This window comes from Rhododendron vialii, chromosome 4a (assembly GCF_030253575.1).
Source record: "Rhododendron vialii isolate Sample 1 chromosome 4a, ASM3025357v1".
NCBI classification, from domain to species: domain Eukaryota; kingdom Viridiplantae; phylum Streptophyta; class Magnoliopsida; order Ericales; family Ericaceae; genus Rhododendron; species Rhododendron vialii.
The window spans coordinates 14,373,279-14,516,213 of NC_080560.1; the positions used below are offsets into that span (position 1 = coordinate 14,373,279).

General features: G+C 41.1%; 6 protein-coding genes, 1 long non-coding RNA gene and 1 pseudogene across 18 annotated transcripts; 6 read left to right on the plus strand and 2 right to left on the minus strand.

Annotated features, from left to right (window-relative positions):
* Positions 1 to 3,704: 3,704 nt before the first annotated feature.
* Positions 3,705 to 12,962, minus strand: LOC131322540 (uncharacterized). 5 transcript variants are annotated; one of them, XR_009198874.1, is made up of 15 exons: positions 12,798 to 12,954; positions 11,861 to 11,965; positions 11,610 to 11,753; positions 11,133 to 11,249; positions 10,630 to 10,740; positions 10,387 to 10,449; positions 10,176 to 10,302; positions 9,791 to 9,873; positions 9,279 to 9,495; positions 7,418 to 7,545; positions 5,663 to 5,731; positions 5,399 to 5,519; positions 4,796 to 4,941; positions 4,510 to 4,699; positions 3,705 to 4,050 (listed from the first exon to the last, which is right to left on the minus strand). XR_009198874.1 is itself a non-coding variant. In XM_058353898.1 (14 exons), exons 1-13 carry the CDS (start codon positions 12,930 to 12,932, stop codon positions 4,838 to 4,840), a joined length of 1,524 nt encoding a protein of 507 aa, XP_058209881.1. In that variant the 5' UTR covers positions 12,933 to 12,962; the 3' UTR covers positions 3,705 to 4,071; positions 4,796 to 4,837. The 5 variants fall into 5 exon arrangements, 3 of the variants coding, with proteins under 3 accessions (XP_058209881.1, XP_058209880.1, XP_058209882.1); XR_009198873.1 differs by having other exon boundaries at positions 3,705 to 4,071; XM_058353898.1 differs by lacking the exon at positions 4,510 to 4,699 and having other exon boundaries at positions 3,705 to 4,071; positions 12,798 to 12,962.
* Positions 12,963 to 14,818: 1,856 nt separating this feature from the next.
* LOC131322541 (signal recognition particle subunit SRP54 2-like) lies at positions 14,819 to 20,518 on the minus strand (annotated as a pseudogene).
* Positions 20,519 to 25,120: 4,602 nt separating this feature from the next.
* Positions 25,121 to 27,065, plus strand: LOC131323711 (protein FAR-RED IMPAIRED RESPONSE 1-like). The gene is made up of 3 exons (XM_058355557.1): positions 25,121 to 25,342; positions 25,434 to 26,617; positions 26,756 to 27,065. The coding sequence occupies exons 1-3, from the start codon at positions 25,121 to 25,123 to the stop codon at positions 27,063 to 27,065; spliced, it is 1,716 nt and encodes a 571-aa protein (XP_058211540.1).
* Positions 27,066 to 27,578: 513 nt separating this feature from the next.
* LOC131322542 (protein cornichon homolog 1) lies at positions 27,579 to 34,834 on the plus strand. Of its 3 annotated transcripts, none has more exons than XM_058353902.1 (4): positions 27,579 to 27,928; positions 28,052 to 28,233; positions 29,162 to 29,284; positions 34,457 to 34,834. In XM_058353902.1, the coding sequence occupies exons 1-4, from the start codon at positions 27,854 to 27,856 to the stop codon at positions 34,524 to 34,526; spliced, it is 450 nt and encodes a 149-aa protein (XP_058209885.1). In that variant the 5' UTR covers positions 27,579 to 27,853; the 3' UTR covers positions 34,527 to 34,834. The 3 variants fall into 3 exon arrangements, with proteins under 3 accessions (XP_058209885.1, XP_058209883.1, XP_058209884.1); XM_058353900.1 differs by lacking the exon at positions 34,457 to 34,834 and adding an exon at positions 33,557 to 34,095 and having other exon boundaries at positions 27,613 to 27,928; XM_058353901.1 differs by lacking the exon at positions 34,457 to 34,834 and adding an exon at positions 29,396 to 29,534 and having other exon boundaries at positions 27,613 to 27,928.
* Positions 34,835 to 37,336: 2,502 nt separating this feature from the next.
* LOC131322544 (U1 small nuclear ribonucleoprotein 70 kDa-like) lies at positions 37,337 to 54,151 on the plus strand. Its single transcript, XM_058353906.1, has 15 exons — positions 37,337 to 38,646; positions 39,739 to 39,823; positions 40,357 to 40,413; positions 41,170 to 41,509; positions 43,507 to 43,563; positions 44,229 to 44,383; positions 46,793 to 46,919; positions 47,341 to 47,379; positions 47,475 to 47,528; positions 49,304 to 49,377; positions 49,456 to 49,618; positions 50,434 to 50,537; positions 51,247 to 51,297; positions 53,428 to 53,532; positions 54,058 to 54,151. The coding sequence occupies exons 9-14, from the start codon at positions 47,497 to 47,499 to the stop codon at positions 53,448 to 53,450; spliced, it is 447 nt and encodes a 148-aa protein (XP_058209889.1). The 5' UTR covers positions 37,337 to 38,646; positions 39,739 to 39,823; positions 40,357 to 40,413; positions 41,170 to 41,509; positions 43,507 to 43,563; positions 44,229 to 44,383; positions 46,793 to 46,919; positions 47,341 to 47,379; positions 47,475 to 47,496; the 3' UTR covers positions 53,451 to 53,532; positions 54,058 to 54,151.
* Positions 53,550 to 62,201, plus strand: LOC131322543 (uncharacterized). 6 transcript variants are annotated; one of them, XR_009198878.1, is made up of 6 exons: positions 53,550 to 54,242; positions 54,385 to 54,497; positions 54,738 to 54,875; positions 55,063 to 55,185; positions 55,273 to 55,519; positions 58,719 to 58,857. XR_009198878.1 is itself a non-coding variant. In XM_058353904.1 (5 exons), exons 1-5 carry the CDS (start codon positions 58,517 to 58,519, stop codon positions 61,610 to 61,612), a joined length of 1,035 nt encoding a protein of 344 aa, XP_058209887.1. In that variant the 5' UTR covers positions 56,970 to 58,516; the 3' UTR covers positions 61,613 to 62,201. The 6 variants fall into 6 exon arrangements, 2 of the variants coding, with proteins under 2 accessions (XP_058209887.1, XP_058209888.1); XR_009198875.1 differs by having other exon boundaries at positions 53,553 to 54,242; positions 54,432 to 54,497; XR_009198876.1 differs by lacking the exon at positions 58,719 to 58,857 and adding an exon at positions 56,969 to 58,299 and having other exon boundaries at positions 53,553 to 54,242; positions 54,432 to 54,497.
* Positions 62,202 to 90,382: 28,181 nt separating this feature from the next.
* On the plus strand, positions 90,383 to 93,494 carry LOC131322545 (uncharacterized). Its single transcript, XR_009198879.1, has 3 exons — positions 90,383 to 90,952; positions 92,399 to 92,511; positions 92,700 to 93,494. It is a non-coding gene; the product is annotated as an uncharacterized LOC131322545 (long non-coding RNA).
* A 16,818-nt stretch (positions 93,495 to 110,312) lies between these two features.
* On the plus strand, positions 110,313 to 111,900 carry LOC131323712 (uncharacterized). Its single transcript, XM_058355559.1, has 2 exons — positions 110,313 to 110,508; positions 111,392 to 111,900. The coding sequence occupies exons 1-2, from the start codon at positions 110,313 to 110,315 to the stop codon at positions 111,898 to 111,900; spliced, it is 705 nt and encodes a 234-aa protein (XP_058211542.1).
* The last annotated feature ends 31,035 nt before the right edge of the window (positions 111,901 to 142,935 follow it).

Genomic DNA, 142,935 nt, shown 5'->3' on the forward strand with positions numbered 1-142,935 from the left:
CTCGGTTCCGCCGTTCCGGTCTCTCGAGTATCCTCACAATGGTTCCGCCGCACCGGGTTCCCATTGGCACACAAAATCTTGCATTGGCTTCTCTCCGCGGATAACCAAGCCCTACCTCACCATGGTTCCGCCTGTCCAGGTTCCCATGGGAATGCACACAACCTCACAATGGTTCCGCTATTCCGGATCTTCATTGGAACACACACAACCTCACAATGATTCCGCTTTTTCCGGATTCCCATTGGAACACACACACCCAACTCACATTATGCCACCAAAACCGGTCATAATGTAGTTTCAAAAATATTTCCTTCCTCGGAAAACATTTTCTTTCATTAATCACACCCTAGGTGCCATGTTTCTACTTTCTCGGTTCTCGTGTCTCGTGTCTCGTTTACATGCAAAGACTCCGCGGTAGGACAAAAGTAAGCATGAAACATTCTAACAAGATCATCCAATTCTATAATATACCACAAGTAACACATTCGATTTATGTATGCAAGCTCATACTCCTTGGAATATCAAAATACGAATACTTCGATTCACATGGTAATGTTTTAACTTTCGAAAACCGTTCTTTCTTAAAGATCAAACAACATACGTTTTACTTGGAATAAGTAAGTAAGTGAGTAAGAATAAACTTAGAGTTAGGGGTAAGAATAATCTACCTTGATCCGAAACTAGTCGGGACCGAATAAGCTAGTTGGAAGTTTTCTACGGGCGGTGAAACTCGCAAATCTGGACCAAACTTTGGATGGCAGTAACTCGGTCAATATTTGGCCGAATATGATCGTTCTTGGGTCGAAATCGAAGCTCTCGAAGTGCTCTACAACTTTCGTGAAGGAAGTTGATCCTAGAAACTACTTTAGGTAGGAGAAAAATGGTGATAAAGGAAGAGACAGTATGCTGTCTGGAAATGGAAATCCGAGATTTTTACTGAACTTCGGATGCCAATATCTTTGTCATTTCTTCACCGATTAGGGTGGTTCTTGGGTCTAACTTGAAGGTCTCGAAGTTCTCTACAACTTTCCCGAAGGAAGTTAGCTCTAAAAACTAACCTAAAAGGGAGAAAACTGAGGATTTTCAAAGGGCAGTAGGCTGCCTGGAAAAACAGAAATGGTTTCTAGAGAGAAGTGAGAGCAAGAAGTGAAGATGTGAGTTGAAACTTGAGGTGAGCTTGCTATTTATAGGCAAAAGTCTTGGCTCTCTCTCCCTCCATATGGCCGGCCATATCTCTCTCTCTCTCCCACATGGATTTGTTCCATTGAGTGGTCATTTCATGCCTTTCAGTCATGTCATGCCTTCCATGACTTGTCATTTCCAATTTAGGCCAAATCTTAGGCCATCATGAAGGGTTTTGGACTTGTCAAGTCTATGAGAAGGTTGCTTGTAAGAAAGAATAAAATCATTGGCTAACTTGTACTTTGAAAGACTAGAAATGGGTTGGCAAGTGATCAAAAATAGGCTTAAGGCTATAAATGTTGCTTGTGTAAGTAATCAAAACTCATGCACACACTCCACCCCACTCTCTCACTCTCGGCCTCTCTCTCCCTCCTAGGTACATATGTCTAGGAAAGTAAGTCTAGAATTATTAGGTTTAAGTCTAGAACATAGGTGTGCATGCATGGCAAAACTAGCCTTGCTTCCTTTGGAAGCAAAATGATGGGATTCTTTGTATGACTTGTCTTGTCATGCTTATTGGCAAGTCAAAGGTCTATTAACCAAGGGACAAAAATTTCCCTAACAATTATGGACCAAGGGGTAAAGGAATATTGGTCATAATTAGGGTTTGAAATGACTAAACATAGGAATAAAATGATTACTCCTATGGTCTAATGGTTCAATAGGGTTCGGAGGGTTTCATAAGGTTCAAAGACGGTCAAAAAAGTTCATCTAGGGTTAGAGAATTGTAACTAGGTGAATCGGTGATCCGGTTCCTCCAACTAATCGGTTGGGAGCTAACTCTAATTGCCACGTAGGACTCTTAGTCAAGAAGAATATTTTTAAGGACTTAAGTCTAATTATGACGGATTATAAAAATTAAAAAAGAAATTTTTTTGTAGCAAATTCAAGTAATTAAAATAAAATTTAAATATTTAACGAAATTTTTATTTACCAAAAATCAGGGTCGTTACAGGTAGTTTAGGTATTTAGTAAGTAAAAATATGATGACATCACTAATTTCTGTTAGGTTTCCAACGGAAAAATAACAGAAGGGTGTAGTCAAAGAATAGTTTCAAAAGCAAGGGAGTGCAGTGCAATTTCAGAAACCACAGGGGAGGTTCCTGCTTTTGTCAGAAACCTCAGGGGAGGTCAGTGAAATTTACCCTTGATTTAACGTTTTGTTGTTGTTGAGCTCGAGCCACAAACTAGGCTTAGTTTATTGAGTAGTGCTACATGTACCGACCTCCCCGGTACCGAAATCGTACCGCCGGCCGCCGGTGGGCCGTCTCCGGCCACCGGACGGCCGATCCGAGCCGTCCAAAAATTTAAAAAAAAAAAAAACGAGGGGGCCTACGCGGGAATCAACGGCATCCGAGGTGTGTAAGGTGCTTGATCCGAGCACCCTTTTTTCGTGTATATATGTATATTCCCGCGAATATACATATATACACGAAAAAAGGGTGCTCGGATCAAGCACCTTACACACCTCGGATGCCGTTGATTCTCGCGTAGGCCCCCTCGTTTTTGTTTTTTAAAATTTTTGGACGGCTCGGATCGGCCGTCCGGTGGCCGGCGACGGCCCACCGGCGGCCGGCGGTACGATTTCGGTACCGGGAGGTCGGTACCAATATCATTTCTGTAGTTTATTTAGGTCTCATTCGGAATTTCTACCAAATATGCACAGTTCTTTATGCATTAAAAAAAACAAAATTGATTGAAAAATCTAGTAGAAATTTGTTTAGAATGCAGTCACATAAACTATTGCCTTCAGTGGAAAAGCCATATTGGATTAGTAAGTCATAATTTGCATTTGTTTTATTTCCATTTCTACCCTCATGTTCAATGTTGTGGAACATGGTATAATACTTCTTGGTTTTATATGGTTCACATGTTCCATGCCAAAAGAGATACTCCCTCCGTCCATTTTTAAATATCCCGCTTCGTAACTCCAACTTATTAAGAAAATATCAATCATTACACATTTCACATTAACTTTTACCTCTATTTTCCCTATTTAACCTTTATGAAGACATCATTATTACACTTTTACTCACTAACTTTTCAAAATGAAATCTAATTTTAAGGGCAAAATGAAAAACGTACCAACTTTTACCCACTAATTTTACAAAATGGACACTTATTAATGGACAACTCAAAATAGAATACTGGACTTTAAAAAAAGGACGGAGGGAGTACAATATTAGGAAAGTGATTTTGGCACTCCACATTTAGCTATTAGCACTCCACTTTTTGTCTTTATCCCATCTTAAATTACCAAATTACCCCTTATTTTGTTACCGTCCATTCACTTTAAAGAGTATTGTTGTAATTTCAAATAGAAAAAAAAGAGACAAAATGAAATGCTAATGGCTAAAAGTAGAGTGCCAAAATCAATATCCTATTATTAATTGGCATTTCAAGAAATTAACTTCCAAAAAAATACAACTTGGTAATTTGGTCCCTATAATCTGTTTATTTTCTTGAGAAGTTGATGACTGTTTTACTTCAACAACAAAAATTACTCCAATCTAAAACACAAGTTTTATCTACATGGAGCATCATCTTCAATTTAAAAAGACCGCGTTTCTCTCAGGCGAAACCCTTCAAAAAGATTAAGGCAATACATTTCATCATGTTGTATGCAAGTTGAATATACTGGTTTTGTACAAAATACTACTTGTCACGACTGCTCCAATGACTCATGAAATTTACCTATACCGGGGTGAAAAATATCCCTGCGCTCTTGATTTAGCATCATACTTCCAGAACTGCAACTTGTCAAAATAATCAGTGGCTTGATAGGATTCACCTTGCCATTCTCTTTCCTTTTTCAGCAATATAGTTATCAAGCCATCAGAATTCATAATCTCGCACATAGTTCGCATCCTGCACTTGTGAGAGCAGTCGCTGTAATGTCATCAGTTTCTTTTTTCAAACATGAAGATGGAAGAAAGTTAATCGAAGGGATATCGTAACGCAGTAAGACTTTGTTAGGATCAAGTATTTGAGGACGGATTTATGAAGAGAGAAAAAAAAAGACAGGAAAAAAAGTGAAAACCTAAATTTCTTCTTTAGTTGCTCTATCATTTTTATTTTCCTCAATGAACACCTCAACAAATCTATGAGTCAAGTAAAGCCTAAATGTGCAACGCGGGAACATGGAAACAAGATGAGGGCACCACATTAATTTTTAGTACTTCCATTAGTGGCTTTATTTATTTATTTATTTATTTATAAATAAGTGCCATTAGTGGCTGTTGTCTAATTAGAACAAGATGAGTACTTCCTAATCTCACTTCAGTATTGGTCTTACTATTTCTCAGTGCACCTTACTATAGTACTCACTGTTGCAGCTGTTTTTCAAATTGGAGACATATGAGTGCCCCATTTGAGTTGACAGAAGGATTTGCATAGCTGAACTCAATGAAACGTGCTTCATATGAATTGGCACGGCTGAAGGACTCAAAAGACACCAAGTTCAACTGGGACGCTAGGCTTACTTAGGTTCAGTACGTTAATTTGCACTCTCAATTTGCTGTTCAAAATAAAATAAAATTTTGCACTCTCAATTATGTCTTCATTCCTATGGGTAACTTTTGGATTGTAGTACTGAATCTACTGATTCTATTACCTGCAATGAGAAGCAGCAGTGCCAGCAATTCGCCCCACACAATTATTCAGACAAACGGGCCAACTCCTGGAAAACCCTCCCCCTGTGCTCAAAACTTATGAACTCATCAAAACTCGCACAGCCAGGACTCAAAACAATCGCGTCCCCTACAGTCATCAACAAGTGGATTCTTATAATATTGAGTATTATAAGGCAGGAAGTTCGCTAAATCAGTAAGTCACCAGAAGTCTTTAGGCTCATAAGTCATCTATATAAAGAGTCAATATGATCAGGAAAGCTAGACTTTTTCAACACTATCCGTGTTTCAAAGCAATTGGTCTAAAATTGTGTCCTCATTTTTCCACATTTGTAGAGATTTTTTTTCCCTCTTAATTTGAAAATGAGAGCATTACTTATGCCAAGGTTACCTAATGCACAAAAGGACTCCAGCTTGTCCCCCTACAAGACTCCAACATTCCACACCTTTAATATACCAATTACATTAAGCGAGAAAATCCACTCTTAAATAATATAGAATTTTTTTTAGAAAAAACCTTTATTTGTTTATTTTTCACAGAAAGAACCTACGGTGGTATGTTCTTGCATTGGGAAAGAAATACAAACCATAGATTGTCATACGCCTTGCTTGTTTCACGGCATCGTCCAAATTGGTTGCTCTAACACAGGGAATACTCAGACCATTAGCAGACAATGTCTTCTGAATCATAATTCCTGAAGATCCAAACTTCATAGAATTGTGCAACCGTGTTAGTTCATAAATCGTACCCATACTCCCCAAAAAGGTTTACAGAAACAGAGGCAAAAGAAGCTAGACACTCCAATACAAACTGACTCAAATGAATTTGATGCATGGGTGACATCACATACAGTGACAACTCCTCTGTGGTATTTCAGCGGTTCCAACAGCCGCTCAAAACCACTAGACCCTTGCCGAATCTGCAAAATAAGGCAATATATCAGGGAACCAGCATGGTGTTTATATGTAAAAGGTCGAGTGTGAGATTTTTCTTGTTATGGGAGTAAAAATACCACACACAAAAAACTGCGAGATAATTTGTGTCATTCTACCTCTATTTGTTTTGGTTCTACAGAATACACAACAATGGGGCAGCGAGGCTCTCGCACCACCGGTACGGAACTGAGACGAGTCATATATCTTTTGTTCAACACAATAGTTTATGCCTTTATGGCAATTCATCTCAAATCGAAAGTGAAAAAACAACAAAAAAACAAGCCCATCTCAGTTTAGTAGTAGCCGTGACTTGCACATAGGGGTGCAAACGAGCTGGGCCGAGCCAAGCTTTGTAGTGTTCGGTGCTCGGCTCGTTTACTAAACTATCCCTACACTTGAGCTCGAGATTGGCTCGTTTCTCGTTTGTATGAGCCAAGCCCTGTTCATTTACTAAACGAGCCGAGCTTTAGAGTAGAGCTCGGCTTGTTTACTATATGAGCCTGAAACTCGAGCTCGAGATCGGCTCGATTATGAGCAGCTTGGTTCGTTTTCAGCCCTATGCACATGCACCTTTTGACACATGCCCAGCCACTTCTTCTGTAAGGAATACCAGTCAAAGGCTGAACAAAAATTCTTTCATACTCACAGATATACGACAGAAAAATAAAATCTCTCAGCCACAAACGACCGTGTAACTTTCAGAAGCTCATCTAAGTACTTTTTTTGTTCAAACAACACTTCCATAGGGTGCAGTCCATGAATCTTAGAAATGTTTTGCTCTTCAAGCAATTCATGTGATATAGGGTGCAGTCTTACTGGGCTTTTTAGATACTTAAACTTTAAGGAAAACCTCGTTTTGCATGCTACTGTCCTCGGCAACACAAGCTGTGGTTCTTCCATAAATCAAGGAGAATACAGTTCTAAATTTGGATAGACGATGTCTACGAAACTCCATTCAACGAATCTCTTTTATACTAAAAATAATCAAAATAAGTAGGTTAAATGTCAAATCGCCTGATCTGGAAGTGTTTTAACTCGAACTGTAGTAAAAAAGAATGAATTACGCTAAGGGAAATATAAACAACTAGCATACACATCAGTACAGAATAAGTATAAAAGCTTTAAGCAAATTGACGGAGTAGATCATGCAGTCTTGAGGACTCTTAACTGCGATCATATTTTTTTGATCGGCACTCTTAACTCTGCTACCATTGCGAAACCTCCAAAAATCATTATCCATTTCTAAGAATAAAAGATGACCATAAGTAGTTTCCATATGGCCAGAAATCTTCGGAGATCACATGTAAGAATTTGAACTCTAAACAAATATAACAGCTCAACCAGCGAAGCACTTGTTGTATGCAGATCTACTTCAAAGACCATCATTGGCCAAGTTAATTCAGAGTCATAGCAACCCAAACACAAGTTAAAAGAATGTTCTAAGGACCTTTTTTACAACACCTTATTCCATGCACATCAACATGCATAACATTATTGCTACCATAGATATGACACAATCACCTAGAAAAGTTCTTGAGAAGTCTTTTATGTTGTCCGCGACTCAAGTGGGTTAAATCATGATATGCCAGTGTTGCACTTATTACACAATTGTAGATCTCAACAAGCATGCGGAAGTCATTACAGAACTCAGGAGATAGAGACATTACAACCTTTGCAAGGCCACCAAGAAGAATGACTGATTTTTGTCCCTTTAAACCCACCAGTCCAGTGTATGATGCTTCGACATTCGTTGCCTTGCTGTCATCCACCCATATGACCCCACGATTATCTCTGTGTACTGCATTAATAGCAGGAAAATTTTCAGCGATCAGTACTACATATTCACAAGCTAAGTAGCACGGATACAGACACAAACACAGATATGGACACGGGAGACGGTATTTCCTAAAAAATGGGGACACAGACACAACAAAAATAAATAAATAATATTAATTTTATACCAGTAAAAATATAGTTAGATGTATGAGAATGAAGCTTCAATATATATAAGCATCATATATATGTCATATTACACTTTCAACCCAAAATATTTAAGTAGCACACATTTACCTCCCAAAATTTTTTAAAAATTGTATATTTAACCCTTGTGTCCCTGCCGTGAACCTCACATGTCCATCCCGTGTCTCTGCCGTGCCCCCCTAAAATATTAATTAAAATTTATTGGACATGCCACATGTTGTGTCCCATACATATTTTGCCTTGTCCCCCACATGTTTGCGTGTCCCCGTGTTGCAAGTTGTGGCCTCTCGAAAGACAAGGACTATTGCTATTCCTGCTCAGTCATCCAAATGGCATAAGATACATTTTTCAACTATGTTATAATGTGCAGTCTTTCATTTCATAAGTTGCTCCCACAGCCACATCTCTTCTACCCTTATTCTTATCCGCCTAGAATAGCATTTCATAAAAATACAAATCAAACAAAGATAATCCATTTTTCTATTTCAGACAGAAACAACTTCCAATCCCCTTCAATCAGATCTATAAACAACCAAATTCAATTAAATTTATGAGAAGAAAAGTAACTTCAGAACTTCAAGTCCAAGAACATCTCTATCTTGCAACCTCGCGAATTTTATGGATCCTCCATTTTTAAGTAAATTACAGTAATGCATTTGATTGCCATCAATTAAAAATGAAAAGGAGAATAAAAATAAAGTTTGAATGCTGTACTAGGGTGCTGAATTATTTGTTAAACCACCTTTACATTTAGCAGATTGTTTGTAGTAGCTCGGAACTTAATTTTTTTAATCAGGACAGCATGACACTTTCTTTCTTGTAAAGGATAAGAATATTGCTTGCCCAATATTTATTTTAGCAAGATAAGTTGTGAAACACTCCTGTCGATACACTGAGCCATTGTGAATTTTCTCAAGTCTCAAATGTCACTGATGAGCCCTGCCAAATTGGCAAAATTTCCTATGAAATACTCAAAAACATAAACTGAAAGGATCCATAATTATTTACAAAATCCAGTCAAAATCGATGTGGTTCAGTGCCTTATAGTGATGTCAAGGTGATGAATTCTCAATGAGTAAATATATTCCCTTTAAACGAAATAAGGGATAACCCTGCAGAACCATGAGAAATCATAGACCCAGCATAGGGGGAGAAAAAGTAAAAGTTTTGAAGATTTAATGTCCACTGGCCACTAGCCAGTATTAGCAATGGCCATGTAAATATCAAGCCTAACAAATGGCCCATCAAACGAGCTTGGAAGTGGAACAGTAAAAAAGCTATTGACAAGTTAAACGGATTGTAAAACTCTAGGTCAAAGTTGATTGAAACAATATCTTATCTGAAGCATAAAACTGTAAGTATATGGTGTGCCATTCAAGTGCTTCACTTGATGAGTCCTTTGGTTTGTGACATACAGAAACGGGGCCAATAGAGATATAGAATCAATTCTGGGGAAACAGACAAAAAATTATTTTCCAAAAGTGCATGTCATTAATGTAAATTCAATGGCATGACCAAGATGGCGTCTGTCTATGTCAGGTTTTGACTCACCAATTTGCATCCGATGAGGTGGAACCTCCAATTTCCCAATTGTTGAACTAATGGCTTCAACATCAATAGCAATATCAAGTCCAATAACTGATAATGCAGCCACTGCAGCATTATGATAGTTGTGCATTCCAATTGTCTTCATTGCACCCAATTGTAGTTCTGAAACCTTTTCAACACCAGGTATTCTGAAGCTGGCAACCTTTGCATCCAAATTGATCTTTGCAACATAACTAAGCAATGTTAAAATTGTAAACTTAGATTCAAACAAATAAGTAAGCAATTTTCATGAAAGATTCTGAGCATCAAATCAGGGCACAGGTTCTTCAGCACTTTCTTTATACTTCTCTACTGTAATAATAATACATTACGTATCTAGAGATTTTCAACACATATAGCTGGTGTTCATGTGTGTAGCCAATCCAAAACTTCATGCACGAGAAATGCGCTTCAAGAGATATAACAACCCAGATCTCCGAACTCGCACAAAATGCTAAGAGATTTATTGTTCTTACTCTTACACCTGGAAAGGCTCCTACCCAAGCAAGATTAAGATCATTAGCAAAACTTCTCATAGCATCATTCAAATGCTGGTTTCCTGCACAAAAACAAACAATAAGATTTAAAAAATGCACTACAAAAGGCAGATCAACTTACTAAGAAAAATGCCAAAAGGAACTTCATGGGTAAGATAAACAAATGCCAAGAGGAACTTCATGGGTGAGATAAACAATTGAGCCAAAGGAAGGGTACTTAATCATCACCAAAAAACACTCAGAATCCTTTAAGATTCACCTGAGCTTCCCCCCCATCTCCAATGAGTCACAAAGAAAACAAGGTCCTCGTCCCATCGTAGAAATTACCAGCTAGAGACACCGCACGAAACAAAGTAATGCTTACCAAGGGGGAGAACACCCATCTTCCTGCCACTCATGTGAGAAAGAATGCGACATTTAGTCAGTGCATAGTTATCCATTGTCTTGTGTCGTTCTAGATGATCAGGAGTGAGATTTAAGATCACTGCAACCTAGAAATTTTCGGCATACATCAGAAAGAACTAGCAGAAAAGAAACTTGGATGGGAATAAACCAGAGTCCAACTGTCTACTTACTGAGGGGGAGAAGTGTTTAGGAGGAACCTCCAACTGGTAACTGCTGACTTCCACTACGGCAACCTGAAATTAAGTTTCTCATGAGCTCGGAAATAGTACTCTCGAATCCTGACCTTGTGAAGTAAACTATGCCAATAACATTAAGAAGCATGAAGTTCAACGAATAAGCAATAAACTACCTAAGTGTTTAACTTTTTATCCAACATCAAAAGGAAAACAAAATCTAACAAGAACCGTACTTGCCTTAAACATGGGGCTTTGGGGAGTCAATGTTAAGCACTGTAAAGCTGCTTCTGAAAGTGGAACACCCAGGTTTCCCCCAACAAAGGTCTTAAAGTCCAAATGATTAAGCATCTGCCCAGAGTTCAAGATAATTAGTGTCCCTACAGAAAATATTATTGATCCTTATTTCCTGTAGTAGACTTGCTGAGCAACTTTTTATAGAAAAGATTAGTTATAACTTATGCTGGAATTTAGCACCAGAATCAATAATCTGTCTATGTATCTTGCCTCCATAACTCACTCACTCACTCATATTTTACTCAACAATGTAGCTGAGTAGAAGGAATGGTCGCCACTCTAATTCTAGGAGTAAGCGAGGAACAAAGCAACCAACAAAGCCATTAGCCATTTTTATGGTTCCAATTTTTCAAATAACAAAATGTTATCCCTTGTAAACAAATTAGCAAATGGTTTTAGTTCAGTCACATCAGTACATATAACAACGGACAAATTACAGAGTTAACCTGTCCAGCAAAGGTGGCAACAGTAGATTTCCCATTGGTTCCTGTCACTGCTAAAATCTTGGTGCAGCTTGGAAGAACCTCAGCTGCAAAATCCAACTCAGACATCACTCGTTTTCCCTGCAGGTTATAAAGATGAAATGTTACCTACCAACAAGGTCAGTTTAGCGAAACATTCCTGATAGTAAGCATATATAACCACAGAGCTATTTGCTCACAGTTGCACATGCTAGCGGACTATTTATGCCTATGAGTCTGTAGTTAGTGATGGATAGACACAGATGCTTGGCCCTGGTATGCTAAAATTATCGTGTCTTATTATCTTTAATAAAAATATAAATTAGGGCATGATTTATCCAACTAGAAGACATACACAGCCACACCCAGATAAATGACTGAGTCAAATCACGGTAAAGACGATGTGATTAACTTAATTAGTCATTTCAGGTAGACAGTAGACCAACATGCAGCCATGCTTACCGAGTGCAACAGCGATGAAAGACCATTAGTTTCAAGAGGAACTCCAGGTGAAACAACTACTCTATCGGCATCTCTGAACAGGCGTTCATCAAAGTGACCAAGAATTGTCTTCACGTTGTTATGTTTCGAAAATAGAGGATCTTTCTGCAACAATGGAGAATTTACAACTTTGTCAATGTCTCAACGCAGGAAAGAGGCAGATGTGCTCTAAACGCAATGAAACCACTAAGTAGCAATGTCATACGATGTACCTCTAGTGGATCCAAATTCTCATTTTGATCAACCGCTACAACTGAAGCACCTCTTGCAAGAGCAAGTTTCACTGCTGCTACTCCAGATTTTCCTAGACCTATAACCTACATTAACAATGTAATCTTGGTAATTCCCAATATCCGTTTTAAATCTACCCAATAGCAACAGAATTATGGTAACCACCATTTAAATGACAATAACTGGAATAGAGAAAATGATACAAAACATTGCAAAGTTGTCAGTTTTAAACTGTAATCCCGCCGTAAACTATATAATTTATGGGTCAGGTCTATTTGCAGAAACCCATAGGTGCATGCATTTATACATATGCACCTTTGAATGCCCGTGCAAGACAGAGGCAGACGATGTGTTTTATTTACAGATAATTAACTAGGGTTCAGTTTTGATTAAGGATTTATTAACGGGCAACTTAGTTTCTGTGTGGTTGTAACAAAGATTTTGCCCCTTCCATTTTGGGGATTCGTTCTTTTTTTGTTGTTGTCAATATTGTATACCAGTAGGGGTTAGATCAGTAGGGGTTAGATCAGTAGGGGTTAGAGAAGCATTAGTGGATTAACAACCAAAGGGGTTTGACTCTCCATAGACTCGAACCCAGACCTCTTCCGAAAGTCAAGGGTACAACCAGATGGCTAAGAACCACATCAATTTTCTGGGATTAGTTGAGATGCGTGTAAGTTGATCCGTAAACCTGACTGTCGAAACAGGAAAAAAAAGATTCTGCCCCACTGGACAAAAATCCTTGGATTCACCCACGTGTGCAGCTGAAGTTTGTACTCATCCATGCAACTCGTCCTCATAACTGGAGCTCCAAAGAAACTAGCAATGCTCAATAATCAACTACCCATTTAGGCATTTCACTTATACAAAGCTCTGCAATAATATGGGAAGAAAGGTGAAGCGTGGAGAGTGACTTACAGCGACGGATTGGCCCTTTAGATCTTGTTTGGGAAGGCAAGCTTGAATCTTGGGGGGTACGGTATTTTTGGCTGAGTGATGGGATTTGAAAAGTATAGTCCGTTGCCCGTGGTTGTGGACAGGTTGCAGCTTCATGGTTGGAGAGAGAGATAGAGACACAGAGAGGAAAAGGGTACCGAAAAGATGGTTGGAGAGGCTTGTAGCCTGTAGGGATCGCAATTACTCCGCCCCGACCCGATTGGATCGGGTTTCCGTAAAAAAAAATGTACGGGCCGGATTTGGAGAATTTGTTTTTTTTTTTTCTTTAAATCAGAATCGGATAGGGTTGGGCCTGATGTTCATCTCACCCTATTGCCCACCACGAGTTTATTTTACAAATATTGTGGAGAAATGATTTTCACACTCTCATATTATTTATTGGCACTTTTGTTTTTTGTCTTTTCATTGAGGTGAAAATAACTAATTTTTCCTTACCTCTTGGGTCATTTTTTTCATATGAAGGACAATTTGATACTTTCACGTGAATAAAAACCATAAAAAGTGTCATTGAATAAAAATGGAGCGTTGAAATCATTTTCCCTACTATATTGTAGTTTAACCTAAATATTCTATCAGTATACTTTAAAAAATGGGTAAATTTCACTGACGACTCTTGATGTTTGCCTTAATAACAGATAACCTTCAAACGTATGATAAATTATTATAAACTCCATGTAGTTTCAATGTTTATTTCACAAACATCCAACCAACAACTCTTCCACCAAACACCTGATAGGTATTTCTGTTCAACCCAAAAAAAAAAAAAACACATGATAGATTAGCAAAAAGCATCATGACAAATTCACCATTTTTAATACTAATATTTACAAGTAATGTTCATATATTTTAATTAATAATAATTAATAATTAATGTCATATCTAAAAAGATAGAGACTTTTAAATAAGGAACACAAGTATTTGTGAAGATATTTTAACTAAAACTATTTAAAATTTCATGTCAAAAGGACAATACCTGAATACATAACTGTCAGCAACATAATTAAAAAACCAATTGATAATCTATTTGGAGGATTATCCTCTCAAACACTAATCTGTTGCAAGTTTTGTTCTACACGTATCGCTTAAACACCCTACATATTCATTATATATTTTGACCACTAGCCAATAATCTATAATTTACAATGCAAAATGCAAAATGCAAAAAAATAAATAAAAAATTAGACTCCTAAACGGGCCCTCTAAATGTTTGCATTTTGCATGTTTGGGAGATGATAGTAAAATGTATCCTGTCAAAATGTATTTTGAAAAATGAACAAAGGAATGCAGAATCCAAAAATCACCCGCGGAGAAGCTTTTTGGATTGTGGTTATACCTTCCCTAAAAAACCCATCTGCATAATCTATTATACAGATACCAATACCATCGGAACACGTTAACAAAACTCTTACTTCTATTATCTCGAATACACAATTCAGAATCTTAAAAAGCAATAATATCCCACAACCCCTTTGTTTTGTCCTTTTTCTTATGTATAATAATAATAATAATAATAATAATAACAGATTAGGATATGAAAATTCGGTAAGAGTTGTTGCATTATCTTTTCAAGGCCCCAGGAAAAGATCAGCTAGTACGGATATCGGCAAAAGCTTAATCAATCTATTCAGTTTTTGTCCCAACAACTTCAGGAACGAAAATCAATCAAATTTTTACTAATGTCCAAATAAAGCCAATTCCGATCACAAGTGTGGATTTCCGGAATAGGTCCCACGCAATGTGGTGTACACTACTGACTGCCCATAGGTTTTTTGGAACTTTAGCAAAATGATCGACCCCGAATCTCCCCTCATTTTTTTTATACAAAAATGTTATCCATACAACAATTCAAACAAAATCTCTCATATACATGTGAGCTCCACACACACTATTATGTTTAGACCCCACATGTACGTGAGAGATTGTGTTTAGATTGTTGTGTATGTAGCATTGTTGTTTTTTTATAACCGTTGGCTAACAAACTCCACCAAAAAAACCAATCAAACAAATTGAACAAAATCTTACACTGAAGTCCCCCTAATTACAGCTAATGACCCATAGACCCCGGAGTACAAACTAGAAAATCACTCGAGCCCCTAAATGTATCAGCTTTCATTGTGCTAGTTTTTTCATACTACTTACCACCACCTCCAAACATCCCCATCATGGTTTACTGGAGCCGATTTGCTTCATCAAATTTTGTAACCCATACATGCCACCAATCTGCTTCATCATCTGTGGGGGAAGGACTTTGCTCATGTGTTGTGTATTCATGTAGCGGGACAAGGAACTCATTCCTCCTTTCTTCGGAATCTTGAGAAGTCCCTTCATCTTACTCCTCCAAAAATTGGCCCATCGCTTGTACTCGTCCAGCATTTCAATCACTTCTGCAACCTGTCGACCTGATCCCCTTGCTATCCGCATAGTCCTTGAGCCCATGAGCTTTGGGTCGATATCATCCAATTCTGCATTTTATTTAAATTACAGAAAAATTCAGACTGATTTGTACTATCCCGCAAGGTTGGTAGTTGCTACTATCCAAGACAGCAACGTATTAGCATTCAATATTTCCACAGTTAGATGGAGTATTGAACTTTGTTGAGTATCATTAGTTTTACAACCAAAAGAACAATAGGTACTCCACCTTAATTGCCAAACGTCACTTGCCTTTGTTAGTCATTGAATCCATCATAACCATGCAACATTTCATCTTTGCTTGGATTTCCTTTTCCTGGCCTTTTGGCATCAACTCTGCATTTGCTTGGCTTTCCTTTTCCTGGCCTTTTGGCATCAACTCTGCACTAAATCTGGGAAACATTGACAAGACCTACGCAGAACATTAAAATTATAATGCAGTATCTATCATCTACAACACACAGAGAGAGAGAGAGAGAGAGAGAGAGAGAGAGAGATCCAAATACCCACCGTACCAGGATTCAATTAGCAAAAGAGAATATAAAAGGCAGAGATACTGTAGCTTGTGCACTTAAGCGAGGCAAAAAGAAGCTCTTGCTCACACTAAAAATTCACATAAAGTTCACCAGTAATTTGCGACATCACAAATTGCCAATCTAGCAATGCTTATGCAATCTTATGTGAAAGACAGCAAAATAGTTCACAAATAACAAGGAACATGTGATGTTTTGTCAAGCTATTAGGAGATGATTAGGAAACAGTTTGTCACTTTGAGCATGATTATCGATTCTATATTTGATCAAGCTTCAATGAAACTAAGAATGAACCAAATAATTGAAACACACCTGTCCCATAGGACCCATTTCCAGTATGCTTTGATAACGCTCATACATAATCCGCAAGGTAAAGTTTCCTTCTAAAAGTTTCTGCGTATGCTCGGGTTGTTGATCCGTTGGTACAACATCTTGAATTCTATCAATGAAACTAGACAAGTCACCCATGCCTAATTGAAATAAAAGTGAAACAGAACAAAAAGAATCAGCATATTTATATTGAGAGTCATGAATTTGAACTAAAAAAAAAACTTAATTCCTCAAACCACAAAGCATTATGATGGAAAGGGAGAGGCGCTTACCCAGAAGCCGTTTGACAAATGGTTTAACATTGAAAACTTCAAACTCATGCATATGCTCTCCCGTCCCAATGAATATTAGAGGACTCTTTGTTGCAGCCACTCTGCATGTAGAAAGGAAAAAATATGAAAGGTCTGCCTAAAAACATGATTTATGATTGCCTCATATTCTTTCATAGAATAACTTTACGCACTGTTCACTGAAGTAACTAATTGAATACAAAGGGGAATAGGGGCCATAGACAAGACGGACATGCCGGTGTATGGTTTCAAAGAAACTAGGTACAGTTAGCTGGCAGAATCATTTTCTCCACAAATGGTTGGAGGGCCAATTTCGCCTCATTTGTCTGACCTAATCAAAAAATTGGTTGCAGTTAAAATACCCCGAAGTTAGAAAATCTCTGACTGCAAGGACAAATTTTCCAGTCTTGTTGTGATTCATTCTCAGCCAAACACCAAACTAGGCCTCGCCTAATTGTGGTAAACACTAAACACGGGTAAAGTCTACTGATTGCACAAGGACTTCCATCCCTCAACTTAGATAAAAGAAGAGAGGAGCTAATTATTTCTACCGAGTTCTCCAATGCCTACTTGTGTCAGGGTGGGTAATAACTCCCTAGGAGAACATGCACTCAGAGTAGAGGAAAAATCGTCAAGAGAAAAAAAGGTGCAGCCTGTGGGATCAGAGCCGGTGCCTCACATGCTTGGGCCTAAACTCATCGTTGCCCAATTAAAAAAAGAACAAAAAGATGATGACATGGAAGAAAGTTGTCGAAAGCATAGTCTATGACACTTACGCACTCAATGCACCGCCACCTTTTGCATGACCATCCATCTTAGTTACAATCAAAGCTCCAACAGCGACACTTTGATTGAAAGCTTGAGCTTGATCATATGCTGCTTGACCAATACTGCCATCCATAACAAATATAGCCAGATCTGGGTTCTGGAAGATTCAAGAAAAGAAATTAGCAATCCTAATAAACAATGCCATGAGACTGCAGCAATATGAACACAATACCATTGCTTCAGAAACTTGACGCATTTCTTCGAAGAGAGCGGCTTCTTGTTTGTGACGTCCACTGGTATCAACAATTATGAGATCGCAGTTCTCCTCCTTGAATCTAGCTACTCCTTCGATTGCAATCTGAACAGGATCTGACTCCACATAGCTGAAACAAAACCACATAACTTTAATGAATGGTGCAATAAAAATTGAAATCTAAATCACTGAGTTGCATAAGCTATACTGCTATACATACAACAACAATGACAGGTTCACATATCCAAAGAGGGAAATCCATGAAACGAACAATAACTATGGGTTCTGCCAAAAAATATAAGGGGGTTTTGTAAAAAAATGAAAACCAAACAATAAAACTTTTGTGCCAGTGAACAATTTCAAAGATTAGCAGGCACTGTTATGTATTTGTTGACCAATAAAACTATATTTCCTTCCACTCCTAGACTCATGACCTAGCTATATTTTTTGTTCTCTAAACTAGAAATGGATGGGCCATGGGGTTATCCATAACTAGATACATAAATACATAGAGTATTGAAGAATAAACCCAATGTTGAAAAAACAGACAAGTTGACGGCACTTGAAAGTTTGAAACCTAAGTGCGACACATTATCCGTCACATTTTTCATTGCGCTTTTACATTTCAACTGAACCATTTAAAAACACATTGTAAGACATTACAACTTGTACAAGTTGAAGTGAGGTGAGGCGTAGTGATAGGTGAGGTACTACCGTTTATGCATGATGCTCCCTGGTGTGCCACTACACAAGATTTCTATTTTGTATCATTTTTATTAATGATACGGAAACCTTTCTTTGCTGATAAAAAAAAAAATTGTACAAGTTGAAAGACAAAAGAGATATATTTACCTTCCATAAAAAGGAATCTTAGCTTTAGTGGCATTCTGTTTCAATTGATCAAAAGCACCAGCTCTAAAAGTATCTGCGCACACCAGAGCTGGTTTCCACCCCTTCTTTTGGTAGTAATGTGCATACTTTGTACACGTTGTGGTTTTACCAGATCCTGAAAGTACACACAAACAAATAAATCATGCGTTGAATCCGTGAATTCAGAAAAAGACAAAGCCCGTCAATAGATTAACCAACATGCATACTCATTGTAGAGTATATAGCTGATGATATGCAAAGCCTTCCAAATTAATGCAAGTACATACTGTACATGAAACCTCTCATAGGAGGTAAAGATGATCGGAATCAATCAAAGCAAGCATCATCTGAGAGAGAAAATATACCTTGCAGACCAACAAACATCACTACACTTGTTTTCCCTTTCTTTGGAGTGAAAGAAGGCTTCCCAGTATCCAACATTTTGCAAAGCTCGTTGAAAATTGCCTGAAAGAAAATTAACATACTTACAATAGTAGTACAAAAAAAACATTGCAATATAGAAAGAAGAATCAAGAATCTGATGGAACAGTGATCTCAAACCACAAAAAGAAAGTTTAAGTGAAAATCTTAGGTGAACTGCCCCAGAGGCTAGAACTGTGTTCGACACTTATTGTAGGTGTCCTAATTTGAAAATAAGTCCATAGTTTCAGCCTTTCAGGCAGCACTTCAATGTTTATTCGTAGACAAGTGCCATAAGACTTGGACTCTATGAGGGACATCTCTTACCAAGAGCAATTTTGAGAAGCATAAAGAGTGAAGATATATTTTGAGATTAGAAATAAAACATCTCGTTGATTTCTTTGCTGTCTTTATGAAAGAAATTTGTACAATGTGTACGCAAGAAACGACCTCGATTGGAAATATACAAAACATCAATGCTTATTTTCTTGATCCAAACATCAAACACTAACCAATTTGACTTGTCCAACATATCGGCAACAAGGAGAGTGACCATTACAAGTGTTAGACAGTTGCAAACCATATAAAGTCAATAAGATGAGAGGGGAAAAGTCAGCAATTTTTTTTTCTTCTTTTCTTCTCCCTCGAAAGAAATTTTATAGATATAGATTAATAGATATTACGTTGAAGTTAGTTACACTATCCCAGAAGGACATACGAAACTCGGCTGAGCAAGCCATCCCCCCGAAAGGCGACGCAACAAAGCCTAAGAAACTCTCGCAACATTGTTTGCATTCTTAGATTGCAGGAGAGATTGTTTATCAGATCAGGCATAAAACAGGCTGTCAAGCACAACTAAAACAAGCTAAGCAAAACAATAGAACCTCACTTATGCTGAATCAAAGATTCTAACTGAGATATTCCACTCAGAGGCGACGCCGGCATGTAAGGCATGGGTCAGGTGACCCCAAGAGAAAATCATGCACTGCTACTATGGTAACCCAAAAGGTCTCTTACTACTTGTTAACAGTTGTTGCACCCAATAATTATCCCTGCACAAGCTCTGTGCTTTCCTGTCCCTCCAGGCCCAACTCTCTTGAGGCTGCCAAAAGACAATTTCAACTTTTTGAAATTCTCTCTCATCATTTTTTTCTTTATTTGGTTATCTAGTCGGGACAAATGATTAATCCAAAAGGTTCAGCACAAAGTTGATATCAGATTCGGAGAAAACAACTAATTATCAAATTTAGAAAGAACAACCAAAAGACAGTAACAATAATACTCAAAAAGTTAGTCCAAACACACTTTCTTGGGGGGGGGGGGGTGACATTTGAAAAAACTTGAGGAAACCGCGCAATTTTGCATTCGAAAATCAACCGAATCATACTTAGGAAACAATACATGCCATGCCAGCGAGTGAAAACCTTAATAATAATTACCTGTTGAATGATGTTACGCTTGTTGAGGCCAGCGGCAAGGCGACCGAGGTTGACGACGTTTTTGATATTGGTCTGCATGTCGCGGACGAGTTCGAAGCGGACGTCGGCCTGAAGGAGAGCCCGAGTGATCTCTCTGAGGCATTCGTTGAGTACGTTCTCGTCGACGATCGTCGCGTCGCTCATCTGTTGAATAGCACGCGCGATTCTACCCCCTAACTCCCCCAACACCATTGTCGAAGCGGTACTGGTTCTGGTTGGCGACTACTTCAAGGGTTGATGATCGAGGACGGACGGGTGTCGATGGCTAGAAAGAAAGAACGGAGATTTTGCAGCGGCGAAACGATCGAAGAGGAGTATTAATATGTTGGTAGAGTGGTACTGCGTGACGTTTTTTTATAGTAACGTCGGCTATTTGTAGGAGTAATTATTGAATAGTCCGGTACTCCGAACCACTTTACAACCGCATGTTCCTAATTCAATTGGACTATCGTATAATTTCACTTTTGGTAGAGTTCTTTGGAGTAGAGTGACGACGCGGCAAGATAAAAGAACGACAAATTATGAGCCGTAAAGATACAACACATTAGATTAATTTATTCTCATCACATCTCTCCAAAGGAAATTAAAACTCTTTTTATTAATGCGTTCCACCAATTATAATAAATACTTATTTTTTAAAATAAGTATTTATTTTTAAAATTATAATTAATATATTATGAGAGAATCATCTGTCTCGTAAAATATAAAATAAATACTTAAAAAATAAAAACCTAAGCGAAATGGAGAGAGTTTTGAAATTTGCATTCTCTCTCTCCTTGTCTCACGTTCTTTCTCTCCCTCGCCAATGTTCCCCCTCTCTCGCACTCACCCAATTGATCATGAGATCAGTACTTTGAATCCTTAGCTTACTGAAATATACCAAATTGATTTTTCTAAAATGTTTGTGTCATGCATTATACTATTTCTTTTGATTTTTTTCGTTCAATCTCTCCTTTTTGCTTTGTGTTTTTTTAGTTAGAACAACCAAATCACCAACAAAATGATGTGACAACCAAAATTATCACTTCATCCACCGCCGTCCCAAAAAGGTGTGGGGTGGCCCAATCAAACTGAACTCAACCAATACAAAAATAGGATGGATTAGGATCAATTCGAACGAAGAGAGAATAAATGGAAATTTCGATACTTCCTAAATTAAAAAGAGTTCTAATTTGAAGAGATCTAAAAATTCATTTGAGAGTTGTAATCAATGTCTCCAACCTCATTGGGTCTAGCCCTAAGGATTAGGCTCCGTTCCACAACTCGATTTAAGTCCTTATTTTTTAAGAAGGTAATTTCAAGCTAAAAAATAATGTATTTACGCAAATAATTTTCCTACCAATATGGATCTTATTTGATAGATCTCATTAAGATCTTTTATACGGTGCAAAAAAAATTTAAAAATTAATTTTTATTTACATTTACATTATTTTTGAGTTTGAAAATGTTAAATAAACTGCTTATTTTTTAAGAAGGTTTCTGGAACGGGGCCTTAGTCCTGTCTGGTGGGTTTGCTGTCCATATAATTGACTAGAGTTCGATTCTTAAGATCAGATCTCAATAAAATAATTTTTTTTATGAATTTTCTAGTTCTAGAGTGAATGGTCTTGATCAAACTGAAGAAGGAAAGTCTAGGTGAGCATAAGCAGTTCCAAACACCCCTGATCGTTGAAAAAGGAAAAACTAAACTTGGAAAAACTAAACTTTATTGGGTCTAGATGAGCATAAGCAGTTCCAAACACCCTTGATCGTTGAAAAAGGAAAAACTAAACTTTATTGGGTCTCTCTATTATGTGTTATGGTATATTGTCGTAAGAGCATCCACAGTGGAATAAGCAAAATAAGAAATTATTAAAGTTAGCAATGTTGGATCAAAAAAGTGCTCACATTGAAATAACCAAACCTAGCAATCTCTTAACAATTCATCAAATTTTGGCTCTCCAAATTTTATTTCTCAATCAAGTACACCAACATTACACAAAAATAATATTCTCTCTCTCTCTCTCTCTCTCTCTCAACAATACTTTCAAAAAATAATTTTAGAAAATTGTAACTTTTAGATTTTTTTTTTCTATTTTTTTTCAGAAACTTTTTTTTTAACAAAAAATAATTATTTCAAAAATTTTAAAAACTGTAAGTAAATAAAGTGTGTTTTTCAAAAAACTGTTTTTGAAATTTCAAAACTCTTTTATGAAAAACTGTTTTTTACACAAAATCTGTTTTTAAAAAACTATATTTATAGTTTTTAAAATTTCAAAATTATTTGTGTAAATACAATTCTTTCAAATTTTCTCAAAATTGTATTTATAGTTTTTAAGTGAACAAAGTATGTGTTTTTTGTTTCGAAAAACTATTTTTTTTCAACTGTTTCTAACATAAACTGTTTTTTTCCTCCAAAAACCGTTTTTTCCAAAAATATGCGTGAAATGAAGGGAAAAAGTTTGAAGGGCCCATTGGTTTTGATTATGGGCAAAAAATAACCAATGTGGAATTTAATATTATTAACTTTAGTAACCTCTAAATGAATAATCAAAATCTGATGTATCACATGTTTGATTATTCATATTTGCTTATTCCACTGCTGATACTCTAAGTATCGTAAAAAATGTTGATATTGCAAGAAAAGTGTAAGACATGAAAAGTTAATACCGTACTTCCTCTATCCCAATCTGTTATTACTCCTTTCCTGGAAGTTGATATTATTTTTAATATATTATATAATGTAATTTATGTTATTTTATGTAATTCTCAAAATTTTATTTAATAGAACTAATTAAAATCTTTCAAACAATATTAATATTGCATATAAAGTTTTATCAATTAAAAAATATAGTCAATTTCTCATCTAGCTAGGAAAGAAGAATGGACAAATAAAGAGGAACAGAAAGGAATAATAGTATATTTGAGGGAGAAATTTTTCTTTTAACTTTATAGGAAATATCCATGATCTCAATTTTAAAAAAAAAGCACATGCTTTGTTTGGAACTTAACAAAAGTGAGGGAAAAGAAACAAAAGTTTAAAAAAATTATTTACCATTGTTTTTATGAAAAAAAGGGAAGAGAAAACAACAAATTTTAGAACTGGGAGGGGAATTTTCCTCCCATTTCTTTCTTATTTTCAAATCAATTTTCTTTTCCCACACTTTTCCTTCCAAAGAGAGCCAAAGAAAGAAAAAAGAAAACTAATTAAACAAACTGTGCTAGTTTAGGGGAAAATTGCTATTCCCCCCCACCCCCCCCCCCCCCCCCAAATTGACCTCCTTACCCCCAGCCTTCCCTTTTCCTTTTTGTTTTCTTTTTACCCGGCCCCCCTCCCTCCACAGCCTTCCATTTTTGTTTTCTTTTTCCCTTTTCCTTTTTGTTTTCTTTTACCTTTTTCCCTTTTCCTTTTTGTTTTCTTTTACCCCAGCCTTCCATTTTTGTTTTCTCTTTTTCTTATCCGGCCGTTTTCCTCTTTTTTTTACCCGCCCCCCCCCCCGCCCCCGAGCCTTCCCTTTTTGTTTCTTTTTGTTTTTACCCGGCACCCCAGCCTTCTCTTTTTGTTTTTTTTGTTTTTAATCAAACCCCAGCCTTTTCTTAAAACCCGGATTATCCCCCGGCCCCCCTCCCCTCTTAAAACACCTTCACCTTTGTTTTTATTTTTTTTAATCAAACCCCAGCCTTTCCTTAAAACCCGGATTATCCCCCGGCCCCCCACCCAAAAAACATCCGGCCCCCCCTCCCCTCTTAAAACACCTGCACCTTTGTTTTTGTTTTTTTTAATCAAACCCCAGCCTTTCCTTAAAACCCGGATTATCCCCCGGCCCCCTCACCCAAAAAACATCCGGCCCCCCCTCCCCTCTTAAAACACCTTCACCTTTTAAATTTTATTTTTATTTAATTAATTTTATCTTATTTATTTAATTTCTATAAATATACCGGGTCAAAAATCGTATTTTTTTGATCATTTTTTTTAAATGGTCATAATGAATTTTTTGCTCTAAAACTTTTCAACAAACACCCTAAAACTCATTATTTAGTTTCAAGACTCTTTTAGGGTGTTCATTGAAAGGCCTTGGAGGCAAAAATTTATTACGACCATTTAGGATGAAATGATCAGAAAAATAACATCTTTGCACCAGTTCAAACAGATTGAAAATTGAAAATTTTATTTTTGTAACTATATTTTTATTAGACTTGAACCTAGAATTAGACTTCAACCATAGAGCAAATATAGTGGGGGGGGGGGGGGGGGGGGGGGGGGGGGCGGCGCCATATGGGGTGAGGAGAGAGGTCCTCATTTTCCTATAAATAGAATCCTTTATGAAACCATTCAATTCACACCTTGAATCTTTCCAACTTTCCTCTCTAGAAACTTTGTGTTAGCTCTTTGTTCTTGGTATTATTGAGTTTCTTCTTGAATTCTTCAAGAAACTCAACCCAAGGCCGCCACCAAATCACCACCCGATCAGCCTCTCGATCCAAAAAATTTAGTAGTTTAGTCAATATTTATTTTCGAGAGAAAAAAAAAGTATTTTCTTTTCTCTTTCGAAGCTACCATAAGCTTACCGTAAGAAGTCACTTCGTTCGATAGCCACATTCATCTTCCGTAAGCTACCGTAACCTTTTGTTATATTTTATTTTTGTGTTTAAAAATGCATATTAAGTTAAAATACTAAAGATAGCTAGAAAACTTATTCTACTAAAATTACTGGTCTAAAGCATAAGTGGTTTCCACTCCAAAGGTGTCCGTCCATGTGACACTATGCTTTATGATTGTTTTTACAATTGTGGAGTAACCCGAGGCTAACACCCTCGAAAGTTTGTCAACAAGTCTGGCTTCGTACCGACTAAGGAAGGAATGGTGATTCTAATTGGACTCGTCCGACCATCCGACCTGGGACTTTCCTGGTTATTTCTATGTCAAACATAATCCACACAATTTAGAATAATGATTTTCGGTGAAAATTTAGCATGGTTACTTAGGTTTTCCTCACAGACTGTGTATCTGTCAAATTTTTTAGGAACGCCGCAGCGGAAAATTCGGGAAGGAGCAATGGATGACTACAACTTTTCAATTTCAGATAGTTGGTCATTTGAGAATGATGTTCGTAGTGAGGAGAGTGTCTCCCACAATAGTCGCGATTATACACTAGAATTTACCACCGACCAGGTTAGTTTTCACTGTTATTGTTTTGCATATTCGTTATTTATGTTAAGACTGGTTAATGTTGTATTTATACATATTCGTTTTTTTTATATAGATTTTTGAAAGTAGAGAAGATATGTTAGCTTGGGCGCGGAGCGTTAGTCTAAAATATGGTATTGTGGTGGTTATTTTAAATTCTACTAAGTTAAAAGGCGGCAAATTGCCGAAGTGCATTCTTGGTTGTGAAAGAGGAGGAAAGTACGAACCGCTACGGTATTTGGTTGAAGGGCAATCCTTGCAAAGAAACACTGGGACTAGAAAATGCGATTGCCCATTTCAACTGCGAGGTATACCACAACATCCATACGGTATCAGGTGGAGTTTAGAGGTTATTAGTGGTGTCCATAACCATGAAACAGCAAAACATATTGAGGGCCACGAGTACCCGTCAAGGCTAAAACCAGTAGAGAAACAATTTGTGGCCGACATGGCCAATAGCACTGCGCCTCGTGAGATTCTTAATATTTTGAAGCAAAAAGACCCGTCAAACACTACGGGAATCAAGAGCGTTTATAACGCTATTTTTACAAATAAAGCAGCCAAACTGGACGGTCTAACTCCTATTCAGTATGTCATACGTCAATTACTTAAGAAACATTACCTCCATCAATTTCTTACAAATCCGGATACTAACGAAATCACAGATATTATTTGGGTTCATCCTATGAGTCTAGAGCTATCTGTCAACTTTCCGTCTGTACTAATCATTGATGCCACGTACAAGACCAATGAGTATCGGAAACCACTATTGGAGGTTGTGGGTATCACATCCACATGGCGAACTTACTCGCTTATGTTCGGTTATCTTAGTAATGAGAAAGAAGAGACATTGACGTGGGCATTGAATAACTTAAAAAACTGGATGCTTCAAAAGGGGGCGTCGATGCCATTGGTGTTTGTTTCAGATCGGGATTTAGCGCTAATGAACGCCATTGAAGCATGTTTCCCTACAGCACGTCACATCTTGTGTATTTGGCACATAAATCAGTGCGTCATGAAGAACTGCAGCCGTGTGCTTGGTCCGGAATGGAAGCGCTTCATCAAGTCATGGCACTCGCTTATCAATTCATCTACACCTTCGTCTTTCGAACAGAAGTGGCAAGCCATGTGCAACGATTTTCGCCAGTTCCTGTATGTCATAACTTACCTGTGGCAAACATGGTTAAAGTCGTACAAAGAGCGGTTTGTTTCAGCATGGACAGATACATGCATGCACCTCGGAAGCAATTCAAGTCAAAGGTAAAATCACTTTTTGACTTTACTATTAAAATTTTGTGCATTTCTCTACTACACTAGGAAATATTTTTTGATACTTTCCTATTTAAACACAGTGCATTATTCTATTACAGGGCAGAGTCTGCACATGCGAGGCTAAAGGTACAACCTAGTACTGCATACATTTGATGAGGATGTTTACGATTGTTTTACTCATTTGCCATTGAGGTCCCCTCCAGTTCCAATCGAATACCGCCGGGAAATTGCTATTGCCCGTGTTAACAACAATCACTTCGTGCAAATTTTCTTAGAACCTCATTACCCTGTACTACCCATTCCAACATGGTGGGAGGAAAATTCATCGGATGAAGCTAAAGGATGGGCTGCCAGTTATGAAACACGTTTGCTATTGTGGTACGAAGTAATGGGTATAAGCACGCCGGGAGCAGCATTTGGAGGAGATAATGATTAAAATTTGTGTTTTTATGTATTTTCATGTTTTGACAATATGTACTCAATTATAATAAAATGAAATTTTATTTCAATTTATTGTTCATTACAAGTTATTTTTATTATTCATTGTTAAGACTAATTAACTAATTAAAATAATATAAATTTATTAAGTATAAAGTCAATTTTAATTGAAAATAGAATTTGAGTTAACCAAAAAAAAAATAAAGAAAGGAGGTAAATGGGAAAAGAAACAAATAAAGAAAATAGAAAAGATTATTAAATTAATAAAAAAAAGATTCAAAGTGGAAGGAATCAAAAGGAAATAAAAAGAAAAAAAACGAAAAAAAAATTCTAACAAAAAAAACAAAAGCAAATAAAGAAGAAAAAAAAAAAAAAAGAGGGAGGAGCGGGAGAAGGAGGGGAGGGGTAATATGGGAAATGGGGTGTGGGGCCGGCGGGGGGGGGGGGGGGGGGGGGGGGGTGTGGTCCGGGGTGGGGGGGGGGGGGGGGTGTGGTGGGAAAAGCAGCCCTCGTTTAGGGGGAAGAAGTGAAATCAGCCCAAAACCGAGGGTTCTTCTTTTCCATTGAAAAACCCGCAAAAAGGGTTCATACTACAAAAGAAAGCTCAACTTCATATCTCTATCTAAAAGAGAAGTACTGATCTTCAGCTCCTTCCAAGTTCCAACTTGGTTAATGCAAAAACCCTACAAAAGAAAGCACAAACACTTAAAGTTGGTAGATTGATCTCGAATTACTAGTGATAAAGACTGATCGTCAGCTTCTTCCAACTCGGTTAACGCTAAAACAATGGCGTGGGAAGCAATTCTATGGGCAATCTTCTTCCTCATGAACATTGGCCTAATAGCCTTCAATCTGTATCAGGTACTCTCTCTCTCAAACCCTCAAATAATTCCAATCTCTGGTTCACTTTCTTGAACAATGTTTATCGATGTTTGCACATTTATGAGAACCCTAAACCTTTACTTGGTTGGTTTTGAAATTCAGATCGTGTGCTTATCGGATTTGGAGGCAGACTATATGAACCCCTTTGAATCGTCGTCTCGGATTAATGCTGTGGTCGTTCCTGAATTTATATTGCACGGGGTGTTATGCGTTCTGTCCCTTTTGACGGGGCATTGGATCATGTTCCTCTTTACGCTTCCCATTACTTGCTATAATGGCTCCTTGTGAGTTTCTTCTCTCCCAATATGTTAGTTTTGAACTTAAGAAGGATAAATTACGAACTCAAATTTTAGACAATTCCTTTTAGTTATTTTATTGGGTTCTTTTGCAAGAAATTTAAGTCCAGTTTACGTTTAAAATATTTGTCCAAGAAAGTTTATTACCTCCTCCATCCCAAAATGGTTTCTGGTCGGCAAAATGAAAACTTAAAAATAATGCAACATTTTCAAGAAAATTTAATTCTCTTTCGACAATTTACTTGATTGTTCTTTTAATCTATGACATGAGTTTGAATTTTTCTTGGAAAGAGTGTAATGTTTTTTAGTTCTCGTTTTGCGGACCGGACAAATATTTTGGGACGGAGGGAGTGTATTGTATTTCCAACCTCTCTTGCTATACAAACATGTGAAATATTTAGGTTTTTTCCCTTCTTTTCATCACTAACTATCATTCTTCTGCTTATCAAATGAAGCCTTACGGTTTGCATTTGTGTAGTTGTTTTGGTGTTGCTCTTGCTTGTTTCAACGGCAATGGTCTACAGAGCTTGTGATGGGTTTTTTTTTTTTTTTTGGTGGTAAATGCAAGTTTGGTGAGATTCATTCAATTAGAATTAGGCCTTCAACATTTAAGCTTGTGGGTTTCGTCTTTCCCAATATCTTATGATTGAATAGTAATAAAAAGGATAAAATTAGAACTCAAATTTTAGACAATCCAAATATACTCTAGAAAGAGAAGGTGTTTGTTGAATTTACACTCTCCTGGGCATATGTTGTGATAAATATCTTTTAACTTGGCCTTCTTTTTTTGTCTTGTCTTGTCTTGTCTTGTCTTGTCTTGTCTCTGTGTGTGTGTGTAGGCGACGGGGCGTAAATTATTGAGTTTGAAGCATTACCTTTTGTCTAGTTTTAAGTGATTATAATTTCTCCGTTTCAGGTTTTTGAAGCGACAGCATCTTATTGACGTCACTGAGGTCTTTAGGTTTCTCAGTGCCGAGAAAAAGTACCGAATTATCAAGCTTGGATTCTACTTAGTTCTCTTTGTTTTAGTCATTATCAGGTTTTCTTCGATTCTCTATTGTAGGACTTTCCTTTCTTAGATATTGGAGTATATGCAGTGCTTATTTTCCATTTTTGCTAATAGAAAGATTTACTTGCTGCTCGGGCATAGAGTCCTTTCTGCAGGGACATTTTCTGCAATCTTGTCCGTCTTCCATTTCAACAATGAAGAATTAGATGTTCGCTCATCCTTTCTTGAGTTTTAGAGACTTACTTCATAGCTTGTTTTGTCGTCCCAGTTCCGAAACATGGTACACTCCCATTCGTGTTTATTTCCTTAAACCTTTCTGTAGGAGGAAAAGTCCAAATAGAAGAGACTATAATCTATGGATAGTGTTACTCTGGGCAGACAAAATGTGTAAATACTGGCATCAAAATTTTACTCAAAATTGCTTTTGCGTGGTTATTAGTTATTCTCAAAAAGGACCATATTTTGTTGGCAAAAGGAAATTGCTGCAGAAGTATCTTAAATACTAGTTGGGTTGTAAGTACTTATCATTTCCTAGCGTACCTCACATAGCACCGTGTTCTCATTCATGTTCTACATAGAGGCATGATTTTTGTTCTAGATAAAGCTCAGCATTAGTTTATAATGAAACAGATAGGCCCAACTCTGAAGTCAAGGCTATCAAGTAACACCTTGAGCTCATTGAGTATTTTGTTGCTCATCGTCAATTGATAATTACCTAGTTTCAACTGAATATTGAGCTTAGCACCTTCAGTTGAGCTCTACTAAGCTGATCCCATCAATTGCATCTTTTGTATAGCCATAGGATTGGTGTGCACATTGGATTAGTGAGGTATCTTCAGGCAGAGCTCTATAATTAGAAGTTTCTGGAAATATGGCCAAGTTTGTTTATTTTGTAAATCAACATAAGTGAGCATTTAATTAAGGGAAAATGACAGCCAAGGACGTGTTTAGATAATTAATACCCACCAAGGACAAGCTAAGAACATTTGTTAATGCTGAAAATGTCCTTGGCGGGTATTAATTATCCAAACACGTCTTGGGCTGTCATTTTCCCTTTAATTAAGCCAATTTAGAGTAGCGTCCTTACTGCCTAAAATTGTAGACTTCATTGGACTAAGGATGGAGGTAAACTGGAAAGAAACTGATCTTTATGCAATTTATGCAAACAATCAATCGGTCTCTAAATGATTTTAACATTGGCAGATGTGGACGGTTTAAGATAGAACTCCTAAGAATACCTTTGAACTTGACATAGTACAAAAACTCCTCCAAAGCAATGGAGAGACAATGCTGATTCACATTATAAACTCCTGTAAGGTTATTGTTACCACAGTACCATTCTTGAACGTGTATCTGATAAGTTTGATAATGGGTAAGAACACCAAATCACAAGTGTTGTAGGTCTCGGTACTATTCCACAAACAACGTTGAATCTCGGCATCCTCATCTCCAATAATGTATGCGTAGAGTTCCTTTTCTTTTTCTTTTTCTTTTTTTTTTCTTTTTTTTTTTTGGGGGGGGGGGGGGGGGGGGGGGGGGGTTGGGGACCATGAGTCAGGTAATGAAATTTTCCCACTGTCCATACTTTCTCTCTATTAAATGGAAGTAATAGTCAGCCTACCGGGTAACAAAAAAAATGGGTTGAATGTTATCTTGGACCCCATAGCACTTGATTAGAAACAATGAGGTTGGGGGAAGGTACCAGATTAACCTAGAAAGGAAGGTGGAGCAAATCTGTTAAGCTTATAAAATGCTGAAAATCTAAAGTTTATAGCCTTGGCCATCAAATAGGATGGCAAGTATGGCAACCATTTTGTAATTTGTATTCCTAGTGGGCTTTGGTTAAGGATCTGTTAGCTTGCAATTCTTAGTCCGGATTAGCTAGATCCCACCCACAACGGAAGCGTAACAATAAAAATAATCACTCACAATATTTACGTGGTTAGGCCTCAATGCCTACGCCAATATTCCACTATATGAAAAATACGAGATTACAGGGTGAGATGAAAAACAACCCTTGACCTCCTAACACCATGGCTCCGCACAATGTTTTTCACTCACCCCCACATCTCCATTTTTCCTCAGTATTCTCCTCTCACCTCATGACCGGGGTACCCGGCAACTCCCGAAGGGGCTGCCCTCTCACCACCCTATGCTCTCCCCACAAACCCCATATATATCTAGGCATGTCATAGTAGCACTCCACAAGCACAAGAAACCTCTTGAATTGGCAAGATCCATCTAGAGCCCAAGCACCACAATTGCTCATTGGAACTTGCAGACTCTTTGGCCCCCTCTAGAGAATTCCCTTGAGGTCATTTAATGATCTCAGCCAACACCCAACAAACCATCACTTTTTCCTTTTTTCCAATAGCATTTAACGTGGGGAAAACCCCAACAAACACCCCCTTTTCCCACGTGAAATGCTTTCCCCTTCCTCAAGAGCCCCATACCCCCTCGCTCGGATGCCTGCACCCACTTGCTCCTTGCTCGGGTGCCTGATAAAGAATATTAGAGACCAACACCAATTTGATGCCGGAGTTTACTGCATCCACACCATCGATCGATTGCCTTTATCGAGGGCCACCGATTTGATGCCAGAGTTTACTGCACCCACTCCATTGATTGAGAGCCACCCCCCTTACTTTATTGAGAGCCTCCCTGCAGCGACCTTTTCGCATCCGCCTGCTTCCGTGCTTCTCCTAGAGTCACCTTGGATTTTTCTGCACCATCGAGAGTCTCCGTGCAAGCCCAATAATTGGTTTGATCCAGCCCAAAGATCGTCCACCTTCCTAAGCTTGGCACACTAAATCACAACCTATAAATAAGCCCAGTAGCCTTGCACCATATCCTTAGCCTCAGGACACGCAAAAGAAAACCTCTGTCGGAGCTTCTGAGCTTCAAAGCTCAAGATTATGCCTCAACTGCATTTTTGTGATCCATATTTTATTTTTGGTGTATGTCAATCCCGTGCTTTCACTATGCCTACGCCAACCCCAAACTTGCTCGGCAACTGTCAACTTTCCGAAGGATAGCTAACCATTGGCTTTGATACCACTTGTTGGGATTAGCTCGATCCCACCCGCAATGAAAACGTAACCATAAAAATAATTGTGCACAAAAAACATAATATTTACGTGGTTCTGCCTCAATGCCTATTCCACGGGATAGGGACGGAGTATTTCAGTATATGAAAAATATGATATTACAATGTAGATGAAAAACCACCCTTGAGCTCCTAACACCATGGCTCTACACAATGTTTTTCACTCACCCCCACATCTCTATTTTTCACTCACATCTATTCTTCTCTATCACCTCACGATCGGGGTATCCGGAAACTCCCAAAGAGGCTGTCCTCTCACCACCCTATGCTCTCCACACAAACCCCATATGTATAGCCGTGTCATTGCAGCACCCTACAAGCATGAGAAACCTCTTGAATTGTCAAGATCCATCTGGAGCCCAAGCACCACAATTGTTCATTGGAACATGCACTCTCTTTGACCCACTCTAGAGAATCCCCTTGAGATCATTTAATGATCTCAGCCAACACCCAACGAACCATTACTTTTTTCGTTTTTCCAATAGCATTTAATGGGGAAAACCCCAACAGAGGTTGATTGGACAAGAGGTAGAGGAGATTTGCAAGAGAAGTGGAATCGTGAGGGAACGTAAGACGTGGCATGGTGAAAAGACGGAGGCTAGGTGCCAAACCAGATCAAGCTTTCTAAGCTACGGTTGATCTTCAACAATAATAAAAAAAACTACAGTTGATTGCCTTAGGATAGAGTTCAAAACTAGGAGGCGATAATGATGCTTGATGCGGCTTGAAAGGACTGATGGGGTTTAAGTTGCAATACGATGTATTTTTGAAGATGAAGATCGAGATTTGCTGGGGACTGATAAGTAGAATTTAAATTGAAAGTGGGAGCGGGAGCGGGACCGAGTGTCGAGTAGCGAGGGAGATAGAATTGTATAATGTTGGGTGAGAGTATATGTGGGGTAAAATATGTGTAACATTATAACCTGTGAAAATATGGAATAATTGTTTTCTCTGCAAAGCTATAGGGACAAATTAGATATAGAAGATCAGTACCGATTGCTATCTTTCTTCTGTTTATCTGCAAATTTAAATGTAAGCAAGAAGTACGACTACATTGAATTCTTTTGAAGTTGATGTTACATATCTTCTCTCCTTGAGTTTGTAAGTGTCAATAATTTAATTGCTGCTATGAGATTTTCTTTTATATTCACAGCTTCTATTTTGTTTCCGTGTATGTCTGAGGACTTCCATCTCAGTTGGGACAGTGAATCTATCTCAATGGGAATGTTGTTTCACTGCAATTGTTGCTCAAAACCGTATGATGGTAGTTCCGAAGGAATTGTCACAGCTATACTGCTAGTAGGCTGTAGGTGATTCCTGGGCAGCAGCCTTACCCTGTCTCCTTGTGCGCTAATGCATATGCCTTGAACATGTGCCACAGTACTGGGGGATGAGCACTGCCAGTGTGCCTAGTCAGGATCTCTTGTTCCGTTAATAAACTAAGTTGAGCTTCTTTTTTATAAACAAGTAATGAAGTTCAAACCTTCAAAAGTAGTACCAGAATTAGAACTACTCCGGCTTGTGGCTTCTCTTCCTTCTGAATATGATAAACACTTTATTATATTATGCTGTACTGTTATTATGACTATTTCAATAGTCGTGTAGATTAACTGGAGTAGTAATATATTATTGAGTTTCTAGAACCTATAAGTATTAAGCCTTGACAATTAGGACACACTAAGTGTTTTCATCTCTTCTATACTTGCACAACTTTTTACGAAAAGTATGTTGCAGTGCATGATTTATTTTGTAACAGTGTTGAATTTCAGACAATGCAGGGACAAGGTCATAATAAGAACAACTCGTTTTACTTATTAAGAAAAAGCAAATAGATAACCAATATTGTTAGAACAGAGTAGAGGAGTTCTAAAATCAGCATATTTTAAGTACCAGAGAGTTAGAGCCTGACAATTAGGACGCATATGAGATTTATTTGTGTCTTCTATGCAAATTTTCCCGTTAAATCTTCTTATTGAGCTACTTTTATTAGCTTTTATTTGGGAGTATGGGTCATACGTTCATGATGATTTTATGATTGATTTATCCGTAACAATGTCTGGTATCCATCTCTCTTTCTCTCTGGCAATACATTGCAGGCTTGTTATATCAGTTATCAACTCCATAGTTGATGAAGATGAGCTTTTCCATGGATCTTGGTGGTTCTGATTTTCCCGACTTCAATGCTGTAGGATTTCCGCTCTTCGTTAGTTTCTAGTGGCCCGTGTATAACTGTACAAAAGGAAAGGCAAAGCCCTATTTAATGATTTGGCAAGCCTCCCAAGCAAAGGAATCTAGTTAGCAATGTGCTTGCTTGCTCTTACTATTTCCTCTTGGGAGTGTTCTATTCTTTGAAGAATTGACATTGATTTGTAGATCATGAATAGTTTTCATCCTTGATTTTAGTGAGGTTGATTCAAGATATTTTGCCATTTGACAGAACGATTGAAATTGGATGTTTCTGTGTTCATGCATCATCTCTAGATCTACTCCCTTCATGTTTCACTTGCAGATTATTATGTCTGTTGAAATGCGTGATAGGTTTCTTTCCCTTACCCGTTCACTAGAATAAACGGTTGGGGTAATTTTCTATGAGCACCGGTACGGACACAGATGTATGGACAGAGCCGCTTTTTTGATGCACTTGGGTTTCCCTCACACAAAAAATTACACAATTTTTTTTGGCTCTTTAATAAGTTGGAATATACGAAGCTGGACTTTTAAAAATGGATGAAGGGAGTACTAATCAAAACAACTAGATGAATAAACTAAATCAGAAATAAAGAACGAAGTGGCCATTCCGCCGAAGCTTGTTTCCTCTAAGCTTCCTCTTCAAGTCTTGGATCAAATTCAATCAATCGGGAGAAACATTATTAACTTGGAGAAAATTATTTGGAATACACAATGTTTTAGTCTTAAATTGCCAAAAGAATGGCAATACTACTCCATCGGTGCACAATCAATATAGCTGAATTACTAATTTTTATTGACAAATCATAATATTATGGGAATCCAAAATAATTGGGACCTCAAACATGACAAATTTGTCAAACACAATTTCATGTCAAATTTATTTTTCGACAAATCAAATTTCACGTCAATTTTGGCAAGAAATGACTTCGACTAATTCTGGCAAGAGCTCTACTTAATTTTGGTGACCGCCCATTTCACCTCGTTGATGGTTGCATTACTCACTGCCATGTTTGCTGTGATTATGAACATTATTGGTAGCAGTTTGGCGTTGCCTTGTGCGGAGGAGGGGTGCTTAGCGCCTAGGCTAGCTAATTGAAGAATAAAGATTAGTCGGTTTTTCCATTTTCTTTACAAAAAAACTTAGTTGAATTTATGATTTTTGTAGGCCCCATCTTAAGTCTTGTGATTCGAACCACTCATTTGTTTGTAAAATCTATGACATCACGGTAATAGAAAAAAGTAGTAATGGAAAAAAGTAGTAACTATTTAGGAATATAATTGTTGGTAGTTGGGTGAGTGCGACTTATTAGGGCGAGGTTATTTTTTTCTTGAGACGGTCAGGGATGTATAGGCCATGTTACGCATACTTTAACTAATTTCCTATCCCATCCGATCAAAGTCACATCTATGCTGTGACTAGAAAATTCATAGAAAATTATTTTCGTATGTCCTAACCCCAAGAATGAATCAACCCCTGATCAATTGTGTAGCTTGTAGGGAACAAACCCACCAATTAGTTGGACTAACCTTGTGGTTTAGGGGGCGAGGTTTATAGAGCTCTCTCACATGCTCCAACTTTGGCTGGCCCCTTTCAAACCTCCACCACTCTCATATGGCAAAGCACATATTCACCATCGGTCCGTCCTTAGAAACACATATATAGACAAGAGTATCATTAATTGTTATGCGATATAATTTAATTTATCTAAGTTATGAAAATGATCTCTAGCAATTCAATCATTCTATTGAAAGAACACAGCCTAATGCTGATAAAAAAAAAAATAATGCACAACCTAGCTTCAAACGGTGTTATATTTAATTGGCCTCTCAATTTTTCCATACCAAGCTCGCGGTGCATGCTTGATCAAGTCAAAAAGTTTTCTTCAACACTTAAACTTACATAATCTTGAAATTTGGATATTTGGAATCCAGAAGGTTGGTCTATATAAATCTCCTAATCAATTTATCAGAAAAAAAATGCATTCTTGACATCAAGTTGCCAGTTTCGTTAGATGATGGCGGTCACTCACTAAAATATTTCTTCCTTGTGGAAGAACTAAAATAATATTTCTTCTATTATGAAAAACTAACTATTCTCTATTAATGCATTAGGTCTGAGTTTTATTTCTTTTTCTTCTCTTTCAATTTATTTTCTTTTTAGAAGAAAATAAATTAATGCTGTGATAAAGAAATAAATAAGAAAAAAAATAAAAAAATCTGTTTATTGAATGTCATCAATACAAGGATTAGTACTAAGGCCCAGTTCTTACTATTTTTTTTTTAAATTTTTATTAGGTTCATGGTAAACTTTTTATAATTGGTCATTCGTCTCACGGAGGGGAGTTTAAAATTAAAAAAAATATGACCTAAGGAAAAAAAGGGGTTTCACTAAAGACAAAAAAATTTTCAACACAAATGTCTTTTTTTAATGTCATCCGATATGATTTTTTTTCAATTCCGGTCTACGTTTTTATTCTTATTTGATTCCTCTTGTCAAGAAGAATAATCAATTCCAAAAATTGCGACAATAAATTAATACAAATTTATTAAAACAAAAGAATACGCAAAATACACTAAAGCGAAATATTAGGAAGAAATCTGTTTTTGCTGCGGTTTAAAAATTTATCAAAAACTCATCTAAACACCGCATTAGCTATGAGCTTGAACTTGAATTATGCCCTATGCGATCCAGTTGTCAATTGTGTTAGATACCCCATATCGGAGCCCTAAACGGCTCTTAAATATCAGCCGTTGGATGTCAAGCAGTTTAGACTTCAATCAAATCAATTATAAGCGGGATCAATTAGCGTGTCATCGAAGAAAGCACAGGAGCGTCCTCTCTCTCTCTCTCTCTCTCTCTCTCTCTCTCTCTCTCTGTTTACAGAGAAAATAGGTAGTTTCCGGTTCAAATTCCTGGCATTCCTGTCACAGTATGAAAAGATGGGAACTCTTTCCCTCCTTTCGTTTTGTACCCAGATTCTTCCCCCCGTAATAGCACCGTCTTCAGTAGCAGTTGATTCAAGGGAAGCTCTTTCTAGAGCAGTAAGGGAAAGGTTTCTGTGGAATGGAGAGGTTTTGGTGGAGTTCCCTGTTTGAATCGAAATTTGGGGTGAAATTAGGGTTTTAAGTGTTTCAGTTCAGTCGATGAAATTAGGGTTTTGATGGTTGGTTTCCGTAGGCAACTGCGGCCTCGTGGGTTCTTGTCAGTTGTCATGACCGAGTGTCGTATTTCTACGGTGAAGTCCTGTTGACAAACCCATCTCTCTCTCTGTTTTTTTTTTGAAAGCAAAGGAGGGTTCGGCTCTTCTCTCTCTTATTGTTTACAGAGCATAGGTAGTTTTCGGTTCAAATTAGGGAAAGGTTTCTACGGAATTGAGAGGTTTGGTGGAGTCTTTGTTTGAATCGAAATTTGGGGGTGAAATTAGGGTTTTATGCATTTCGGTTCAGTCTAAGAAATTAGGGTTTTGATGGTTGGTTTCCGTCAATGATTAAATTATATACTCGGAGGCTGAAATTCGGAATGCCAAACGTTTAGCGGCACAACAAGGCAGCGGAGAAGGGTATTGATTACTCAGAAGATGAGGGAGAGGAATGATGGCGTAGGCAACTGCGGCCTTGTAGGTTCTTGTTACGCCGGAGTGTCGTATTTCGACGGTGAAGCTGGAAAGTCGAGTTTTTGGCCGAAATGGCCATAATTTGTAATCAAATTGGAGGAATACCCATCTAATGAAATGTTTTGTAAAAATAGGCCATCGCGCCTTTTCAAAACGCTTTATAGCGGTTAGGCCAACTCCTACGTGGCGAAGGAGTCCTAGTCAGATTGTTATAGCGCTTTTTAGGAAGCGTTATAGGCAGATTATTATAGCGCCTTTTTACAAAGGCGTTATAGGCAGCTTATAACTCCTTCCCAAAAGGAGCTATAGGTTTAAAATCCAGGTAAAATCCACACTTGAACATAAATCAAACCCTCTCCTTCTCCTCCTATCTGCTCGCCCTTCTCTCTCCACGTCGATCGCGACCTCTGAACCTGCGCGATCTCCTCCAGCCACGTTCCTCGTCTCCGTCGTCCTGCTCTCCACCCTCCGTTTCACTCACAGTAAGTCTCTCCCTTTCCATCTTCCTTGTCTCATGTATATGTGTATGTATATATATTTATATATATGTATGTATGTGTATATATATACTAGGGTTTTGGGTCGAATATCGGCATTTAAGAAAAAAAAATCATGGCTCGAAACACATTTTTTAAAGACACGATCGAATATATCAAGAGTATTGAGATGGTACATAACGCATTTTCGAGATTGGGTTATCAGGGTCAGAATTATAGCTCCTTTTGAAAAGGAGCTATTAGGGTTAAAATATAACAGATTGTGTGATTAGGGTCAGAATTATAGCTCCTTTTCAAAAGGAGCTATTAGGGTTAAAATATGTAAAAGACCCTATTAGGGATTAGGGTTTAGAAATATAGCTCCTTTTGAAAATGCGCTATTTGGGTTAGAACTATCACTCCTTTTCAAAAGGCGCTATTATGGCAAAAGGCGTGATTCCTACGTGGCAACCAAACCATGGCCACATGGCACCTAACCGCTATAACGCGTTTTGAAAAGGCGCGATGGCCTATTTTTACAAAACGTTTCAAAAGATGGGTATTTCTCCAATTTGATTACAAATTATGGCCATTTTGGCCAAAAACTCCAGGAAAGTCCTGTTGACAAACCCATCTCTCTCTCTCTCTCTCTCTCTCTCTCTCTCTATATATATATATATATATATATATATATATATATATATATATTGGTTGAGTTAATGGATTTGATTTCTAGGACTTTTTAGATTTGATAGTGTTGGTGTTAGTGTTAGTTACAACGTATATTGTATTGTATATACGGAAGTGTGTTTGATTGAGTGTTTTGTAGGCTAGCAGAATTCTTAATCCAGTTTCCTACTTTAGACATCATTATTTGAATAAAATTTAACAGCAAGACCCGCATTTAATCATTGTAAAAGATAGAAATTTCTATTTCTTTTGGAATAGAATCATCAATGATTTAAAGCGGATAGATAAAAATAAAATAAAAATTTCTTTTTTTCTTATGAGATGGATAAAAAAGACTGATCTAAGGGAAGATTTAAGTCCTTATTATTCTCTTCCAATTCTGATTTTTATAAATTCGATGAAAAATAGGATGTGGACAGTGATGGTGGACTTGTTAGCTACGGTGGAAGCTTATCCAAATTCAGATGTCAAGATCAGAAGCACTAGCTTGAAGGTAATTAAACTCTTTACGCCTTGAAACTTAACAAGAAAAATGGGTTCTTTACTTAATTGTGTATGGTCTGTTGCTCTGTTGCTCCTCAATTTAACATGATGAAGATTGTTGTCTTTGAATCTTTGTATTGAATATCATTTCTTGAATCTTACTTCACTACCCAAAATGCCCAAGAACTGAATTCCCTTGAATTGGAATTGAATTCTTTTTCCAATCAATTGGACCAAGCTATTCGTGGGCAAAAGGCTTGCTTCTATAATGGTTTGTGGCGTAAACTTGCAGGTTACAAAAGGCTTGCTTGTATAATGGTTTGTGCCTTTGTGGCTGTGGGAGCTTTGCATATGAATTGATAAATGGCTATTTGTGGTTTGAGATAGGCTACAATTCTCTACATTTTTTGTGCTTGATGTTTGTAATCGGACAGTTGTTATTGGCTATAGTATTGAACCCCTTCTTGTGACATTACAATTCTCTACATTTTTTTGTTTTAGTTGTTCTGTTTACTAGGCTCTTATTGAAATATGGTGTTGCAGGTAGCTCAAAAGATAGAATCCGAGGCAGAGTTTCAGAATGACTTTCTCAACCATCTGGTATACCTTTTTGACAGCCTTTGCATGAGTTTTGTATCTGTTTCTAGCTACATGTTATGGGTAGAATACCTAGATCAATGGCTTGGACAAGAGTAGACAATTATCACCTTTTGTCTGTCAATGACCTATTGTCACTACTAGATTGAGTCAATATAGACCTGTGAAGTGGGAAGTGGAAAACATTAGGGAAAGAAAAAGAAGGAAGAGTGATACCACTTGTAACTTGGTAATTGGCATTTAAATGTTATATAGTTCATGCTCTGGATCTTGTGATTCAGTTTCCATCTACAAATTGTAGAAGGAGGGCGATGAAGTTTTCACGCAGTTTACGTAATTCCTGTTAGCAGTTTAACATGCGTATACATTTCTCAAAGGTTGAGTATACAAAATCTGGAGGAGTTGTTTTGATTTATTTGCTTTGGTTTATCCTTTGCAACTTTGCTTGAAAATAGTTCCTAATTTCGTATCTTTGTTATTGCTAGGACAACGTAAGATTAGGGAGGAAGGTCCTTACCACATGATTTGTGATTTAAACGTGATACATTAGATAAGTTTATCTGTATGTACTTGAAGTGACTCAGTGGGTTTTTGTCGTTGTCAATTTGAGTGGAGGCAATCAACTACTCTATGTAATCCAATTTTTGCCTTTTCTTTTCTCAAATTCATTGGTAGTAATTTTAGTTTGTCGACATCTGCATTCGTGAATTCTTAGCTGCATAACATGTTAGCATATGTTGATTGTATGTTAATTTATAGGGAGGGAACAAACGATGACCTCGAGAACAACAAATAAAAGACACGCCAATTGATAGTGAAGAACATTTGCCTGGAAAATTGATCAAATCTGCAAGCAATCAAGAGACAGAGTTCTTTGTTTGATTTGGTTGGATTTGAGCTATTGTCACTCATTTTCTTACAGCCTATTGCTATTTTATCTTCTACTTTAGGTATGTAAAGTTGGAGACTTTTTTAGCCTTCCATATCAAGTTTTGGGTGTTCGATGTACTTGACATTTTTGGGTTTGAAGCTTGATGACATTCAATGGTGTTGGAACCACTTGCCTCCATCCTCTCCGCCTCTCATTTACCAATCCCAGGTACTAAATACGAAACACCATTTTCTAGCAAAATAGCTTGTGGCTTACTTCAGTTTGTTTTTTTTTTAATTGATATCAGAGCTTAAGTTTTAGTTGTGGTATTTCTCTTGGAGGTATTGTCTCCAATCTGGAATCAATATTGCTATTCTGTACCAAAGAACATACTATTGACATGTTTAAGCATCATACTAATTTACGACTAATAGTTACAGGGCCATGCATCACAAGGATAAAAGGATGCATCCTTGTTCTGATGCAAAAGTTGAGTATAACTAGGGACAACGTGGCCTAACAAAGTAGGCTACTTATTCCAGTGTCGGTGCCTTTGTTTTGAACAAGGACAATCACAATTAAGAGGCAGAAAGCAGTAGCTAGATGGATGACATATTTATAATTGCCCATATTAGGTTGTCAATGTACTGTTTGATATATTGTTTGTGTGGCAAGCTGGAGTTGCATTCCGAATTCTTTGGATTTCTTTTTTGGGTTATTATTTTTAGGATATCTGATTGATCTGTGATGAAATAATAAATTTAGTAGTGGTTTATATTTCACGGGAAAAATACATTTGGATCTCATGGGACAAAAATTGTTTTTTAATGGCCATGATTTGGAGCTTCTTTAATGCATTGTGGATGATAGTGAGTATTGGGATCGTCTATATCTAATAGTTGCTTCTGTGATTTAGTTTACAAAATCCCTTTGTTTTTGGCTATGCCTCACTGATACCTATAAAATCTCTATGATAAGGAAGCTCAAGGATTTTGAAAATATATATATCCCCTACATTTTTCAGCCATTCGATCTGTTTTGCTCCATGAGACACCGTTGGATCTAGAGCTTCATCCAAGGAAGCTCTGACTCTCTCTCCTTTATCTCTTTCTCAACGGTGGGATTGCCCGTAAACAACCCACCCACTTTAATCCTACGGTTAACCAATCTGACGGGTCTCTCTCTCTCTCTCAAAATTCGAACGCCCCTCTCTCTCTTTCTCTCAATTGCAGAAAACCCCTTTTAGTTTGGTCCCCCGCAACCTTTTGGTGAGCTGATTCATCATCTCACATATAAGTTTTTGATTTTATTGCCCCTTTTTTTTTTGTTTTGTGCAGCTTATTACACAACGATTGAAATTGTTTAATTTTCAGATCTGTTTTGGACTCATTTACAGTCATGGACAGCAGCGAGCACGCATTCCAACTATTTTCTATGAGGTTCTGATATTTAATTGAATACTGAGCAAAAAGAACTGATTTTGTTGTTGATTTTTAATGACTTGCTAGGATTGTGTGTTTAATGATTCAGTTTTAGGGCTTTTCAAATCTGAATATTACTTTTGAGTTTTGGTGCCGAGTTTCTCTGAATTTGAAGCATTTTGTTTCTCTGAATTTGAAGCATTTTGTAATGTAGAGTTTTTTGTGCCATGACCGTGAATGTAGGCCACTTCAAGAAAATTCATTAAGCTTGACAAATGAGATAGAGTAAAGTTTCCTCATAAAGTAGAAACAAAATCAATCGCTGCCTTCGCCGCCTTCTTCATCATCTTCTTCCATCCTTCAGGGATGTTCGGTAGGTGTCCGGGCCTCCTAAAAAATCCTTCCGACAACAATGCTGCTTGAACATTGTAAGACATGGAACCGTCTCGGTCTTGTGAACACTGATCATAAGGGGCAAAAACCGCCGGGATCCTCATTTTTTGTCCATAAGCTCTCTAATATTCTACTTATCTTTTGAAAGGAAGAAGAAATTTTAAATACCACTAATTAGTAAAACATTCTTAAGCTTTCAAAATGTGTCAATTTTTTTTGGTTCTATTATTTGTAAAGGTTGGACGACTACATTTCATTTGTTATTCATTTTATGTTTTTACCAAATCTTTTAGACCATTCGTTGATGGAGCAAAATTTGTTGCTCAATCTCTATTGTTGCTTCAAATATATCACTATGACATCGTGGTTTCAGTTTCAGTTTCAACGACAGTTTGACATTTTATTTTGCAGTTACCTGCGCTTTTGAAGACCGAAAAGCTTTGACAAAGGCACAAAGCTGTCATTATTGTAAGTGTTACATCTCTATGTAGTCTTCAAGGATTTGGAGGGTCTGATTGGGGTCCCTTGGCATATTTAGAATGCCTTTATTTTGGTTTGGTATTGCAATAATTGAACTTAATAAGCTACAATTTTGTTAAAATGGGAATATGGTGATTTTGAATAATGTAACTTTTGCTTTGATGTTGAAAATAGTGGCCTTCCTGGTACCCAAGATTCTTCATTGCATCAATACAATCTTTTCTTTAGCCCTTATAGGCTGCTCTGGACCTCTACAGACAAGGCTCATATAACTCTCTACTTAGCTCTGGATAACAGTCTCCCCATATATGTTTTTTGTTTTTTACTGCAATGGTATACAATTTGACCTCTTCATGAATACTACCATTGGGATTTTTGCATTTCTTTGTTCTTCCTTTTCTCCATGTATTTGTTACGGACTCTAGCTCACTACATGTTCGATGGAATGCCCCACTATATGTAGATGTCATTTTTACATATTGGTTGTTGCTTACAAAAAAAAATGTTTACAATGTTGGTCAAATTGATTGGTTGAACTAGAGTTGGGTAACTGATACTTTTTTCATTCTTTTCAATATGCTTCCTTAATATAGTTTCGTGCAAATTGCCTACTTTAGGATAAGCATTCCATTTATGGCTTTCATACCTTGCAGGTACATTGGTGATTGTATGGGTTAGGGTCAGGATTATAATCACCCCTCTAATGCTGAAACATAGATAGATGAGTTGAAATTCACCGTGCAATTGTTCTTGATGAGTGGATTATAATCACTCCTCTTCTGTCTTCTTCTTCGGTGAGAGCTGCCAGGTAACTACTCTCTCTCTCTCTCTCTCTTTTTGTGGGGTGCCTATTCACTAGAGTCCTTTCGGTTTATACTTCCTTTGTTTTTGTGCACTCCAACTGTTGGATGAAAGTTTTCCTAAGTGAAAGTTTTCCTCAGTAAGTTTTACTACAGTTATGTTTCCGTTCGCTTCAACATGAAACAAGAAAGTATGATTTTAGCTCACAAAAAGACATCTAGAACTTATAAACTTAAAGAGTGAGACTTTCAAGCAGAAGGGTCAAAACCAATAGGCATGTACCAGACACCTTATTGAAGTACACATGCTTTAGATTTGATTTTTAGCTACATAAGCTGCAACCAAAATGCTTTAGCTTTTCCTCTTTTCTGCGTTTCTAAAGAATTGAATCTCACACCCTCACTTCTTCCCTCTCGAGCAATCCCTCTCTAGAAATCAGGTAGACTAAGTTGGTTTTTTCTTGGTGCAAGGTAGCTTAAGGGGAAGAGGCATTTTGTGTGTGGACATGTATGTTCAACTTCTTATATTCTCATTGCTAACGGTAGCTCATTAGGTTGAATTCTATTTACGACAAGCCGCGAGCAATTTCTAAGGCTTAATGGCTTCATTAGAGATGCTGCGTAGATCTATGTTATGTATTTCTCATTCTTGGTATAACACGCCAAAGTAGTTTGAACGTGTTCAATTTATGTAGCAAATTAGTGGTGTTATATTGGTGTTTGATTTTGAGCTACTGTTTGGATTTGTGTCGAAGCTTAACATGATATAGTTACTGGGAATAGGGCTTTCAAGTGTTGGAATACTTGGAAATCATGTTTTAGTTGTCCCAAAGGCTAATACTAACTTTCAGACCTGCTTGAGCTGGCTGAAATTTCCAGCGGTGGTGCTAAGTTTTCCTTTCACTGTGACCTTTTTATTTAGTGGTTCAGTTAGAAGATCCTACGAACACAGAGGACAAGAAGGTTGATGTTTCTTCTGGGGTAGCCAAGCATAAGCAAGCTTCAAAATCTGAAGAAAAAGGTATTGAACTGTGATGTTGGGGCTAGGGCTGCAATCGAGCCGAGCCGAGCCGAGCCGAGCTTCATGGTGTTCAGGCTTGGCTCGTTAGAAATAAGGTCAGCTCGAGCTCGTTACGAGCTACACAATCTTGGCTCGAGCTTGACTCGAGAAGTAATTGAGTAGCTCGAGCTTGGCTCGCTCTAACTTGGTAGCAAAATCACGGGCAAGTGGCGTGTGAAGTTGTAGAGGATTTGGCTCTTGTTTTAAATGAAATCTGCTTTGTCATGTGGGAAAACCAAGCGATGTGGGACTAAAGAAACATGCCTTTGGCTCGTATTCCATTTGTTCGAATCCCACGTCGGAAGTTCAAGAACTCAGAAGGCATCTACCAGGTTTATAAAACCACCTTTGCACTCTTTGAAACCTTAGCCAGCCAACTTACTTAAGTGGTTAAATAAAATAAATTGGTTAATATATTATTACAAATTACAAATATAATATATACATATTTATATTGGCTCGCGAGCTGACTAGTGCTGAGCTTATCCTAGTTCGAGCTCGTTTATAAAACGAGCTGAAAAAATCAGCTCGAGCTCGTTCGTTTAACTCTTGAGTCGAGCTTGAACGAGCCATTAACGAGCTGAGCCGCGAGCGGCTCTGTTCGTTTGCAGCCCTAGTTGGGGCTAATATGTCCATATTTTTTGGGTATCATTCACTATTAAACAGTTGCGTTGTTTGTAAATGTAGTTGAATAATTGATGCCTTGTTCTCTTCACAATTCAAAAAGAATTTTTCAAAAAATTCCCCCTCCCTACTTCAAACATTTCTCCCTCTATCTCTCTCCACTTATTACCCCTACTATTTTTCAAAAAAAATTTCAAACTCCAATCCAGGCAAAGCATGAATTTGCAGAACGTAGGAAAGCCACAACAGCTTTAAGTGATACAGCTAATGGAGGAAGAGGTTCAGATAAGCAGAGATACCTAACTGTTCTGCTTTATGTTTCACGTAGGTAAGGTCAAAGATCTTGGAGTAGGGGAGGAAACATATTGATATAGTCATTTTTAATCTCTTTCTCTGTTTTAGCTTTAGGTTTAGTGATTTACTCTTTTATGATGCTCTTGGTTCTTAGAGTTGTCATTAACATGAATGTAGAATGAGTTGTTCATTTTAACAGTTTAAATGGATTTGGTTGCAAAATTGCAATCGAAGTTGATTGCTAGCTTATTGCTGAACGATTCTATGACACGTTTATCTTACTGTGGCATTATTAGTAGTTTTGTGAATCTCATATGATTTGTTTGGCCAATTTGGATGATTTTTTTGCCCCTTGATTGTTGGGGCGTTGTTCTTCCTTGATTGTCCAAAATTGTCATTTACCTATTGTTCATAGTGGGCTATGTGGCGGAAATATCAGGCCAGGTCTCCTTTCCTTTTCTTCCTTTGGTTAGAGGAAAACAAACACAGAGACAGACTCCTCTGATTTGGGCGTTTTGCTGAGCAGTGGGGCTGGAAACGGAACCCAGCAATCAAGAGGGAAATAGGTATATACACGAATCTATCCACAAATCTCGAATGGATTGGCATTTGGGTTTTTGCTTAGGTTTGGGTTCTTCAGGCTCCCTTACTTTTTAATTCGGTTTCGACACTGACCATCGCATGTTTTTCAATTTGGATTCGGTTTTGGGGTTCTTATTCAAACCGCTTTGTTGCTATGTGCGATCTGTGTGTGTTGGCTCATTTAGGGATAGTATTTTGAGTTTTTGCATGTTCGGTTTTGTGGCATTTTCATGGCTTCCTCCATCAGGCCTTCAAAGCTATTGATTTTATTTTATTTTTAGAGATTTTTAAGACTGATCTGGCCATGGGGCCTGATCAGAAACAATATTACTTTCCTTTTATTTGATTTTTAGAGATTTTTAATTATGTTTCTGTTGTATTTGGCTTTTGATTTTCTTCTGATAGGTTTTTTGGCTTTCGATTTTCTGGTTCCATTTTGTGAAGGTAAGGACCTCTTCGTTTTCCTTGTGATCTCTCCTTCTATTTGTGTGTGGCTTTTCTTAGAGAAAACTGATTATTGTACACATGTTTTTTTGTAGCCCTTATCTGCTGCTGTTGTTTATGATGGACGAATGCAACTCTGGGTGCTTCAGGTAATTGTAGTTTTCTATTTAGGTAGAGAAGTTTTTTCATAACCTATTGTTGTTTGCTCTCTTCTTTCTTTCCACATGCGGTTGGCAAAGGATCCACATTCCTCATGGGTTTGCACTGTGCATGCTTTGGTAGAAAAATACCACTTGATCTCTGTTATCTAAGATGTTGAGTTTTCTCTTTTGTCTTCTTTTGAGTTCCTGAAAATGATTCGGAAGTAATGTCCTTTTTTTGTCTTTTTTTGGGTGCTTCATCCTGCACGGCCAAGCTGAACATTTTAAGTTGAGAAGAGCAGTGATGCATTGTGCCTTTTGGCTTTATTTTGGAGCAACAAAAGGAGACTGACAACTTTGTCTTGCATTGGGTAAATCACATAGGGAGTATTAGCATCTCTTCTCTTTACTCAGGTTTTACATGCATTTCCTTCCTGCTACTAAAAGTTTACTTTGGCTTTAAAGGCTTTCAAAAATGTATCAGTGGTTGAGGAGATGTTCTGGTATTTTGTGTTTATTTTAGAGTCTTTCCCTTGAACTATATTATGATATAGAATCCCTAGTAAGGGAGTTTAGTATGTTCACCAACCGATAAATCGGCCACATACATCAGTTTTTTCTGCAACTCTGGCACTGGTGGTGATGCATCTTGCCTGCGGGAGGTGTATAATTTAAGGTGAGCATGGCTTATGGGGCATTGTGCCTGCGGGAGTTGTATAATTTAAGGTGTACATCAGTTGTGAGGAAAAATGACTATGAACAATACATTTTTTCACTTTTACCTACCCGTATTTTCCTCTCATACTACATAAGCCTCTCTACTTTACCTACCCATACTCATCAGATACCCCATCCCTCTCTCTCTCTCTCTCTCTCTCTCTCTCTCTCTCTCTCTCTCACAACGGCCGCCACCACCACCTCAATCCTCAATTCCCCACCACCATCAATGGTAGACCTAGAGTTTTACTTTGATATAACAGAATAACCCAATCTAATAAAACCCAATCTTTGTACAGAGACATTTATTTTGTTGATCTACTAAAATCACAACCCACAAATCTAATATAACCCAATCTAAAACCAACTGTGGTTTGTGGGTCTGATTTGATACTGTCGCAGAACGACAGGAATGATATTACTGCGGTTTCGTTTCATCGATCTGGTTCGACAACCGTGGTTTCATCGATCTTTCTCCGTCGTTCAACCAAAACAAAGATCACCGTTGGGCAGATCTTGTCCGCCGGTGGCTATGGCAGCAACTGCTGCTTCCCGTGGATCTGCCCCATCGCATCCCATCGAGAGGAGCCGTCGCTTGGAGATGATGCCGGCGAACGGTAGCCCGCCACACTTATGGGCGACGTGGAGGCGCTGAAGAAGTGGGGTGAGACCCAAGTCGGATACAGTGCCGTCATGGTCCTGGCGGAGGAGGAAGTTGGAGTTTTACTAGTCATAGGGAGAGAGAGAGGAGGAGAGAGAAACAATAGTATTTTAGTTAATGGCTATGAACAGTAGCTCGGTAAAGATGCCAAGAAAAAATACCAAAGCTATTTTACCTAGCTCTTTACCTATTCTGCTGTACCATGGATTTCTCACTTTGCATAGGTAAAGTAGCTAAGATTGGGTGTTTAGCTAATCTGATGTACATGCTCTTAGGATTCTATTATTGCTTGCCTTGTTTGAAGGAAATGTCTCTCAGCAAGTAAAAGAGCATCTCAATCTGATACTTGCTGGAAATTTAATATATCTCTTTGGTTGTGACTCCTATCTTATCTGTCGAGTAACAGGTTCCACTGGTTACAGATAAAGAGACAAATAAACCTAGAGGTTATGCATTCATTTAATACAAGGGTTATGAAAGGTTTATGGTGGTTTGTTCATCTTTAGATACTGTCGTTATTGTGTTGTGTTTGATTGATTGTTCATGTATGTCATTCAGCTGCATATAAACAAGCTGATGGGAAGAAGCTTTATAACCGAAGAGTGCTTGTTGATGTTGAACGTGGTAGAACTGTTCCAAACTGGTGGCCTCGTAGACTTGGCAGTGGACTTGGGACAACTAGGATTGGAGGGAAAGACCTCAATCAAAAGCATTCTTGGAGGTAATTTGCTGGGTTTCTTTACCTTCTTATTTGCATTGCAGTGTCGTTTGGGGAATTATTTGTAGGTATAGGCTTGTAGCTGGTTGGCTGTGTAGCTTCATAGATTAGTTTCTTTACATCTATTTTAATGTGGTTGCGTTGGATGTCATAAATAGAAGCATATCTAACCATCAGATAACATATGACTGGTTTTACTTCCTTAATAAATTTCGTGCATTGGTCATCATTCAGTTTTGTGAAACCTCCTTTTGAGTATAGTGCATTGGATGTTAACATGGTAACCTGCGTTATTTTAATTTGTTTCTAGTTTTTTTCCCCGTTTTCCCAATAATAGCTCTGTCATCTGTGACTTTTGTCTGATACGTTAATAGATATTGTTTCTGTTTCCAATCATTTAATGTTCAGAGAGATGAAACAATCTGGAGGACCATCACGGTCAGAGGAGCCGAGGTTATGAGATGAGCGGCAGGGATGCTGGTCTGTTGATACTTCTGTGCTTACATATTCTTGTTTGAGTGGTTTAGACTTTATTCGGGAGAGAAATGGTAATTCTACAAGATTGAGCCATGCAAAGATTGGGTCCTTTAATTTTTGGAAAACTTGGGTAGTGTACTGTCCACTATAGAACATCATATTAAAATGCATGATGGTAATAATAGTTTAATGGGAGATGGTTAACATATTGGAACAGTTCATATCCATGCTTCAAATCAATGTGTCTTGGAAGGATAAGGATTTCCAACAAAAATCTTCTTGCTACCTTGGATCTGCATATTAGTATTTGAGATGATTACTGATGAATAAAACTCTTACAGGGAGAGGGAAAGTTCTCATGAAAGGGGAAGAGAGCGAGAGTGGGAGAAATCTTGTGAGCGTTCTCATGACAGACCAAGGGATCGTGATCAGGTGCAAGAAAAAGGTAATTTACCAGAATGCTTTTGTCCAGTTTGACATACTTAATTATATATAGATGATATACTCAACTCAATCAATTTTGTTGTTTCAGCTTGGTGCTAATGCTATATTTGGCAGTGTCTCTATATCCATTTTACTTGTTTGATTTGCAACTTTCTTTTTTCTTTTTTTCTTTTGGTTGATTTTGTATACTGCTTTGATTGTGCATATTTTTGGGTGGTTTGTTTCTAACATTTGGAAGAAAAATGAGTTTGTGGTTGTATGCATGTGAATTTTTCGTGCGATAGATTACCATTGTGACCATAACCTATATTATGATTTCAGAAATATTCAAAATCGTTCTCTTCAACGGGCATGACAGACATGCCTTGCACGTCGCAATTCACCTAGTGAATTAGTAAAGACACATATATGGTTGTTTAATGGGTTGAGTGGGCATTACTGATTGGTTGCTGTTGCAAGTTTTATTGTTCAAGAAAATGCTTGTGGTTACAGTAATTTGGAGTACCTGAATCTTGAGGTTTATTTTTTGATTCCAAAAAGGAGATGACTTTCTAAAATGGACTACGAATTTGGTCCAATGAAATGAGTATATGTTACTGCTGCGATGGATTTTGATTGAATTTGTGATTGGAATTGGAAGTTATAGATCAATTACGTTTGGTTTGATTGACGAAATATGGAATTGCGACACATCCCATTGAGACCTGCAGGAAACAAGCAAACAAACTGTACCAATAATGCAAACTTGATCTATGCAACAGGTACATGAAGGAACTTCTTTAACTTCATGTTGGTTTATTCTGCCAATCGTTTGTTGTGGTTCCAATTTCCCATTTAAAGAATGGAGTGTATCATTTCATGCTTTCCTTCTAGAGCATAAACTAAACAAACAGGCTCATAATTCATGCATGCGCGTAACCCCCCGAACTATGCTCTTGCGTTAAAAAATTCGAAATGTTAACATAATTTCTTTAGTTTGCGTGTATCCTCATCACTTGAAAACAACCAATGGGCACGACTTATTGTTCGGAGCACGTAGACAGGCCCCTAGTAGTGCATAATGGGTTTCAATTGGTTTAAATGCCTTCTGAATTCTTGATTTTAATTGATTTTAAAGTGGTTATTCTACCTTTCAAGTTGCATTGCTTTTTGTTGACATGTATGTTTATCGAGTCCTCTGGAAAATAGTTTTTTTGGGGGTAACCTAACCGCAAACAAACCAAAACTCTGGGCATAGCCCTACAAAACCAAAGCAACAAGAAGCAAAGAAGCATACAAGCATGCAGCTTTAGATAAACACCATGGGAACCAAGTCCTAGTACTTCGTCTCCACTTTATGGTACTTAATAGTTTTCCTTTTTGGTTTCCCTAGATGTTATGAATAAAAGAGGACCTGAGTTGTCTGGACAAATACCAGTTACCACAACCAAAATTTGTTCACGTCTTTTCGTTCATGTCTTTGATGCTTAATTTTGCAGGGTTAAAATCATGTTCTGCGAACTGACCCGTTTATTGGTGGTGCAACTCGTTGCAGCCATAACAGAGTCAAGGTCCTTGGCCTGATTCGTAGAGATTTCCGCCTCACCCCTGTATTTCATACACCCACATGCATATATGAATCCGCCTATCCGTTAACTTATGGATGTGTTATTTATTTATTTATTATTATTTTTTTGGAGTTTTAACGAATCCCTATACACATTTAGTCTCCTATGTTTTTGGGCTGTTTTTTTTTTTATTATGGTTTTGTTTGAATTTTTTTTTGGGCTCTGATTTTCTGTCTATTGGGATTTATTCCTCTGTCTTATATTGGATTTTTTTTGGCCTGTTTAGTACTTTTTTTTTAATTGGAGGCCTGTTTAGTATTGGGTCTCGCCTTGTGATACTGACATACTGTTGCGGTGACAGCTATATGATTCTTGATTATTTTCTGGTTTCTTACTTTGTTTTTGTGGGGCTGTTTTGTTGTGTTCGGTAGGTGGAGCTCTAGCTATAGGTAGGGCATTTTTAAGTCTCTGAGGGAAGGGAGTTCTTCTTTGTAATCATCACTTTCCCTATGGTTGTGCTCCAACAGGAATTTGAGTTTGTTTGCATCTTGGATCAGTTAGTGATTCTCAAATTTCATTTATAGCTGTACATTTGGATTCTTCACATTTGAGTGAGATAGATATGCTTGCAATCAGATTCATTTCACTTCCATTTTGGTTTCCATTGCATTGCTTAAAGTGATCCCACTCTACCATAATGGCAAGCCTAAAAATTTATTTCTCAAAGTATTCAATGACTTTGATGGTTAAGCTTGCGTTGGAATTTAGCATTTAAGTTAACCGTCAATTTGATGGCAGCCCTACCTGAAACTCTTGGTGCTGATTCCGATTCTCCAGACTATTCCCCCCGCCCCCCAGTTTGGGTCCTTGGGAAGATTACTTCAGATATCAAAATAATTTATGAGGTTTTTCAATTATCTTGAATGGTTGTATTCACATTTGATCTTGTGAAACTGTCCTCACTTGACTCTTTCGTTCTAACTTCTACCATTGGGGCTTTAACTCATTGCATTATGATGCTGATATGATAGGATGTCATTCCTTTGATGAATAATTGGAGTACTACAGAGATGTGCTCATAGGAAATTGTTAAGGTGATAAAGTTATTTCCACCAATCTAGGCCTTATGGTCTTTTAATTCTCATATGCACACTTGTTGGAAGCTGAATGAGTTTAAGTTGCAAGCAATGTATCTGGTTTCACTATTTTGTTATGTTGTGCTTCTTTCATTTGAATATCTTTGATCTAGGTATGGCTCAGTAAAAATATTTTTGAGGTACAATATTTTTTCCCCTGCGATCTGTATGTGCATGTAAATTCTTGATGTATCTATGCATGTGTTAGGTGCTCTACTGCAATTGATATGATTGATTTGGCTTGGGACTTGGGATTGCTTGAGGACCCATGTAGATGTGAGCCTCAACCTTTCTGTCATGCACTCACATGCACGTATGAATACCTTTAGCCTTTTATTTACAGATGTTTTGCTGTTTTATTTTATTTTATTTTTTATTGTTTTTAATGAACAAGTATATACATTTGTTGATACTCCTTTTTAGCGGTTGTTCGTTGATTTTTTTCTTTTTTTGGTTGGCTCTGATTTTCTATTGGGTTATATTGCTCCAATTTTGGCATGATTCTTTGTGAAGTTTACATATAAGATGGATTTTGGAGGTGTCCCTGGGTCACAAGGGTGGTCATAGGTAGGGCATTTGGTAACACAGTGACTAAGCGAAGTTTTCTTTAATTGAAGCAAATCAAAGATTGCTCAAAGCAAACCAGTGCTCTAAAACTCATGCTTTTAAAACTTGAGTCTTAACATTGGAACCATCACCTTTGATAGTGCTTATACTTTTTCTTTTTCTTTTGTAGAGTCTTTTCTTCTTCTTTTTTCCAATTTCTTGATTTTTAGCTCAATCTTTACTGCTTGGGGGATTCAAATTGACAAAAAATGACTTGTCCCATGAAATTCAGCTCTGGGATATGTAGTTTTGAGGTAGGAAAAAGGGTATTTGTCCTTGGTCATGTATTCTTTTGTAGGCTTTTCCTGGACAAGCAGCTCCTAGCACAACAGTTTCTGTGCCACATCATCTGACATCCGGCCATGGGTGCGAGCCCGACGTGGACAATCCACAGATCCTCACAGAATAGCCTAAAGGGTGAGTTGATTTGAGTTTTATACGAAAATTCTCAGAGAGAAATTTAATTAATGATACTTGTTGAATGATGAATGTGATGGTGGTCTATCTGACTGAAATCTGGCCTCTCTTGGTTTTTTCTCTGCATTATGCTGTTTCTCAGGGTAAACCTCACTACTTTGCATTTACAGCTTTGCTTCTCTTTTATAGTTGCGTAGAGAAAGAATAGCAGAAAGGATGAGGGCTATGCAAGAAGTTATTCCGAGCTGCAACAAGGTCTGCGTTACTCTCTAATTGTTGCTAAGCTTCTCAATTTTAAACATTTCATTTGATGTATGGCTATGTTCTGTGGTCATGCATTGCCTCAATCTGCTGAATTCTCTTAAAGATCAGAAATAGCCTTCGGCATCATATTTTCTTGTTTCTGGTTTCACATGGCTCTTCCATTTATAGTCTTGTATCTCCCATATAGCGGATTTAATGGACATACCTTTTTACTTCTCTTTTGTATTGCAGATACTCTTAAAAGTATTGGATATGGTGCCTTCATATTTTGGTATTCGGCTGGCTGCCCTTGGTTCACGAAAAGAACTTGTAAACCTAGTGAACTGGTTGAGCTCTAATTTGACTACTTACAAAGATGTTTTCTTTGAGGTAATGATAAAGATTCCACAACCTCCTCTTCTCACTTCCACCACAGCCCCACACTGGGAGTTATGAGCAGAGTGAACTCCAGCTTGTCGCACATTATGAGCCGTCATTCTTTATGACCTTTATTATGCTTCTTAAAATTTGAAGGGGAAATAGTAAAATTTGCTAATATCAATGCTTCTGCTACCAGGAGTGCCTCAAATTCTTGAAGGAGATTCAATTTGGCATATCTCAGGATGTTTCTGTTGACCATTTTAACCTTTCTGGTGGTCTTCCGAATGTTTATTTGGAGACGAGTCCTACATTCTTGAAGGTTTTGCCTTTACCAATTGGTTGTTTTCATTAGTCATGTAGTTTTATATCTTGATTCATGGAGACTTATGGTCTATATGTTTTGCAGGTTCTTCAAGCTCGTATGGGCTTGATTATCTCTAGCCAGCTTTCTGAAGAAGTGGGGAAGTTGACATTTATGAATGCTAATTCAAGAATGAAGAGTAGTGGGGCTACTGATTCATCACCTTCTGATGGATACACGACGACATTGAGGCAGAATCCAACTCTTATTTCCATCAAATGTTTTCTGCTCAGTTAACCGTTGACACGATGATTCAAATGCTTGCTCGGTTCAAGGAATCTCCTGAGAATAGGTGCCTTGTTTACTTCTCTCTAGGACCATCGCTTTTGCCATATTTTCGTGCGCATTAACATAGTAATTTTGCTAGTTTCTATCAAATATAACAGAACTATGGTTGTCACATTCTTTTGTACTATAACATCCAAAGCATATAGAATTAGAGTTTTGTATTAGTTGGATGTTTTTTTGAATCCATCTAAGCAATTCCTCAAGCCTACTTTTTTATGGCACTGTTGTACTTTCGAACACGTAGAGCATGTCTTAGTTCTCAAATGGTCTTGGTGGCATTGCATCTCATTTATCAACCATCTTATTTGGAAATCAACCTTTTCAATATTATTATCAAAAGTTTTTGTAAAGCTAGGACTGATCACAAATGAAGAAAAATGCTGAGGTAACCTTTTTTATTGCTGCATTTTAGGTAATACTGATTAACTTTTAAAAGCTTAGAGGTTGTATGGGACATTTATTTCCGCTGTTCAAAAAAAACAAATGGGACATTTATTTCCAAGGGGAGAATTAAAGCACTGATACTGTATGATACTTAATTCTCGTTTTTGCTGCTATGAGGAATTATGGGCATCTTTTGGTGAGGATTTCCAAACTCCAAAGCACCCTTACTAATCTATACTTGATGTGACTTTGGTGAAGTTTTGAAAACTTGGTTAGATTAATTTATCTTCTTGGTCATCCGATTTTACGGTAATAGTTTTGATGAGAGGAAAAATGGCTTGGGACATTCATTTCTAAGGGAAGGATCAAAGCATCGATGTGATATGATAGTTAATCCTTTTCGCTGCTAAATTCAAGGAATAACGTAGATCTCCTATTTTCTTGTTGAAGTATACATATTTACTTTGGAAAGAATACCAACACAGATCTTTAGAGAAACAGACAGCCTGCACAGATGGAATTTGGACCCGTTTTGGTTCCCCACAAAGATGATCGGAGCCGCTCATTTTGTTCAAAACATCTTGTTTGGGGTCCTCATAAAAGATCAGCTCATTTGGATATCGATAAGGGGGTTTACAAAACAATCAACTTTGCTTCAAAAAACAGGCTATTTTCTGAAGCAAAGTTGGGTGTTTCGTAAACCCCCTTACCGATGTTTAAATGAGCTGATTTTTACAAAACAATCAACTTTGCTTCAAAAAACAGGCTATTTTCTGAAGCAAAGTTGGGTGTTTCGTAAACCCCCTTACCGATGTTTAAATGAGCTGATTTTTCACGAGCACCTTAAACAAGATGTTTAGAACAAAATGAGCGGCTGGGATCCAAAACGGGTTCAAATTCCATATGTGCGGGCTGTCTGTTTCTAAAAATCTGTGCGTATAGCAGCTCTCAGTTTACTTTGGGAGCCTTCTTGGTAAGTTATTGATGCCATGTAATCATTTTGATGCTTTATGTTCAGATTTTATTGAGAGGTTTTTTTTAGAGGTGTTGATTGTGTATGAATTGATAGGGAGCAATCAATCTTTGAATGCATGATTGAAGGATACAAATTAAAATTGCCGCAGTTCTCTTTGGTGAAGTTTCACGGTTAACAAACGTATTTTGCAGATTTTTTTTTTTTTTTTTTTGACTTTGTTAAATGTTAAGGGATTTGTTGCTATTGAATTCCCATATGTTTTAGCTTGATTTCTCTAATAATTTCCTTATCTTTGCTATTTTCTAATTCTTACTCCCTTTTAGTTTGGAATGCTCTAGTATAGATAAAGTAATTTCAGTATTGTTGTTTGGCCATCCTTGGTGGATCATTGCAGTATGATGTAGGCAACAATTCCAGGGGAAAGGGACCAGCCCCTAGTCATGAGGGTACCCCTAGAAGTTGTAGTTGCTGCTCATTATATTTGGCTTATTGTTCTTGACCACTTTCTGCTGGCATTTTCGGACATTTTTAATAGGCTCATTCTTTCCTTGGTCTCCAATCCTTTTTGGTTTTATTTGGAGGTTTGTGCATCTCCTTGTGATGCCGGACGCGCAGCGTGCTTAAACCCACAAGGGGAGACAAAATAAATGAAAACCCTAGTTCTTTATTCAATCTTTAATTGCAATATCAGAAGTACCTAATGAAGACAATAAGCCCAATATTTTTAGGCTAACACAATGTTTCCAAAATAGATATAAAAAAACAGATTACTGAATAACGTAATTTAAACAGAATAAATAGTCTTTTGCAACATTCGTCTTTTTTCTTGTAACGTATTCTTTGTCGTGTAATTTGGTTTCATTCGTTTATTGACCAAGTTAATCACTGTTGTAGCAGTAAACCCCAACTAGTACAACATCATCTTCGTATCATCTATTTGACAAGATTCTAGTTATTTTTACTTTTTACCTGTATGCACGCAAAAAATCAGTTTCTTGCTTATATATTGATTAAAGTTACTGTATGCCTCTTGGTTCTTCAGCCCTTGTAAAATTATTGGTTTACTGGACATATAGGGCCATAGGCTCTGTGATTTCTTTTCTTTGTCCCTTCTCTTAGCCCTTTCTTTTGCTGTCCAGAGAAATTATGTTGGCCTCCTTTCCGTTTCTCATTGTTGATCCCTCAAAATGTTACAGGCAAGTTTCATCCTCTTGGAAATTGAAAGTAAGGCCAGACAAAATTGTGAACCCTTTGGCTTAACGGTCCCAGTTCACAATGCATTGTCGGATGCGGATTTACTTTCAGCACCCACAAGAACTGCAAAGTTCTTAAGAGAATTATTTAAAGAGTAAAATGGTGAGGAATAATCGGAGATAGAAACCAAGGCGTTCACTTCTAGGTTTTAGGCATTCCCAGTAGAAAAATGTGATTTACCAGTGACATCTGCATTTGAGCTTCAAGTTGGAAATTTGTATTTTCATTAGCTGCCAACGTCCTGTGTTGCTTGGACAATGGTGACATTCGTATTTGTAATTTGCACCTGCACTTGTTAGCAACTAAATTCTTTTGATTGTCAATTTTACAGTCCCTTCTCTAAGTCCATCTAATTAGCTGTAACATGCTGTTTTTGATACATATGTTATGCTCATGGCATTGTATTGTCATATTTCTGGGTCTTTCATCAAGCATCAGCTTGTAACTTATCTCACACTTGGTATTGCCCTACGAGGTGTTTTGGGTACATTGCGTAAACCTCCAGATTCCAAAGTTTGTATTAGATTCTAATATTTTGTTCCACGATTTTGTTGTTATTTGATGTGTTGTATGGTCTCTCTGCAAACAGATGTTCGTTTTTGGGACAAAGGCTCTGGAACAGTTTGTGGACCGTTTGATTGAGTGGCCCTCGAACTACATTCACATCTTACAAATGTCTCATCTGCGTAGTTCTCATTCTGAGCTTGTTGCATTCATTGAGCGGGCACCTGAAAGGATTTCATCGGGCCATTCAGAATCAGATGGAGGACATAATGCTTCAATGGATCTGCAACATGGTTCTATCCAAGCTAATGCACCAAATATGGAGGTTTACAATTGTTTTTGGTTCTCGACTCCACTCTTGCATATAAAATCGCTGCCAAACATTTCGTTAATGAAAAGTTTCATGATATGGTGGCATAAAATCGCTGTATATTGTCTGATTTTTATGCCTAAAGCATTGTCTTTAGAAGTTCCTGCGTCTGATATTTCTGTCGAGGTCAAGCAATTGTTAGATTTGACATTTAAGGTTTTGCAGTTGTCAAACCGTGGAGACGTGATTGATAAAGTTATGAGTATGATTGTCTCAGCGGCATCTTCTTGTGCAACTCATAGCTGTTATTGTCCAGCTATCAGTCAGAAACAATCTTTGGTGGGGAAATCTAGAAATTATGGACAGTCGGATTTTTATTATACTGAGGCTAGAAATGAGCTTTTTGATATGTACAACAGCCTTCATCATGAATCAGGGAAACTTTCTCTGAATCTGTGGGAGACAGCATGCTTTTTGAATATGAGGCTGATAGGGCTTCTGGAATTTTTGGGCATCCTCAGCTTTCAAAGGTGGTTTTAATTCCCTATTCCTTTCTGTATTCTTTAGCAGATTTGGCACATGTTAAATAACTGGAAATGACATTCTCTCTTTCTCTCTCCCATTATGTATGTATTTAAAAAGTAGATACACACTTGAATTGGGTTATTACTGATTTTGTATCTTGCTTCTCAGAATAAGAGTGTCGTTCAGTGGTTGAGTGCTGCTCTTTTGTTGTGCTCTGGCAGCGAGAGCTGCTTCCACTTCGTTAATAGTAGGGGCATGGAGCAGCTTAGATATATTATTATCCATGATGTGCAGAATTCTCATGCCATTACGTTGATGGTACTTGGAGTTGTGGAGCAGGCTACTAGGCACTCAATTGGTTGTGAAGGATTCCTTGGGTGGTGGCCTCGTGAAGATGAAAGCATTCCTTCGGGGACCAGTGTAGATTATAATGAGTTGTTCAAGCTGCTATTGCAGAAACAGCCCCATGATGTTGCTTCTCTTGCAACTCATATACTTCATCGCTTGCGTTTTTTGGAGGTTGCTTCCAGATGTGAGGTACATGCTTGGCCTTGACAGTGCACTTTTTTTTTTTTTCTGGTCCTCCCCCTTGGGGGGGAGCGGGGACGGGCTATTAGGTGTATGAAATTTGCATCTCTTTACAGTGCCATAGTTGTCTTGTTTTGGCAGTCTTCACAGTATTATCTGCACTTGCAAGTCTTCCAACATCTGGAAGGGTTACTAATGCCACTGTAGACAAGCTTACCAGTGCTAGGTTCCAGCTCAAAACCCTCATGGATAGTTGAAACCCTTTTGTTCTGTCTTTTTTAATGCTTAAGGCAGCGTATAACTCTCTTGTGGATGTTATTGCAAATGATCATATCATTCTCCAATTGTTGTTTCTTAGTTGATTTTAGTCGAGAAGTATTGCTGCAGAAAATGATAATTTCACGTGCTCCACTTGAAGATCCTTCCCCACTAGCCTGCACTTGCAGATTGTTGCTTCTTGGTGAAACAGAAGGAGTGTTGTCATACAAATCAACTTGTAGCTTTATTACTTCATCAAATTGTTGGTTTTCTAATTGGAATATCGACTCACACTTGTTATTCCTTCTGAAGGTGTGTTTTTGCCTAGAAAGTTGCTATAGGAGTGGTATTAACTCGTATTGTACTTCTTTCTCAAGCAATAAAGTGTATTAGCTCATTTTCAATGCTGAAAGTGGTTACCATCTCTTTCTGTTGCGTCTAATGTTAGCTCATTTGCTATGCTGACAATCATAAATTCTTTTATTTCTTTCTTTCCTACTCCCTTTTCCTTTTGTATCTTAATTCTCTATTCTGTATATCTTTACTTTGTTCTGAATTGGTTTTTACAGCTTTGTTTTCTTGAGCTATTAAAAATTCTCTCAGAAATTTGCATAGAGTTGTTGCAAGGCACGTGTCCTAGGTGAGAAACTTGTTTGTCATATGAGATGATGATTGGCAATAGTTGTTAAATGCGTGCGCTTAGACCTGAGGCCAAATGAAGGCTAAAGTTGTGCACCTCACTTGAGCCTCATTTGACTAGATGCGCTTCTCTTAAGTAACGCCACCTCGCCTTGCGTTTAGTCCTCAACAGACCAGTAGCGCCTCGGTGCGCCTACCGTCTTTGATAACTATGGATTGGACATTGTCCTTGTTTAATATACCATTCAGGATAGATCTTTCGATATGAGAAAGTTGTGTATGAGAGAGAGATTTGTCAGGCTTCCAAAATTGTCTATCAATAAAGTCTCTGCTGAAGGGGTTTATTCTTCGTTGAAGGGTCCTTGTATGATATTTTTGTTTGTTTCCAGAGTTCAAACCATGTCATAGAGGGTCTGTGAGAAGGGTGGAGGGAGGTTGATACCCAAGGGGTCAACTGACCTCACTCAGTCGCTCACATTGAATGTTGCCTGATCGCTCACATGTGATTCCGATGGTTTTGGCTCAGACATTGATTGGTTTGGACAAGGAGCCTACCTGTAGGCTTCTCACTCAGCTTTCCTTTTTTGGGTTTTTCTCTCATTCTCATTTTACCTCAACACTCGGCTTGGCTTTTTATAGTTTTGTTATTATTTGTTTCCTCTCTTTTGTAGATTTGGCTTTGTGACAAGGTGAATGTGCTGACTGCACTAAGCAACTGAACATACGAGACTAGACTGTTATCCCGTTGATGCTTTGAGTTTGCGGACAGGCGCATCTCTGAATGGGTTAGTTTCTTCAAGCGTTTGAGGGCTGTGACCATTTCTTGGAGGTGCCCTTGGCTAGACCTTCCGCCGATGACGGTGCATTTCATGGGGCCTCAGTGGGTCGCTCTTGTTGGTTTGGAGGCCTTTTCCTTCTACATCCCTTACCTAATCCAACGCCAGCTCGGTTTGAGGCAAGAGGTGCCTGTGGAGGTTTTGGTGGATGTTGTCTGGCCTCTCTTTCACCCTTCTGCTCTTTACTACTACCAGGAGTTTGGGGGGACTCGCGAGGTCACTGACACAAGCCCCTATCCATCTGTGTTGGCACGTGGAAGCTACCTGAAGTGGCTTAGGACGGACATTGTTGCAAGGGCAAGGGCTTGAAGGAACTGACTCACCCCTGCTACTTTGATCATGGAATAAATTGTGGACTCGTTTTACTTTATTATGTTGCACTTTTATTTTCAAGAAGTATGCTCAGCCTTATGTAGTAGAAGTAGTAATTTATATAAAAGTGAGTTATGAAGGGTTTCTCCCTTCTTGATTCCATGCTTCGAGTTCTTGCAACTTTGGATTTTTGATGGAAAGTGATCGGGCCTCAAGGCAAGGCTGCCTACGTATCCTTCTTGCAAAAGAATCAGGTCATGACGTAGTTTAGGGTAGGGTTCGCTCTGGTTTTAATGCTCTTCTTTTGCGGTCTAAATTTTGTCTAGTACCGCCCTTTCGGATTTTCGGTCTAGCGAGCTCTTTTATTATACGCCTTAACTTTTACCTAGGCTGCCCTAGCGGGTTTTCAACCTAGTAGGCTTTTGCTCTAACTTTTACCGAGAAGTGCCCGCCCTTATGGTTTTTAGTCTAGCGAGCCTCTCTCAGGGGTAATAGCGCTTGAGTTGATCCATGTTGACCAGTGTTGAGAACTCATTTCCATCCAAATCAATAAGCTGTGAAGCTCTTCTGGATAGGATGGTTTTGAAAATGTAGGATGGTTTTGAAAATGTATGGTCCTAACCACTTTGGTCGAAAACTTTCCTCGCAGATCAAAGACTGGTGCTCGGATTTCCTTCAAAACCATGTCGCTTTTTGCCAAGTCCCTTGATTTTACATTCTTGTTGAATGCTCGTACAATCCTCTGTTGGTACCCTTGAATGTGGTAAATAGCTCTTAGCCTTCGTTCATCAAACATGAACTCCTCAAATCTATTGCTTAACCATTCTGCCTTTTGAACCTCACACTCAATCATGGTTCGAAGAGATGGGACCTCCAGCTCAATGGGGAGCACAACCTCTGTAGACACCTCCCAAGCGGGGCATCACCATACAAATTGATCATTGTTTGTTTGTTTGGTTGTTTGCTTCATAAACCAAGATCGTGGATATTCCTATGACTAGGAACATCACCACACGATAGCGGTTATTGTAGACACCCCATTCTGGACCATCCAGATAACGCTATTTTTCGGTCTCTTATTTTTCCAATGATGATTATGATCAAGAACAGTCTGAGGACGATGGTGTGTTTGAGCTTTGAGCTTTTCGAACCTCATTAACCTCATTCAAACCCATTTCAAACCAGAGCCAAACAGCTTTAGCAAAACCCAAACTAGCTTACGCCAGTACTATGCTGACGTATGCCAGTTAACTGCCACGTGTCGGTCATCGATCGTTGACTCAGTTGTCACTGGCGCACGCCAGTCAATACATGGCGCACGCCAGTCAAGCTCAGTCAAATCAACTTTATTCAGCCACATGGACGAGACTTTTGTGCCACCTTGACGTGGGCTACAGTCTCCCTAATGATTACACTCGGCAGGGACGTTTCCCCTCTCTCCTACACCTTCCATCAAGCCAAGTCCCATGCATTTAATGCATGGGAGGCTCCCTCTTTTAACCCAACCAGCCAAACCAGCCCTTAACCCAATTGATCTCAGTCTCTCTCTCCTCTATAAATACCTCCCTTGCATTCATTTGCATGGGGTTAACCACATAAAGAGCCAAAGCCTTGTCTTTCTCCCTTTTCTCTCTCTTCTCCTCCATTGAAAGAGGAAGGAAATGAGGCTTTTCAATCACACACTCCACTGGTACATCCCTCACATTATCATCATCCACTCTCTACCTCCCCAAACCAAAGCTCAAGTCATCCATTCATTCCAACCAAAGGCATACCACCTTTGTGGTTCTTTCTGTTTTCGACTCCTGAGGGGAACCAGTAAGGTCCAGGCTAGTAGTCAATACTAGTCCTGGCCTTAAACTGGTAAAATATAACAATCGTGCGAGATGATTAATGGCGCATGCCAGTAACAGTACGCCGTACGCCAGTCTTGGCAATACGTGCACTACTGGTGTGGGGATCATTGATCATCGCTTTTACTTGCTTACATTTCTGTCAACCACCTTGGCATGCTAATAACCAGTCTACTACTTTGTGTGTATTTAGAGCTGTTTAGCTGTAATAGTTAATGCTTACTCCTTATCTGTTTAGAAGGCCTCTGGGATCCTTCTGGTCATGTTCCAGAGCCCAGATGATGCAAAGCCAAGCACTGGGTAATAAAGCTAACTGGCGTACGGTCTCATAGGACTGGCGTACGACAGTTTTTCCCAAGATCCAGTGGGTGGCCCTTGCATCTTAGCTTAGCTTCGGCTTCCTTTTATGTCCCCACACTGTTTTTGGGGTATTCTGTTATCTTTCATGGCTTGAAGCCATTTTATCTGTCTGTAATTGTATGTATTCTGCTCTATGAACAACGTGGTTTGTCCTGGGTGTGAGCTGGTCCCTTTCCAGAGCCCAGAGGGTTGCAAACAAAGGCTGTGAGACCAAATAAGTGGAGTACACCAGTTTTGTTGTGGCGTGCACAGGTCGTATCAGCATGCAGTGGCTTGGCTAGTGCATGTTGGTGCGGGGCCTGCTCACATCCCTTCAGGGCAGCGTACTCCAACTTGTTCAGGCCGCTCTCAATGCTTGTTCTCAATCTATGTTCATCATTGAAAAGCAAGTCATCATCCATGAACATTTTATCACATAAACTGCAATTTGTTACGGTTTTAATCCTCATTAACTGTTCCCCCTCCCTAACTGGCTAAAAAAATGATTAATGAGAGAAAAATACAAACATTTTACAAAAATGCCCGAGTAGAGACTGATCTCCGGATTGGGCGAGAGGGGTGCCATAAAACCCTTCTCCTCTCGTAACCTGGCTCCCGAACCTCAGATATCGAAGGTGACGACGGACCGGTCTACGCCTTTTTCATAATCAAACAAACGTGGCAAACGTTTTCGAGTTCGGTTCCTTGGGTGCATACCGCTAAAACCCGAGTGGCGACTCTGAATCGAGGCGTTTCGCCGCGCTCTTTTTTCAAAAAGGGCGGCACCCGATTTTTGCATAATAAATAAAAATTTTCGGGGCGCGTGCCCACAGTGGCGACTCTGCTGGGGACTCATTGCGTTGATTGGTATTTGGCAATTAATATATAATTGAACAATTTTCAAAAGTCTGTCAAAATAGTACGCTTAGTGCTGCTGAAGAACGGAATGGTAACATAACAGGATCTCAGCATCCGACCAATCCGAACTGGGGCTTTTACTATTGTTCACTTGTGTAATTTTCTCCTAGTATTAATTAACAAAAGTGAGCCAAACTCCAAAAGGCATTTATTTCAAAAGCATTGCATTTCTCTCTCGTCGAATCATTCTTCGGCATTCTCCGTTTGCATCGATGGTTGGTCAGCCCCGTTAAGGTGTTTTAGGTAATCGGCACAATTTATTGGAGCCCGGGGTCCTCGAACGCCCAACAACCTTGGACGATGATGAGTCGTACTACCGTTCGACCATTGCTTTGCTCTACGTGTTGCAATGGGAGGTATATCGCGGCTCTAGTCAGAGGAACCCCTTAAGCCAAAACCGGCCTCTACACGCTTACAAAGCATTAGAACCTTTCAACCTAGGACAGGAACCCGCAGGGTAGGATTATTTGTAGCTAACTCCCATATTCTATCTACGTGTTACTGCTTTCCTTATCGCATGCCTGTACATACATTCATGACCGTTTTGCGTAGGAGCATGCTAGGGCGGCTTTTAGGTGTCTTTGGGTCGAGTCTGTCTTGCGCCCATTCGGCGTTGCCTTGGACCAATGACGAGTCGTGCATCTTGATGTTGCATGCTACCAAAAGCTTTCAAGTCTTTAATCAATGAGGCTTCGAGAAGACAATACTTTCTAAGTCTTTGTCCAACGCCCGATCGAAGTTTCAAATTGAAAAACTAGGAACAACGGAGAGAATGTCGTGATGCTTACACCACTCAGGTTAAAAGTACTAATCACTTACACCACTCAGGCTCCGGCACAGTGCTGCTTACACTACTTCGGTTACGGTATCATGCAATCCATGCCGAGTTGTTCTGAGATCAAACTTCGAGAAGGGAAAAAGTCAAAGGCTTAGGCTGTTTTGGCATCTCTTAGTGACAGTGGATTCAATCAAGGACACACTATCGAAAAGAAAATCCGAGGATTCTATGGCAATTGTCCGAGTGTCGTAAGGCGGGCTTTCTCTAGCTTTAGAGTCTAAGAGGACACCGACGACGTTCGCATGCTCATTTTCCATTCCTTTCAATTCTTTCAGATAAAATGATTGCAGGCTATCACTGAGTTCTTGTACTTTGCTGTCTAGTCATGCCGACATCAGAGCAGGGGTTCGAAATCGAGAGCCAAACCTACTTCGGATCGTCCGTCGGGTCCGTCTGAAGATTTGATTTGGGGTTTGTCTCTCAGTCGACCACAACGGAAGCTCTGGCCTACACTTTGTCGTGGTAGGATTCGCCACCGACTACTCCGCACGAGTCCCCTCTGTCTACTCTGTCTCCACCTGCATCGCCAAAACTTGTTAAGACAGAGGTGCTAGCCATGGCAGATGTCCCACCCCCGAATCTCGCTACTGTATTGGCGGATCTCCAGCACAACCTAGCCATCATGCAGCAAAGGGCCGATCAGGCTGACGCCTCTATGGCCAATCTCTGCACCTTAATTGAAGAACGACTTCCTCTTGTAGTAGGAGGGGAAGGCGGTGAAAGGCGAGAACGGGAAGTCGCGGTCGAAGAAGACCATCTGATCGAAAATCCTGTTCCAAGCCCAGAAATGGCAGATTTGATCGCCAAAATGGCAAAATTGGAAGAAGCAGTCGCTAAGTCCGAAAGGAAAGGGGCAGGAGTGCTAGACATGGATCGCCTTTGCCCATTCCCGAACGCCAGGTTGCCCGATCGGTTCAAAATGCCCAACTTCGCGAAATTCGACGGGACCGGAGATCCGAAAACTCACCTGTTGGCCTATCATGGTGCAATGAAGCTACATGGTGTCGGGGAAGACGCAATGGCTCAGCTGTTTCCACAAACCCTTGCTGGCCCCGCCTTCCAGTGGTTCTTGTCACTCGACATCTCCAAAAGACGGACATGGGAAGACATCGGCACTGCATTCAACGCTCAGTACAGCTACAACGCCCAGCTCAAGATGACCACCCGGGAGTTGGAATCAACTAAGATGAATGCAAAGGAGTCTTTCGTAGACTTTATCCAGAGGTGGAGGGCCAAGGCCACTCTCATGCCCGATCGCCCGAGCGAGAAGGACCAAATCCGCATCATTTCCCGCAATCTGCAGCCGGACTTTGCTAAAAACCTCGTGTTGGTTCAAGGAGCGAACTTCGAAACTTTCTATGACTCCGGGCTGGCCATCGAAGAAGCCCTCCAAACCGGTGTTCTACCCAGAAGTGACGTTTCCTCTTCTACTTCAGCTTCAAAGTCGAAACCCCGTGCGTACATTGGAAATAGCTCTGCTCTATTTTGTGGCAACAGCTATGCCAACACTACTTCTGCTAACAATGCCTCTGCCCAAAGCTCCAATCACATCGCCGATGTCAACCAAGTTCAAACCCCTCAGAGACCCCGAAACCGCAACCAACCCCGTAACTTTGCCAATTTCGAGGCACCACTTTCCTCGGTATTGGAGAAGTTAGTCAAAATCAGACACCTTAGGCCTCTAGCCCCAACTCCACTTCCTCAAAATCCACCCCCAGTCATAACCCCAATGCTTTTTGTGCATACCACCAGATGCCCGGCCATTACACTGACTCTTGTTATCGCCTTCGTCATGCGATACAAGATTTGGTGGACAATGGTACCCTTCCAACTCCACCTACTAAACCCAATGTCATTACCAATTCCTTGCATAAACACGACCTAACCCTTAAGTAAACCAGATAACTCCCAGCTCCACCATATTCAACCCCACCAACCATATTACCTCAGCCAACAACCCTAGACTAGTCACACCCTTTCCTTCTGAGCCAAACGTTAACATGATGGCAGCCGGATGGGCCATGGAAGACAAAGCCAAGGAATAGGAGGACCTTTGCACCGATTGGATCGAACAGTACAACATGGGGTTTCCCGCACACCCTCAAGTCAATCAGTTATGGCTAGACCAATGGGAAGGAGAATGGAATGCGGCACAGGCTGACCCTCTGGACGGTCTCTCTTTGTTCGCACTCTTCTACCAGCCTGAGCTAAACCAAGTCGAGGTAGAAGCTGAAGAATACGTATGGGATCCACAACCTGATGAATGGCAAATGGGTCAGGGTCTCAAGGCTGATTTGGACCAAAATGATATTAGTGAGGAATACTGGGATTACTATCAAGAAGGGGAGGTCGTGTCTGATGTCCGTCGCCCGCTCGGCGCCATGTTACCGTTGGTGAATTCGATTGCCGGCATGGTCGACCGCCGCATCCATGTTACCGTTGGTGGAACAGCCTCGCCCTATTGTTTCGGCTCCCGGAGATGACTGCTCGATCATGGTCCTGGATGCACCCCCTGTCGACCTTTGGGATGCGGAGGAAGCCATCAAAACTCCACCGCCTGTCGATATCTGGGATGTGGACAATATTGTCGATCTGAACATGGGAAACGAAGTGTGGACTGTCAACACTGCCCTTGTCGATGGGGGATTCTGGGACGTTTCGTTTGTCACCAACCCAGGGGCACCGTTTGAGGAAGATTATGCGCAGGATCCTACTTTCTAGGAAGGATTAGTGATGGAAGATTTGGAATGGGACTCAGCTCTGGGGCCAGACTCGATCGCAACAGTTGCATCAACAGACAAAGGAAAGTGCAAGTTGGAAGAGGTGCCAGCCGATCTGTGGGATTTTGTTGACTCGTCTTCGTGGTGGGATGTTGCCAACGTCACAAGGAGCGGCCGAGTATTCCAGCCATCTAATCTCCAGGCTGGAAGCTCGTCCAATCCGCTTGCTCAGAAAACCACCGCTCCCGCTACTCAGAGGAATGATCCGGTCTTTCCAAGTGGGGTTCCCGAAGAAGATGCTATTCTGAAACAGCTCGAATGAATCCCGGCCACCGTGTCTATCTGGGGTTTGATATCATCGTCAAAGGAGCATCGTGAAAAACTATCCTCCGCATTGGCCCGGCTCACGGTACCAATTGACATTACCCCCGAGGCCATGATTGCTCTTGTACTGCCGCTCTTCTCTAAGCATTCCGTCACGTTCACCGAGAGGGATCCGCCCGTCGAAGGAACCGCTCATAACCTCCCGCTGCATATCACTGTCAAGTGCCGGGGACATTGGGTGCCAACTGTGCTGATCGACAATGGTTTTTCCATCAATGTTTGCCCGATGAGAGTTGCCTACCGCTTGGGGCTCACAAAGAATGACTTAACACCCTCCAATCTGGCCGTCAAAGCGCATAACAGCACTCGCCGTGTGGTGGAAGGAACTCTGACTCTGAAACTCGATGCTGAGGGCTTTGAAATGGACGTAGAATTCCATGTTGTCGACGTCCCTGCCACCTTTAACCTGCTGCTGGGCAGGCCATGGCTTCATAGGGCCGACATCATGGCGGTGCCTTCAACTCTGCATCAGAAGGTCATGCTGGGGCTCCCTTCCGGGACTTTGACAATCTGTGGAGATTCTGGGATCCGCCCGCTCACGGAGGATGGAACGCCTGTCTTGGGAATTATGCATAGGGAGGAAGACTCATACTTTGGAGGATTCTCTTTTGACACGTCGGGCTCAGTCCTCGCCATCGCCATGGATGATGATTTTACCATAAGTTCAACTGTCCTCGAGATGATGAGGAAAATGTCATTCATGCCTGGCCTAGGACTCGCTTGGGGCTCACAAAGAATGACTTAACACCCTCCAATCTGGCCATCAAAGCGCATAACAGCACTCGCCGTGTGGTGGAAGGAACTTTGACTCTGAAACTCGATGCTGAGGGCTTTGAAATGGACGTAGAATTCCATGTTGCCGACGTCCCTGCCATCTTTAACCTGCTGCTGGGCAGGCCATGGCTTCATAGGGCCGACATCATGGCGGTGCCTTCAACTCTGCATTAGAAGGTCATACTGGGGCTCCCTTCCGGGACTTTGACAATCTGTGGAGATTCTGGGATCCGCCCGCTCATGGAGGATGGAACGCCTGTCTTGGAAATTATGCACGGGGAGGAAGACTCAGACTTTGGAGGATTCTCTTTTGACACGTCGGGCTCAGTCCTCGCCATCGCCATGGATGATGATTTTACCATAAGTTCAACTGTCCTCGAGATGATGAGGAAAATGTCGTTCATGCCTGGCCTAGGACTCGGGATCAACCAATAAGGGATCGTTGAGTTCCCTGTCTTTCCTTTCACCGAAGGCCGCTTTGGTCTAGGTTACACTCCGCCGGCCAAAGACGCCAAAAAGAGGAAAGACACGGAAAAATCTCGAACCCTTTTTGGTAACCCCGACAGCTATTTTGTTCGGGAAGGAGGAGGCTCTGTTTACTCGGGACAAATAGAGCCATTTTGGGATCCAGAGACTTGCACTTGGCTGCCAGGCTTCGAAATCTTTGCTGCAGACACCTGGTCCGATGGTGAAGAGGAGACAGCCGAAGAGGAGCTCGCTAAGGGGGAATTCGAGAAACAGCTGGGTCGGACCAAGGAGAAGTTTGACTGGCTGAAGGCTTTCGATCAAGGAAATCTGGAGATGCTGTTCTCCCAAGTAGGTTTGGTTGGCAAGGGTGAAGAAGCTGAGGTGCTGATGCTTGGGCCTGACTCATCAGATATTTTCGAGGATCCTACCTCTCTCATCGTGAAGGCAAAGGGAAGTATTAATAACTGCATTTTCACTCCACGTCTGACATGCATTGACGATGTATCTGAATCTGACACACAGTCTGTCGAGTCTAAGTCTAGCTCAGAGTCGGAGTTTGTGTCTCTCGGCCCTCCACGTCGTAGCTTTTACTTTGAGTTCGAGTCGTTTGTACTTGGCAACCCCGTTGGGCTTTATGAAATGCACGATCCTGCTTTTGACTACTTTGCTAGCTTCTATATAAACTGTGTTGACCCTGACGATGAAGGAACAAATTTTGACGGGAGCATCCCGGCTGAGTTGCGTTCCCTCATCGAAAAGGAAGACGAAAGGCGTGCTCAGCCTCTAAAAGAAGAAGTAATTTTTATAAATTTGAAAGACGAGGGTGACCCCCGCATGATGCAAATTGGTGCGAATCTGTCCCCGAAAAATCACGCTGGAACGATCGAGCTTTTCAAAGAGTTTTCTGAGGTTTTCGCATGGTCTCACAAGGATATGCCCGGCATCGATCCCGAAATAGTGCAGCATCGAATCTCGTTAGAGCCCGGGGTTATCCCTGTCAAACAGAAGCTCCGCAAGATGAGGCCGGATTGGGTTCAGAAAATCAAGGAGGAGGTTACTAAGCAGATTGACGCAGGGTTCATAAGGGTCGCGGAGTACCCCAAATGGGTTGCCAACATCGTGCCTGTCCCCAAGAAGGATGGGAGAATCTGAGTCTGCGTTGACTTCAGGGACTTAAACAAGGCAAGCCCCAAAGACAGTTTTCCCTTGCCACACATTGACGTGCTTGTGGACAACATGGCGGGGCATGCCTTGCTCTCTTTTGTCGACGGATTCTCAGGATACAACCAGATCTCTGTGGCGCCCGAAGACCAAGAGAAAATGACGTTTGTCACGGAGTGGGGCACTTATTGCTATGTGAAGATGCCATTTGGGCTGAAAAACTCCGGATGTACTTTCCAGAGGGCCCAAACGACCTTGTTTCATGATTTTATCAATAAGACCGTTGAGATCTACGTCGACGACATGATTGTAAAGGCAAAGGAGGAAAAGGACTATCTTCCTTCACTCAGGCAGTTTCTTGAAAGGCTTCGCAGGTACAACGTATGATTGAATCCACAAAAGTGCACATTTGGAGTCACAGCAGGCAAGATGTTAGGATTTCTGATCACCGCAAGGGGAATCGAAGTGGATCCTTCCAAAATCAAGGCGATTCTCGAAATGGAGCCGCCAAAATCTGAGAAAGGCGTGCGAAGCTTTTTAGGGAAAGTCCAGGTTATCAGTAGGTTCATCTCCAAGCTAACTCTAACCGTTATTCCGTTTGCTCAAAAAGGGGGTCCCGTTCGAATGGACAGAGAAATGCCAGGTCGCCTTCGAGTCTATTCAGAGGTATTTGCAAAGTCCGCCAGTACTAATGCCACCTGCGCTAGGCCGGCCATTGATTCTTTATCTATCCGTCTCTCCAACAGCCATGGGATGTCTACTAGCACAGGAAGGGAGCAATGGGGTAGAGAAAACTGTTTACTATCTGAGCAAGAAAACGGTGGCGTCTGAGGAGCGCTACACCCCTTTGGAGAAGACATGTTGGGCGCTGGTTTGGGCTACCAAAAAGCTTAGACACTACATGCTAGCCTATTCGGTGAGACTGATTTCTCGGATGGATCCTATCAAGTATTTGTTCGAGAAGCCTGCGCTCACCCATAAGCTAGCACGTTGGTTGCTTATGCTGGCTGAGTTCAAACTCCAACACGTCACGAGAAAGTCTGTAAAGGGGCGTGCCGTGGCCGAATTTTTGGCCGATCACCTGATCGACGGCCCAGAAGACGCGGATTTCACTTTCCCTGATGAAGAGGTGCTGACGGTGGTCGAGGAAGTATGGACGCTCTATTTTGATGGAGCTGCTAACCAAAAGGGGTTCGGAATCGGAGTGTTGCTGATCACGCCCGCCGGCGCTCACATTCCACTCGCTTTTAAGCTAAATTTCGATGTTACCAATAATTAAGCTGAGTACGAGACCTGTATTGTCGGAATGGAAGCTGCTATAGCTTTAGGGGTCGAGAAGCTCGAAGTAATTGGAGATTCAAACTTGGTGTGGTCTCCCAAGCCAATGGAGATTGGAAAGTTCGTGAGGAAAAGCTGAAGCCTTATCACCAAGATTTGGAAGAACTGATTCCTTGCTTCAATAAGGTGATTTTCACCCATGTCCCACGCTTGAAGAATCAGTTCGCCGATGCTTTGGCGACTTTGGCTTCAATGATCGAACTTTCAATAGGCGTTAAGTTGCGGCCTATTGTGATTGAGCATAGGGACTTGCCTGCTTATGAGTATGTCAACGCCATTGATGATGTCGATGATGGCCTACCCTGGTACCATGACATTTGGAACTTTGTGGAGCGCGGGGAATTCCCTGCCGAGGCCACGAAAAAGGATCGGATTGCTTTACAGAGATTAGCTTCTCAATACATCGTCTGTGGAGGGAAATTGTATCGAAGGTCTCACTGTGGGATGCACAAGCTCTGTGTCAACGGTGTCGAAGCAACAAGGATAATGGAAGAGGTTCACGAGGGAGTCTGCGGGCCTCATATGAGCGGCGTTATGCTCGCTAGGAAGATCCTCAGGCAGGGTTATTACTGGTCTACGATGGAATCGCAATGCATCGACTACGTACGGCGCTGTTACAAATGTCAAATCCACGCAAACCTATAACATGTCCCTCCGTCTAAATTGTATGGCATGACCTCACCATGGCCTTTCTCTGTTTGGGGCATCGATGTTATTGGGATGATCAGGCCGTCTGCTTCGAATGGCCATAAGTTCATACTGGTGGCAATAGACTACTTCACCAAATGGGTCGAGGCCGAGTCCTACAAGACGCTGACAACAGTTCAGGTTGCTCAATTCATTCAAAAGAACATCATCTATCGGTACGGAGTTCCTCAGGCATTTGTGTCGGATAACGGAAGTCATTTCAAAGGAAGGGTTCTGGAGCTCTTTGAGGAATTCGGTATCGAGATCCATCATTCGACGACCTATCGCCCACAAACAAATGGAACGGTTGAGGCTGTGAACAAGAATGTCGAGATGATCATCAAGAAAACTGCGAGTCTGCAAGAGATTGGCATGAGCAGTTGCCTCTCGCCCTTTGGGGGTATCGAACGTCTATTCGCACTTCAACTGGTGCGACTCTTTTCTTTTTGGTCTATGGGATGGAGGCAGTGCTTCCTATCGAGCTTGAGGTCCCGTCACTGAGGATCATGGTCGAAAGTGGTCTCGAGGAATCTGAATGGTTAAGCGGGAGGTTTGTTGAGTTGATGTTGTTTGATGAGAGAAGGCTCCGAGCCTTGTATCATGTTCAGGGGTATCAGCGTCGAATTGCTCGCGCGTTCAACAAAAAGGTGAAATCTAGGGGTTTAGTCGAAAGAGACATGGTCACAAAGGAAATTCGCGCCCCGGTGTTTGATCCCCGCGGGAAGTTCAGGCCGAAGCAATCCGGGCCTTACATCATCAAGACCATCCTATCCGGGGGTGCTGCTAAGCTCATCGATCTTGACGGTAACGAATTCAACACCCCGGTCAACCTGGATCAACTCAAGCGTTACTATCCCTGAGAGATGCTCGTTGGGTCGAAAACCACAAGGGTGGGAGATTCCAAGCAAAAGTTAGAGCAGCCTGCTAGACCGAAAACCTAAGGAGGCGGTTCTAGGCAAAAATAAATAGGCAAAAGTCAAAAGCTCGCTAGGCCGAAAACCTGAAAAGGCGGTACTAGGCAAAAGTTAGAGCGTAAAAGGAGAGGTAAAATACACGAGTGAACCTTTGCCTGAACTACGTTCTGACCTGATTCCTTGAAAAGGGATACGTAGGCAATCTCACCTTGAGATTCGATCATATTCCATCGAAGTTTTGATCCAAGGTTGATATTTTCGGGTCCACGTCGCAGTTTGAGAAGGTCGAGCGCAAATGGCAGCCACATTGAAGAGGATCAGAAAAGGGGAAACCCATTGTCTTTCGACTTTATTGCAAATTACTACTTTTGATACATAAGCTGAGCATAAAAGCCTTAAAACAGTTAAAGCATGAAAAACAGAACAAAATGCTTAAGAAGCCTAACGGCTCACAGTTTATTCTAAGCATAGCAAAGTGGCCTAGGGTCAGTTAACGTTTTCCCTTGCGTTTACATCCGCTCTCAACCACTGTTTGTAGCGATTCCTTAGCCTTGTGGCAAATTCTGGCATCTCAGCCTGAAGGGCTCTAAGGCCCCAGCGCCTCAGGTAACCGTTAAGTGTTTGGGCGTTGAAATTCGAGACACGGAAGTCCCCAATGCTGATGCGGTGATTCTCCTGAGAAGCGCCCAGTTGGCGAAGGATATGGCCGGGAATGTAGAAAGTAAAGCTCGACAGTGCTGCAATCACCATCCTATCGAATCCATCGGAGTGAATAGCCATATCCGGGATGTCCAACCAGGGGCACCTCCAGACGATCTCGTCAGGCTGCATTTGCTGCATTAACTCGTACCAGCCTTCTATATCCATGTCGGGGTACCGCATCTCCCTTTGATGAATCCTTTTCGGAAAAAGATTCCAACCCGCCACCGGTGGGTGCAGTAGATTCAGTTTGTCTGACAACCACAACTGCATGAGCGAAAAGACAAGTAAAAAGTCAGATAAAGCCTGAGCGAAGTGAAAAGACAAGTAAGAAGTCAAATAAAGCCTGAGCGAAAAGACAAGTAAGGAGCAAGGGAGCAGCCTAAGCTGAGCGTCGAGGTAAAACGAGAATGTGTGAAAAGCCAGAAAAAGGTGAGCTGAGTGAGGTTACCTAAAGTAAAAGCGGGCTCCCGCTGAAGACGGCCGACTGGCCCGTGTATACCAGATCCAAACCCAAGAGTGTCTCGGCCAGGACCAAAGGGATCACGTTCCTTCGTGCCCCCATCTGGGCAGCAACACTCATAAGCGAGGGGCTGACCTGCTCGTGGGCAGGAATGAGAAGGTAGGCGGCAAGCAGGCAGATTACTAAGGCAAAGCGACGGCACGCTTGAGCTTCGTCGCTATCCAAATCGCCGTCTGGACTGTACATCTCAATCAACCGCATGATGTTCATTTGGCCACCCTTAAGGATAATGTTCGCCAAACCCCGGGAGATGTTGAGCGAGCTGGCTAGCAGTTTGGGCATGCTCGCTTGATAACGTGGAACTACGAGTGTAGGGGACGAGTAGGTTCGGAGGTACGCCTGGAATTCCTCGACGGTCGAGCACATCTCGTCATCGCCAAAGCGAAAGACATGGACGTTAGGGTCCCAAAATCTTAGGGGAGCCTGTAGGAGCGCTGGGCGGAGTGGCACGTGTCGAAGAAAACAAAATGAAGCAAGGCCGTGATATTGGAAATTGAGCCAGTCTACGCTTAGAAATTGCGCCAACCAGGGCCTAAGTAAAGTTGGGAGGGGGTTGTCCATAGAAAATGCCAGAATATGCTGAAGAAAAGGGGAAAGCAATGGAGCTGTGAAGGCCACAATGCATATATCCCAGCTTTATAGACCTTGGCCATTCTTTCCATTGCCTATGATTCATTCAAACACCATGCTAACATCCAAACTACACCACAGCAAAGGACATTACCTTCTGGGAGCTCAGAAACCGTGTGCAAACCGTGTGAGGATAAAAACAAAGTGCCCCCTGAAAAGGACAGTTGGTTAGTCAAGTGGATCTGACTCTCAGGAACCTGGCGTACGCCAGTTTCTAACTAGCGTATGCGTGTCCCCCACTTACTGGCGTACGGGGCCAAATTTCTGGCGTACGCCAGTAAGGTTCACCTGAAACCAGTTTGCAGCAGCTACTGCCTCCGCATGGTCGTTTTCGATTTCGGGGCTGGCTTTGGCCGATTGTTGGTTCCTACAGGTCACAAATGTCATTTGGGACTATCGCAAGGCCTCGGATTCCAAAAGCCACGCCCGATGAAGATTTCGGACTCTCGGTGGCCCGTTTCAAGCTAAAATCAAGGATATGGGAGGTCAAATCTCGTTTCAAGGGCTTTCGCCAAGTGCTATCATACCGTACATGTTACATAGGACTTACATAACTATACGGGGGTGTCGGTTTCAGTCCGGGACCTTATTGAGTCATCTTTTGCGTCTTATGTCCATTTTTGTGGCATTTTTAGCTTTTCTTCGGTATTTTCTTCGTACCGGGGCAATTGTACCAGTTTTGGTAGTTCATACAAGTCGTTATGCACCTATGTTATCTTTTCAAAGGGTCAGTTTCCTTCGCTCGGGGGAATGTCGGGGTTTGGCCTACTAACGCCCAAATTTCCCGTATCCTCCGCGTGTCTGGGATATATGTCGTATCCTAGGACTTTTCTGTCCCCTTTTTCTTCGAGCTAAGTCAATTATGTACATATGCAAGTGTCTTTTGTCGATTCAGAACATTCATTAATGCATGCTAGATATTAGTGGATTGTTTGTTATTTTCCTGTACCAAATCTCATCAAAGCAAGGGAAATCGATAAACGGGAAATGCAGAAATTATATACTACCATGTCAAAAAGCAAAGGCAGAAATGTATCAAAGCGGCGCAATGGCCCGAGCAGAACTAAAAAGTACCAAGGCACACTCGCCCAAAAGTCAAAAGGCACGCAGGCCCTATCCCAAAAGTCAAGTATATGTCTCAAAAATGTCAAAGTAGCAGCAAAATGAACCGAGGCTCGGTGATAGCCCTCAGTCATCAAAAAGGTCCTCGACGTTGTCGTCCTCCTCGCTCCCCTCCATCTCTCGCGGGTCCATCCGGAACCTAGGGTCATCCGCAGAGTCAGAGCCGCTGCTGAGGGACGTTTGCTCCTCTTCTTCTTCTTCTTCTTCCTCCTCTCTCCTCCTCTTCTGTGAGGGTCCCTCGGCAGGCCTCTTCCTCAGTTCTCGGCGGAACTGGAGCTCCTCGCTAGCCGGAGTGATCTGCACTCCCCTCTGTACCCTTGCCGCTGGCCGAGAGGAGCTCGGTGCTATCTTCTTCGGTGGAGGAGGCCGCACGCTCTTCCTCCTAGGAGCCGCCCTAGCACGTCCCTGCATGTTCATTCAAATCATTTAGCATATATTGTGCATATTGTATATATTGAAATGCTAAGTGCAGGAAACTTGGAAAGCAATCCTATCTAAAAGCAGAATCGGAAATTATACCTGAGGCTGCACAGCAGGAGCTGGAACTGGCGGTGGGTAGTGTAATTGTAAAGAGGCACCGCCGGCTATCTTGTGAAACTCTTTCTCCATAGCCTTCATCAAGCGCGCCGCCTCTCGCACCCACTCCATCGGGGCCTGTGATACAATTTTGGGCAAAATCAGAATGCAAGCCAGATATACATGTCGAAAGTAAAGTAAGGAAACTACAAGGGATGAAGAGTATCGAACCGGTCCTGTGATCTCTGCTGGCTCTGTCCTGGCAGGCTCAAACCTAACTATGGCCTCCTCTCCTTGCGCGTCCCGCACTGCTAGGGTCTAAGAAAGCCGTGGCAGCCCGGTCGTTGTGGCGTAGTCACTCCTCTCTCTCGGCCGAGCTGCCCTGCTCTCCCAACTCCTCCTCTCCTCGCCAGCCTCTAGCGCCTCGCCCTGCACGGCGATATGCTCCAAAACCCCAAGTGGCCTCACCAAGCGTTGCCTCCGGTAGACAGCATAGTCACGCTCGGGCCTCAGGAAAGCAGCAAGGCCAGGCGGAACAGTGAAGCGCCGCAGCTCAGCCAGAGTGTACTTGTCTGTATGAGAGGCGTGAGGTGGAAGTGGCCCAGGAACCTGGTACTCAAGGAAGCCCAGTGACTGTCGTGTCACCCGGTCACCTAAGTACCCCCGCCACCCAAAGGCTGACTCCAACAGCACCCGACTCGCTGTCACCACCTTGCTCCGCGCTACGTACTCAGGCTCAGGCTCGGCATTACTCCAGGGGTCCCACTCTACCTGCAAGACAATTGTAAAGATTCAAAGCCATCAGCGACAGCATTAAAGCAATTCTAAGGGCAGAATAATCAATTTGATGCGTTACTTACCTGAGTACCTGACAGCTCGTCAAGGTATGACCTGAAGGCTAGGAGGCTCCCTCTCGATTTCTTCTTGCCGCTGTACATAGGCCCCCAGATCATAGCACGTGGGAGCATCCTCAAATTTGGGCACTTATTTTTTGGTGGGTACATCTTCAGCACTTCGTAGGCCCACAGCTGCAAATGTTTAGACGAATAAAGCATGAGAATACAGTTCATAGGCAAATTAATGACAAGAGCAGGAAAGGAAAATAGGAAATGAATTACAAGCTTTGTTTCTTACCTCCCACACTCTCCAGTAATCGGTCGTCACCTTCTTCCCCCGTGAGAACTCCCCCATAAAATCATAGCACGTTCCCAGAGCTGCTCCTCCCCAGTCAAACCGCGAAGCTGTGCGTAAGTCATGGAGGGCCGGCAAGTAAGACAAGTGTACTGTGGATCGCTTGTTCGGGTACAGCGTAGCCCCGAACAAGTACAACAAGTAGGCCCTCGCCATCTGCTCCGCCTCCAACTCTGAGTCTGGCGCCCTCCCCTGCAAATACCGCTTGAACTGGTCATAATGGATGGTCTCCGCCTCGCCCGCCGGTGCCTGCCCTAAGAACCACTCCAACGCCCCGGTATCTCTGTAAATCTCTGACTCAAACGGGATAGGCTCCCCTCCTACCCTCAAGCCAGTGAGAGCTGTAAAGTCGGACGGAGTCACCGTCATCTCCTCGATCAGAAAGTGGAAGGTGTTCAAGGAATCCCACCACCTCTCAGCCAGCGCAGTAAGCAGGGCATGGTCACTCTTCACTGCCGTCAACGTGAGGATGAACGGCCGGAACCCTGCAGCGTCTACCAAAGCCCTGACTCGCTCTGACAGCCCTCGGTACAACTCAAGCAAGCTCGCAGGACCACCGTGACCCCGAGTGCTGGCTGCTCCTCTCTGCATACAAAGACAGACAACAAAAAGGGGTTCATCAGCAATTGCAATTCAAACAGTCAGTCGAATTTAGAATTTCAAAAGTAACTCTACGGTCGAAACAAGCATCACAAGGGTCAAACAAAGCTACCGGGCACTTGTATTACTTTATCCAGTTCTGCTATCGGTCGAATCAACTCAAAGGCATTTCTCAGTCAAGTTTCGAGCCACAAGGCCTTATTTCTCCCGAGGTACACTTCTCAGTCGATTTCAAAAGTGTTCTGTTTGTCAAACTGGTCGATTTAAACTATTGGACACGCCATTCGGGCGTTCATCATGTCATGGCAATCTACCTAGTCGAATTCAAGTTCAAAGGACTACCTTATTAGTCGAGAGAGCTTGTGATTGGTCCAAGCTTGGCCCTAACAGTTTTTATCGAACTTATGGGTGCTCTGCAAGTCGATTCAGCTACGTCAAGTATTCTATCAATTAAGTTAAGCTTCAAAGTCGAGGCATACTATCCAAATTCTACTTTCTCAATCAAGCTATAGTTCAAGGTTTTGGCCTACGTGCGTTACAAGCTATGCTACGCCAGTTCAAGCTACGTACTATTACAATAACAACATCATGCATCTCATACATTCTTAAACAAAGATAACCTTATCTACATAAGCTTAATAATCAAAGTTACTTTCAAATGAACTTATTTTAGAGTTATGATACAAAACTACTTTATACTTAGGAATAGGGATAAGGAATTTCTAATTTATACTTGGGGTGGACGATAAGAATATTCTACCGGGATGGAAGATAAGGAAATCCTACCGTGCTTCTTGGCGGTAGTAGTCGGTTATGAAAATTCGGTCGTCGGTTTTTTTGGATTTCGGCGGCGTAACGGCGTCGGTTTGCTTCGAAAGGAAAAGAGTTGTACTTTCTTTTCCTAGAAACAACCTTCTAACTTAACTAAGCTACTTTAAAAGATCTAACGGTGGTTTTGGAAGGTGGTTTAGTGGTTTCTCTCAAGAACACTCAAGAACACAAGAAAACTAGAACTTTGAAAGCAAGAACTCTTAAAATTTCTAGAGAGAAGTTGGAGCAATGGTTTGAAGGTGTGAGTTTAAGCTTGGAATGAGCTTCTATTTATAGGCAAGGGCTTCCCTCTCTCTCTCTCTAGCCGAATTCCTCTCTCTCTCTTTCTCCTTCACCTTTCTTTCACATGTCAAGGTTTGATTGAAAGGTTGGAAGCTAATTTGGTAGGCTTGCATGGCTACTTTGGTCCTTGGATTTGATCTTTGGAAGATATGTTGGAAAGAAGGAGACATTGGTACAAGATTCATGGTTTAAACAATTGAAAGTGGTACAAATGAGGACAATGGTGGTAGATATGGAAGATATTCATCTTCCAAGTTTTGAAAAGATGAAGAATATCCAAGTACAAGTCACATCCTTCTTCTTCTTCCTTCTTCTTTCCCTCTCTCTCTCTCCCTCTCCCTCTTTCTCTCTCTCGGCCTCTCTCCTCTCTCTCCCTCATGGCTCTCTCTCTCTCTCTCTCTCTCTCTCTCTCACGTTCTAGCTATATATGTATATATATGTATGTATGTACTAACATGTAAGAATACAAATAAATAAAAGGGTACTTTGGTACTTTTAAATCTAAAAGGATTTAAGGTCAAGATTTCCCCTTTAAACTAATATAAAGGTACGAGTACTTAATTAATATAATAATGTACTTTTGTACTCCCGGAAATCTTAACAAAACATTAGTTTAATGGGTTAAGTACTTTGTTTGAAAGATGAGCCTATTACCCAATGGATAATAAAATCCCTAACGGTTATTATCCAAAGGATAATAAGGTACGGGTACTTTAAATACTAAACTAAGTTTTTGGAAAAGACTACATGTCCTTTTTGAAAATACTCATGTGATATATATATATATATATATATATATATATATATATATATATATATATATATATATATATATGTAGTTACCAAATAAAATAAAGAAAAGGCTTTTGTCCAATGGGTAAAGATTACCCTAACGGTTATTGTCCAATGGTCCATAGTTACTTGGGTACTTTTATTAGAAAAGATAATTAAAAGTACTTTTCAAAACAATAAAAAATGTCAATCATAGTACTTTGCTTAAATCTTTCAAAATCCTTTTAATATAAAGAAATGGGTTTCTTGTATCCAATGGATAATAGTTCTCCTAACATTTATCGTCCAAAGGATAAAGAATAAAGTTAAAACAATAAAAGAAAACAATTAAACCATTTCTAGTCTAGGGTTCAAAAGGTTCAAAAGGTTCAAGATCGGCAAAACGGTCCATCTACGGTTAGGGAAAAGTAACTAGGTGACTTCCTAGTTTGGTTACTCTATCGAGCCGGTTAGAAGCTAACTAGGCTTGCTAAGTAGGGCTTAAAGTTCAAGAAACGATCCTTGAGGGGCTAAAGTGCAATTAGGGTTTCTAGTCGAGGAATACGGTGATAAGGCGTTCGATTGCTTAAATACAAACCACAAGGAATCAAATAGAAAATCAACGAGCAATTAAGAGAAATTAAGAAATTTCAAATAACAACGAGATTTTTATTGAACGAAAAATCGGAGTTGTTACAGGCTCTGCTTCAATCCATTTCGTGAAATAATCAGTTGCTACTAGCAAAAATTTTCTGTTCCCAGTTGCTTTGTGGAGTGGACCCACAATGTCCATTCCCCATTGAGCAAACGGCCAAGGACTTGTTAATGGCACCAAATTTTCTACTGGTGTTCGAATCATTGGTGAGAATTTCTGACACGTACTTCTCGCAAATTTTCACATATACCTTTGCATCTTCTTGCATGTGTGGCCACCAATAACCTTGAGTGATTGCTCAGTGGGCGATGGATCTACCCCCAGCATGGCTTCTACAAGTCTCTTCATGAATTTCGTGTAGGAATTTTTGCACCATCTCAGGGTGCACACAAAGCAAATAAGGACTTGTGAAGGACTTCTTGCACAACTTCCCTTCCGGGGACAGCCAAAACCTAGCAGATTTGGTCTTTATTTTGTGAGCCTCCTTTTTGTTCGAAGGGAGTATTTCATCTCGTAAAAACTCCACAATTGAGTCCATCCAACTTGGTCCTTGGTTCATGTCCAAGACCAACTCCACACTCCTTCCAATGCTCGGCTCAGTCAAATACTCCACTGCTACCTTCCTTTTAAACTCAATTGGTACAGCTGCAGCCAACCAGGCTAGTGAATTTGCGTGAGCATTCTATCCAGAACTTATCTGCTCGACGTATACCCTTTCAAAGGTATTAAGCAGATCTTTGGCTGCCTGCACATATGCCGCCATCTCCTCACTTCGGGCTTCGTACTCCCTGGACAGCTGATTAACCACAAGTTGTGAATCATAATACACCCTAACTCGCTTTATTTTCAATGTTCTTGCACTCCTCAATCCAGCTAAAAGTGCCTCATACTCCACCACGTTATTTGATGCACTGAACCCTAGCCGAACAGATAGCTCGAACATTACCCCATCAGGGGGAAAAAGGACAACCCCGATCCCTGATCCTGTATTACATGCTGAACCATCAACAAACAACTTCCACTCGAGGGGATCCTTTCGGCTTGGGCTTTGACCTTCTTTGCTAGTGGCCTAGTCATCCGCTCCTCTCTCGTAGGCGGCAGGGGTGCCATTGCCGGGTGAGAACTTTGCCACAAAATCAGCCAACACTTGGCCTTTAATTGCCGTGCGCAGCTGATAGTCGATGTCGTATTGGCTTAATTCGATAGACCAAGTTGAGATTCTCCCCGAAAAATCTGCCTTCCGTAGCAGTGATTTTAATGGGAACTCAGTGTAAACCACAACCTTATGGCTCTGGAAATAATGTGGCAACTTTCTTATTGCTGTCCTTAATGCTAGGATCAACTTCTCAAGGGGCAGATATCTCGTTTCTGCATCTAGCAATGTTTTGCTTACATAATAGACAGGGATTTGGTCGAGTCCCATATCTCTTAATAGGACTGCACTTACAACATGTCTAGAAATAGCCAAATACAAAACTAAAGACTCACCTGGCTGTGGAGTTGACAAAAGTGGAGCCTCGACCAAATACTTCTTCAGATCCTGGAAGGCTTGCTCACACTCTACTCCCCATTCAAATCCTTCCCTCTTTTTTAATAACTGAAAAAAGGGTCTGCACTTATCACTTGACCTGCTGATAAATCTGTTGAGTGTTGCAGCCATTCCAGTCAACCTCTGGACTTCTTTTGTGGTTTTGGGACTTTGTAGCTTTTGCAAGGCTGTTATTTGATCAAGATTAGCTTCAATCCCTTTACAGTCACCAGGTGGCCTAGGAATTTCCTAGAACCTACTCCAAATGCACATTTCAAGACATTGAGCTTTAGTTTGTATTTCCTCAAGATTCCAAAAGCCTCTTGCAGATCCTCTATGTGCCCCTGTCTTGTTTTACTTTTCACCACCATATCGTCTATGTAAACTTCCATAGTTTTGCCAAGCAGCTTTTTGAACATGATGGTCTCTAATCTTTGATATGTTGCCCCTGCATTCCTTAGTCCAAAGGGCATGACACTATAACAATACAACCCTCGTGGTGTAATAAAAGAAGTCTTCTCCTGATCAGGCCCAAACCTAGCAATCTGATGATACCTTTGATATGCATCGAGGAAACTCATCCGTTCGTATACAGCAGTTGCGTCAACCAACTGGTCTATTCTTGGAAGAGGGAAGCTATCCTTTGGGCATGCCTTGTTTAAGTCCGTGAAGTCCACACAGACACGCCACTTTCCATTCTTCTTTTTTACAACCACAGTGTTGGACAACCATTCTGGGTAATAAACCTCCCGTATTGCCTTGGCCTTCAACAAACGATCTACCTCCTCGATAACAGCATCAACATGCTGCATAGCTGCCCTTCTTTTCTTCTGAATAACTGGCTTATGTTTTGGATCAACGTTCAAGTGGTGACAGATCACATCTGCATCTACTCCGGGCATTTCTTCTGGTACCCATGCAAACACATCAACGTGTTCTTTTAAGAAGCTTACCAACTCGGCTTCTTCATCTGCTGGCAATGTTTCCCCAATTAAAAAATACCCTTCAGGATCGTTGATCTGTATTTTCTTCAGGCCCTCAACCACTTTCTCTGCTGGGTTATTTCGGACGTCCTCGATAGTCGGTTGATCCGGTACTTCTCAAGTATGAACATGATGGGCCTTTGGGACTCTTTTTATGATGGAAATCAAACACTATTATGCCACTTTTTGATTACCTCTAATTTTTTCAACCCCATTTGATCCTGGGAACTTCACCATCTGGTGATAAGTAGAAGAGACAGCTCTCATTTTGTGCAGCCAAGTCCTTTCTATAATTGCGTTATAGGAAGAAGGAACATCTACAACCAGAAAGTCTGTCCTCAACACTATTGATCCAGCCCGAACAGGTAACGTTATTTTCCGAAGGGGCCAAACGGCACCTGCACCAAACCCAACCAAGGGTGTTATGGATTGTTCCAAGTCTCTCTGGGCCAAACCCAATTTCTTGAATGCTTCATAGTACAACACCTCTGTACAACTCCCTGAATCCACCAGGATTCTCTCAATATCATATTCCCTAATTCGTAGGGTTATGACCAAAGCATCATTGTGGGGCACTTGAACTTCTCCCAAGTCTTCGTCTGTAAAAACTATGCCTTCGTTGCATACGTCGTCTCCTCGCCCTCTTTTCTTTCCCATCCTCATAACGTGCTGGTCATGTTTAATCTACTGCTGGAGTAATCTCACCTCATTTCTCGTATAAGGCTCTGCTAATCCATGTATCATATGGATTATGCCCATTGGATTTTGTTCATAATCCAACTCCATTGCTTTCTCTTTATCCTTGGAATCTTCCTGGACAAATTCTTTAAGGTAACCATGAGAGACCAAATCATCAAGGTGCTTCTTATACATCTCACAGTCCTCAGTCATGTGGCCCCAATCCTTGTGGTAGCTGCAATGCTGATTTGTAGCCCGTTTCATGTTTTTGTCTCCTCCCAGGGTTGGGGGCCACTTGAAGTAAGGCTGATTCTTTATTCGATAAAGAATCCTATAGATGGGCTCCTTCCAAACTGTGGTAATGGAAAAAAAAAGACTTGGGATCAGGTGCTGGCTTGTTTTTATATGGCTCTTTCCTAGCCTGTCCGTAATCTTTCCTCTCTTGGTCGGTTTTGCGCTCGGGCTTATCTGCGTTCTTTGCAGGCCCCTTGACTTGCTCGGCAACCACCTTACCGTCTTCCCAGAGTATGTCATCCTCGTTTCTTGCGTGTTGCTCTATCCATTCTATTAACTTTGCCAGTGTTCGTACTGGTCTCATGTTTAGAGATTTACGCAGCTCCCTCCGAACATGCAACCCGGTCTTGAACGTTGCTATTGTGTACTCCTCACTGCAACCTTCAATCTCATTGAAAGTCTCCCAGTACTTCTTTGCATAGTTCCTGATCGGCTCATCCTCTCCTTGCTTCATAACCGAGAGGCTTTCAAAAGTCTTTGGGGCCCTTCTGCTTGGTAAGAACCGAGCAGTAAATTCTTCAACCAACTGTACCTATCCTCGGATGGTGCGCAGATCCAACTTATAAAACCAAGACAAAGCTACCTTCCCTAAACTTGATGGGAACATCTTGCACATAATTGCATTATCCCCTTCATGCATAAACATCGCATGTTGGTAGTGCTGAATGTGTGCTATTGGATCAGCATCTGTCTCGTAGAGGATGAAGGTCTTGTGCTTCACTCAGCTTAGTAACCTAGCTTGTTGTAGCTTCCTTGAAAAGGGGGAAGACGCAATATTACTGAGTGCCTTCCGTGCTGCCTCTCGTGCAGTCATGGTCTCATCTTCTAGTCTCTTTGTCCTGTTGGGTCTATTTTTTTTCCAATTGGAATCAGGTCTCTCGTACCTATCCCTATGGTGTTTCCTGGGACCTTCCTCAAACGAGGAGCTTCAGCTTCTTCCCTTTCGTGGGGAAGCCCTTCGCCTGTTAAGACTCCTAGTTGGACTTCTGCTCCTTTTTCGCGAAGAAGCTTTCTTCCGCCTTGGGGTAGGACTCCTACTCCGGCTCTTTCTTCCTCACGATGGAGTCTTTTTGTGTGTTACTAGAGCCAACCTGTCTTCTCTGGAATTTCTTCGTGAAAGTCTAGAGTCTTCGGGATGTTCTTGGATTCGTTCTAGCTCTCAAATCTCATGCTCTTTTTTTTTGATTAAATGAGCGTACTCCTCAATTTCATGTCTCTTTCTATCCAGAATATCCTCATTGTTATGCACGCTCCTCGAGTGCGCCACTGATTCTCTCTGAAATTTCTTCGTGAAAGTCCAGAGTCTTCTGGATGTTCTCGGATTCGTTCTAGCTCTCAAATCTCATACTCTTTTTTTTTTGATTAAATGAGCGTACTCCTCAATTTCCTGTCTCTTTCTATCCAGAATATCCTCATTGTTATGCACGCTCCTCGAGTGCGCCATTGATTCTCTTCCACGTTGGGACTTACTCCTTCTTGTGGACTCTGTGGCTGTCCTACCCTCCCTGTTCTTGGGGTTATTATGGACAGTGTAACGACCCTGATTTTTGGTAAATAAAAATTTTGTTAAATATTTAAATTTTATTTTTAATTACTTGGATTTCCTTTAAAATTCATTTTTAACTTTAATAATCCGTCATAACTAGATTTGAGACTTATAAAATTATATTTCTTTGCACCGGACAATGTAGTCATTTTCAAAAGACAAGTGTACTTGTAGAAACACTTGTATATTTTCCTAGTGTATAAAATAAAATCTTAAATTATATTTCTTGACTAAAAATCCTACGTGGTAAGTAGAACTAGTTTTCAACTGATTAGTTGGAAGAACCGAACTACCAATTCATCTAGTTATAATCTCTTAACCATAGATGAACCTTTACCCATTGGACAATAAAAGTTAGGAAAACTTTTATCCATTGGACAATAGGAAATCTAGATTTTCTATCAAAGGTATTTTGTGCTAGATTTGATAAAATACTCATATATAGTTGTATATAGACTTATATACACATGCCTAAAGGATATTTGGTTATTTTAAATATTTTTCAAATATATATTACCTTATTCCTTTTAACCATTGGTCAAAAAATGCAAGATAAAATATTATCCATTGGATAATAAGTTGGTCTTACAATCTAGTACTAGGATTTATTAAATAAATCACATCCTAGATTTTCCACGTGATTATATCTTAAAAGACATGTATATATGTACCTTATGATATATTACCCTAAGATATTCTAAGTACATAATCTAGTATTATAATGAAACATGTGCCTATTAGGTTATTTTAATAGAAAATTTTGATCTTATAATTTTTTATTGGATACTTGGAAGTCTTACTAGATTTCATAGTACTATTATATATATATATATATATATATATATATATATATATATATATATACTTGGACATGTGTGTGTGTGTGTGTATAAATAAGGACATGTGTTTAATAGATTTGTTTATTAGAAAAATCTTGGCCTAGGAAATCTTAAAAGATTATATTGTACCTTAAGTACATACCTATATATATATATATATATATATATATATATATATATATATATATTACTTGGATATGGAAGTACATATATATATGTGAGAGAGAGAGAGAGAGAGAGAGAGAGAGAGAGAGAGAGAGAGAGAGATTGAATTGTATCTTGATCCTCCATGATCTTCTTACATATCCTTTCAATCTATGGTTATATATTTCTCCAAGCAAAATCTATCTTCCAATGTCTTTTTATGTTCTTTTAATCACCAAATCTTGTACAACCCTTCCTTTCCTCCACCAATCTTTCCAAAATCAAATCCAAAGTACCAAATCTAGCCATGCAAGCCTAGAACTAGGTGGGAGATGTGCAAACAACTCTTGACCTAACCCATCAAGCTTTCAATCAAGCATGAAAGGTGAGAAAAAGATGAGATATATATATATATATATATATATAGAGATTCGGGTGGGAGAGGGAGAGAGGAGAGCCTTGGCCTATAAATAGCAAGCTCACCCAAGTCATTTCTCACACCTTCACTCATTGCTCCAACTTCTCTCTAGAAATTCTATGCTTTCTAAGTACCAAAGTTCAAATTTCTTAAGTTTCTTGAAGTTCTTGAGAGCTACCACCAAACCACCTCCAAAAACCACCCGTAGATCTTTTAAGTAGCCTAGTTTAGTTAGCAAAGTTGTTCCTAGGAAGAGAAAATCCATCTCTCTTCCTTTCGAAGCACTTCGGAGCCGTTACGCCGCCGATTCGCAAAACCGACGACCTATTCGCAAAACCGACCAACCGCCAATAAGTAAGGTAGAGTCCCTTGATCACTAACTCAACGTATAGCGTAGAACCGTATGTTGAAAAATAGGATGTCTTTACTCTTTAGTTCAAAGTATAACATGAAATATTTTTAAGTAGATAAGGTTATCTATCACTTATAATGTTTAGAATGCATGATGGTTAACAAACTCGTTTTGCTAATGGTGATAGGAACATGTTGAATAATGAACTTTTACTTCAATAAACATGTGTTGTTTTGAACTTCCCACAAAGGAAGAAAGAACGATTTTCAAAAGATAAGACTTTATCGTTTGATAGAAGTATTTGTATTTTGATCTTTAGATGGTTATGAGCATGTGTCATGAATTGCTTGCATTACTTGTCTTGTTGTAAAGCATAAGTGATTTTCACTCCAAAGGCGTCCGTACATGTGGCGTTATGCTTTAAATTGTGATATGAGCATGATAGAATAATATAGAGTTGGATGATCTTGCTAGTTTAGTTTCAAGATTACAATGAATGATTTATGTGAAAAGTCCTACCGCGGAGTCTATGGATGTGACGAGACACAAAAATCAAGGAAGATAGATACATGACACCTAGGGTGTGTTAATAAAAAGGTGTGTTTTGAAATCGCAATATGGCCGGACTTGCCCATTGTGGGGATGTGTGTATGTGTTCCAATGGAAATTCGGATTAGCGGAACCATTGTGAGGTTGTGTGCGTTCCCATGAGAACCCGGAGTGGCGGAACCATGGTGAGGAATGGCTTGGTTATCCGTGGAGAGGAGCCAATGCAAATTTTGTGTGCCAATGGGAACCCGGTGCGGTGGAACCATTGTGAGGATACTCGGGAGACCGAAACGGCAGAACCGAGGTTGGGTGTGTTAAAACGATTTTAGAAATGTTGATTTGATAAGTGATAAATGGAGACACGGTCCACGACAAGTCGCGTAGGAGAAACTTAGAAAATCATGGACACCAACGTTAGTTTGAATAGTGAATGCGGATATGTCATTGTTAATTGTTTTGTTAAATACGCATGTACTATGTGGATCTCACTGATTCTATGCCCTATTATGTGTAAGTTATGGGTTAGTGGGTATGGGTTATTCTATTGAGCTTTCGTAGCTCACGGTGTTACCTTTGGTGACCCTAACATATTATATTGGTGGCGACGCTGGTATAATGTGTCAGATCTTATAGATGAACAGGGTGAACTTTACACCTTGGAAGCTTTCGAAGCCGAGGAGCTAGCCAAGATCGAGGAACAAGCGGAGCAGTAGATAGGAACCCTTGTTTCCCCTTCCTTTTGTTGAAAAAAAGTACTTTTGTTAAGATTATAATGTAATATTGAGCCAGACTCACTACAACAAATAGGAGTTTTTATAGCATTAGATTATAGCGTTCTTTTAGGAATGCTGTTGTAGGGATACATTTATAGCGTTCATGAAGAGAAAAAGAAGGAAGTCCTCGCGCCCTATCTATAACAGCGTTCATTAACTCAAAAATAGCGTTCCACTAAAAAATACAACGCCATTCCTCCGCGCCCTAATCCCATACCCCTTTACAAAAATTCCAGATCGAGAAGGGGGGACATCTCCTCTCTCTCTCTCTCTCTTTCTCTCCATCAGATCTTGGACCCCCAGCGACCAACAACGGCCATGGGTAGCTTAGCTAGCAGCACATTGACATCTCCACCACTGCTAGCACCACCAAGTTGCGACGGCTGCTGGTGTTCCGGCCTCTAGACGCGTGTCTCTCGTAGTTTCCCCCACTAGCTATTATCCTCTCTCTCCCCTCCTTTGTATACATGTGTATCAGTGTATCACTGACCCTGCCCACAAGCTGTTCGACGGAATCTCCCAACCAAATTCTTTTGTTTTGCCATCAGTGATTCATGGGTGCTTTGGAAACTTTGAATACAAAGAAGATGTAGGTATGTTCTCTTGTATGCTGAGTGAATATTTTGAACCTTTCAATTTCGCTATTTGTTTAGGGCTAAAAACTTTAGCTCGACAAACAAAGTTTAAAAGATGGAGAGGTGCTATATGGGGTTTTCTTGAAAAATGCACATGGGTATGATTTGTTGTTGTAGAATGCAAATCTTGATCTGTCTATGAGGTGTGGTAAAGTTGATTTATATAGACGGGTTTTTGATGAAATGCATGAAAAAGATGCAATTTGTTGGAATTCGACGATTCTGCCTGCAGAAATAGTGCTAGGCTAGATGCTAGTCATGATTTGTTTAAGGCTCCGTTTCTGGTCGAGAAATTAGTGCAGAAAAATTATTCCTGAGAATTTTATATTGAGATGAAGTAAAGGAAAATGAAACGTATTTTTCTTTATGCATTTACTTGATATCATAAATCTAAGAGAAAGTTAAAAAGTAATAGTTTAATTAATAGAAACTAGCGTAGAAAGAAGATTTCTGCAAAATCTCGTGTTTTTTGCTGAACAAATTTGGAGGGAAACCTAATCTTAGCGGGAAAGTTATAGAGTGTGTCCCACAACTTTTCTACTAACTGAACACATTAAAAATGCTGGAAAGTTAAACATTCCCATTCTCTCTTCTCTTTTCCTTGCAACTAAAAGAAAAGCAGTGAGGAATGTGATTTTCTAGATGACCATGATTTGTGGATATGTCAAGACCAATGACATAGTGGAAACTAGAAACAAAAGCTCTTTTTGAGAAATGCTTGTCAAAACTTGGCCTCTTGGAATTTGATGATTTCTGGGTACATGGAGAATGGCGATATCAATGTTGCTACATTTTCATTTGAAGTGATGCAAATCCATGCAGGTGGAGGTTGGAATGTGGTGATATCGGGTTTCTGTGAAGCTTAGAAGTTTGAATCTACAAAAGAATACTTTATCAGAATGCCGATTAGAAATGCTGAATATTGGTCTATAAATGATGTTTGTTAGATCAAAGTGAGTGAAGTTAATAAGGCTAGGCTATGTAGTAAGGATACGTAAATGGACACAATGGGTGAGATGGGCACAGATACAAGACACGACAATTCTTAAAAAATAGGGAGACGAACAAGCATGGGACATGGTTGAATCTGTTAAATGTGAAACCTACATTGTAACCACTTAGTACTTGGTTATGATACCAATCGAGTGCATTATCGACCAATGGTGTCTGCCTATAGTATGTAAATACATACATATATATATATATATATATTTTATATTACACTTTTGGCCTAATGCTTTTAAAGTTTTAAAGATATTACCCCAGAAAAGTTAATAGAAGTTGTAAAAACCACCTTATCGTGTCTCTATGGGTGTCCAAAAATTTTAAAAATATAATGGACACGCCACGTGTGTCCCCAGAGTGTCTAACACATATATGGCATTCTGTGTTGGTGTTTTATAGATGCTAGGTGTTTCTTTGCTCAAATGCAAGAGAAGAGTTTGGTCGCTTGACCTACAATGGTTGGAGGTTATACTAAAAAGTGACAGGCGCGTTGTGGATTGTAATTGCTGAAGGTTTGATCGAAAAATATGCACGTTTTTTCGTACTTTATTACCAGTGCTCTCTAGTCACTAGTTTAATAGATATGACCTTAATGTAGAAGCATTAACAAAGGCCTTTCAATTGTTTGAAATGACTTATCACTAGATTAGATTTGCTAACAGAAGATATGATGGTTTCAGGATGTGTAATTGATGCCAAGCAGAAAGATTTCGTACCAAGCAGAAAGATTTCGTACCACTTCTACTTCATGATGTTCTTTCTCATCCTCATGCAATGGCATGGAAGACTCAAGAGATTTTGGCATAGGAAACTGAAATTTATTGCACAAGATAATCCAGATGCCTAGAAAACAAGCACGGGCAGTAGGCATAGGCTCATTCATTTAAGGTTGACGACAGCCTTATAGCGTAAAAAGATTTTTTCCAAAGATTAAGGTGGTCTGTCACATGATCTGAACATGACATTTTTAAGGTCTGATTTGGGATTCTCAAGCAGGTTCGCAAACATATCAGTAGGTGTTCATGGCATTCTTGAAGTTTCAAGCAGTTGAGTAAGAGCACTCCAAAGAATCAAAAAGTAAGGTCTCTATTCTACTTTTCGAGATTTAATACTTGTCTGGGAAAGTAGTTAATTTACTAAGCGTTTTTACATGGTCTTTGTCTATTGATGCTTTGACTCTATGGTGAAAACATCAATGTTTAGCGTATTATGTAAGGCACCGTAAAAGTCTTAGCATTGTAGTCCTGCCTTAGCGATCAATTAAGGAAATGAAATATAGAAAGTTACCTTGTTGATGCCAACTTTTTTGGTATATGTGTAGCATTGACTAAGTTGAGCCCTCATAAATCACATGTTGCAATTAGAAGAATGTTCCTGTGACTCCCTTGAAATGGATCCCTTAAAAAGACTGTTTTTTCCTCATTATATGGCATCATAGTTAAACTTTCATTGTCACAAAAATCAAAGAGGAAAGGAAAATATTTGTCTAACAATAGATCACTATCATTCATCAAAGAGGAAAGGAAAAGATTCTTTAGTCATCTGATTAGATTGTTCATTTTGTTTGAATTAGCACCATGTTGTCGGGGTTTTTTTTAAACTGATATCAATGTCATTCATCACGTTGAAATTCATGATTACGTCAAAGCACCATGTTGTTGTTTACTTTTGTGATCATTATCATATCGAATAGCATTTTGTGTTTTTCTTTTATAGAAACCACTCAAATGATAAATTTGATTATATGCAGTAAGGTGTAAATGAATCTGCTCGAATAGTCAAGTTGGGGCCATAATTGTTGTAACTTTTTACGTAATGAAGGAGGATACTCCCCTTTGTTGCTCTGCCTCTCTTTGTAGAGTAAAAGAGTTTGTTTCACCCATGGTTTTTGTTGTTTTTTTGCTTATTAGCAAGTTGACATACTCTACGTTGAGGCTGGAAACATGTTACTGCGGAGATAGCTTTAAACACACTTGCAAACAGAGGCCCTTCTAAGGCGCTGCCTTCAAAAGTTTTGGAAATCGATTAACTGTGGTGGTTTCCCTTCACCACTAAGTTTGGTTGGTCATTTGGTCATAAAATAGAGTGCTTATTGTATTCTAGCATCACTTCGGAAAAATTCCATTAGTTATCGGTTTGGACTGGAATATAGGTGGTAGACATACTAGCACCGAAGTTAGGGAATTGTTATTCAACTTATATTTGTTGTTGTGATGTGCTAATAGCTTAATACTGCAATCTCAAAAGTGAATAGGATGCTAAGTGCTGAAAAATATCTTTGATCAAAGAATTTTTCTTCAATGATAACAAAAATGTCTTGGAAACTCCTAATAAAGAGTGTTGTCTCCCAACCAAACTTGATCGCAGAACCTAGTTGCTCTTCCTGAATAAATCTTGATTCTAAATCCTTGTTGCATAATCTCAAACAAGCAAGATGAAATTGCACCAGTAGAACATATGTCAGTCCATAATGAAGAGCCCTTCCCATGAGTTGGTGCTGTTTGCAAGGAGCATACATTACTGAGCCACTTATTTGTAATCACTTTAACCTGGAGGGTTTCTTTCTCTTGGGATAACCTCCACCACCATTTTGCCAATAGAGCTTGGTTGTGAACCATAAGCTTTTTAATTCCAAGACCACCCTGTGCTCTGCTTCTTGTCACCACATCCCATTTGACAAAATGAACTTCTTTTCACTAGACCCTCCCCATGGGGACTGTCTCTGAATTCTTTCTAGTTTCTTTGCCACCACCATAGGGATTTTAAAGATTGACATGTGGTATATAGGCATATTACTACGTGTTGACTTAATAAGAGTGATACTCCCTCCGATAGAAATGTATCTAGCTTTCCAAATGTCATGTTTTTTGGAGACTCTATCCACAATTGGTTGCCAAGTCTTAGCTCTCCTGGGATTTGCTCCCAAAGGCATACCCAAATATTTCATTGGAAGGTCCCCTTTCATGCATTCAAACGGATTTGCTAAGTCTTCCACCTTTTGCTTATTATTGTTTACTCCCAAGCTGAAAACCATTATTGTGAATGAAAGTAGTCGAATTCAAGTCTTGTTCGACAACAATGGTCAAGCAGTTGATGAAGGATCTGTGAAGTTATCTTCTTTTTTAGGACATTAAGTTCGAGAGATTGTACCATATACACTTAAAAGATTGGAGATATCTTCCTAGTGGGATGGCAGAAGTCTTATGGCATTCAATTAAGGTATAGCATAATGCTGAAATTAAAATCTTGTGGCAGTGTAAATGATAGAAATTCACTTGTGTCAGAAATAACATTGCAGGTAAGATTCAAGTTGGATAAAGAATGGGAGAGGGACCAGGTCTTTAAGCAAATGGGTGGACTCTGGAGAGCTTCCAAGTCAAGATTAGTGAGTGACGTAACAAATGCTGCAAATGAGGAAGAAAGGTTGCAACTCCAGCCCGATAACATCAAATCGGTCCACGGTTGGAAGGATTTTGTGAAGGAAAAGACTAGTCAAGAGTTTAAGGTATGTGAAACTTGGTATAAGTTTAAAATTTTTATTAGCAAGAAAGTGATTTGTTATCGAAGAATGGATACCATTTAATTTTATGATTGAATTAGAGAAAAGTGATGATTTTAAGAAGATGAGTAAAAGACAACTCCCGCATACTGATGGTCAACTGTGGGTTAGAATGAAAACTTGAGAATCAATGGTTCATATTGATTTTGTTGAATACCAAAACTTGAGAGTTATGGCCAGTTCTGCTTTTGTAATATACCCGGTTTTGCTTTGGTTTTGGAAACTTGAATATTGTACCCAGTTGCTGCATTTTTCTTAACACACTTGGTGCATACTCAGTCCAGGTTATGAAGCACAAAAATCAGCACTTTGGTTCAACAAAAACATGCATTTTTTGTTCATATCTGGGCTTGAAATCTACAGTTTTCAGTGCACTTTGGTTGACATAGTTGCATTTTGCTTGACACACTAGCTGCATACTCAGTCCATGTTATGAAGCACAAAAACCAGCACTTTGGTTCAACAAAAGCATTTATTTTTGGTTCAAATCTGGGCTTGAAATCTGTAGTTTTCAGTGCACTGAAAGTGCACTTTGGCAAACACAGTAATATCTAAGCCACGAAAACAAAGGTAAAACACAGTTAAGCTACTAGCTTGGCAAACAGAACCATGTTCAAAGAATACTTCACATACATGATCTGATACAGTAGGGAGAATCTGGTCTTCTCAATCGGGGTGCTTCTATTGATTGCAAGTTTTGATTTCCAATCACCTTTCTTTCCCTTGTTCTTTCAGTGTCTTTCTCTACCATATATTTTGCTAGTTCTTGCTAGTTCATTAAACAGTACAACAAATTATACTTTTGATAGCTTTGAGTTATGAGTGGTTTAGTGGAGATTCCCATGAATGCTCTACTATTATTATACCTAGCTATTATCCCTTTTCTTTGTTTTGTCATAAGTTCATCCACTTTCCATTTTTCTGCTAAACCTTAATTGAAAAGAAAATTCCTTGATAAATTGGTAGTTCAAATGCAACTTAGAGGGTACTGGTGTAATGTCGATCTGACATTGATGATAGTGAATGACTATATCCCAATAGGTTAATGTGAACTGCTCTTGCCCACTGTGTGTATGTCGACACGCGCACAAAACTTTAACCCATTTGGTTAATGGGGATGATTAGTGATACCGGTGTCATTTATCTTTTGTAGGAGCACTATGCTCATTGTCTGTCACCATTGATCAATAATGTATGTGTTTGAATAGCTAAGTGGCTTGGCTGGTAGTTAAATGTGTGTGGTTAAAGTTCCAGCTTTTTACATAGTTTTCTCACATGAATAGTTATGTTCCATAATCGCACACGGATTGGTATATGTCGTTCGCCAATTTGTCATGGCATGGCTGCTTCTGAGATTGTTCTTGGTTCTTGCTGACAGTTATCCATCATATTCTTCTTTTTCTAACTGCAAAGATTATGTTGCTTTTAAGTTGTTGATAAAGCAACTTTGATGACAGCTCCGACCTAGACCTGCAAAACAAAGCTGATAACTTGAATCACCGGTGTGGTGGCGTGCCTACAACCCTCAGATGTCTAAGTCAGTAGAATCCTTGTTATTTGGTGGAGGAATTAAGATTCTCTATTGTAGAGTTTGTACCTGGTATTGGAGTTCGACTGCTATATTTATAGGCATTGTAATTGGAGTTTGAGTCCTCATAGGACTATACCTTGTAGGTTTCGGATCTCCTCTCTGAGGAGTGTGGAGTCCCGCCTTAGCTAGGAGTCTATGGGATTCCTGCCTTAGCTAGGAATTCCATACCCATCTATGATCATGCATATCTTTGGCATTTTGGGCTTATCTTACCCTTCCTTTATCCCTTAGGATTTATCCTTTTTGCCGTGGCATCTTTATCGGAATAAGTATATTTCTCATGTGATACCGTAAACGTCATGCTTCCCGTTGAAGCTAGGGGCCGAAGTTGGTCCTTGGACTTCCTTCAAGCTTCGTCTGAGGGACAGAGCTGGAAGGTTATAGCTCTGCTCCCCATAAGCCCCCATAGGGGTTTGGTGGAGCTAGCTTGCACTCCCCAAATCCGCAAGTCTGGTAGTGCTGAGCTCATTAGGTGTGTCCTACTTATCAGGTACTCCTCTGTTCCTAAGCTCCAGGTTTGCTTTGGAGGTTGGGAACATTGGAAAAGCTCAAATGGCGGTTACCACTATTTTCTGTTTTACAGAAGGTTTTAAACACGTGGGTCCTATCATGGGACAAGTGTCGAGATTTCTTGCTATTCCGGTTTTCAGGACAACGAAGATCTAGGAAACGTTCTCGAGATTGATGCTGACCCTTTAAGCTTCTCATTGCTTTTGATCAATCATTATCAGAGAGGTGCTCGAATCTTTTCAAGCAATTTTCCGCGTGAGATCCTCCTTCGTCATTCTTCTTCGTCATCCTGTTAGAGCACGTCCCCCGTAGGTACGCTCCTCTTTTTTTGCTATTCTTTCCTCTCTTTTACGCTGGATTCTCCCTCTAGTGTAGAAATCACTGGCCCATCGTGGGTCGCGCCCGGGGAGTTTATTTGTGCTAGGTTGGTAGGTTTTTCTTGTATCAATCTGCATTCCCCTATCATAGAGGATTTCGTACCTTACTCCCTTGTTCTTCAGAATAGGGTTTTTCGTGACCTCTTTTATCTATCTACTTCTTTGTACCCATGATTCTCTGTTGGAACCCTAATGTCAGAGGGTTTTATTAACTTTTCATCGATTCTTAACGCTGAAGAGTCGACTGTAGAAGAAGAGGTCTCGATGCGTCGTCGTAGTGGTTTTAGGGCTTCAGTTGATTTGGGCCAGTCGAGTAACCTTAGGGTTTCTTCCCCGCCAGTTAGTCCTCTGAGGGGGTCCCGTGGGTGCCCTTCTTTTTCTGCTTCAACCATTGCGTCGACAGTTACAAATGAGGAACTGGCCATCCTTCGAGTCCGGTATTCGATTCCTTCTTCTATTATTCTTAGGAAACCTTCTGAATTCGAGCGGGCCTGCTCCAATATTAAGAACGAAACATGTCTATATGTTGGGGCTCTAGAAGGAGGTCTACGGTTGCCCTTCTTTGCTGTGGCTAGGGAAGTGTTAAGTTTTTTAGGTTTAGCTCCAGGCCAAATTGTTCCTAATTCTTGGCGTCTATTGATTGGCTGTGCCGCCCTTTGGGGAGCTATGTCGGATGGTCTCACTCCCCTATGCAAAGGTCCATTCCTCAATCAATTCTCTATAAAGGAAGCCCCTAGGGGCACTGGGTGGAATTATTTTTCCAAGAGGCCTGGCGGAGGAGAGTTAATTATTGATCTTCCTAGCGTTCATAAGAACTAGAAGGATAAATTCTTTTTTGTTGGGGGTGATGGATGGGAGCTCCCGAGCTGGGAGGTTAGATCCTATACGTAGCGCATTCCATGTAAATGGGGGGTTCCCATTACCAGTTGTAAGCCATAGCTCTTTCTTTATTTTTGAGTTCCATGGAATGTTCTTTACCCTTAATGGTTTCCATTCTTATCCCTTCACAGCTCGTGCCCATTCCCTTTGACCTCGGCTATTGAGGCAGAGCTTAGATTAGCCCAAGACTATGAATTTCATAGCTGGGGGTTGCTTGTAACACCAGAGTCTTTGGCTACTTACTTATTGGGCCCAGAGACATCTCGTGAGGCCTTAGCCCTTTCCAGAGGTATTTTATGTCTCCATTTTGGTGTTTTATTGTTTGCTGACCTTCTCATTGTTTCCATTTCTTTTTCTTTTCAGAAGAAGGGGGTGAGGTGAAGAGATGGCACCAAAGATGGATAAAGCCTTACTGGCCCAATTGAAAGCTGAGAGGGTCAAATTGTCGTCTGGGGCCGTGGCTCCAAAAAGGAAAAGCTCCCGTCTCCAGAAGGAGCTGAATGTTGATAGTTTCTTGGATGCTGACCTTCCCACTTCTGACTTGCTGGTGAGCATATTGTTAATGAAGATGCTGAGAAATTAAAGAGAAAAGCAAAGGGCACAGTAGTGGGAAGTACTCCTTCTGCAAAGAAGTTGAAGGTCTCTGTTGGTCCTTCTATTTTGGGTAATTGTCAGGAAGCTCTTGAGCGTGTTTTTGGGTTGCTTTATGCAACTGATAAAGAACTGATGGTGGAGATGTCCCTCCAAGCGGTTGGGGAGCGAATGTTAGTTGAGTTAGCCATGGTATGCTCCCTTTCTTTGCCTCATCATTTTATGATCCATTGCTTTCTTTTCTGACTCTTCTTTTGTTCTGGCAGGCTACGGCCCGTGGTTGATATCTTACCTCTCAGAGCCATAGCTTGGGCAAGCAGGTGTTACCCTTACGGAGGCCAACTTTAAACTTACAAAACAGGGCGCTTCCATGACTGCAGAGCTTCAGAAGGCTACAACCGAGAGAGATGCTGCTTTGAAGCTGAAAAAAGAGCTAGAGGTGGAGAGAGATACTGCCGTGGCAGCTGCTCGAGGTTTGGAGCAGAAGATTTCTGAATGGGACGTGGAGATGGAGAAATATAGGGCCATGAGCTAGGGGATGCTTGAGAAGGTGAAGAATGTTCGAAGGGAAGCCATTGAACTCTTCCTACAGTGCCCTGAGTACCGTCAGGACATAACCCAGCAATATTTTGATGGGTTCGAAGCCATGAGGAGCCGAGCCGCCTTAGCTTTTCCAAATTTGGATTTTTCCAAATTCGAAGTTGATGACGAAAAGGGGCCTTCTAGCTTTGACGAGGGACGAAAGGAGGAAGAGGAGGGTGATGATGCAGCGTCGAAAGACACATCCGTTTCAAGTTCATCAATTGTATCCCTTCTCCAATCTCCAGAGAAAGTCTTTCTTCCTCTCGAATCTCCAATTTCAGTAGTAACACTTCATGACCTATCATTTGGTGATGGGCAGTCTGGTGATGGGCAGGCTGTTGACAGTCCTACCTTGGGACTTTGAAACTTTAAATTCATTTGGGTCTATAACTAAACACCTTTCAATACTTTCGTATTTTTGACTGTGTTTCTTTGGGAGTGGCCGTTAGGTTTGGCCTTAACTCTTGACTGGTTAGGCGACCTTGAAAACTTTATTTGATGGTTGCTGGTGATGATCTTAATGAGATCATTTTTTGGAGCCTGTTAGAGGCTATTTCACTTTAGATGACAGGTACAGGTGGAATGAAAGAATGCTTTCACTTTGTGCTATGGTAATTCCATATAGTCTTTGTGTTCTTTTGCTTGCTTTTGCAGATTCATGTGCCTGTTAAGCTAGGAATTCTGTTTAAATCCTTACTTTTTTTGTTGCATAGATATACTACGTCTTACTCCCCTAAGTGTGTTCATCGTTTGTGCTCAAACAATGGAGACGCTTATTTGATTTCCCTTGGGATACCAATTGGGTGAGTTATAATTCTGTAGAGTGCATAGCTGTGCTACGTTTATGAGTTGAGCTCTTTATTTTGCATAGCTGTGCTACATTCGTGAGCTTGGATATTATTCCTGAGCTCTTTATTTGGCATAGCTGTGCTACGTCGATGAGCTTGGGTATCCTAAGCTCTTCATTTTGCATAGCTGTGCTACGTCGAGGAGCTTGGATATTATTCCTGAGCTCTTTATTTTGCATAGCTGTGCTACGTCTATGAGCTTGGGTATTATTCCTAAGCTCTTTATTTTGCATAGCTGTGCTACGTCGATGAGCTTGGATATTATTCTTGAGTTCTTTATTTTGCATAGCTGTGCTACATCTATGAGCTTGGGTATTATTCCTAAGCTCTTCATTTTGCATAGCTGTGCTACGTCGAGGAGCTTGGATATTATTCCTGAGCTCTTTATTTTGCATAGCTGTGCTACGTCGAATTAATTACGTGCTTGTAGCATACCAGACTTGCCCTTGGGGTTTTAAATTTGTTGCTTTAATTTGAAAGCAGTCGTTTCAACTGCCCGAGGTAATCGGATGTTTAACTTCCCATTATTCTAAGCAGTTTGAGGTGGCGGTTTTACCCACAGCTTTGATTATGATCATGCTAATTGGTTCAGCAAGCGGTTAATGAACCATCTAACTTTTGCTATAAATACCAATAAGTCTCAGAGATTACTCTTCATTCCATAATCAATTCTCACGTCGTGATGGCGAACGAAGAGCAAATCTCTGACTTGCGTCAAGAACTGCAACACCTGAAGGCAACCATTGATGGGTTGGCTTCGAAGATGGAGGCCATGGTAGAATCTATTTCTATCATGGAGAAGACGGTCCGCATGGTGCTGATAGCCAATTGGGACTAGTTGGAAGCTTTCCGAGGGCAACTGGCGCCTCCTATTCCTCCCCACCAAGGGAGGGAGGTAGTGACTAGGTTGTAACTTTGTGGGTTTTACCCACAAAGTTTTTATGTAAAAAGCTATCCACACCCCTTAGGGTGTTGATTTATTAATAAAATTTGAGTTTTATTTTTCTGCTTCTCTTTTCTAATTATGCCTACATGAGGAAAAGCAAACAATTGTCCCTCGTGGGGAGTTTTATTGGCCTCATGGGCTCATAAGTAGAACACGTGGTCCTAAAAACATCTTTGATGCTAAAGCTTTATTGAAAACTAAAAGTTTCCTAAAAATAGAAATGAAACTTCTAAAAAACAGAAATAAACTTCAATTGTAAGCACCTACTTGTAATACTTCTTGAGACGCTCTGCATTCCATGAGTTTGGTAGCTCTTTTCCCCTTAGGGTTGCGAGCCTGTATGCACCAGCTTTGACATGGTGTAAGACCTGATAGGGGCCTTCCCAATTTGGGCCAAGCTTGCCCACCTTCCTTCTGGTGGGATCTACTTTCCTTAGAACTAGATCACCAGTACGAAAGCTTCTTGGCCTAACTTGTGCTTCATGGTACTTGACCATTCTTTGCTGGTAGACGGCCATTTTGGCCATTGCTGTTTCCTTTGTTTCTTCCAAGAGGTATAGCTCAGCCCTGAGATCTTCCTGGTCTTCTTGGTGGTCGATGCTTGCGGTCCTGTAGTTGAGGAGTTCCACTTCAATGGGGACTACTGCTTCTGCCCCAAATGCAAGAGAATATGGAGTTTCTCCAGTTGCAGTTCGAGGTGTTGTTCGATATGCCCATAGCACATTATAAAGTTTGTCTGGCCAGGTTCCTTTGGCCTCTCGCAGCCTCTTCTTAATCCCCTTTTTGATGGTTCAATTCGTAACTTCGACCTGCCCATTAGCTTTTGGATGAGCCTTAGAGGCATAATACACATGTATTCCCTTAGAAATACAGTATGCTTTAAACTGGGCATTGTCAAATTGTTTCCCTCGATCCGTAATTATGACTCGTGGCAATCCAAATCGGCTAATAATTAACTTCCACAAAAAGTCAATCGTAACCTCCGCTGTGATTGTGGCCAGTGCCTTAGCTTCGACCCACTTTGTAAAGTAATCCACAGCTATTATGGCATACTGGACCTGGCCCGCTACCATGGGAAGCGGGCTCATCAGGTCTAATCCCCATTGGGCGAATGGCCAAGGTCCTTTCATTGGGGTTAAAACTGCAGGTGATCCGTGTATGATATTTGCAAAGCGTTGACACTTTTCACATTTTCGGACCATAGAGTTGCAATCCTTTTGCATGCTGGGCCAGTAGTATCCCAACCTGAGGAGTTTGTAGGCTAACATGCGGCCACCTTGGTGATCCCCACATACTCCTTAGTGGACCTCTTCCATAGCTTGTGTAGACTCCGTCGTGGTCAGACATCTTAGGTAGGGTAATGAGAAACTTCTTCTACATAGCACATCTCCCATGATCAGGTACTTTGCAGCTCTGATCTTGAGCTGCCTAGCTTTGACCTTATCGTCTGGTAGTGCCCCATTAGTTATGTAATCAACTATGGGATCTGTCCATGAGTCACTGTAATTGATAGCTTGAACTTGTATTTCTGGGGAGAAGATATTTGGCAACTCTAAGTATCTTATAGATGTATTCCATGGAATAGCATCCTCTTTGGTCGTGGCCAGCTTTGCCAAATAATCTGCTTCATTGTTTTCCTCCCTTGGGATTCTGACAATATTGAAGCTTTGCAGTTTCGCAACTTGGGCCTTCACTCTATCCACATACTTCTACATTACTTCTTCCTTGACGGTGTATTCTCCGAGGACTTGTCCCACGACCAGCTGTGAATCGCTTTTGGCCAGCACATGGTTAGCTCCAACAGCACTTGCCAGTTCCAGTCCAACCACTAGGGCTTCATATTCGGCCTCATTGTTGGTTGTCTTGAACTCAAACCTAAGCGCTTAGCTAAGGCGTTGCCCTTTCGGAGATGTTAGAATTAAACCAGTTCCGCTTGCTTCTCTGGTTGTTGATCTGTCAACCTGAAGGACCCAAGGTTTGGGTTCTTCTTTGGGGAGCTCCTCTGGCTCTGGATATGTGTATTCTGCAAGGAAATTTGCCAGCACCTGTGCCTTGATGGCAGTTCGAGGCTTATACTCTATATCAAATTCGCCAAGCTCTATTGACCACTGAATTAGCCGCCCTGATGTCTCTGGGGAGTGGAGAATTCTTCGAAGTGGTTGGTTTGTTAGCACTTTGATTGGATAAGCTTGGAAGTATGGCTGTGGCCTTTTGGCTGCTATCACCATTGCAAAGGCTATTTTTTCAGCTCTGGGGTATCTTAATTCAGCTCTCCGCAGTGCCCTGCTGGTATAGTACACTGGGAGTTGGGTTCCTTGCTCTTCTCGAAACAAAACCGTGCTGACGGCTTGAGGGGAGACAGCTAAGTACAGGAATAGATTCTCTCCATCTTGGGTCCTACTCAGCAGCGGTGGTGATGCTAAATACTCTTTCAGTTGGGTGAAAGCTATTTCCGCCGTGGTTGTCCATTCAAAGGCCTTTTTCAGAACCTTAAAGAATGTTTGACACTTATCAGTTGCTCGTGAGATAAACCTGCTTAAAGCTGCAACTCGTCCTGTGAGCTTTTGGACCTCCTTGATATTCCGTGGTGAACGCAGGGCGAGTATAGCCTGAATCTTTTCAGGATTTGCCTCGATCCCTCTTTGAGACACTTTGAAACCTAAGAACTTCCATGACAAGATTCCAAAAGCACATTTTGTTGAGTTAAGCTTCATTCTGTATTTTCTGAGAACCTGGAAGGTTTCTTCCAAATCCGCAACATGGTTATGTGCCTTAGCACTTTTAACCAGCATGTCATCCATGTATACTTCTACGTTGCGTCCGATTTGTTGCTTGAACATCCTGTTAACCAACCTCTGGGATGTCGCCCCTGCATTCTTGAGACCGAAGGGCATTACTTTGTAGCAATATAATCCCCTGTCGGTGATAAATGAGGTTTTTTCTTGATCTCCTTCATGCATTTGGATTTGATTATATCCTGAAAATGCATCCATAAAGCTAAGGAGTTCATGTCCAGCAGTAGAATCTACCAATGAATCAATCCTTGGGAGAGGAAAGCTATCCTTTGGACATGCTTTATTGAGGTTGGTGAAATCTACACACATTCTCCATTTGCCGTTAGCTTTCTTCACCATGACCACGTTGGCTAGCCAGTCGGGGTAAAGAATTTCACGGATGGACCCTGCTTGTATGAGCTTATCTACTTCCTTGGCTGTAGCTTCATTTCGTTCCGGAGCAATGGTTCTTTTCTTCTGCTTAACAGGACGCACTGTGGGGTTAACGTTCAGCCTGTGAGATATGACCCTTGGGTCAATTCCAGGGATGTCTTAGTGGGACCACGCAAAAACGTCTTTATTCTTTCTTAGGAATTGCAGTAGATTTGACTTTGCAGCCGTGCTCAATCCTGTTCCAATTCTCACTATCTTTCCTGGTTGCCATGGCTCCAGAAGTTCTTCTACAAGCTCTTCTACGGGTTCTCCATGTTGGAGCTTTTCTTCATCCCGAGTGTCGAGACTCTCTATGTTCATGGTGATGTTAGCTCCTCTGAGTGAAGTAACATAACATTCCCGTGCTGCTTTCTGATCTCCTCTGACACAGGTAACTCCTTCTGACGTTGGGAATTTTATCATCAAATGGTACGTGGAGATTGTTGCCCCAATTTTGTTCAAAGTCGTCCTTCCTAGGATTGCATTATATGCCGAGGGGTAGTCGACTACTATGAAATCAATCATACGCGTAATCTGACTTCTCTCATATTCCATAGTAATTGGTAGTGCTATCTGACCAGCTGGGTAAACAGGTGTACCTGCAAACCCAATTAGCGGTGAAGTCATAGGCCTTAGCCTTTCTCGTCCAACCTTTAATTGGTCATATGCATAGAGGTAGAGTATATTGGTTGAGCTTCCGCTGTCGATCAACACTCTTCGTGTGAGGTAGTTTGCCACGACAATGGTTATAACCAGAGGGTCGTCATGGGGAATTTGAATTCCTTTGACATCTTCTTCTGAGAATATTATGGGTATTTCCTCTTTTCTCTGAAATTTACTTGGTCGGCTAATTGTGTTAACCTCCAAATGTTCCTCTGTCCTCAGTTTTCTTAGATGCGCCTTCCTAGCATTGCTGGATTCTCCACCTCCAGCAAATTCTCCATGGATGACCTTGATATCTCCAATGGGACCTGATCGGGGGGTAGTGCCGTCTCTACCCTCTTTGTTTGTGTTTTCCTTCCTGGGTTGTTTCTAGTGCTTCTTTGTTACAAAACGCTAAAGTCTCCCTTTTTGAATTAGATCCTCAATCTGTTGTTTCAAGTCAATGCAGTCATATGTGTTGAGTCCGTGGTCTCTGTGAAACCTGCAGTATTTATCCCGAGCTCTCCTACTAGGATCGGTTCTCAGCTTACCAGGCCACTTGAGGTCTGGATTGTCTTGCAGATTACTGAGGATTTGCTCTGCCGTGGCTATGAGCGGAGTAAACTGCTTGTACTTTCCTTAGGGCGGCCCTCCGGCTACTCCTTTCTTCAGAGATGACCTTGAGTCCACCTTTTTTTTTTTGGTTCATGTCTTAACTTGCGGACAGCTTCTCTCCTCCTCTTGTCTGTTGGAGGGAATTCGTCAATCTGTGATGGTCCTGTTTGAGGATCAAAACCATCACGTGTATGCCTTGTGTAGACAGCTTCTTCTGCGTTCATGTGCTTCTGAGCTCCGAGCATGAGCTCCGCCATGGTTTTTGGTGGCTCTTGAGACACAAGGTATAGGAATTGTCTTGAATACAACCCAGCAATATATGTAGTTATGCTCACGTTATCATCGGCTTCATCTATTTGGACCACCTATTTATTAAACCTGGTGGTGTATTCTCTTAATGATTCCCACCTTCCTTGTTTCACCGTCAAGAGATGCGTTGCTGGTTTGCCGTAGCGCTGGCCAGCAATGAAGTAACTTACAAAGCTTGTGCTAAGCTCTTTGAAGCTACGTATACTTCCCGGTGGGAGCTTGTTGAACCATGCTCGGGCACTTCCCTTGAGGGTAACTAGGAACGCCCGACACATTACCTCGTCTGGCACTGCTTGTAGATGCATCAAGGATTTATATGTTTTCAGATGATCTAACGGGTCCGTGGAGCCATTAAATGTTTCCAATTGGGGCATTTTAAACTTCCTTAGAAGAAGACGCCCCATGACTTCAGGTGTAAAAGATGAATCCCTGTTTTGCACCAACTCCTTTACCGTGGTAGGGGTTTGCCCTTTGACATGCTTCATTAATCCTTCGATCTGGTTTTACATCTTGAGTATCGCCTCCTGCTTGTGGGGCGACTTCTCTAGGGGTGGCTTACTATATTTTCTTCGGTTTTGGCTTTCCTTTTCACTGGATTCGCCTTCCTCCACGTCCTCGTCGTCTCCGTGGCGACTGTTTTGCAATCTCGGGATACTTGGCTCAGAGATTTGCTTTCGTAAGTTCGCGTTTTCCTGCATTACAGTCTGTAACCCTTGAGTTAAAGTTTTTATCTGCTCTTGCATATGGGCAAACGCTTCTGGGGTCATCTGATTACCTCCTGCTGGGTTTGCTGCGGCGGCCTTGGCAGCTTCTGCTGCCTTAGCAGCCTTTTCGGCGACGGCAGCGGCCCTAGCGGCTTTTGCTGCTTTGGTTACTTCGGCTGCCTTGGCAGTTTTGGTAGCAGCGGCGGCCTTTGCGGCGTCATCGATACCCGTTCGTTCAGGATCTGAAGCCGTTGTCGTTCTGTTTGATCGGGTCTCTACCATACAAAGCCGTTCACCGTAAGGAAAAAGTCGCTTCCCATAGACGGCGCCAGCTGATGAAGCAGCTTTGATGACAGCTCCGACCTAGACCTGCAAAACAAAGCTGATAACTTGTGTAGGGGGATGAAAACAATTGATGTTTCAGATCACCTTGGATTGCAACGGCTTATTCGTGCCTCTTCACCGGAACCCTAATTCGTCGTCGAAACCCTAATCTGCAAAATAGACAGGGGGTGAGTGCACCTTTGCCTCTCATGGCAAAGGCCCTCTGATGCCAAAGTTAGTATCACGTACTAGCAATCAAACCCTAATTATCAGTAGGAAAGCAATTAGAAAGCAATGTATTGCGTACCTTTTTCCTCTAGGTTTACCTCATATTTATAGATTTGTGTATGCTTGTTGCCCAAGCATCCCTGTTTCCATAGGATTCCCAACTCGTATAGGAAAACCAGGATATCAATGATTCTCGTTTCCTTTATCAGTTTATTAGAAAAGAGTCCTTTTAGGATTCTTTTCCATTACTGGCCGAACATCCCATTCTCGTTGGGTATCTTTTGCAGATCCTAAATACTCGGGATCTCATTCCTTTACTGAATATTACTGTCTCCGGAACCTTCTAGAGCGTCCCTGCCGCCTCAACAAATTCAGGGCAACCTTTTTCTCTGTTCGGCTATCTCATTGCCGAACAGTCCACATGGACCAATGACTTTACATGCATCTGGTCCTCATTGTTTGTACCTTGGACAAATGACTTCACATGTCTTTTGTCTTTATCAGCCGAACAGACTGCATGGATCAATGACTTCCCATATTATTGGTCCATATCGCCGTTCACCACACTGCCCGGCGATAACTCCTGTCATATTTACCACGTGCTCCCAAATACCACGTGTTCGGCTATAAAATGTATCTGTTTGGGAATACCTCCCTACAACTTGAGTCACCGGTGTGGTGGCGTGCCTACCACCCTCAGATGCCTAAGTCAGTAGAATCCTTGTTATTTAGTGAAGGAATTGAGATTCTCTATTGTAGAGTTTGTACCTGGTATTGGAGTTCAACTGCTATATTTATAGGCAATGTAATTGGAGTTTGAGTTCTCGTAGGACTATACCTCGTAGGTTCCGGATCTCCTCTCTGAGGAGTGTGGAGTCCCGTCTTAGCTAGGAGTCTTTGGGATTCTTGCCTTAGCTAGGAATTCCATACCCATCTATGATCATGCATATCTTTGGCATTTTGGGCTTATCTTACCCTTCCTTTATCCCTTAGGATTTATCCTTTTTACCATGGCATCTTTATCGGAATAAGTATATTTCTCGTGTGATACCGTAAACGTCATGCTTCTCGTTGAAGCTAAGGGCCGGAGCTGGTCCTTGGACTTCCTTCAAGCTTTGTCTGGGGGATGGAGCTGGAAGGTTATAGCTCCACTCCCCAAATCCGCAAGTCTGGTAGTGCTGAGCTCCTTAGGTGTGTCCTACTTATCATTTGTTTTTCTTGTTAATAATTTTTACTCTATCTATTGGGTTACTTTGAATAGTTTTATATTTACAGGTATGTGTTCGCCGTTGGGAGCAAAAGGGTATAAACTTGGCAAACAAGTAAGCTTCAAATAAAGAACATCTCCGTGGGCGAAGAATTGGGGTACTTAAATGAGATGATTGCCTAGTTTAGGATTACATTTTCTGGAAAGAGAGATTACAATAGTGTTTTTTTTATGAGTGTAATTAGTCCAACTCTTAAATGTAGTTTGTGCTGGAAAATTATTCTTCAAGCGATTGTAATGAATCTTCGGTTGAATTATTTATCTTACATTGAAATTGTATCGCGTTTGGATGTATTTGGTGTTGAATGGAATGCAGATTTTCTGTATGAAAATGCTAGTATATTGGCATTTGTAGTATTTAAAAAAAGAAGAAGCTAAAATTGGCTAAGATAACGTTCAGAAAACGCTATTGTTTGCCTTTAATAGCATTTATTGCATGCTGTAAAAAGAAATAAGATAACAGGCAAAAAACGCTATCAAAGGTACAAAATACAACAGCGGGCAATGGATGCTATAGAAAGTTTTTTAACAGCGGGCAATGAACGCTATAGAAAGTTAAGACTTTTAATTGCATTGGCTAATAAGGCGTTCTCCAGAACGCTATCTATTACCTACTATAGCGTTTTTTGTTGTAGTGACTCCATTAAATTTTCAATGAAATTGTCTATTTAACGTTCCCAAAATTCGGGGCGTTACTACTTGGTATTAGAGCTTTAGGTTCAAAACCTCAGCCATGGGTAGAACCATAAGATAGTTTGACCGTTGCATAAATGTGAATTGAGTTTAAGTTTACCGTACCAAATTGGGTGGAATTCTGACAGAATAATCTTCTGATTGAAGCAAGGTGTGGAAATTGGCAGTACCACCGAGCTGGGAATTCCCGAACAATTGGATGATGACTTAAATCAAGGATCGAATGTGGGACTTAGAAACTCGAAAGTTTTCTTTAGAGTTAATGAAACTCTGTTACTAATTGAGGTTTAAAACTCTTCCCTTGTAGATGAACCACTTGGATCTCCTAGTCGACCTGTTGGTGGGAGCTCGTCAACTCAAAATCGCCATAGAAACCATGGCAACTCAACTAGTGGAGGACCCTGACTTCATTGTTGCTGTACTCGCAGAAAAATGAGATCTCATGAGAGTGCAGCAGAATACCCCTAATCCCGTGGAGGAGGACCCTTGGTTTTCTGAAATGTTACCAATCCTGTATGCCTTATATGGGTTTTTTGGTGCCTTACCCCCGATGGAGAACTTTGAGGTTGGAATTAAGGAGGAAGAAGTCGATGGTAATAAGGATGCCAATGAGGTGACCGAGGAGGAAAACCAGTTAGGTGAAGGAAATCTCGAAGAGGATGAGACCCCAAAAGTAGAGGACGCCAATTAGGCATATCTTAGGTCGACCTAAGAGCAATTATAATCTTTCGAGATGTAGGATGTCGAAAACTAGGATCACTTCTGTCTGTTTAAGAATCACCTAAGCTGTACTCTTCCTATATTATTAATAAAAACCTTATTTCGTTTACTACTTGTCCTTATATGATACATTTAGTATTTAGTCACTATTCACGTACGTGCTTATCCTTGTGTCCCTACTTGCCATTATAGTGGAACTCTATACTTATGATTGTAATTTCCTGCTTATCTCTGAAAGTCTTGCTTTTGTTAAGAGAGTACTGTTGCATACTACTTGATAAACTACTTTCGACTTTTGAAAGAAACACCATTTGCAAAAATAAAATTTGTTTAGGTAGACTAAAACTCCCCCTTTCGATTTTTACTCGTAGATGGCAAACCGACGTAGAGGATTAGGACACGATAATGGAGAATCCTCAAACGCAAACCCCGACCTGGCCCAGATCATGCAAGCGTTCATAACCGCCTTGAATGCTAACCGCCAAAACCAAAACCACAACGACGGACGCATGACCAGAACTCAAGCAATGAATGAGTTCCGCAAACGCCGACCCCTGACCTTTCACGGAGACACCAATCCCGTCGTGGCCGAAACATGGCTAAACGAAGTCAAAATGATCCTTAGAACCCTAGGGATTACCCAGGACGGAGACCGTGTGGCCTTAGCCACATACCAATTGAAGGGAGAAGCCCGTTATTGGTGGGACCTGATGGAAGCAACCCATATCATAGCCACCATGACCTGTGCCAAGTTCGAAACCCTGTTTCTCGACAAGTACTTTCCCACGCTTCTTCGCCTAGCCAAGGAACAGGAGTTCCTGAATCTGAAGCAGGGGACACTGACTGTCACCCAGTACGCAGCCAAATATGAGGAGCTATCCCGTTACGCTCTAAACTCCATACCTACCGAACACAAGAAGGCAAGAAGGTTCGAGTGGGGGCTGACGACAGCTCGGATGGTAGTGGTAGCTCAAGCGTTTACCACCTATGCTGCGGTAGTGAAGTGTGCTCTCCGGCTAAAGAATGAGGAACTGGACTTCAAAACCCGGTGGAGGAAGGCGAATAATAGCATCGGTGGACCGATCCGAACCCAACCCCCCAACAACAACCGTGGACCCTACCCCCATAAACCTTCTAACCCGACTCAAAGCAATCAACCATGGGAGACTGCTACACCAGGACATGGCAAACCTCAGAGGGGAGGTCATGACATAGCCACAATTCAGTGCTACAATTGTCAGGCTATGGGCCACATTAGGCGCAACTGTCCGCAGCCTCAAAGGAGGAGGGATGAGAGCTTTGGAAACTAGAGAACTCAACCATCAGAACAGGCTAGTTTTGGGAAGCAAAACCCTGGGGGCCCATCACAGCAACAAAATGGGCAAAATAAAGAAAAACAGCCCATGGGAACCCAGCAAGGCACTAGAGGGCGCATATTTGCACTACAGATTGAGGAACAAGAACCGGATCCTTCTGTGATCCAAGGTATGCTACTATTATATAATACCTGCGTACAATCCTTGTTTGACTCTGGTGCATCTCATTCGTTTATATCTACTGCTTGCGTAACTACTCTAGCACTAGAAACAGAACCCCTAAGTACGTGTACGGAAGGATCATCACCGTTAGGGGGAAGGATAGCTGTTAGTCTAGTGTGTAGAGGGTGCGAACTAGAAGTAGCCAACTTGCGACTAAATTGCGATCTTAGAGATCAACATGACAGATTTCAACGTAATTCCAGGGATGGACTGGCTATCAGCACATTGAGCGGTCAAAGACTGCCATCAGAAGATGGTGACCGCGTATACCCCCGAAGGGACTCATTTTCAATTTAAGGGGGATAGACAAACGGTGAGCTCGACGACGAAAAGATCCAGGTGGCAGAATCAACTATTTGGATGGCTAGCTAGCCTCCAGTTGGGAGAAGCCGATAGGATGGAAGTGGGATTACCACACATCGTGTGCGAGGACGCCGATATTTTCCCTGAAGAACTTCTTGGCTTACCACCCAAAAGAGAGATAGACTTCTCTATAGAATTCCAACTGGGAAATGGCACCAATCTCTATGGCGCCGTATCGAATGGCCCCAGCTGAGCTAAAGGAGCTCAAGACCCCAATTGCAAGAGCTGTTGGACAAAGGGTTTATCAGGCCGAGTACGTCACCAAGGGGAGCACCTGCACTGTTCGCGAAAAAGAAAGAAGGGACAAATGATGTTGTGTGTGTTGGCACCAATCTCTATGGCACTTGCACTGTTCACGTCACCAAGAGCTGTTGTGTGCGTTCCCATGGGAACCCGAAGCGGCAGAACCATGGTGAGGAATGGCTTGGTTATCCGTGGAGAGGAGCCAATGCAAATTTTGTGTGCCAATGGGAACCTGGTGCGGCGGAACCATTGTGAGGATACTCGGAAGACCGGAACGGCGGAACCGAGGTTGGGTGTGTTAAAACGATTTTGGAAATGTTGATTTGATAAGTGATAAATGGAGACATGGTCCACGACGAGTCGCGTAGGAGAAACTCAGAAAATCATGGATACCAATGTTAGTTTGAATAGTGAATGCGGATGTGTCATTGTTAATTGTTTTGTTAAATACGCATGTACTATGTGGATCTCACTGATTCTATGCCCTATTATGTGTAAGTTATGGGTTAGTGGGTATGGGTTATTCTATTGAGCTTTTGTAGCTCACGGTGTTACCTTTGGTGACCCTAACATATTATATTAGTGGCGACACTGGTATAATGTGTCAGATCTTATAGATGAACAAGGTGAACTCTACACCTTGGAAGCTTTCGGAGCCGAGGAGCTGGCCAAGATGGAGGAACTAGCGGAGCAGTAGATAGAAACCTTAGTTTCCCCTTCCTTTTGTTGAAAAAAGTACTTTTATTAAGATTATGATGTAATATTGAGCCAGACTCCATTAAATTTTCAATGAAATTGTCAATTTAACATTCGCAAAATTCGGGGCGTTACAGACAGTCTGGGGGTGGCCCTTGCTCGTGGTCCTCACATATCCCCCTCGGCGCTTCTTCGGAGCCCCTGGTGGGGATTTATCTCCTCCTTCACCCAACTGGTCCTCTGGTGTGATTTGATCTTCTTCCACGATGGTCGTTTTTCTCAGAGAACTCTTTCGTTTCCCCACAGACGGCGCCAATTGTAGGGGGATGAAAACAATTGATGTTCAGAACAACATCAATATGCAACGGCCACTCGTGCCTCTTCACCGGAACCCTAGTTCGTCGTCGGAACCATAATCTGCATATAGACAAGGGGTGAATGCACCTTTGCCTCTCGTGGCAATAGGCCCTCTGATGCTTAAGTTAGTATCACATACTCAAGAAAAAACCCTAATTATCAGTAGGAAAAATAATACCAATGCAACGTATTGCGTACCTTTTATCTCCAGGTTTACCTCGTATTTATAGATTCATAAATGTTTGCTGCCCAAGTATCCCTGTTGCCCTAGGATTCCTATCTCATATAGGAATCCCGGGATATATAGGACTCTCGTTCCCTTATCAATTCATTACCTTAGTCCTTTTAGGACTCTTTTCCATAACTAGCCGAACATCCCATTCCAGTTGGGTATTTTTCCCAGATCCTACATTCTTGGGATCTCATGCCTTAACAGAATATCACTGTTTCTGGACCCTTCCAGAGTGATCTCCCTACTCCAACACTTGATTGGAGCTTTTCCCTTGTTCGGCTATCGCATTGCCAAACAGACTGCCTGGACCAGTCACTTCACATGCAACTGGTCCTTTATCAATTACCTGTACCAATGTCTTCTCAGAAGCTCTCCTCCTATTTGGCCTTCTCATTGCCGAACAAGTTACTTGGACCAGTGACTTCACATGTCACTGTTCCTTTTTTAGTCTTTTGGTCAAATAACTTCTCATGTCACTGATCCATATCGCCGAATAGACTGCCTTGCACGGTGACTGTTCTGTCTTTATTCAAACCATCTTCTCACAAACCGCCTGCTCGGGTATCAATTGCATCTGATTTTGGAATACCTCCCTACAATATGCATGTTAATCATAGGATTTTGATTATCTATTAATCATTTAGTCTGGTGTGAGGAAGAACATTGGCTGGATCTTCGATCCATCGACCAGTACATTGAACCAAGAGGATCTCTCGGTCGTGACATCCATTTATCAGCCGCGAGATCCATCTCCCTGGGACATCTTGTTTTATTTTGCTTATTCTGATGCATGTTTCAATTACAATCTTGGCTCACTGTTAACTATTTAAAGGCTAATTAATCAGTTTATGTTTTAGAATGACATAGAGCATGTATTAATCTTATGTCAAACAGCTATGGGGCTGTCTCACTACTGAGCAGAGAGGGGTGCCTAACACCTTCTCCTTATTGTACTTTTGGCTCCCATACCCAAAATCTCTATCTGTTTTTCCTAGTTTTTATAAACTAGGAGGCGACTCTATTTTTATGATGACCGCTATCGTGTGGCGATGTTCCTAGCCATGGGAATATCCACGATCTTGGTTTATGAAGTGGAACCAAACAAACACAATCAATCTATATGGCGATGCCCCATTTGGGAGGTGTTTACGATATGGAGCAAAGGAACTTGGCAAGTTCTTGGTTATGATTCAGATTTGTTCCTTCAAGTTTGGCTTGTTCTGCAACTATGCGATTTTAGCTCTCCAACGTTTCACATAGTCGGCGAAGCTTTCCTTGTCACCCATCTTTGTACTTTCTAGCTCCCTCGTGGTCATATTTAGGTCTACATTGAAATCGTACTGGGCAACAAAAGCTGTCCCAATATCCTCCCAGGTGCTCTTCTTAGATGGTTTGAGGGTAAGGAACCATTGTAGTGCTGGTCCAAATATCGACTCATGAAATAATTGTGCCATAGCCTCCTTTTCAATCCCCTGCATGGTGAGAGATCCAATATATTCAGTGATGCCATCGAATTTTGCAAAGTCTATGCCTTTGAACTTTTTTGGCAGTTTGGCATTTGGGAACAAGCATAGTTTGCTCATGTCTATCTCTCATTTTTCAAGCCTTTCGATTTTCTGAACAGACTCCTCTAGCTTACTAATCTTGGCAATGGAGGTAGCCAAGTTAGGATCCGCAGCTGGTGTTTCTTCTTTAGGTTGTTTAGATCGATTATGGGGTAGGCCTAGTCTATAGCTTGTCACTGATCTCTTGCATGGTCTCCATCATCATGAGCATTTCTTTCTACATTGCATTGACAGAAGCCTTGCATTGAGCATCGACATTGGCAATGGACTGCTTGAGATGGGCATTCAAATTTGCCATGTTTTGTCTGATTTCATGCATTCCGTTTGCCCCGTTTGCTTGGTCAGCCATTAGTAAAGGATCCTCGGGTGGTGTTGCTGCTAGTGGTTCTTGCAATGTTTTTACTGACAGTTGCCCTTCCTGTAATACCTCAACCTCGAATAATTGGGTTTCTTCTATGGTGTCTGTGCGAACCCGTCTTCAGAGCGGACGAAACCAATTGGGTACAACCTCTTCTTGCAATTGACCAATATTTCAGAACTAGTAATAAAGCAAAAAGGAGTGACTCAAAACTAATCATGGAAGATCTCCCTACCATTTACATACCTCCTAGCAGCCAAGCCTAGGACCTATCGTTAACTAGATCTCACTTAAAGGCATTTGTACAGAGATTTTTGATAATTCGGGTAGGTACTATCAGGCAAGTTAAATTCCGCCAATTTGGGGGAACCAGAGCCAATCTCCTTACTTTGACCATCCGAGACAAAGCAATATGATTACCAGAATTCGGATACACACTTTTAAGCCTAGTTCTGGACCAAGGGAGTCATTCGAGCACGACAAACACCAGAGGTATCACAAACTCCATGGATTTACAGTCTCCTAGATCGACCAGAGAAAAGGTTTTATTTTTAGGTTGCAACAATCCTCATAGTTTTTCTTTTTCGAGTGTATTCTTTGTTAGAACAACATATTCCAAGAGATGTCAAAATGAACTAAGTATTCAGCTAATCCTTGTTTAAAGCTTCAATTTTAAACTTGGAATGACTTGGAAAGGATGACGTGATACCATGACATCGAAACGGCGCATGTGGCATGGCATCACAACATAATTTCTAAATTATTCCTTATTTTGATTAGCCGTTAGTCAAGAACTTAGTAAATTTTGATTTCCCAATGTCTTATTGTCTTAAGGACTCCTAAAGTTTAGACAACGTACACCAAGGTGCATGACTCTTCATTGGGTGTTTGCAACCTTTCAAAAATGAAGCGTCCTAATGGAATCCTACCCTCTAGCCTGCATGAATGTGATGATAAATGGATGACATGTATGTACATAAGAAATATGCACGTAAACAGGATATATCACACAGGTTCTAACCACGGGTCCCTGTCCTAGTTTGATTGGTTCTATGGTTATGTACAAGTGCAGAAGGCCGATTTTGGTTTAAAGGGGTTTCCTGGACTAGAGCTAAGATGTACCTCCCATCGTCAAGTGTATTGCAAAACAATGGTCGAACGGTACATTGGCTCATCACGGTTGAGGGTTGCTAGGTGTCCTGGGAGAGCTTGTCACCGGCAAGCCAGTCAAGGTTGCCAAAACACACTAGCGGGGCTGTGGGGTGTAAAGTGCACAGGATTAAAAGAATTTAATTTTCCAAACGATATTGAAAATTCCCCTTTGAAAATGCCTTTCGAGTTTGGCCCTCTTGATTATTCAATTCTTTGGAAAATAAAAGTAAATTCCAAAGTTTTGAATAACCATGACATCCCCAGCAGAGTCGCCACTGTGGGCTCCCCGACCGGCGCGCTCGAGAGTCGCCACTCAGATTTTGAGATGGATAATCTGAGAAAACCGAGAGATTGATTTGAAAGGTTTTGGTCTAGCGAAAAAATTGAGATTTAGGGTTCGGGGGCCACGTTACGAATGTAGAAGGTTTTGTTGAAAAACACCTTATCCGCCCAGTCGGAACCGGTCTTTACTTGACACTTTCAAAAGGGGGAAATTTTAAATATCATTTGGAAGATTAAACTCTCAATAAGCAAATGGGAAAAGGGACTTGGGATTGAATATATCACATTGGCGTGCTCGTGGTGCTTACTGTATAGTAGATGATAAATGGATGACAAACAAAAATGAAATGACTAAATAACAATAGACTGCCTTGGTCACAATCAACACTGCATGATATACTGAGATATCTCGCACGGTTTTCTTATACACCGTGCGGTATACCAGTCCACCATCGGTCCACTATTATTGCTCATGACCTCGCACGGTGTATTAGCTGCATCGTGCAGTGTTTCTTAAACCATTGTACGGTGTGGCTCCTTATTCACCTCAGAATGTTCATGATATTTTCAAATTGAAGCAAGCCATGGACTCAGGCATCTTCCTCATTGTCTTTATTGAAAAGCAGTTTTCAAAACTCTTTTTTTGATGCACTTGATCATCATGGATGACCATAATGCTCATTTTAATGTGCCAAAAACATGCTTTCCATATAAAACTAGATTCTGGAACACACCGGTAACGACCACCATGCAATATTAGTATGGCCAACAGTATTTGAGTGTGATCAGAGCACAAGATAGCTAGATAATGAATATTATAACACCATACGAATTAACACACTACATCGTGCGATGTACTATGACACCGCACAGTGTAGTGGGTCTAGTACATTAACTGTTTTAGTTTCTGAAAATAGTTTTTCAAGTCAATACTTAACAAAAGGTCAAGTGTGATTGTAGAAAGTCCCCTCAAGGCCAAGGCTTAGCTTGGCCCAAGAAAACTTGCTTTTACCTTTTGTTTTGAGCTTGAACGGGCTTGAATGAGTGTAGATGAGTGTTGAATGAGTTGTGGATGGGAGTGGATGTCTTAAGAGTTTGGAGTGGTGAAGTTCCAAATCTAATAGAATACTAAGTTTTGAAAGAGAAGAATGAGGGAATGTTTGATAGAGAGAAAAATGCCCAGAGAATGTTGGTGATAACTTTCTCAAGACTTTGGGAGGGAGAGTGGGTGCAAAAAAATGGGAAATTCAAGGATCAAGGGCCAGGCCCAAGAATATGGAGTGTATAGTCCCCTGTAGGATGATGAAAACTACTGATACCTTGAATTGGTGTTTATGGTAGCAGTCTGATTGCAAAATGGCTTCTCGTGCTTCTTGCCCGGAACCCTGGTTTTGTGCCTGAAACCTAATCTGCAAAACAGACAAGGGCTGAGCACCTTTGCCTCTCGTGGCAAAGGCCCTCCAATGCCTAAGTTAGTATCACGTACTAGCAGATGAACCCTAATTAATAGTAGGTAGAACGTGTGTATATATCGTATTGCGTACCTTTTACCTCTAGGTTTACCTTATATTTATAGATTCATGAATGCTTGCTACCCAAGTATCCGTGTTGCCCTAGGTTTCCTACCTCGTATAGGAAAATCGGGATATCTTGGATTCTCGTTCCCTTATCAGTTCATTACCTTAATCCGTGTAGGACTCTTTTCCATAACAAGCCGAACATCCCATTCCCATTGGGTATCTTTTCCAGATCCTACATTCTCGGGATCTCATTCCTTAACGGAATACCACTGTTTCTAGACCCTTCCAGAGTGTTCCCTTTTACTCCAACATCTTATTGGATTCATTTCCTTGTTCGGCTGTCTCATCGCCAAACAGACTACCTGGACCAGTCACTTCACATGTAATTGGTCTTTTATCAATTATTTGGACCATTCCTTCTTAGGAGCTCTCCTCCTGTTCGGCCTTCTTATTGCCGAACAAGCTACTTGGACTAGTGACTTCTCATGTCACTATTCTTTTTATTAGTCTCCTGGACCAATAACTTCTTATGTTAACTGGTCCTAAACCCCATACAACGTGTTCGGGCCCTCCTTGGGCCTGTTCGGGAATACCTCCCTACAATTGCTCCCGAGCTTTACTTGTTACATTTTTCTCAGATGATGAGTAAAGCTCTTTAATTACCGAGCAAATTTATTTTGTTCCTGCACTTTATTTCATAAATTTGGTGCAATTTTCATCATTTAGTCAAGGCAAAAACATCTCTTCGCTCGACCTGGACAGGCTTTTTAGCCCTAAGCTTTACACGTGGCGTTCGTTGTATTGCTTACATTAAATGCGGACGGATGTTTTTGGGGAACGGTACATCCAAACGGCGTCTGGGGTGATGTTTCACATACGCCACCCCACTTATTAGGGTATTTTTGGGTTTTCGTCCCATTTTCAAAACCCCTTTCGCTTTCTAGACTCCCTCTACAGAAAGAAAGTTCGAGCATACCTGCCATTGGAGCTCTGTTCACCATCTCGAGGCTTCTTCTTTTCTGCTTTAGGGATTCCATCCACTAATTCGTAAGTCACCATTCCTCTCCCTGTTTCATTTCTCTCGTTGATTTAGGATTGCTTACAATTGTTTTTAGGGTTTCTTCGTCCCTCCCTTCTCTTTATTTGAAGAACCCAAATTTTTCCGGTCATGGGGAGGTTTCGGAGGCATTGTAACACTCCTCAGACCATGTCGAATTTCAGATCTCGCTACGAGATTCCTGATGACGTGGCTACTGCTTTGGCTTCTGAGGATGCCATCTGTGAAAGTTTTGACTTTGACACACTTCATATTCCTGTAGTTGCTATCGTTGAGGGGGAGTTAGGTTTCCTTTGGCTCCCCTGCTTCATCAGGTCCTGGCCTACTATAGGCTTTCCCCAATGCAGGTTTCAGCCAATTTCTTCCGAGTGGTTATGGGTATAAATGCCCTAAATCAAATGTTAGGGACTTCTTTAGGTTTATATGACATCCACCACTTATACAGCATCTCCAGAACCGGGGATGCCCTCACATACTATTTAAAAAGTAGGGATTTTAGAAAGAAACTTGTCCTCAAACTCCCTGATTCTGCTCGAGGGGATGACGATGATTTTCTGATTGTTACGGGCAACTTTGAACCTGTAGGGAGGTGTTCCCGAACAGGCATAAGAAGCGCCTGAGCACGATATTAAGAAAAGGTCAACGCGATTGACCGGGGACATGAGAAGTCATTGGTCCAGAGAGGTTGTACGACTCTCAGTTCGGAAAGGCATGAGAAGTTATTGGACCAATTAGAAGGAAAGTGACACGTGAAGCCACTATTCAAGTACCTTGTTCGGCTACGAGAAAGCCGAACAGGAGGAGAACTCCTAATGAAAGGAATGATCCAAATAAATTGATAAAGGACCAGTTACATGTGAAGTAACTGGTCCAGGCCCTCTGTTCGGCTATGAGACGGCCGGACAAGGAACGAAGTCCTATCAAATGTTGAAATGGAGGGAACATTCTGGAAGAGTCCAGAAACAGTGGTATTCTGTTAAGGAATGAGATCCCGAAGATGTAGGATCTCAAAAAGATACCTAAACAAGAATAGGATGTTCGGCTAGATATGGAAAAGAGTCCTAAAAGGACTAAGGTAGTCAACTGGTAAAGGAAACGAGAATCCTTGATATCCTAGGTTTCCTTTACGAGATAGGAATCCTAGGGCAACAGGGATGCTTGGGCAACAAGCATCTATGAATCTATAAATACGAGGTAAACTCAGAGAAAAGAGGTACGCAATACACTGCATTCTTATTGCATTCCTACTAATAATTAGGGTTTAACTGCTAGTACGTGATACTAATTTTGGCATCGGAGGGCCTTTGCCACGAGAGGCAAAGGTGCACTCACCCCCTGTTTATTTTGCAGATTAGGGTTCAGACGACGAATTAGGGTTCTGGTGAAGAGGCACGAATAAGCCGATACAATCCAGTGCTGTCTAAAGCACTAATTGAATTTCTCCACCTACAATTGGCACCGTCTGTGGGAAGCGAAAGAGTTCCCTTTGAAATATGACCATGGTGGAAGTAGATCCAGCAACACCGCACGACCCAAAGGATGTGTTAGATGGAGGAAGAGATAAATCTCCGCCTGGGGCTCCGAGAAAGCCCGAGGGAGGACACAGGAGGACCACGAGTAAGGGCCGCCCCCTTACCGTCGACGATAAAAATAGAGATGGAGAGACGGCTTCACGATCCACGAGAAGGAGTAAGTCCCATCGAGGGGATGAATCAGTCGCTCACTCTAGGAGCATACACCGAAGCGAAGATGTTCTTGATAAAAAGAGACAAGAAATTGAGGAGTATGCTCGTCTAATTAAAAAACGAGAATACGAGATCAGAGAACTGGAAAGAATCAGGGAACATCCGGAGGACTCCGGACTATCTTGAAGAAATTCTAGAGGCAATGAATATGCTTTGGTACAGTACCAAAAGGCTCCTTCACGAGGAAGAAGGAGCAGAAGCCGAAGTCTGACCCCAAGGCGACATAAAGCTTCTCCACGAAAAGGAAGGAGCAAGATCCGAACACCCGAGTGAAGGAGGTTTCTCCGAGAAAGAGGAGAAGCGGAGGTCGAAGCTCTACCCCTGAGGAGGAAGGGAGTAGGAAACATCACAGGGACAGGTACGAGAGACCTGATTCCGACTGGGAAAGAACTAGATCCAAGAAAGGACCAGAGGATGAAACCATGACTGCACGGGAAGCAACACAGAAAGCACTTCAGAATATAGCATCCTCCCCTTTTGCCAGAAGGTTACAGGAGGCTAAGTTGCCGACCAGAGTGAAACACGGAGCGTTCATCCTCTACGAAACAGATGCTGATCCCGTGGCACATATACAGCATTACCAGCAAGCAATGTTTATGCATGAAGGAGATGATGCAATTATGTGCAAAATGTTCCCGTCAAGCTTAGGGAAAGTAGTCTTGTCTTGGTTTCATAGATTGAGTTCACGTTCGATCCGAACATGGGTGCAGTTGGTTGAGGAGTTCACTGCACGATTTTTGACGAGCAGAAAAGCTCCAAAAATGTTTGAGAGTCTTTCCTTTATGAAGCAAGGCGAGGATGAGCCAATCAGGACATATGCAAAGAAATATTGGGAGACCTTTAACGAAATTGAAGGTTGTAGCGAGGAATATGCCATTGCCACTTTCAAAATAGGTTTGCCTATTCGGGGGGAGCTACGTAAGTCCCTAAACATGAGTCCGGTGCAGACACTGGCAAAATTAATGGAGAGAATTGAGTAGCACGCCAGAAACGAAGATGATATTCTTCGGGAAGATGGCAAGTTGGCCGCCGAGCAAGTATAGGGGCCCACAAAGAAAGCAGAAAAGCTAGAGCCCAAAACCTATCGTGAAAGGAAGGATTATGGGCAAGCAAAGAAAGAGCCGTACAAGGACAAACAAGCTCCGGATCCCAAGTCATTCTTTTCAATAAACACGGTTTGGAAAGAGCCCATCTACAGGATTCTTTATCGAATAAAGAATCAACCTTATTTTAAATGGTCCCCAACTCTTGGTGGGAATAAAGATGCAAAACGTGCTACGAATCAGCACTGCAGTTACCATAAGGATTGGGGCCATATGACTGAGGATTGTGAGATGTTTAAACGGCATCTTGATGATTTGGTTTCGCGAGGTTATCTCAAAGAATTTATCCAAGAAGATCCCAAGGATAAAGACAAAGCAATGGAGTTGGATTACGAACAAAATCCAAAAGGGGTAATCCATATGATACATGGATTAGCCGAACCTTATACGAGAGGTGAGATTGCTTCAGAGACAAGTGAAACATGACCAACATGTGATGCAGTTGGGGAAGAAAAGAGGGCGCAACGAAGGGGCAAGCAACGAGGGCATAGTTTTTATGGATGAAGATCTGGGAGGAGTCCAGGTACCTCACAATGATGCTTTGGTCATAACTCTACGAGTTGGGGAATATGACATGGAGAGAATCCTGGTGGATTCTGGGAGTTGCACCGAAGTGCTATACTACGATGCATTCAAGAAATTGGGGCTCACTTAAGAAGATTTGGTACAATCAGTAACACCTTTGGTCGGATTTGGAGCAGGGGCAGTTTGGCCGTTGGGAAAGGTAACTTTGCCTATTCGGGCTGGTACAGTAGTGCTACGGACTGACTTCCTAGTGGTGGATGTACCGTCTTCCTATAACGTGATTATAGGAAGAACGTGGTTGCACAAGATGAGGGCAGTCTCTTCCACTTTCCATCAAATGGTAAAATTCCCAGGATCCAATTGGATTGAACAGATCAAAGGTAACCAAAAGGTAGCCCAACAATGTCTGGTATCCATCATAAAAAGAATCCACAATGCCCACCATGTTAATACTGTGGAAATTCCGGATCAGCCAACCATTGAAGACATCGGAAAAGATCCAACCGAGAGGGTAGTTGAGGATTTGAAGAAAACACTGATCAACGAAACTGATCCAGATAGGTATTTTCTGATCGGGGAATCATTGCCAGTAGAGGAAAAGAATGAATTGATAAGTTTCTTGAAGACTTATGTCGATGTATTTGCCTAGACACCAGAAGAGATGCCTGGGGTAGATGCAGACCTCATCTGCCATCATTTAAACATTGATCCACAGCATAAGCCGGTCATTCAAAAGAAAAGAATGGCAGCTGTACAGCACGTTGACGCTGTAATTGAAGAAATAGACCATTTATTGGAAGCCAAGGCAATAAGGGAAGTTTATTATCCAGAATGGCTATCGAATACTATTGTCGTTAAGAAAAAGAATGGAAAATGGCGTGTATGTGTAGACTTCACAGATTTAAACAAGGTGTGCCCAAAAGATAGTTTTCCTCTTCCAAGGATTGATCAGTTGGTTGATGCAACAGCGGGATATGGACGGATGAGTTTTCTCGATGCATATCGAGGATATCATCAAATTGCCATGTTTGGGCCGGATCAAGAGAAGACCTCTTTTATTACACCACGTGGGTTATACTGTTACAATGTCATGCCCTTTGGATTGAAGAATGCAGGGGCAACATATCAGAGATTGGCAACCATCATGTTCAGAAAATTGCTCGGCAAAACTATGGAGGTCTACATAGATGACATGGTGGTGAAAAGTAAAACTGGGCAGGGACATATAGCAGATTTGAAGGAGGCTTTTGAAATTTTGAGGAAATACAAGTTGAAACTCAACGCCTCGAAGTGTGCGTTCGAAGTTGGTTCTGGAAAGTTTTTGGGCCATCTTGTAACCATGAGGGGGATAGAGGCAAATCCTGACCAAATAAAGGCCTTACAGAATCTGCAGAGTCCTCAGACAACGAAAGAAGTCCAGCGGTTGACTGGGATGGCAGCAGCTCTCAATCGATTTATTAGCCAGTCAAGTGACAAGTGCAGACCTTTCTTTCAGTTGTTAAAGAAAAGGGAAGGATTCAAATGGGGAGCAGAATGTGAACAGGCCTTCAAGGATCTGAAGGGATATTTGGCATCTCCTCCCCTTCTTTCGACTCCAGAACCAGGTGAGTCCCTAGTTTTGTACTTGGCTGTTTCTGAGCATGCTGTGAGTGCAGTTCTTTTGAGAAATAAGGGATCCGAGCAAATCCCTGTCTATTATGTGAGCAAAACGCTGTTAGATGCGGAAACAAGATATTTGCCCCTCGAGAAATTAGTCCTAGCACTAAGGACAGCAACCAGAAAATTGCCACATTATTTCCAGAGCCATAAAGTTGTGGTTTACACTGAGTTCCCATTAAAATCACTGCTCCAAAAAGCAGACTTCTCGGGAAGGATCTCAACTTGGTCCGTTGAATTGAGCCAATATGACATCAATTATCAGCCGCGCACAGCGATCAAAGGCCAGGTGTTGGCAAATTTTGTGGCAGAATTCTCACCTGCGGGTGCACCTTTGCCTCCTACGAGAAAGGAGTGTGAAGCAAAGTCTCCTGTAACGAAGAAACAGGCATTAGCCGAACAAGATCCCCTGGAATGGAAGCTGTTCATTGATGGGTCAGCTTGCAACACCGGATCAGGGATAGGGGTAGTGCTATTTCCCCCTGAAGGATCAATGCTGGAACTATCTGTTCGGCTTGGGTTCAATGCATCAAATAACGTGGCGGAGTACGAGGCACTTTTAGCTGGATTGAGAAGTGCAAAAACCCTAAAAGCCGAACATGTTAGGGTATATTGTGATTCACAACTAGTAGTCCATCAGCTGTCCGGGCAATATGAAGCCCGGAGCGAGAAGATGGCGGCCTATGTACAGGCAGCCAGAGATCTGCTCGATACTTTCGAAAGGGTGTATATTGAGCAAATAAGTTCTGGAAAGAATGCACATGCAGATTCATTAGCATGGTTAGCTGCAGCTGTACCAACTGAGTTTAAAAGAAAGATAGCCGTGGAGTATCTAACTGAGCTGAGCATTGGGAGAAGCGTGGAGATGGTCTTGGACGTGAACCAAGGACCAAGTTGGATGGACCCAATTGTTGAGTTTTTACGAGATGAAAAACTCCCTTCAGACAAAAAGGAGGCTCACAAAATTAGGACCAAATCTGCTCGGTTCTGGTTATCACCTGAGGGAAAATTGTACAGGAAGTCTTTTACAGGACCCTATTTGCTTTGCGTGCATCCTGAAATGGTGCAGAAGTTCCTCCATGAAATTCACGAAGGAACATGTGGAAGCCATGCTGGGGGCAGGTCCATAGCCCACCGAGCAATCACCCAAGGATATTGGTGGCCGTACATGCAAGAGGATGCTAAGGTATACGTAAAGATTTGTGAAAAGTGTCAGAAGTTTTCACCAATGATTTGAACACCAGCCGAGGATTTGGTGCCTTTGACAAGTCCCTGGCCGTTTGCTCAATGGGGAATGGACATTGTGGGTCCATTACACAAAGCAACTGGGAATCAAAAATTCCTGCTAGTTGCAACAAATTATTTCACTAAGTGGATTGAGGCAGAACCATTAGCCAAGATCACTGAACCTATGATAGAAAGGTTCGTGTGGAAGAGCATCATCACTCGCTTTGGGGTACCATATTCGTTGATTACAGACAATGGGTCACAGTTTCAGAAGAAGTTCAAAACTTTCTGTGCCCAGTATGGGATAAGAAATTACTACTCGACTCCAGCCTACCCTCAAAGCAACGGACAAGCAGAGGCTTCTAACAAAACAATTCTTGATGGGATTAAGAAGCGTTTGGATAAAGCAAAGGGGAAATGGCCTGATGAATTGCCATTGGTTTTATGGGCATACCGAACAACGCCTAGGAGGTCTACGGGAGAGACCCCCTATTCATTAGCATATGGAACAGAAGCTGTTATTCCATTGGAAGTGGGTTTGCCGACCAACAGGACCACTTTGGTTGAAAGCGGAGGAAATGATAGAGCCTTGGAGATTGAATTGGATCTTGCCGAGGAACGACGAGAACGGGCCCTAGTGCACTTGGCCTCATAGCAGGAGCAGCTAATCAAAGGCTACAACAAACATGTCCATCCACGGGAATTTGGTGTTGGGGACCTTGTGCTACGAAAGGTGCTCGGCAACACTAAAGTAGCTAATGAGGGAAAGTTAGGGGCCAATTGGGAAGGCCCATATCGAGTTACAGAAATCGCGGGAATTGGGGCTTATCGATTGGCAGACTTGGACGGGAACCCAGTGCCAAGACCTTGGAATGTCCATAATCTGAGAAAGTTTTTTATATGAATATATTTTTCTTTATGCACATCGTGATTGTGTGAGAGTTACGAATAAAACTCTCTTGTGTTCCAGTTTTGATATTTTAGCTGCAAGGGGTACGAATAACGCCCTCTTGAGTTTTACAGATTATGAATGAAGTTACTTTTTTAGTATAACTGTTGTGTTCTTGGTATTTGTTTTAAATACGAACTACGAGATTCGTTTCCCTCATTCGTATTGGGGAGCAGGGTATACATTTAAAGTACGTGAAACTTAAAACACAACGTATGAAACACTTGTGTGATTTTGAAACTTTTAAGTACGTGAAACTTAAAACGCAAGTACGAAACACTTGTGTGATGTTTTAAGTACATGAAACTTAACGAATACGAGTATGAAAACACTTGTATGGAATTTAAGTACGAGAGACTTAAAACCTTGAGATGCATACGAATACATGCATAAAGCATACGAGAATATGCACAAACTTGGAAGCATACGAATATATGCATAAGTACGTGAAATTTTAAACGATTAAGTACGGGAAACTTACAAACTAAGGAACAGTACGAAATACTAAAAGAGTTTTCAAACACAGTATTCTGACATCACAAACCCACAATTCAAACAGGTGGCAAAACGGATTGTCAAATGCAAGACGATTGAATTTATTCGTCTTCTGTGAGATCTTGAACAGTTGTAGGAGCCGTCATAAGAGCTGCTAGAACAGTCAAGTCTTCTGTGGTATTTTCATCTCCAAGTTGACCACCACTGACTTCTTTTTGGCCAGGGTTGGTCATATCATTATGCAGTTCCACTTCAGTGACAGGTTGTTTAGACACATTCACCGCCTGCTCTTCATCCCTCTCCTCTGCAATATCCTCCTCTTGGCCAGCAGCTGCACTTGGTAACTCAATGTTGCTCCAGAGGGGAGAGGACTCAGGAATCTCAGCTTTTGCAAGGCAAGCTGTCCAGGATGCCACCCAAATTTGATCTTGTATCCCAGGCATCTGATTCGTATAGCTTTCCGTGGCAACCTTGATTCCTTCATTGTACCCCTTTTCAAATGCAGCTTTGGCTTCAGTCTGGGTCGTCTCAAGTTCCTTCAGAGTTTGAGCAAGACTGTCCTCGGCTCTCTTCAGTTGTCCCTTTAAACCATCGGCTATCCCTAGAGCCTGGTTTCTTTCTCTCTCAAGCCTGATGATGGTACGTTGAAGCTTCGTGTTCTCACTAGCAAGTTTGGCACGTTGGGGCTCGGATTGGCTGAGTTTTTGAGCCATGGCCACCATTTTTTGCATCACCTGGAACGTTCAAAACAGCTGTGATAAACATAAATATCAAACACTATAAACGTTATGGTTTACAAAGAGAAACTTTACCTTGGCGTTATGGGACATGAAAGAGCTCAGGAGATTGTCAGGCGACATTGCAACTTCTTTTTGCATATCCCCAGGCAACAGAAAGGCCTGGGACAATGCAAGTGCAGTCCCTTCAGTCTCAACAGTATCCCGAGCAGTGATAGCACGGTTCCCATGAGAAAAAGAGGGAGCCCACACAGGAGCGGGAGATGAGGAGGACGGTGGGGGTCTGTCTTGGGATTCTTCCACACGTTGACGTTTTTCGCGATGAAGGGCTTCAATTTCTTCTGGAGAAAATCCTGGGGGAGCATCGGTTTGAGTCTGGGGGCGACGACCACGACCTTGAACACTTTGGCCCCGACCAATGCCACGACCTCGACCAGGAATGGTGAGAAGGCTGCCTAAGTCAATTGGCCGGTTCATCTCCGTAGGTGAGGGGGTGTAACCACTGGAAGAAGAGCTGGATGTGGAAATGGAAGCCTCCTCAGCAAGAGGGATCGGTTCGTCAGAGATTGGAGGTGTCCGAGAACGCCTCTCTTCTTGTTCAGGGACTGGTCTTGAAGGACCAGCTACTGTAGGGTTGTCAGCTGCACGGGTACGCCGATCAATAAAACCCCCGTATGATGCTTTGTAGCTAAGTAGTACCTGAGCCGCTTTTGCTCGGCCAGCAAGGTATGTCCCTTCATCGTTGAAAGCAAGTGCTCGTCTGATATCAGCTACGTGCACTTGAGGGGTTATGATATTATAACCTCGGTTAATGTTTGATGCTGAAACAAAGCAGAGCACAAATAATTAGAAGCACGAAAAAGCTTTTCCTATGAAAAAGGACAAAACATATGAATTAAGGGGAGAGCACTAACGTGGGCTCCCGAATACGTGAGGAGCATGAAAACCAATCACTTGGTTGTCATCATCCTTGGGTTCGAAGTTGCCCGTAACGATCAGAAAGTCATCATCATCCCCACGAGCAGAGTCAGGGAGTTCGAGAATAAGCTTCTTTCTAGAATCCCTACTTTTTAAATAATAAGTAAGGGCGTCCCCGGTTCTGGAAATACTGTATAAATGGTGGATATCATACAAGCCTATAGAGGTCCCTAACATTTGATTTAGGGCATTTATACCCATAACTACTCGGAAGAAATTAGCAGAAACCTGCATTGGGGAAAGCCTATAGTATGCTAAGACTTGGCGAAGCAGAGGAGCCAAGGGAAACCTAACCCCGCCCTCGACGACAGCTACTACTAGAATATGAAGAGTGTCGAAATCAAAACTTTCACGAATGGCATCCTCAGGAGCCAAAACAGTAGCTACGTTGTCAGGAATCCCATATCGAGATCTAAAACTAGCCATGGTTTGAGGAGTATTACAGTGTCTCCGGAATCTTTCCATTACCAGAAAGGTTTTTGGGGTTCTTTGAAGTATAAAGAAAATGGGCCAATGAAACCCTAACAAAGTGATTGTAAACAGTCCACCAAGAGAAATGGAGCAGTAAGGAGAAGAATGGTGACTTACGAAAATAGTCGATTGAATCCCTAAAAGCAGAAAGGAGGAGGTCTTGAAATGATGAACAGAGCTTCAATGGCGGGTAAAACTTGAATCGTTTTTTTCTACAGAGGGTGTCTAAGAGAGAGATTGGGGTTTTTGAAACTGGGACGAAAACCCAAAAATACCCTAAAACGTGGGGTGGCGTATGTGAAACGTCACCCCAGACGGCGTTTGAGTGTTCTGTTCCCCAAAACACGTCTGTCCACATTTAATGTGAGCAATATAATGATCGACACGTGTAAAGATTAGGACTAAAGCCTGTGACGGCCTAACGAAAAGATTTTTTTTTTGTCATGGTAACATGATGACAAGTTGCACCAATATATAAGGTACAAGAGCAGAATGAATTTGCTCGGTAAAGGAGCTTTACACGTCATCTGAGTAAAGGATAACGAGTAAAGCTAGGGAGCAATTGTAGGGAGGTATTCCCGAACAGGCACAAGAAGCGCCTGAGCACGATATTAAGAAAAGGTCAGCGCGATTGACCGGGGACATGAGAAGTCATTGATCCAGAGAGGTTGTACGACTCTCAGTTCGGAAAGGCATGAGAAGTTATTGGACCAATTAGAAGGCAAGTGACACGTGAAGCCACTATTCAAGTACCTTGTTCGGCTACGAGAAAGTCGAACAAGAGGAGAACTCCTAAAGAAAGGAATGATCCAAATAAATTGATAAAGGACCAGTTACATGTGAAGTAACTGGTCCAGGCCCTCTGTTCGGCTATGAGACGGCCGAACAAGGAACGAAGTCCTATCAGATGTTGAAATGGAGGGAACATTCTGGAAGAGTCCAGAAACAGTGGTATTCCGTTAAGGAATGAGATCCCGAAGATGTAGGATCTCGAAAAGATACCTAAACAGGAATGGGATGTTCGGCTAGATATGGAAAAGAGTCCTTTTGTAGCTAACTGGTAAAGGAAACGAGAATCCTTGATATCCTAGGTTTCCTTTACGAGATAGGAATCCTAGGGCAACAGGGATGCTTGGGCAACAAGCATCTATGAATCTATAAATACGAGGTAAACTCAGAGAAAAGAGGTACGCAATACACTGCATTCTTATTGCATTCCTGCTGATAATTAGGGTTTAACTGCTAGTACGTGATACTAACTTTGGCATCGGAGGGCCTTTGCCACGAGAGGCAAAGGTGCACTCACCCCCTGTTTATTTTGCAGATTAGGGTTCAGACGACGAATTAGGGTTCTGGTGAAGAGGCACGAATAAGCCGATACAATCCAGTGCTGTCTAAAGCACTAATTGAATTTCTCCACCTACAGAACCCAGAGATGAGGACGGCCAAGTGATTGGTTTTCATGCTCCTCACATATTCGGGAGCCCACATTAGTGCTTTCCTCCTGATCCATATGTTTTTATTCTTTAGTCAAAGCCTTTTCATGCTTCTACTCATTGTGCATTGTGTTATGTTACAGCTCCGAACATCAATCAAGGCCATAACATCATAACTCCACAAGTCCATGTAGCGGATATTAGGCGTGCACTTGTTTTCAACGGAGAAGGAACATACCTCTCGGGCCGAGCAAGAGCAGCTCAAATACTTCTTAGTTATAAAGCTTCACATGGTGGTTTCATTGATCGGCGTACCCGTGCAGCCGACAATCCTGTTTTAGCTGGTCCATCAAGGCCGTTCCCCGAGCAAGAAGAAAGGCGTTCTCAAACACCGCCAATTCCTAAAGAGCCGATTCCTCTCGCCGAAGAAGCTTCCAGTTTCACATCTAGCGGCTACACCCCTTCTCCTCCAGAAATGGACCAGCCAATTGACCTGGGGAGCCTTCTTACTCTTCCCGGTCGGCGTCGTAATGTTGCTAAAAGCCAAAGTGGTTCTCAAGGTCATGGTCGCCGTGCCCAGATCCAGACTGATGCTCCTCCAGGGTTCTCCCCAGAAGAAATTGAGGCCTACCACCGAGACAAATGCCAGCGAGTGGAGGAATCACAAGAAAGGCCCCCTCAATCCTCTTCATCTCCAGCTTCTATATGGGCTCCTTCATTTACTCATGGAAATCGAACTGTCACTACTCGAGATAGTGTAGAATCTGAAGGGACTGCTCTTGTTCTGTCCCAAGCCTTTCTACTGCCGGGAGATATGCAGAAAGAAGTGGCATGCTCTCCTGACAACCTTCAGAGTTCATTCATGTCCCATAATGCCAAGGTAAACTTTCTCGTTTTAAACCATATCCTTTTGTGTTTGTGTTTGACTGTTTGGATGTTTCAGGTAATGCAAAAGACGGTGGCAATGGCCCAGAAGCTCAGCCAGTCCGAACCCCAACGTGCCAAGCTTGTGAGTGAAAACACCAAACTTCAACGCACTATCATTAGGCTCGAAAGGGAGAGGAACCAAGCCTTGGGGATAGCAAATGGGCTGAAAAACAAGCTGAAGGGGGCTGAAGACAGCTTGAACCAATCTTTGAAGGAACAAGAGGCAAGTCAGAACGAAACCAAAGCTGCATTTGAGCGGGGGTACAATGAAGGGATTAAAGTAGCTACGGAAAGCTACAAGAATCAAATGCCTGGGATACAAGATCAAGTATGGGTTGCCTCATGGACTGCGTGTCTTGCAAAAGCTGGGGTACCTGAATCGTCACCTCTCTGGACCAACATTGACCTACCAAGTTCAGTTGCTGCGCCTGAGGAAGACATTGCTGAGGAGGAAGATAGGGAGCAAGATGCTCGCACGTCTGAACAACCTGCCGCTGATGTCGAACCAGGTGATGACGTGACTAACCCTGGCTAGAAGGAAGCCAGTGGTGGTCATCCTGGGGGAGATACTGCTACGGAGGACACTACTGCACCAGCGTCTCTTGCAACCATTCAAGATCTTACTGAAGATGAATAAGTACAATCTCCTCCCTTTGACAGACAATCCTAGTCGTTCAAATAGTTGAACTAGCCCTGCGTGGCACAAGTTTATGAAAACAAACTTGTTTTAACATAGGTGTTTTGGCTTTTTGTGGCCCTGTATGGCTTTGAATACTGTTTTGTTTGACATTTCGTTTTCTTTCTAAGGTGCATATTTAGCTAAATGTTTCATACTTATTTAAGTTTCTCGTACTTATGCATGTATTCGTATGCAACCCCAAGCTAGTTCTTTCTTGGACATATCCGTATGTCTAAGTTTTTCGTATTTAGACAATCCGTTAATTCTAAGTTTATTCATACTTAGTTCGGTGCCCAAATATATTTGCATGTATGCCAAGTGCTTCGTACTTGAACTATATCTGCATGTTCTCGTATGCATCCCAAGTTTAATTCGTGCTTGGATATATGCCTAAGTTTACTCGTACTTTAGGCAATCAACTACATATCTCGTATGTATGCAAAGAAAACGTATGGGCCCATTCTCTGCTCCCCAATATGAAGGAAGGTTGAAAAATGAGTGGCATACTTTATACTTTAGTACCCAGAATAAAAATTTGCTTAAAGAAGAATATTCCATTTATTCAAAATTGGAGTTCATAACTCAAAACTCAAGGGGGCGTTACTCATACCCCTTGCAACTAATAAAACACAAGAGAGTTTTGTTCGTAACCCCCACACAATCACGATGTGCATCATAAAAAATATACTTGAATATATTCAAATAAAGAACTTTCTCAAATTGTGGACATTCCAAGGCCTTGGCACCGGGTTCCCGTCCAGGTCGGCCAATCGATAAGCCCCAATGCGATCTCAGTGACTCGATATTGGCCTCCCCAATTGACTCCTAACTTACCCTCATTGGCCACCTTAATGTTGCCGAGCACCTTTCGAAGCACAAGGTCTCCAACACCAAACTCTCGTGGGTGGACATTCTTGTTGTAGCTTTTCATTAGCTGCTCTTGGTATGAGGCCAAATGCACTAGGGCCTGCTCTCTTCGTTCCTCGGCAAGATTTAATTCAATCTCTAGAGCTCTGTCATTACCTCCACTTTCAACCAAAGTGGTCCTGTTCGTCGGCAGACCTACTTCTAATGGAATAACTGTAACGCCCCAAATTTTGGGTACGTTAAAAAGACAATTTCATTTAAAAACCTCAAAATAGAGTCTGGCTCTTATTACAACAAAACTCCCACAAGAGTTCAATATTTACACAAATGAAGGGGGTTCTAGGGTTCCTAACTACAGCTCCTCCTGCTCCTCCATCCTAGCCAGCTCCTCAGCTCCAAAAGCCTTCAAGGTGTACATCATACCCTGTTCATCTATGAAGTTTGACACATTATACCGGCGTCGCCACCCATATAATATGTCAGGGTCACCAAAAGGTAACACCGTGAGCTACAACGCTCAATAGGAAATCCTTACCCACCAACCTTAACTTACAAACAAGGCTATAATAAAACATCGATTTCCACATGATACGTATATACACAGTTAACAATGACACATCCACATTCGTTAATCATCTATCGTTGGTGTCCAAGATTTTCGTGTTTCTCCTACGCGACTCATCGTAGGCCGTGTCAACATTTCAACCTTTCAAAATCATTTGCATTGGCTCCGTACCGTGGATAACCAAGCTACAACCTTTCAAAATCATTTGCATTGGCTCCGTACCGTGGATAACCAAGCCACAACCTTTCAAAATCATTTGCATTGGATAACCAAGCCACAACCTTTCAAAATCATTTGCATTGGCTCCGTACCGCGGATAACCAAGCTACAACCTTTCAAAATCATTTGCATTGGCTCCGTACCGCGGATAACCAAGCTACACACTCAACCTCGGTTCCGCCGCGCCGGGTTCCCGAGTATCCTCACAATGGTTCCGCCGTGCTGGGTTCCCATTGGCACACATTGCATTGGCTCCGTAACGCTGATAACCAAGCACACACCCAACCTCGGTTCCGCCGCGCCGGGTTCCCAAGTATCCTCACAATGGTTCCGCCGTGCCGGGTTCCCATTGGCACACATTGCATTGGCTCCGTAACGCGGATAACCAAGCACACACCCAACCTCGGTTCCGCCGCGCCGGTCTACCGAGTATCCTCACAATGGTTCTGCCGCACCGGGTTCCCATTGGCACACACACAAAACACACACCACACAATGGGCTACCACATCTTGCCACATTGCGGTTTCCAAAACTTTTCACCCTTTTCAAATATTTCTTTTACACGCGCACACACACAATTCACATAATGCCACCCAAAACCGGTCATTATGTAGTTTCAAAATATTTTCTTCCTCGAAAAATATTTCCTTTCGTTAATCACACCCTAGGTGCCATGTTTCTATTTTCTCGGTTCTCGTGTCTCGTTATCATACAAAGACTCTGTGGTAGGACTTTCCACGTAAACATCCATTGAAATCTAAACTAACAAGATCATCCAATTCTATATTAGTAATCATGTTCATAACCACTTATAGCATAACGCCTCATGTACGGACGCCCTTGGAGCGTATCACTTATGCTTATTCAAAGCACAACGCCACATGTACGGACGTCTTTGGAGTGAAATCACTTATGCTTTATCACACCACAAGTAATACTAGCAACTCGTATAAGTATACTCATAACCATCTTGAATATCAAAAATACAAATACTTCTTAAACAAACGATAAGTAAGTAACTAGGAAGTAAGTAAGGGTTTCCTTACTTTATACTTGGGATGGAAGATAAGGAGATCCTACCTTACTTCTTGGCGGTAGTCGGCTACGGAAGGTTAGTCGGCAGTCGGACGGAGTAACTTCTTACGGTGGTCTCTGGTAGCTTCGAAAGAGAAAGGTTTCTCTCGAAACTTCTTCTTGACTAACACTACTCTACTTTAGATCGAAGGGTGGTCGAGTGGTGGTTTAGTGGTGGCCTAGGTTGAGTTTCTTGAAGAACTCAAGAACATGAAGAACAAAGAAAGAACAAAGGAATTCTAGAGAGAAGGAAGAGCAAAGCTTGAAGGTGTGAGTTCAATGCTTGGAATGGCTTGCTATTTATAGGCAAAGGCATGCCCTCTTCCTCTCTCCCAAGGCCGGCCCCCCTCTCTCTCTCTCTACCTCAAATTTTGACACATGGCAAGCAATCTTGGAAGATCAAGGTCTAAATCCTAGGCTTCATGGCTAGTTTGTCCTTGGATGGGTTATGGAAGATTTGTTGGAAAGAAAGGAGACAATGGTACAAGATTTGGTTTTAAACAAATCATGGAAGTACAATGAGGAGTTAAGTTTAGGCTAGGAAGAATCTTTACCCATGGATTTTGAAAGGTCAATGGAAGATCAAGTAGTACAATCCAATCTCCTTCCTTCCTCCTTCCCTTTCTTTCTCTCCCTCTTTCTCTCTCTCTCACCCGGCCCCTCCCCTCTCTCTCTCGGCCTCTCTCTCCTCTCCTCTTTCTTGGCATCTCTCTCTCTCTCTCTCTCTCTCTCTCTCTCTCTTTCTCTCTCTAGTACACTACATATATATATATACACACACAAATAATAACAAAGGTACAAAAGTACAAGATTTCCAAAATCAAATACCCAATAAAGAATTACAATTAGGCACATGTTTGACTAAACAAATAGACTAGTGTACTAATGCACTCTAGGAATATCAACTCCCCAATAAATTAATCCAATTGGGTACAAAACCCCAATATAAAATAATATTAAGGTACTTAGGAGAAAGATTTGGGCTATTACCCAATGGATAATAAATCCCCTAACTTCTATTGTCCAATGGACAATAGCTACTAGGAAACTTTTATATTAAAATAATCAAGGTTGTCCTTTTAAAGCATGTGACAAAAGCCCTACATTAAATTAAGTGTGGTACTAAGTACCCCAATTAAATAAAAAGACTAGGATTCTCCCCATTAAAATAATAATAAAGTACAAGTCAAATCAACTTTATTGGAAGGTTCCCTAGTCACATCGGTACTTTATTTGGTCAAAAGACTCTATTATCCAAGGGTCACTAACTTCCTTAACGGTTATTACCCAATGGATAATAATTCTCCTTGCGGTTAGTAACCAATGGACAAAAGAGTACAAGTACCTTTTATTAAATTAAGATTTTGAAAAGACTACATGTACTTTGATTTAAATATTAAAAAGTTTTATTGTCCAATGGACAAAAATTACCCTAACTATTATGGACCAATGGGTAAAGGCAAAAGGTTCAAAAGTTTCAAAAGGTCTAAAAGGTTCATCTAGTAACTAGGTAAGTTGGTTGCTCGGTTCCTCCAACTAGTCGGTTAGAAACTAACTAAATTGGTCAAGTAGGGTTTCTAGTCGAAAGTTAACCAAATGACCAAAATTTAACTACAACGAAAATTAACAAGAAATCATATGGCCACTCAAGAGAAAATAAGTAATTCAAATAAAATTCAAATATTTAACGAAATTTTTATTGACCAAAATTCAGGGGTGTTACAATAACGGCCTTCGTTCCATATGCCAATGAATAGGGGGTCTCTCCCGTAGACCTCCTAGGCGTTGTTCGGTATGCCCATAAAACTAATGGCAATTCGTTAGGTCACTTCCCATTTGCTTTATCCAACCTCTTCTTGATCTCATCAAGAATGGTTTTGTTGGAAGCTTTTGCCTGTCCATTACTTTGAGGGTAGGCTTGGGTCGAGTAGTAGTTCCTTATTCCATACTGGGCACAGAATGCTTTGAACTTTTTCTGAAATTTGGGATCCATTATCTGTAATCAATGAATAAGGGACCCCATACCGAGTAATTATGCTTTTCCATACGAACCTCTCTATCATAGGTTCAGTTATTTTAGCCAAAGGTTCTGCCTCAATCCATTTGGTGAAATAATCCGTTGCTACCAACAAAAATCTCCTATTTCCCGATGCTTTGTGGAGCGGAACTACGATGTCCATGCCCCATTGGGCAAATGGCCAGGGGCTCGTTAGTGGCACCAAATCTTCTGCTGGCATTCATATCATTGGTGAGAACTTCTGACACTTCTCATAAATTTTTACGTAAACCTTAGCATCTTCTTGCATGTATGGCCACCAGTAACCTTGGGTGATTGCTCGATGGGCTATGGACCTGCCCCCAGCATGGCTTCCACATGTTCCCTCGTGAATCTCGTGGAGGAACTTCTGCACCATTTCGGGGTGCACACAAAGCAAATAGGGACCTGTAAAAGACTTTCTATACAATATTCCTTCTGGGGATAACCAAAACCTAGCAGATTTGGTCCTTATTTTGTGAGCCTCCTTTTTGTCTGAAGGGAGTATTTCGTCTCGTAAAAACTCCACAATTGGGTCCATCCAACTTGGTCCCTGGTTCATGTCCAAGACCATCTCCACACTTCTTCCAATGCTCGGCTCAGTCAAATACTCTACTGCTACCTTTCTTTTAAACTCAGTTGATACGGCTGCAGCTAACCATGCTAATGAATCTGCGTGAGCATTCTTTCCAGAACTTATCTGCTCAATATACACCATTTCGAAGGTATCAAGCAGATTTCTGGTTGCCTGTGCATAGGCCGTCATCTTCTCGCTCCGGGTTTCATATTGCCCGGACAGTTGATGGACTACGAGCTCTGAATCACAATATACTCTGACCCGTTCTGCTTTTAGGGTTTTTGCACTTCTCAAGCCAGCTAAAAGTGCCTCATACTCCGCCATGATATTTGATGCATTAAACCCTAGCCGAATAGATAGTTCCAACATTGACCCTTCGGGGGGTAAAAGTACAACCCCGATTCCTGATCCAGTGTTACAAGCTGACCCTTCAACAAATAGCTTCCATTCCAGGGGATCTTGTTCGGCTGGGGCCTGTTTCTTCTTTACTGGTGGTTTTGTTTCCTGCTCCTTTCTCATAGGAGACATAGGTGCTACTGTGGGCGAGAATTCTGCCACAAAATTAGCCAACACTTGGCCTTTGATTGCTGTGCGCGGCTGATAATCGATGTCATATTGGCTCAACTCAACAGACCAAGTTGAGATCCTTCCTGAGAAGTCTGCTTTTCGTAGCAGTGATTTCAATGGGAATTCAGTATAAACTACAACTCTATGGCTCTGGAAATAATGTGGCAATTTTCTGGTTGCTGTTCTTAATGCCAGGACTAATTTCTCGAGGGGCAAATATCCTGTTTCTGCATCTAATAACGTTTTGCTCACATAATAGACAAGAATTTGCTCGGATCCCTTATTTCTTAACAGGACTGCACTCACAGCATGCTCAGAAATAGCTAAGTACAAAACTAGGGACTCACCTGGTTCTGGAGTCGAAAGAAGGAGGCAGAAGCCAAATACCCCTTCAGATTCTGGAAGGCTTGTTCGCACTCTGTTCCCTATTTGAATCCTTCCCTTTCTTTTAACAGCTGAAAGAAGGGTCTGCACTTGTCAATTGACCGGCTAATAAATCGATTAAGGGCCGCTGCCATCCCAGTCAATTGTTGGACTTCTTTCGTTGTTCGAGGACTCTGCTGTAGGGGGATGAAAACAATTGATGTTCTGAACAACACCAAAGTGCAGTAGCTTACTCGTGTCTTTCCACCGGAACCCTAATTCGTCGTCGGAACCTTAATCTGCAAAATCGACAAGGGGTGAGCGCACCTTTGCCTCTCGTGGCAAAGGCCCTCCGATGCTAAAATTAGTATCATGTACTAGAGAAACCCTAATTATCAGTAGGAACGAGATTAGATTGTAATAAACCACATACCTTTTACCTCTAGGTTTACCTCGTATTTATAAATTTGCGTATGCTTGCTGTCCAAGCATCCCTGTTGCCCTAGAATTCCTATCTCGTATAGGAAACCTAGGACATCTTGGACGCTCGTTCCCTTATCAGTTTATTATAAAAGAGTCCTTTTATGATTCTTTTCCATTACCGGCCGAACATCCCATTCTCGTTGGGTATCTTTCCCAGATCCTATATTCTCGGGATCTCATCCCTTAGAGGATAGGACCGTTCTGGAATCTTCTAGAGCGTTCCCACCGCCTTAGCATTCAAGACCGCTTACTTAATAACTCTTTCCCTGTTCGACCATCTCATTGCCAAACAGTGAATCTGGACTAATGACCCCACATGTCACTGGTCCACATTCTTATGCTTTTGGTAAATGACTTCACGTGTCTTTTATCTACACTTGCCGAACATCCCATTCCCGTTGGGTATCTTTTCCAGATCCTACATTCTCGGGATCTCATTCTTTAACGGAATACCACTGTTTCTGGACCCTTCCAGAGTGTTCCCTTTTACTCCAACATCTGATTGGATTCATTTCCTTGTTCGGCTGTCTCATCGCCGAACAGACTGCCTGGACCAGTCACTTCACATGTAACTGGTCCTTTATCAATTATTTGGACCATTGCCTTCTTAGGAGCTCTCCTCCTGTTCGGTCTTCTTATTGCCGAACAAGCTACTTGGACTAGTGACTTCTCTTGTCACTGTTCTTTTTATTAGTCTCCTGGACCAATAACTTCTTATGTTAACCGGTCCTAGACCTCGTACAACGTGTTCGGGCCCTCTTTGGGCCTGTTCAGGAATACCTCCCTACATCCCCTTCTCTTGAGAGGAGGGGTGTATTTATAGGCAAAGGCCAAGGATTATCAATGCAAATGGGGGAGGTGACTTCTAGGTTGGCTTTTATTCCCTGCCAAGCTGACTTTGAGCTGTGGCTCAAATGAGCATGGCCGACAACTTTTTTAGCCAGTCAGAACTTTTCCTTGAAATGCCGTGCGGTGGATCGCATGACCTTGTGCGGTATAATGAAATCCGTGTAGTGTAGAAGTATCTTGTGTGGTATTTTAGGTTCAATCCTGGGCTTTTGGGCTTTTTTGGGCTTTTTAGGCTTTGTTGGGTTATGAGAGTTCACATTCAAGCTCTTGAAGGTATTATTTCCTTAATTTCATCATCGGGGAATTTAAAGAACCTAAGAGGCCCGGATTGGAGTGTCTACTGCACCTCTGCCAAGCGAGGGATGCTTGGCAGCATCTCCGGGTCTATTAAAAATACTATCCGACGGTTGCGATCACTTAAACCGCACCTCTGCAATCCAAACCTGAACTACAGACAAGCCAAATTCTACCTATATCTATTGAAGAATGCGGTTCTAGTATGATAAAATTAAAAAGATCGAGTGGTACACTATGAGATGAGCAAATCAAAGGGGAAAATGATAGCCTAGGGTATGTTTTGATAATTAATACTCGCCAATGACATTTTCAGCATTAACAAATATTCTTAGCATGTCCTTGGTGGGTATTAATTATCAAAACACGTCTTTGGCCGTCATTTTCTCCAAATTAAACATGTAAAATTACACTCCAGCCTTGTACTCCTCACACGTACACAATTGACCAGTTAGCCAGGGGATATAAAGGGGAATGTCTGGATCAAGCAGAAAAGGGGGGTTTTCCATCACCCTCGTGGGTCCCCTTCATGCATTTTTTTAGGTAATCTAAGTTGTGCATCTTGTAGAGCCTATAAAGTAATGTATTCATGCAAAAAATCAGTTTGTCCAGATATCAATAGATATGTCAAAAGTTGAGTTTGTGATGAAAAAATGAACGATAGTAGGCAGCTTAACTTAAAAAAATAGTTCACAGATACAGGCCTTCCATTTTTTCATCTAGAACTCAACTTTTTGACATACCTATCAATGTCTGGAGAAGCTGATTTTTTGCGTAGACACATTATTTTACAAACTCTACAAAATGCATGGTTTGGATTATCCAAAAAAGATGCGCGAAGCAAGTCCACGAAGGGTGCTGGCGGGAAACCCATTTTGTCAAGATGAGACAGACAAATTTTGTCTCAATGTAATATCCCAGACTATCGATCCAAGAGAATAAATTCTTTCCACCAACGGTGCAATACTCCACTTTTCCACCACCACCTTTTTCGGTCCTACCGTGTATTTATTGTTGATCTGAACTGTTTATCTTTTAGACCCTACATGGTAGTGTATCCATGCAAAAATACACTTGATCGAACATCGATAGGAGTATCAAAAATTAAATTTTGCTTTGTAAAATGGATAGTTTATCTTTATTATTATTGACAAAAGTCAGATTGTCCATTTTATAAACCAAAATTTAAATTCTAATATATCTATCGACTTTCGATCAAACTGATTTTTTGCATGGCAATACTATATTGTAAGTCTTAAAATGTAAACAGTTTCGATCACAACAATAGACACTCGGTGGGGCCCTGATAAGTATAAATTAACCTCCCAAGGTCAGCCCAAGTTAAGAACCCAGCACAACCCTAAGGGCTCAAGCTAGAGTCCCAAGAACATGGAATCTAGCCTATAAGAGCTAGCTTCTATTAACTAGCTCAAGGACGGAGGCTAGCTCACGAGCACAGCTTATAGAAGAATACCGAGCTTAGCTCACCAGGTGAGCTCGACAAATATGACAAACCTGCAGCCAGACTTATGAGACACTCCATGGGAGAGGTTCGTACAGTCTAGGGGACTTTGAGAGCAGTCTGACTCTTATTCCCTTTCTAGAATAGCCAAGGCCTTATCTCTTTAGAAGAGATCAAGCCGCGGTCCACAAAGGATAACCACAGAGATCAGTGTACCGTGAGGACTCCTAACCTGACAAGCAAATGCAAAAGTCCTAAGGTGAGGAGGACACTTCAACACCAACCTATTCCCGTCATGTTTGGATGAGCCCAAAAGGTCCCAGTCCCAATGGAGATCTTCACACTGTAAGGACTCTTAATATTGATAACAATAGTAGAGTCCAAAGGTGAAGGGACTCCTCAAACCTGATAAGGATCAGGGGAGACCTAAGGTGAGGAGGACACTCCAACACCTATCTATACCTACCATGAGCAGATGAGACTTAAGAGTCCCAGTCCCAAGGGATTCCTCCCAAGAAGCCTATATAAAGATCACACCTCCATATCACAAAGGTATGCAACTAATACACAATCAATTCCTTTCTCTCCACATATCTCGACTGACTTAGGCATCGAAGGGGCGAAGGCGACAGCCATAGGCATTAAAAGTTCCGCACTTCTATGCCTCCAAATATTAATGTCTTGCTAAATCCTCTCAT

What these genes read in the sequence shown, in the direction of transcription:
- LOC131322543 (XM_058353904.1), top strand. Translation starts at nt 58,517, where the DNA reads ATGCTCATGGCATTGTATTGTCATATTTCTGGGTCTTTCATCAAGCAT. An exon ending in GTAAACCTCCAGATTCCAAA is followed by an intron (nt 58,643 to 58,718) that starts GTTTGTATTAGA and finishes CTCTGCAAACAG; the next exon opens with ATGTTCGTTTTTGGGACAAA. An exon ending in CTAATGCACCAAATATGGAG is followed by an intron (nt 58,959 to 59,168) that starts GTTTACAATTGT and finishes AAGGTTTTGCAG; the next exon opens with TTGTCAAACCGTGGAGACGT.
- LOC131323712 (XM_058355559.1), top strand. Translation starts at nt 110,313, where the DNA reads ATGAGAGTGCAGCAGAATACCCCTAATCCCGTGGAGGAGGACCCTTGG. An exon ending in CGAGGAGGAAAACCAGTTAG is followed by an intron (nt 110,509 to 111,391) that starts GTGAAGGAAATC and finishes TTCTTCGCCTAG; the next exon opens with CCAAGGAACAGGAGTTCCTG.
- LOC131322540 (XM_058353898.1), bottom strand. Translation starts at nt 12,932, where the DNA reads ATGAAGCTGCAACCTGTCCACAACCACGGGCAACGGACTATACTTTTC. An exon ending in AGAATTTGGATCCACTAGAG is followed by an intron (nt 11,754 to 11,860) that starts GTACATCGTATG and finishes CCATTGTTGCAG; the next exon opens with AAAGATCCTCTATTTTCGAA. An exon ending in CTAAACACTTCTCCCCCTCA is followed by an intron (nt 10,303 to 10,386) that starts GTAAGTAGACAG and finishes GAAAATTTCTAG; the next exon opens with GTTGCAGTGATCTTAAATCT.
- LOC131323711 (XM_058355557.1), top strand. Translation starts at nt 25,121, where the DNA reads ATGATTTTCGGTGAAAATTTAGCATGGTTACTTAGGTTTTCCTCACAG. An exon ending in TAGAATTTACCACCGACCAG is followed by an intron (nt 25,343 to 25,433) that starts GTTAGTTTTCAC and finishes TTTTTTATATAG; the next exon opens with ATTTTTGAAAGTAGAGAAGA. An exon ending in GGAAGCAATTCAAGTCAAAG is followed by an intron (nt 26,618 to 26,755) that starts GTAAAATCACTT and finishes GCGAGGCTAAAG; the next exon opens with GTACAACCTAGTACTGCATA.
- LOC131322542 (XM_058353900.1), top strand. Translation starts at nt 27,854, where the DNA reads ATGGCGTGGGAAGCAATTCTATGGGCAATCTTCTTCCTCATGAACATT. An exon ending in TAGCCTTCAATCTGTATCAG is followed by an intron (nt 27,929 to 28,051) that starts GTACTCTCTCTC and finishes TTTGAAATTCAG; the next exon opens with ATCGTGTGCTTATCGGATTT. An exon ending in ACTTGCTATAATGGCTCCTT is followed by an intron (nt 28,234 to 29,161) that starts GTGAGTTTCTTC and finishes TCTCCGTTTCAG; the next exon opens with GTTTTTGAAGCGACAGCATC.
- LOC131322544 (XM_058353906.1), top strand. Translation starts at nt 47,497, where the DNA reads ATGATGGACGAATGCAACTCTGGGTGCTTCAG. An exon ending in AATCAAAAGCATTCTTGGAG is followed by an intron (nt 49,619 to 50,433) that starts GTAATTTGCTGG and finishes AAACTCTTACAG; the next exon opens with GGAGAGGGAAAGTTCTCATG. An exon ending in AAACTTGATCTATGCAACAG is followed by an intron (nt 51,298 to 53,427) that starts GTACATGAAGGA and finishes TGCATGTGTTAG; the next exon opens with GTGCTCTACTGCAATTGATA.